At 41.4% G+C, this 144,179-nt stretch overlaps 2 protein-coding genes across 2 annotated transcripts; both read left to right on the forward strand.

Moving 5' to 3' along the window:
- Positions 1 to 16,320: 16,320 nt before the first annotated feature.
- Positions 16,321 to 70,484, forward strand: LOC115057485 (disks large-associated protein 1-like). The gene is made up of 16 exons (XM_029524630.1): positions 16,321 to 17,077; positions 17,114 to 17,255; positions 17,478 to 17,739; positions 30,970 to 31,184; positions 32,523 to 32,718; positions 36,161 to 36,443; positions 53,257 to 53,381; positions 54,431 to 54,556; positions 54,650 to 54,808; positions 54,943 to 55,025; positions 61,867 to 61,912; positions 62,608 to 62,859; positions 64,274 to 64,406; positions 66,587 to 66,678; positions 67,271 to 67,423; positions 70,260 to 70,484. Exons 1-16 carry the CDS (start codon positions 16,321 to 16,323, stop codon positions 70,482 to 70,484), a joined length of 3,249 nt encoding a protein of 1,082 aa, XP_029380490.1.
- A 13,411-nt stretch (positions 70,485 to 83,895) lies between these two features.
- Positions 83,896 to 84,848, forward strand: ptf1a (pancreas associated transcription factor 1a). Its single transcript, XM_029525554.1, has 2 exons — positions 83,896 to 84,499; positions 84,646 to 84,848. Exons 1-2 carry the CDS (start codon positions 83,896 to 83,898, stop codon positions 84,846 to 84,848), a joined length of 807 nt encoding a protein of 268 aa, XP_029381414.1.
- Positions 84,849 to 144,179: the final 59,331 nt, after the last annotated feature.

The raw sequence follows: 144,179 nt of genomic DNA on the forward strand, positions 1-144,179 counted from the left end.
AAAATATTATTCAGCAGGATAATGCCCCCAGCCTCACTGCAACAACACTTCAGGAACCATCGGAGAACAACAATCATGTCAAAGTTTTGACCTGGCTCCAAATTCCCCACATCACAATCCAATCCAGAATCTGTGGGATGTGCTGGACAAATAGGTCTATAGATAGAACAGCTTACCTTTAAAGGTCCAGTGGAGTCCAGGCCTTGACAGGTTAGTGTTATTATTTGGGAAAGATGGACGTACACAATCTTGGGCAGGTGGTCACATAGTTTTGGCTGATACTTCAGATGCATCTCACGAAGTCTGAGCAGCTTTGAGCGTTAACTAGGGAACCTCGGAGCTGGAGATGTCAGTATTTCTTCATGTGCATGAACTTTGTGTGTAGTCGGATGTACCCTAGGGATCTGTTTTGTGGCCGTCACTAATCTTACTCTACCACTCCACTATAATAACTTGATTTATCTCAGTTCTTAAGGAGAAAAAGGAAGATGAATGGCCTTAAGTTAATAATTAAAAGTATGTTCATACAAATGAGTTGAACAGTGACTGTCAGCAGTTGCTCTCCTTAGGCAGGGCATCGCAAAGGCTGGAAGCTCTTACCGTCCCCTCAGTTTTCAGCTGAGACTTGGGGACAGATAACAGTTTGAGGATTTCAAGTTGTGTGTTAGATATGAAAGAGAGATGTTTGAAAAATAATAAAGCAGACATTAAAAGTATTTCCAAATCGATTCCAAAAGAGCCAACATTGGGAGACATTAACGATTGTGACATGAGTACCGTTCAGCGTGTTGCTGCAACATCTTGCATGAGTTTCAGTAATATAGTTCAGTTATATGACTTGATTTGTAGGGAAGAAACATGTCAACCTAGTTTTAGCAGTTAAGATATGGGAACAACCTTTTCCAAATTAACATATGACCGATAATTGCATTTGCTATCATTTTTGGCTCAGCAGGGAGAGTGGGCCACCCACTGATCAGAGGGTTGCTGGTTTGATTCACACTTGTTAGTTCATATAGAATAAAGCATGGTGGTCGTTCCTTAAAATCATTATATTTCTTCCAGAAAAATTCTTGCCTGTGATTCATATTTTGTTCTACTTTTATTTTTGGACATGGAAACTGTCTGTCTGACGTTTGTGTGCTCTTAATTCCTGAGTAAGAGACCTAGTGCACTTTCCAACATCTGCTTCCAAAAGCAAATATACATTGGCTCCAAAAATGTCATTTTGTCCTCTTATTTGATATAAAGGCTTTTTCTTTCTTTGTTTTTTCGAACAAAGTAAAAGGAGTTGTTTGAATTACCTTGGCATTTTTCAACTGACAGCTGCGGACTTGACGTGTTGCTAACATGTCTTTTTATGTCTGTGATGAACAGCTGATAAAAGGCACGTCAGAAACACATCAGATGACGCTTCTGAAGAATACTACAGCTGTTAGTCGAAACATGTCATGGTTATTCACACATCTTCAATAATCCTTCTATCCTTTATATCACAAATAAACATATCTTGAATTTCTGTATACATACAGTGTATTCATATAGTGACATTTATGTCTATCCTCTACAGATATCTTTGTTACTCAGTGGACATCCCTAAACCTGTAATATGTCAATCATATATACACTAGGGTCCAATATCTGTAACTACCTTACCAAAACGCTAGACCATGTAAAAGTAATTGCGTGTATTGTTAATATACATGCACATAAACACAATTTTCTATTTAATGGAATATATAAACCTATTTATTCATATATGTGTTCACATATGTGTTTATATTATAGTAATATTTTTGCAATGGATCATGGAGTTGACAAGAGAAAAAGAACAGTGAGTGTGAGGCTGGTTAGAGGAGGAAAGATCAGAGAGACTACACCTCAGTCAAACCCAGACTCAGATCAGGACTCTGTTGTACCCTCCATATACAGGAAACTGGCTTCTATGGTGCTGAATGAAAATATAGTACAGTGGATGTTTTCTGTTTTGAAATTGTGTTCGCTCATGTATGTTTCACATACTGTTTCCATGGTGACACATCCTCTCTCTTTTTAAGGCAAGCAAAGAAAAGTGAGAGAAGATCTCACTATACACACATACACACACAGATTCTCACCGATAACTTTGTATTTATTCTGAAGGTTTTAACTCAAATAACCCCAGTCGTGCATCTTAGGTAAGTGTTGCCATTCATAGACGATTGCAGATCTCCTTCATGACCAGAAACGGTCATGAAGGAGAGGAAATTAGCAAAAGAAACAAAAACCTTTTGTACCAGGCTGTAAACATATTTTTCTCCGCTGTAAAAACACGTTAATGTGGAAGTCTAGGAAGACTTACTCACCGTTGGAGCCAGATTGTAGTCGTCTTTGGAGAAAGTCAATGTTGTGGCTGATGTAGCAGGTTGAGATCAGTGTGGTCTTTTTTCTTTTCCTATGCTTAATTGCTGCAAATAAATACCTGAAATTATTTAAAATAATGCATTTTACCATGCTGAAACAATTTCCATCAAATTACAACACATCCATATCTTAAAAACAACATAAGCATATACTAACAGAGTGATCTGAAATCAGGACAGGTCACCAGTCCATCACAGGGCCAACAAACAGAGATGAACAAACACTCGCATTCAGACCTACGTACAATTTAGAGTCAACAGTTAACGTAGACATGCATGTCTTTGGATGGTGGGAGGAAACTGGAGGAAACCCACGCAGACACAGGAGAACATGCAAACTCTGCACAGAAAGAACCCAGGCCAAGAACCGAACCGACAACCTACTTATTGTGTGGCGACAGCGCTAGCCACTACACCGCTGTGCTGCCCCACTTTAAATATTTTATAAACAAAATGTATGAAAACTAGAGTTAATAATCAGAATCAGAATCAAATAAATTGATATTATGCCTTAAACACCTTAAATAGTCATTTCTAACATCAGTCTGGTGTTTTTGCAATAATAATAATAATGTCACGTGTCCCACTCCAACTGATTGTGTTTCTCTCCAGCATCACTATCCTCAGTCTGGTGTTGTAGGTCAGACATGAGGCTGATCTACTGCTTCACTGCATTAGAACTAACGCCTGCATTAAAGCATGGCTACCATGTAGGTGAAGTATGATTCTCTGCTATCCTGAGAGCAAAAATGTTCACTAATGACAAGCCCTAACACACAAGATAAAAACAGACCAAAGCTTTGAAGAACGAGTGTGTTAAGTTATGTGCTCCCATCAATCATATTCTTTCTATTAGATGAACATATTTACATTGCATTGGTTTTGAAATGCTGCCATATAGTAGGGATTATAGCCAGTCTGTTGTGTTTGAACCTGTTTTATAAGATATATGCCCAGCTTTGTTATTTTATTTTACTATCTGACTGTTGTGAACGTCTTTATATATTCAGGCACTTTACATTTGTGGCATGAGACAGCTGTAACTTTTCATGAGGTCATGGCTACTGATGTATTTTTCCAAGGGTGTGAAGAAGAGAGTGTTTCTTCCATGTAATCCTTCCTCACTATGGCTGATGAAGCTGAAAACATGTTTAGAAGCCAACTATAGGCGGGAGGGAGAAAATTGAAGCATGTATGAGGGCCCCCTCTGCTCTTTCTTTGGGCTCTGCCAAGGGCCCTGTTTTCTATTGGCTCTCTTCTGCCTGCACAGTGACGGCATCAGAGTGCATTCTATTAGTACACACCATGATTCCTTTTATTGAGCCCCATCTCACACAATTAAAGCCTGAATCACAATGAGGGCTCAGTGTGTCTGTGTGTGTGTATGAGTGTGCGCTGTCATCATAATCTGTGATCATGTGTGTAATGTGCTGATGTATAGATCTACAGTATATTTACATAACAGCATCGTTAAGCTTCTCTCATAGAAATAACAGAGAAATCTATTTTGTAATTAGCTGTCAAGGACAACATCCAGCTAGTGTACTGTATATATCTTAAACTCCTATTTAATACCAAACAACACAAATTCTTGTTTGGTGAACAGAAAGTCTCAACAAATTAATGAATTATTGACAAATGCATTAATTGTTCCATATTTATTCTGCCCTTGCCCTGTCCTTTGTGCTGTGGTTTGGTCTCCACCAACACAGGAGGGAACTAGCAGCTGTTCAGTGCTCCAGTCAGGTTTATCAAAGCTCTTGCACAGAACTGTTTCACTTTTTTGAGGCTCTGTGGAGTCAGTCGGTACAGGTATGATTGTCAGTGATTATGTCTGACTGACTGACAGACAGACAGGTGTAAGGCTGTGTAGGATTCTTCCCTTCCCATCTTACAAAATGATTTCCCTCATCAGGGAGTGAGGGAGAACAGCTACAAGCCACAGCAGCTGTTGAGCAGCTATACTCTTTTATCATTGGGTGGCACATATTTTCACCTGCAGCAGGTTATGGGCCCTCATATTTCACTCCCTCTGTTTGATCTGCTCATATGATATGTTAATATGGAACTGATGCTGATTTACTCCCAGCAGTTATGTTCAAATCAAGAGGTATGTTATGTGTGCAGTGCAACACAACGCTTCCTGCAGCCTTCTCAGGCTCAAATCCCTGTAGCGCACCACCTCACTTCCTGTTGCTGACGTGCCTGCTGCTTATGCGTCATTCAGACCAAGGAGTTTCTTGAGCAGGTCTTCTCTCTTCCTCTTTTCCTCGCTCTCTGCTCTGTGCCTCCTTTCGTGATGATACATTTGATCACTGTAGTTCTCCCTTCATCTCTGCACTATATTTAAGTACTAATGTTATATTAGTTAATAATTAATTATTAATTAATCAATGTTATATTTGTTAGTTAATCATAACTAATGTCATATTTTATTGCCAAGTGCCAAAGACAAATTTCCATTTCATGTTATGTAATGAACAATAAAGTTTTCTTATCTTAATGCATTTTTCCATTAGCAACACAATCAATGGCATACAAATTGCATGACATATATAATATGTCTGTATATCATGAGTGATGTTGGCATTGATATCACTAACATTTTTAATATATGCACATCCTCTGGATATAGACACATATAGCCTTAGCTATTAAATACTTATAAAATAATATTTGTATGTCTTTTAAATGTTTATCAGACACGATTAATTTACATTTATATAAGTATTTATTAAAACATTTAAAACATTTAAAATAATTTCATATTCATCATATAAGAAAAAACAGCAACAGAAGCAAGAAAATGATCTAGAAGAACAAATAAAAACTGTCAAACCAAAATTCCAATAATCCCAGTGAGCATTTCCAGAATGAATTGAAACAACTCAAAGTTCAGATGGAAGCCATCATACACAAGAAATCCAAATTTCTTATGCAACAACTTAAATACAAAAAATTCCAATATACTAACAAATCACTGAAATTTCTGGCAAATCTTTTACATCACAAAAAAGAAAAAGCACTTAATCCGTCAATACTACATTCTACAGGTAACATCACATATAACCCACAGGAAATAAATTAAGTATTTAGCAATTTCTACAACAATCTTTACTCCAATATAAATTGTCAAATGCGTTTAAAACATTAGAAGCAATAACTACTCGCACTCACTCAATTTCGAGTCACCAGTTAACCTAAACATGATGTCTTTGGACTGTGGGAGGAAAGCATGGAGAGTAAGGATGAACGAGTACACCACTGTCCGTGTCTGTATCTGTATCTGTTCAACATCTGCATTAGTTGTATCCGTATTGGCACTTGTAAGGGGCAGGACTTAAACCAGGAGTGGGCGTGGCTATACAAAAGTTGTATTTTTAAGTCAGAAATTGATATGTGTTGGCCAGAAGTTGCTATATTTACTGTAAGCCTCAATATATTTTAACTACAGCTTAATTTGTACACCAAGGTAAGAAGATCGAGCCGACTGGAAAAAACTGACCCGGTGAAGAAACAGTGAGAATGAGAAACGCAATGAGGGCTGCATGTCACACAAACACTGCTTTTGTTTCCAATCAAGTTTTTACCCCATAAGCCCATAAAGTGGGGCAGATTTGAAAAGTTTAGGTTATAAAAAGATATTTTAAAATGATGATGTAGAAGTGTGGGAGTAGCCTAACTTTTTATCGCTATTAGGTTAAATGATGTAGCTGTAAATATCGATGCATGTTTTTCATTGTACAGTGTTAAAATAATCATCTGACATGTTGAAATAATATTCTAAGCTAACTACTGGACAGTGTATTTTAAATTTTGCCGCCGATTGTTTTCCCCTCTGGTGGGCGTGGCTTTCAAGTATGACGCGTTGTGCTCTGGACGCCCTGAGGAGGACTTTCTTTCAGCCCAGCATTGATATTGACTCATAGTACTCGTACTCATCAAAATTGCTATACATGTACCGGATACTCGTTTTAGCCGAGTGGCAGGCTCAACCCTAATGGGGAGTATATGTTATACACATATAGATGTATATACTACATGTAGCCAGCACCCTTAGATCAATCTTTCATGGTCCTGGTTAATGGAACTGTGACAAGATATCAGACTCCATCCCCACCACCAAACGTATTCACAATAAACGCATTTAATATAATTAAAGCAACATGGCTACTTCAGTTACTTTGATATGGAGTGACACCCTTTGTGTATGCAAGTAAATGCCATTGGGGCTCCATTAAATGAGCTTCCTGTCTGCCTCGGGTACTGGTATCCACCCTCAGAGGGTGAGTCAAAGGCTTTCTGTTCACCAGCTTCCATTTAGCCCAAAATAACTTGATCTCAGCCCTATTTTCATTTCTCTTTCCTCCTACACACACAGCATCAACTCAGGCTGGCTGGCTCATATGGCTCTTTGAAAAATGCAGCAGGAGGTGGTGGTAAAAGATGGATGGAGGTATGGAGGTGGGGGAGAAAGAGGGAGGGTAGTTTTCAATCTCTCATCTGCTTTTTATCCCTTCTATATAATCTTACAGGTTGTTTCTGTGCCTTAACTTCTCTGCTCTCAGGTGTGTACAAGCTAATATACAACACAAAGATAGAGTTATTGCTCTTCCTCAAATAGTTTGATTCTATGGAAACTTACTGGGGGCCCTGTGAAACCGACAGTGTGCCGTCATAACAAACAGGTTTTGATGAGACCATCCATCACATATGTGCCTTTGCTGGTTTTCTCTCTGCCGCTCTTTTTTCTCATGATTTGATCCCTCACCAGCTTTCCGCCTGCTGCCAATGCTAATTGTGAACATTAAACTCTGTGATCTCTGCTTCTGATTGACATCTCTGTTTAGTAATTTTGTCTTTATTAAGTCATAGAAGACACTTCAAGTGAAGAACAATGAGTCTGTTAGTCAATCCAGGTGAAATCATCATGGTCCTGGTGCATGTAAAATAAATAACAACTAAAGCAGAAGGAAGTGGTTTTTGTGGACTCCATAGACTGCATAGTGAATAAAAGTGGACATCGACTGAGGCCAATGCTGATGCCTTAAACCTTCATTCTATCTAATGACTATCTGATTTCACTTCACTTTACACTTCCATAGTTGCACATTACCACCCCATCGTACATAATGGATGTGTGCAACACTGACACACACACACACACACACACACACACACACACACACAGCGGACTGTCTTTAAAGTGCTGTTTGTCAATGCTGTGTTGTGACGAAGCAGAGGGTGGGACCCAGAGAGAGCAGGTGACTTTGTCTCTTCTTAGCCACTTCTTTTCATAAATCAAACTTACTGCTCTAAGGCCACATGGGGGAAAAAACTCCATCCACAGTGACTCACATGTAACTATATATCAAATGAGTATTTACATAATGTTTAGTTACCTCAGGCTCTCTGAGAAAGACAGCAAAACAATCAAGATCCTGCAATTGCCTGATCATATCTACCATTTGCAATGAACCAAGTGGATGATGGATGATATGACTGTAGATAAGATCAAACATGATCAATTTAATATCATTCCCTACAGCACATACATACTCACTCATTACACACACTAACCACAAATATTCTGTGTGCATGTGTTAATGACTCATTAAGTGTTTGATGCAATCAAATGAAAATTTCTTCTGACAGAGGAAAAGATGCTGCTCATCTGAGCCTCAGTATTTGTGTTGTTGTACAGTGAATCACTTCCTGCCTTCATTCAGTCACATCTTATTTTTAGACACAGTGTTGAGCGTACAGTGTTTCTCTGCTCAGATATAGTAACTCCCAGCTTCCGGCTCATAATTATCCAGAAAGCAGACACCCAGTCTTCAGACACACGCTCATTTACTCTACTCTTCTGATGAAGTGGACCCTGACCTGTATTTTTTCTTTTTATGGATTTAAACACTGTTGTGTGTTCTGTGTCTCAGTGAGTGCAGAGTACTGTGTGGTGCAGGTGATGATGGAGAGAACTGGGCTAAAAAGATGTCTCTGTAGCTGAACATCAGCATGTTGATGATGCTTCTCAGTGTTTACCTGTTTCCATTAGTAACTGGTTCAGTGTTGTTCTTCACAGTAACACTTTGGCAGTCCCATTCAGACCAAGGGGGAATTTCAAGTCTTGTCTTTGGACTATTGGAGGAAGCTTGAGAACCTGGGAGGAACCCAAATGCAGAACACAGAAACTATCAAGGCCAGGAATTTAAACCCGGATAGGCAACAGTGCTAATATCAATGATGTGAGAAACTTTGATTAATTACTGTAAACTGATGGAGTGATGTCTCGTGAATGCGCCGCTGTCACCGCAGATGAGAGTTAATGTCTTATCCGTAAACTCACGCTTTGGTCAGATTGGCTAAATCTGATTGGAGCATTGATGAGGTAATGTCTGGGCTATAATAATTGATTCAAATTGCTAGATTCGGGTCACACATCGGCAAAGGTTGATGCCCGAACCGCGATCACCAGAAAGTGTCAGTGAACTGTTCACGATGAGTTGAATTAACTGTACAGTAAGAAAGTATTGTGCAATTGGGTGATTGGCCCAGAATTAATATTTTGATTAAGCCACTGTACAGTTGGATGATTAAAAGCTGTCTGTGCTGTGCCAGGGTTTGATATCACATCTGTGAGGATAGGGCAAGTTGTGAAGTTCCAATGGTTTGTAGGTCACAGAATTGAGAAGTTTGATTTGGCTTGATCAACTTTATCAGATTGTTTGTGACAGACGGTGCGATGAAGAGACTGTTGGCATTTGTCTTGTGCTTTTGAAAAGAGCTGAGAGTGCAGACAAGTGGCGTTTAACAGAATTTTTTCTGTCTCCCCGAAGTGGATACAGAGCAAAATAGTTGAAAATTAAAGGAGATATCCTGTATATTGTTCGCACACAGCCCGTGCACATTGTGCAGTCTTGGTCTTATTGAATTTGCGGTTTGTACACAGCGGAGCCGTGTCTCACTTAGGCTGCGTAGGCTTTGCACAGAATAAAGTTTATAGAGCCAGGAAAGTTTTTGGATGCAAGCCGCTGTGCAGCCGCAAGCTAGCGCCCACGCAGCAACATTGCTTCCGGTCACTGTTGGTGGGATTACAAATTAAGAGCTGCCCCGGAAGTACCTTCAAGCTGAGTTTTAGAATTCTGCCAGCAGGAACTTTGCTGCTCCCTATGGCCATTCGAGACGTGGAGCGGAACTACCCCTTTTGTGACGCCACGCTACTCCATGCTAGAAGGTGGACGGTTTCTCCACCTTCTAGCATGGCTTTCTATAGCACACTCTGCTGGTCGATTTGGTTGACTTCCTTTGGCTGTTTGACTTTTGCAGTGCATTATCAATTAACTGTGATTAAAGAAATGTTTTAGCTGCATAGCTCTGAATTAACAGTGTGTGACTCCACGTAACACTGGCCTAAATATCTAACAGAAAGTGACAGCATCCTTAGAAGCTGCTATGTTCGATTATTCGGTATAGCAGTACTTGCATAAAAACTGCATGCTAATCACTGTCAATCTCAGTAGTGCTTGTGAGAACACAACTTATCCCTTTGTCTATCCGCTCTTTAACCTGAATACACTAAACGTACATGTATAATTGCTATAATATAGAGGCTGAATATTAACATTTAATCAGCCAACCTGCACGCTCACCTACCCAACTAACTGCCTGTCCACTAGAATTTAATTTGCGTTTCTGTTTGCTTAGTGAGTCACTGTTTAGCCTGCTGAATCTCCTTGACTGCTGCTGCCACATTATTTCTGCTGTGTTCTGTGATAGGTGCACTGCTGTTTGTTAAAAGACAGAGGTTTCTCAACCAGACCAGCCATGCTGAAAACAAACATGGCTGAGAGAATCAATTCTCCTCCCTTGAGCCTAGTAGATCCTCTAGATAACCTCGACGACGTGCTCGCAAAACAGACCCAAAAAGCTATACTGTGCATTCGATGCACCCAACATAGATCAAGCCATCATCAAAATCATAGGTCAGGCCTTGAGAACAAACCTGGAAGCTACAAACTGCGGCATTGGGTAAATGGGCCATCTTGCTGACAGCAAAGTATAGGCATATGAACCAAATCGCCAAGACAACTATTGGCAAACTAAAAGAAAAGAGAAGAGCAGTGAATATTCTTGAGGATCAATTAACAGAGCAACAAAGCAGGATCTAATGGAAGCGCAGGAAGAGCTCTACATGGCTCAGGAAGAAATAGTAGGTTTTAGGGCCAAGGTAAGGGCCCATGAGAGAGCCAACAGCGGGACTTACAACGACAACTGGACCAGGCAAAGGAGCAAGAAGAGCAAGCTGCGCAGCAGCCTAGGCAGATTGAAATAGAGTTGATGTCCTGAAAGAAAGGGATGGAATTCTTCCCCCAACTGGGCCTGATGCCTGCAGGACGCCGGAACGCCTCCACACCTAGCTTCCATCCTTCCATGCACTCCGTAACCTAACCAGGGGGCACTCACAACCCACAACGCTATCTCAACAGATATCAACTATTACTTGCGAAAGTTCCCTGATGCCGCGTTAGATGACAAATTCTATCTCATCAAGGGCACTTCCAGCGTATGTATGTTTATTGAGAGGCAGCCCCTCTGCACTAGAGAAGATTGAGATGCTCTCAGTTGCCATAATGGAAGAATATAAAGACTTCTTACCACAGGCTGGCCTTGCTGTGGCCTTGACCATCAAGCAGGCAAAGCACGAGAACCCAATGATCTATAACCAACGCTTGAGATAGGCCTACTTCGGCCAAACCAATTAGGTGGGGATGGAAGAAGTCTTGAACTTCAAATCCCTCTTTGTACAAAAACCTCCACTCGACCACAAGTCAGCACCTTAGCATCTCTGCCTGCCCACGAACACTCACGAGTCGTGCGCTCCGCGAGCTAGCCCTGAAGGGCTACGCAAAACAGAAACAAACCATGGCTAGAGCACTTGAACCCACAGTCCTAAATGTGGACACCGAAGCCCCATCACTAGAGCTGAAAGGGGCCTCAGGACCGCCAGCACGACCATGCCTCCCCACTGCATTAGGTAGGTACCACCAAAACGCACGCTTGCCCTCGAGAAACCATTACCGCAAGAGTATCAACCTCCCTGGTATAATGGAAAACAAAGCCAGCCAGAAAGTATGCATCGTTTTTCCAACTCATACCAAGTGATGTTTCAGAGCAACTATGGGGAAGCCACGCCAGCCTGCCACGGTAGAGATTGGGGCAGACGAGGCTCCCGATGATCTGATCAGAGCAAATCACAGCAGCATGCCAGCATGAGAGATCTTGAGGAGGGTGATGAGCCTATGCCTCAAAGGATGAATAGTAAAACAACCAGTAAGTCTAAAGAGCTAGCAGAAATCAAACGGATCCTCGCTGACATTACAACAAAATATAAACTCAAAGAAAAGGAAGCAGATCTGCTCGGCTTAACCTTTGTGGAAATTTATGACGAGTCAACAGTAACTGTTGCACAAGCAGACATGACCGAAACTATGGTAAGTGGAGAAACGCCCCCCACCGCTGCTCTTGTAGCCCAGCTTGAGTCCAAAACAACCCCCTCAAATGAAGGGTCATCTCTCCATCAAGGCGAGCCACCAGTAATGCGGTTCATCACCAACCTCAAAGAAAAGGGGCTCTCACAAAAGTGTTATATCTCCATTACACTTGAAAACGTGCTACTCGATACAGCTGCAGATATAACCCTCATGTCATCCAGACTCCAGTTCATGGCGCGCTCCTCCAACCGAAACTTGAAACTGCAGAAGTGCTCTCTCAGTGTCATGCCATATGGTCCTACCAAAATAACTTTGACATCCACAGCAATGATCCAGTTCACTGTTGGACCAATGACTCTGGTCCACCCGGCCAATGTATCTCCTGTGGAATCCATTCCCCTCTTAATCGGTAAAGATTTCCTTGACCAATTCAAACCGCTTATCGACTTCAAGCGCCCACAAACTTGAGCCCTAGCTATACCGTCCATGCCTTAGAATAGATGTGCCCATGCCCTCTACCATCTCAGACAACTAGCAGCACCTTCGATGCATCTACACCGAACTACCTTTCAGAAGGAACGGACCTCGTCCTATCGGTCCAACAGACATGGATTGCTGGTCTGTTGGACTGAAGGGGGGGGTTTTGTGAGGTCCGAAGAAAGGGGGGGTGGAGATTCCAATCCCCCACACCCCTCAAACTTCTAAGAGACTATTGCCTCCAACAGAGATTTCTCAGGTCTCTGTTAAGTGCCGTCCTGGACCCTTATCTGAACCTGGCATCTAGAGACTCTGCTGCCTCACACGGAGCACCAATTTGTTGTGCCTTGGATTGTGTATAGTGTTGCCTCTTATCAAATCTCAATCTAGAAGGAATGTTCTTTACTGTGGATTGACTTAAGAACAATTACTGAAGGAAGGAGTGTAACAATGGCTTAATTTATGGGGGTTTTTATTAAATAAAAAAGGGGAAATAAAACATGCTCATTATATACAGGTGCAGTACAAAGCATAAACTAGGTGAAACAGGTGAGCTTGGATATGTAAATAGAATGGCATGATATAACAATGGAAGTATATCAGACTGTATCAGACTGGAGTCCTGTCAAGGGTGGAACCAGCCTTCATCCAATTGACAGCTTTGACTGCTGTCATAGCCCCCCAAGTGAACCTGGACAGATAGATTGATAGATATTAACCCCCATGCCCACATGGAGGGTAATATCCATGAAAGGACCAAAGGATAGTACCAGACATCTTATCATCATTTATTTTCCTTTAATTTTACAGTGTGCCCCTTTGATCTATAATCCCCTTATTTAAGATGGTTTGATATTTTTACCTTAAAAAAGATTTATCTTGCCTGTGATACATATTTTGTTGAGTTTTAATAAGTTGTTTATTTCATCTCACTTTTTATATGACATGTAGTCATTTTATTGTTGTTCTCAGCTGTAAATGTACCCTCACCCTAAAATTACGTGACTGAATATAGTCAGACTTACAAGTGATGTTGTCCAGTAATTAATTAATAATTCTAATCATCCTTCTTATTATTACTATCTTTGCAAACGAGGAACCAAAAACTTGCAGACTGTGTGTGATATTTAGATTTACTCTGATGGAGCTGCTGAGGAATTGAGGGAAGTGAGTGTGTGTGTGTGTGTGTGTGTGTGTGTGTGTGTGTGTGTGTGTGTGTGTGTGTGTGTGTGTGTGTGTGTGTGTGTGTATGTGTGTGGGTCTCCCTAGATCACTGAGAGTCTCTGTAGCTTGTTAGCAGCCCTTCTACCAGTGGAGCTGTCAGGTTGTGTTAGGCAGTTGTGTCACAGGCCAAGTAGGACAGAGGAGAATGTCTCCCTCTCACATTCAACCACACACAAACACACACTCACTCACATTCACACACACAACTACCCCACGACTCCACATCAAATGTAAGAGTGCAGGGACAAAGGGCTGCACGCACTTGGCTGTTCATCTGTATTAAAACTGCCCTGTGAACAGTCTGATCCCTGGAGCCAGATTCCATAGTCTCCTGATACGTGAATTCACTCTTATATAAGGATTGGAGGGGAAGGAGGAGTCTTCCAGGACTCTTACCTGCACTAGTAAATGCAACTGAATCATGTGTCTCTCATGTGCACTCAGTGAATGATAAACTTTAACCCTGTCACAGTTTCTGTTGCTAGGCAGGAACAAAGCCTGTTTGGACCGAGTGGTTGGCTCTGGTTTTAGCATTTAAAGCCAGGACACGAGATTATGATATTATTAAGATCTGACCCAGAGGTGGGATACCTGGTACAGATTTTACATGATGATATTTTTGCATAGAATCCCAATCCACATCCTGAACTACATTCTGGATCAATAGTGTTCACATGATTTTGTGGAACTTGTAATCATGAGCTGTGCACAAACCTGCCTGTTTCTCTGATGTGCTGGCTGTGGTCCAGAGCTGCAATTAACAGTGGTTAACTATTACGGGGAAATATATGAATATAGAAAATTTGGTTAAGATTAATGTCTGGCTCAAGACAGTTTGAACTCTCAGTGATGAATCTGTCTATCAGGCTGTTTTGGCTTTAATTTTGTGTTGGTAGCAGAAGAGTTTAGAGCCCTGTTTAGATACAGACCGGTCTGCAGGTAAGACACCTTTTGAAGGTCAGAGGACTCACTGTACTCAGGGATGAGTGGAATAAAAAAACCAACAAAAAAAGCAAAACTCAACCACTGGTCAAAACAGCTCACAGATACTGTTTGTGTGTGTATTTGCGTGTGAACATATTCTCATATTCTGTTGACTACAGTTGTGTGTGCTCTTTGGCAAACTTATTTGACTGTTTATAAGGAATCAGTTTGGTAATGGAAATTTGATAATGGGTTTACCTCAAGATGAAAAAACCTGCTTCCACCAGCTGAATTTGGTGTAAAATAGGTGAAAGAATTAATATTTTCTGGCAACAGAGTAAGTGGTTGAATGGTTAGAGTGAAAATCAAATCAGGTAGAACTACAGTAAGTCCAAAGTAATATACTTTGTTTCACTTTTGTTATGCTATATGTGTGGTTCATTATAACTTTTTAAACCTCCTATACTTGGACTATCTGTAGAAGTGACTTAGAGAATAGACCCTACAGGAGATTACGTATTTGGGTTTAGCTGCTTTTTGACTGATGGACTGAATATCGATAAGAGAGCAGGTCAGATCCAACCCTCAGTCCTCCTCAGCTCTACCTTCTCCTCCAACTATGGTTTCTTCTGGTTTCAAATAACAGAGATGACAATGGCCAAGTTGCAAACTGCAGGCTTCAAAACACAAACACTTCACAAACTGATTTGACCGACTATAATTGTCTGTGAAATGTACTCACATTTTCAGTATTCATGTAAGAAATGATATCACATAGAGAATGTGTCATCAGAAAGCTCTGATAAAATTTAATGTGCCTTAAGAAAAAAACTGAACTTCTGCATAGCATTAGCTTATTAATTTTGTCAATTTTACCCACGCTCCCTCTCTCTTTCTGTAATGGGCTGGTAATGAGAGTGTGGACCGAGGAACGAGAAGAGGAAGCAAGGCGGCGGTTCAAAGTCCAGAATGCAAAATCTTTAATGCAGGTGGAGGCAGGTGGTGATACACGAGCAAGCAGGCAGAAACAGGCAAGGAGTCGGCAAAAATCCAAAGAAGTATAACAAATCGGTGAGAGACAGGGTGCAAACAAGAGGCAGTGTGGGAAAGCTAAGATACAAAGTATACAAAGACAATCTGGCAGAGAAGGCACGGTGGGGAGGGCTTCAAGACATGTGAAACACATAAGAAATATGGCACATTAGGCAGGAACTTGACAGGAAGATGAGGATGACACCAAACTTCAAAATAAAACAAGAAGTGTACCAGAATAGATAACAGACACTAATACTTTCTCACTCGCTCACTATAGGACCTAAAGCTACTTCACTTGTTTTGATCCATGACATTATGCTACTTTAAAGGACTTATATGTGTGATCAGAATGACCCAAGAATATACCTGAGGTCGCTTTTTAGTTTTGTTCTTATTTTTGTCTTTAAATAAAAGATTTGATCTTCCCAATGATGCTTATGTCAGTAACTCTATGATCTTGCTTCAAATGCTTTACAAATGACTGTAGTGTTTGGATGCTCCTCACTTTGGTGACACAGAGCTACTGAGTACTGTGACACATTCTACAGGCTCTACAATCATGGTCTTGCTTTGACCTATTAATGTTGCATTCATTGCCTTCCTGCATTAACAATTTGGCCTGTTGTTCCTCTCTTCCTGTCTTCCAGAGTCTGCAGCTCTCCTCTCAGGGACAGTTGTCTGCAGCCCTCCGCTGACCACAGGCCCACTTGGCATCTTTCATCCATATCATTCTTCTTTCCATCCACCTACCCCTTCTCGCTGTCATGAAAGGCCTGTCCAGTAGTCGGAGTCACCATAATGTGGTCTCCTATGAGCCGTCGTATGATCCACTTGGTCACCATGTTGACCGCAAGCCATACTTGATCAGTCAGATGGACATGCCAGTGCCCATCCCCATGCCGCATCCAGCTGAGCTGCCCTACTACAACGCTCAGCGCACCTCGTACCCCTCAGACAGCAACAGCATCGTCCCATATGGAACCTTCCCACGGAGGTGCCACTCCACCTCCTCATCTCACCATCCTGAGGTAAAGGATGAGTGTATGGCCATGGTACCATATGTAGGAGGAGGAGGGGGAGGAGGAGGAGGAGGAGCTGGAGGAGGCTATGGAGGTAAAACGCCCACCCGGGTATCAGCAAACTTTGCAGACCCGTTTGAGCGTCAGCTGTCATTTTCCCGGGACGGCTATCACACACTGCAGTACAAACGAGGAGTGCTGGCCCACAGTGGGGGGATGGGGGCCACCAACAACAACAATGACAGCCCAGGGAGAATCCGCCACCTGGTCCATTCAGTCCAGAAACTCTTCACCAAGTCACATTCACTGGAGGGTCCACACCACACCCAGTCATCTAAGGGGGCCAATAATGGGAGCGTTAATGGTGGTGGTGGTGGTGGAGGAGGTGGTGGTGGTGGTTCAAGGGCCAGCCCAGAGGGTGAAACTCCACCAGTGGGAGTGCACCAACGGAAGCGCAGCAAGAGCCGTGAGCGCTGTCGATCAGCGGAGCCCAAGAATCGAAGCCACCACCACCACCACCACCAGCTCCACGGCTCAGCATCTGCTCCGGGCTCCGGGTACTGGAGTTCAGATGACAATCTGGAACGGGAGCTGTGTCTCTACCACCCTCACCACCACCAACCTCCACCCTCACCCTCTCCCTCCATTTCCCCCTCGCCCATTGCCATGACTATGGGCAGGTACCTTGGCAACAACCCAGACAAGTTCCCTCAGACTCCCCTCCACGGTCTCTCCACCTCGCAATCCCAGCAGTACTTCATGATGGACCCTTATGGCACACTCAATGACCACACACACACTCATGCACACCATGGCCACACACACCACCACCCTGCACTCAAAGCCTCCCGGAGCAACAACGATGTGAAGTTCACAGCGTCGTCGGCGTGTGTGCCGGTTAGTGGTAGCAGCAATAACAGCGGTGGCGGTGTCGGTGGAGGAAGTGGCCCCTTGCTGCCGCTGGGTCTTGTGGACGGACCCCTTGTGAAGAAGGGGGCGTGGTCATCGAGCCTAACGGTGAGCAGGGCCCGAGAGGTCTACACCAACAACAGCAGCCACAACCAACTACGAGCCAGCGCAGGATCCGGTAACCTAAACCTAGATAGAGCTCTAGTCAAATCTAAGGGCAGTCAGCAGCAGGAGCGCTCTTGCCATTTCTTACAGGTAAATAATTCCTTACCGATTCCCATCCAAAACCAATTGATTCGCCCCTCCCCCCTCTGTTGACCCTTTTCTCCACAACTTACTTTCCTCACCAATGTTTCCTCTAATTCAGTGGTTTCCAGTCCTGAGACACTCCTTTCACTCCTACCAAACAGAACTCCCTCAGACAAGTTATGAGGAATCACCCATAAATCCCAGGATACCAATTCATTAACCTTGAATTATGCAATTAATTGAGTACTCCTGGGCCTTTGATAAAGCTCTTTTAATATCTGGTCAGTTATAAACAGTGAGAATTATAATTATTTGTTCCCATGATCACTTCTTGCTCCTAACATCCCTGTACTGGGACTCTAATGAGAATCACAGTCTGCAGTAGATAAATGTTCTGAGGTCATTGGGCAGACTTAGCTAGCTCTACTATGCTCGTCAGTCTTTAATTATACAGGTGTTACCTCTCCAGCTCAGCATCCAGGGCACTGGGGCATAGTGGTAAAGCTCAGCACCTCCTAATCTAGAATTCACACTCATCAAGTCATGTTAAGCTTTAGAAGCAGAGAGTGGTAAATGAACAAACAAGATCCACTGGGCAGAGTAACCACATCAGTCATTTAAAAGGTCAGCAGTCAGTTTACAGAGAGTCAGAGTTCAAATCCTATGGTTCCTATGGTTTTACAGGAGCACATTTAAATATAAAAGGTTTATAGGGGTGGGAGTCCTGTAAGTGCGAGGGCTTTACAGAACCACTATTGCAGGGCTCAGTGGGTCTGTAGTGTGGTGGAATGATCTGAGTGAAAGTCCACGTTCAAACTCAGTCGCTTGGAATGTTTGTTTGGAATGAAAACTGCAGCTCTGACTGGAGACCCTGACTGGACATCACTGCTAAGGCTGGGGACACACTAAAGCTGCTTTGAAACTTTCAGCAGGAGTCACCACCTTCATAATTTTAACACAGCTGTCAGCTTTTCATCTTTTATTGATACATTTGTATTAGATATACATGTATATCTGTATATTATATATTTTAACCATATTTACGACATGGACCCTCTGATTTAAATCATTCAAAGTAATTTTAGCTGACATGATGTCTCATAAGGGTTTGGGCTAACCCATGCACTTCTCAATGATTTGTATGTAAAATAACATTTTAGAATAAAGCTCAAGGTGACATCATCAGATGATGTTCATTCATAGTGTTATCATACAGCAGCTTGAAACTGAATATTAGTAAGATAAAGCAGAATATATTATGTTTTTTGACTAGTCAATCAATTAATTGTTTCAACTCGGATTAGTATATTAAAACACTTTCTTTCCTATAATGTTTAGTTTACTAGGTCTGTATGACTTCTTTAAAGACTAACCTGACCTGGGGCCACATTTATAAATAATGTGTACGCACAAAAACTTGCGTACGCCACTTTCCACACAAAGGTTGTGATAAACAAAAAACAGACTTGATGGGAAATTTGCGTACCTCTACACAAACTCTGACCCATGCGTTGGGACATTTTGGAGGAAAAGGTTATTTTTCCCAGACAGGATGGTGGTGAACTGAAGTCAGGCTGAAGAAATGAAGAATGGAAGAACGATTATGTTTTTATTATTGCCTTTCACACATTTCCTTTCAACCCGAATCACGTGTTAGAGCCATGTCATCAGAATGATTTCATTCAACAGTGTTATTTTGCATTGGACTGAGTAATTGTTTGGGAAACCTCAGTGGAATCAAACAGAAAATTTTAAATCAAAATCCCTTCTCTATATTTTTTAATCACCGTCTCCGTCATATTGTCCACTCCCGGAGCGCAGGAGGAGGAGAGGACTGCTCGGCATCTGCCTCACATGTGTAAATAACATATTTTCCTGTGATACTGTGAACACATTATCAAATGCCAATGAAATTGGTGGGAATTGGTGGGAAATTGGTGTGGGAAAAAAAGCCATTAACAACCTTTAAACTTTATGCTTTCCTGTTCTCAGTTCGTCAGCTCTACTTGATGCTTTTCATAACGAACCAGGCATAAAGAAAAGGGTAACGTTCGGACACTTCAGTCTAAAGAATATTTTTGATGGTGGGGGCTCACACGAATTGATTAAACCTGTAAATACAGCGGTGAGCCATGTGCGTAATGCTGCACCATGGCACTGTTGTGGCTGCTGGAGGACTATGCCAATGGCAGGATTAGGAGGGAGAAGGCCTTCAGGGACCATAACAATTTATTGGCCCATGATGATGACTGTCTTATGAGCCGCTTTAGATTCCCTAGAGCTATGTGCTGAACGGGGTCCAGCATTAGAGAGGGCAACGCGCCAGAACCAGGCTATCCCGGTGCAGACGCAGGTCCTCACCCCGTTTTTAAATGTGCAAAATGCAGGAGAAACTGTCTTCCATGAGGTCCTTGCCTGTGCACAATCAGTGGTGGAGTGAGCACTTTGGATTCATCTGTGCCGCATTTTAAGAGCTGGTTACACAATGTGACACAGAGGAAGGGTATCCCCCACCCCCCAGCATTATGACCCGGAGGCAGAGCCCCCTTCAAGACAAGCGGGATGTGAACAGGGTGCAAGACTCCGTCAGGATGTAATGCAGCATTTATAGACAACCATTACATTTATCAATTGTCTCACCTCCTCCGTCAGGTTGTTGATTGCTTGTATTGTTCCCCTTTGTAGCTGCAGGATCGGTGAGCACCCGACCGCCCACAGAAAACCTTTGCCACTCACTTTTTTTTGGGCCTCCACCTCACTGACAAGCGTCTCCACTTCCGCCTCAAAAAAATTTCTTTTTTTACCTTTTCTTCCTGCATCTGCCATCGTTTCCAACCAAACATAACACTTTAACCTTATTTTCTTTTTTTATTTTAATGTTTCGCAAGTTTCGAAAGTTTTCTTTAAGTGTGTGTATGCAAGGTTTTATAAATCTGAATATTTCCTGGCTTACGCAAACTTTGGATTTTGGGGGTACATACACTTTTAGTAAAAATCCTACACACAGTTTTATAAATGAGGCCCCATGACGTGTCAGAATCCCATGGCCACACGCACCATGGGGCCAAATCACATGTACTTAAGTGTTAAATTTAGACGGAAGAAATAAAATCATGACTCATTTTAGAATAAATCTTATTATTGGGATATCCCACATATTTGATCCAGTATCAGTTATGTTTGTTACCTCGTAACCAATGCTAATTTCCTCTTTACATATCCACAGCTAGTGGAGACCATGTCTCCTTGACGACCTATCCACAGCTGGAAAACACCACAGCTATGTGGCGGAGCCTGACCAATGACTAGGCTGACCTTAACTCTCCTGTCTTGCTTTAGGATTACAACTGCAGCTATAGTTCCCATGGTTACTTAAAAGTTACTGTAGGATGTGGTGGTGAGGGAGTTTCTGTGATGTGGCCTTTGGTGAATGCAAGTATTGACATTGACTTCTTTTTCTGCTTCTTAATCTAGACTCTTTAGACTCATTAGTAAATTAGCATTTTTCTCTGGACCTCTAGTCTTGTGACCTGTTACCTGTGTGAGCACTACAACTTTATATTATTATACATAATATCTGTCAGTACCTATTACGATTGAGAACAAATCATAACAGTAATGAAAAAAAAAAAAAAAAAAAAAATCATCCAATATTTTTATCATAATGCCAAACAAGAACCAGATAACAGTGAGTCCTGGTTCCACAACCAGTTAACGGTCCAGACTGAATCAGGTCTTGGTGTGTCCACAGCCTTAGAGGGAACATTGCACGCTGTCACCAGTCTATGACTCTGGTCCCTGAAGGACCCCCACTGCTCTTTTCCACAACACCTCCCTTCGTGCCTTTTCTTCACTCACCCAACTCACCTCCACGCTTCCCTTCAACCCAACCCCCTGCCACCCACCAACCCACCTCCACCTCCTTTACTTCCTGTTGGTTTGGAGAGCCTTCCTCTTCCTTCTCCTATTCCTCCTCTGTCCTCCTTTTGAGTTGAAGAGAAGTAAGTGCAGAGCCAGTAGCAGCCTTACTCTCTGAATGCTAGGTAACAACATGAACTCATGAAGACCGACATCCTCTCCTGTTTATAGACTTCATTTTTAATTTAGTAGTTTTCCCCTTCCTGCCTCTCCTCAGTCTTTGTGTCTTGGTGGCTTTTTGTTGTGCTGTGCTGTTCTGAGGTGCTGTATAAATGTTGGGGAGGTGTTTAACTACATGTACATAGAAAACAGAGGATGCTAAGAGTGCTTAATGATTCATGCCAAGTCTCTGAAAACTTATTTTTATATTTGTATTGAATTGGAGAGAACAGACTAGACACATTAAGTAGCTCACTCACTCCTCTGTTCCTTAAGTTCATTTCCTGAAACTGTCCTGTAAACGGTGAAACCATTGGTTGTCTATAAGCAGTTTCCTATGACCTCATAGTTAGGTTTTGTGGCTAGGTAACATCTAGTTGTCACAGTAATTACAACAGTAAAAAAGGTAAAAAAAAACAAAAAAAAACGGGGTACAGTAAATGGAGCATCATGGTTGGGGTGGTTGGGCCAACAACTCAGGATTATGACACAGGGGAACAGTGTTTGATCCTGGTACATAGGAGCTAAAGTTGTTTTTATTAACCATGACCTTTCAATAAAATTAGCCAATATGGTGGTTACTGTCAGGGTGGAGTTCTGGACCAACAGTAGCGAGAGACTGGAGAATGAAGCAGTTTCAGAGGGTTTAATAATGATCAGGCAACAAAGGGAGCAGGGAGAAAAAAACCCCTGTGGTACAGAAAACAAAAAACTCAGGAGGTGGTGGCAGAACACTGGAGACGATGAGGAGACTGGGCAGAACGTTGACTGGGCTGAAGCTTAGCACTCCGGGTAAGCAGAGTCAAGCCAAGGTAGGGCTCATCTAGGGGTTGTGATTGCTGATGATACATAACAGGTATGCCTCATGTGCCCGGGGTGTGAGAAGCCAGCCACACCTCCTGCCACACAAGGGAGGAGACCAGGGAAACCCAAACAAAAACCAGGCCATAACAGTACCCCCACCCCTCTAATGGACGCCCCTTAGCATCCTACCAGCCTTGTTAAGGAAGGAAGCATAGAAATCAGACAACAATGGGAGTACTCTTTGGGACCGTGCCCTTCTTGTTCGACGACATACTGATAATCATCGATGAGATGGTGCGGGGGAGAGGAGCGAACAACAAGTTTCAAAAGAGAAACATGAAAATCAGGAAAACAGGATGTACCTAGAGTGCTGCAGGAAACTTGAGTCGGATGGCACTGGGATTGACTATTTGGTCAATAGTGTTGGACCCGATGTACCTGGGAGTCATCCTCTGTGAGTCCGTCTGCAGGGGAAGATCTCAGGATGACAATAAGACCTGCTGGGCCACCTTGTGCTCTGGGAAAAGTGTCTGCCGGTGGTCCACCTGCCGCCAGTTCCGGGTAGCTGCCCTCTATAAGGCCACTCAAGCTTCCCTTCAGACTCTGCAGATTTGATGAAACTGGGCTCAGACTGAAAGTATTGCAACCTCCACTTCCTGATTGTGGAACAAGGGAGGCTGAAAACCATGAGTGACTGATGAGTGATTAGCAGAGCTAATCAGGGAATTGTGTGCATACTCCACCCAGGGCAGGTGGGTGGACCAGGAGATGAGAAGCCACACAACTCAATGAGGAGTCCAGAGCCTGATTTGCTTGATTGCGGACCATTGGACTGGGGGTGGTACCCCGATGCCAGATGGTGAATTGGTGAATTGGGGTCCTTGCTTGATACAACATCCAAGGGTATGCCATGATGGTGGTTTACATGTAACATGAGTAGGTTGGCAGTTTCAAGGGCTGAAGGGAGCTTGGGGAGAGGTATGAAATGAACTACTTTAGAAAAACAATCTACAATGGTCAAGATGGTGTCATTTTCTTCATTTAGGGGGAGTCCCGTGACAAAGTCAACCGCAATGTGTGACCAGTGTGACAGTGTGGAATGGGTAGGGGAGGAGTCCAGCAGGCCGAGCAGGCAGCAATGAACTCGTGGGAACAATCATAGATGGCCACCAGAAACATTGTCTTCGAAAGGCTAGGGTCCAGTGAACACCGGGGCAACTTGTATGAGTGTTCCCAATGGAGACCTCACAGAGAGTGGAACAAGCATGTGGTTGAGGGGACATCCATCTGGAGCTGGATGTTCCTGGAGAGACCCTTGAACCTCCACGTCATGTTTATGCTCCCACCACACAGGAAGATCATCTCCATCGCCCCTTCTTCCTCCTCAAGGACAAACAGTTGTGAAAGGGCATCGTGTCTCTGGTTCTTTGAACCAATCCGGTGAGTAAGGGTGAGATTGAATCTCATCAGGAAAAGAGCCCACAGAGCTTGACGGTGGTTCAGTCTACGAGATGAGCAGAGGTAGTACTTTTTTTTTTTTTTGATCAGTCCACACAGTGAAGGGGTGGACTGTTCCCTCTACCCAGTGCCACCACTCTTGTAGAACCAGAACCAATGCCAGTCTTCTCAGTTTGACCGCAGTCAGATGGCCCCCACTCCTGAGTCTTAAGGCTCATTCATGCTCAACATACGTATGAAAATCTATACGTCCATTTCAAACAATGTTAATGTCACTGCTCACATACTTTCATGTGTTCTTTACGTTGACCTTGATATTAACCAATACATCCAACAACAAACAACAGACTGAAACAAACATGGTCACTGTGGAGGAGGTATTGATAGTGTATATCTCTAAGACAAGCGGAGGCGGTAGTTGGTGAGTTAAATACTTCTCAACCGGAGGACTGAGAATTTTTTTCTCTAGTATTGCCAATGAGAGAAATTGACAATGACCGTTATTCCCAGTACTGTCTGCCAGGACCAACACATAGGGACAAACATTATATCATATATGTGCTTAAAGTTCCTCATCAACTCGCACAACCTCGCTTCAAAAAGTTCCGCCATTGTTATTTCTTCTTTGTGACTGGAGCTCAGTGATGTGATAGCAACACTTCTCCCACGGTTTCTGATGGTATTGCTCCATTTGGTCCGTAAGCTTTATGGAAACGTGCAGAAATATGGAAGAAATGAACGCGGAGTGCGGACACAAGGCTCCGAGCGTATCAATATGCATATTAAATGTTGAGCATAAATGGGCCTTTACGCATCTACCTCAACCACAAATTTAAGTTCTGGATCTGGGTGGATCAACAGGCGCATTAGTAAGCATTAACTTCAGCTTTTCAAAAGTTGCCTGAGCAGCCAAAGACCATTTGAAATTTCTCTTAATTGAAGTAAGCTGGGTCAGGGGAGCGCCAAGGCGGCTATAGTTCTTAATGAATCTTATGTAAATGTTTGCAAAACCCAGGAATTGCTGCAATTGTTTGCGAGTGGAAAGAACTGGCCAGTCCTCCACTGCTTTCACTTTCACTGGGCTGGTCTGAGCTGCCCCTTCTCTATCACATAACCCAGGAAATTCAGGGTCTGGAAAACAGGTGGTGTTCAATCTAAAAGGCGTTACCAAATATTCAAAGGACCCAGGTGTGTGTTCAAAGCAGTTTTTCGCTTGTTCCCCTCTCTGATTTGGACGAGGGCAGGGTTTCTAAATTAACACTCGCCAACCCTCCAAATGCGGGTTGATAAAAACTTACTAGCGAGTTTGGCCAGTGATGCATGAGGCAATCGTGTCGGTCAGATATACTCTACGCTTTGTTTTGTTCTCGGTCGTTTGTACCCCTGGCAGTGATTCCTACATTTCCAATAAATACTATGCCATAATGCTACGTAATGGCATTTAATACGTCTAACCCTAACCCTGCACGAATGCCAGTATTTCACGCTAGTCTAGAGTGCAACCAGCGCGACAAACGAACAGAGATAGATAATGAGAGGGAGGTAGATAAAAAGCTAACGTAAAACGTAGTTTAATGTTGAAAGTAAAACTAAACTAAATGTGCCGGTGTTTGAACTTGGGACAGACGAGGTTGAGCGAGAAGCAAGAGAATAGAGGGGATACGGACAGCGGCGAGTGTGTGAAACGAAAAAAAAAGAAAGTTTAACGTCACATGGCTAGTGGAAATTCTGATTGTCAAAATCAGACTATATCAGTTATTATTGGAACCTTGAGATGATCATCTAATTTTGAGGAAATACTCATTTCAACTCAAATCTTAATCTTCTACTAAACCTAACCAAGACATGGCCATTATTAGAGTAACTATGGCCACAACAGTCGGTACACTACTTTCAATGAACCCCTGGGTGTTTATTATTGTTACCACGATAACTGAGGTCTGTTCTCCTATGTGGCCACAGAGGCTGGAGAGTCTATTTTAGGTTTCTTGTTTAGGGTCTTGTTTTTCATCAAGATTACAAAATTAGTACTGAACTGATTTACACTACGCTGGATGGATGAATCACGAACTGGAGAATGACTGTTCTTATACTGGTGTTCTTAGCAGGATTGATCCTGGAACTGACCTTTTGCAAAAGGCCCGCCCCCCTTAGTTACTGTTGCTATGCCCGTCAGCACAGTGTTATGGCGGGGAGAAGTAGCTCGGAGGCAGTCAGTGACTCTTTTTGGAGCAATACCAGGTCGAGGCAAAACGGGTTGCAATATGCAGTGGAGGGATATATTCATAACATTAAACTACACAAAGAGGGGGACACTACAACTGTCGAGGCAAAAGCATAAATGGCTAAATTAGAAATTAGAAATGAGAAAATATTCAAAAGCAATTGAAATAAACATTTTAGATACAAGTAATTAAAATACTGCCAACCTCTGTTTACGGTACCTGGTTTCTATTACCTTGTATACCGTAAAGTTATATAATCATCAACCTTTATTTAACCAGCAAGTTGCAATAACAGTAACATTAGGCTGTATGAAATGTATTAGAGTTATATACTGTACTTCAAATCAAATATTTTTGTCATGTAACGTTCCTGTTCTTTGGGGGGCTTTCGACAGGCTCTTAGCTGATCGCTAGTCTGTTTGGGTACTTGGGTTGGGGTACAAAATGCTACATGAAAGATGAAAGTTTAAACTGCCTGTTGGGATGCTATGTTCAATGTTGATGTAAACTGACGAAATATAACATTAGAAAGAAATGGCGTTAGCCTAGCCTAGCCTAGTCTTGGAGCAGACGTATGCTTGTTGATTTTTGTGACATTTAGCTGCGGGGGCCATCCACACTGCTTGATCCATTGTAAGCACCGCTCCTGTTGTGTTTTCGGACAAACTGTCGGACTCACATACACCATCGGCACATCGCTTCACCATTTAGCTTGTTGGAGATCTGCAGGTCTGCAGCTGGACGGATCTTGTTTGCATAGTAACAGTTGCTGGGATGTATCACATCAATTTGGGATTGTGAGATCATTTTTGTGCAGCTTCCATCAGTCTTTAAGCGAATGATATTTGGATCTTGATCTGGCACATTAATGCCAATCCTAGTATTAGGAATGCCTCCAATCTTGCCTGAAGTACTGGATTAGTAGGCCAGAGAGTGCATGTACTGATCTGATTCCATGTAATTAATTAATACACTTTATAGTTTCATAGCCTTCTCTAATTAAACAGATAATTGTGTGTTTCATGATGTGAACAAAAGTCATTTCTACTCAGTGAGAAAACATTCATTCATTACACCTGAATCTGTGGTTATGACACATTCTAATCTTATAATCTAATATGTTAAAATTGTATGTTATTATTATTTGAGAGTAAAACATAAAGATATATGTCAAAGAAAACAGATGAGTAAAAATGTGTATAAATTCTGGTGGATTTTTTTCAAACAAAAAGCAGAATTTGACCTAATGAGCTGATAAGGATCTTGTATGATAAAAGATAACTCATCATCAAAAAAAAAAATCACTTTCTTTTTTTTCAGGGCTTACACTTACTCACTCACTTTATGTGGGGCTGCTGGAGCCAATCCCAGAACACACTGGGTGGGGTACACCCTGGACAGGTCGCCAGTCCATCAAAGGGCCAACACACAAGGACAAACAGAGACAAACAACCACTCACGCTCACATTCACACCTACGGCAAATTTAGCGTTGTTTAGGGCTTACATATGTCCGAATAAACCATGAGCTTAAGAGAGTTAAATCACCTCCCCTGCTACTGCTTTTGTTATCTATTGTGTGTCTGTATTATGCATTATAAAAATTTATGTGTGTGCATGTTTCTGTGTGACTGTGTCTGTGTGGTCAGGGTGTCTGTTGTACACATATATGACACACATCATTGTTATTGGCAGATTTTAATATTAGAGAGAGTTTATCTGATTTTTTCTTAGGTTTAATTAGCTTCTATATTGGTGTCTCATCATTGTGTCAATGCTTATCTGTGACCTTTTTCTTCAGTAAACAGTGGCATGAATCGGTGAATCACATAAAATAAAAACATGTGGAAGCTTACGGACATATCCATCCAGAAATACCAGTGAAATAAGGAAAACATGGTGCCGATGGGTCAGTGCTGTTGAGCACAACACCCTCATTCCTGCTTTAATTGGCCCTGGTCATAAACACTCACATTATTCCAGCTTTAATTTGTAACTTAATGACACCAGTTCTCTTGAACCCAAACCTCAGATTGAACCTTTCATGTATCAGTGGTCATAAGAATGATATTGACCAAAACTCTTTAACGCCGGTTCTTATACAATTCCTTCACTTATTACTTTACTACTTTCTTTACGATTTGTAATTTATTAACCTGACATTAAGGTTTGTTTGAATTCAGTTTTATATTTAAAGCCAGTCACTTTACTGCCTCATTATAATCAACAACCTGTCATCAATATAATTAGATCTTGTTCCAAGGTGCTTGCTGATTGGCTCATTGACACTGGTGAGATTTCCTAATTTACACCTGAGGTATTGAATGAGTATTGAGTATTGATCCTGGATAGAATCATATTCACTCAGAAAATTCAGAGTCCAGTACCCCGATCAAAAGTCCAGGTCCCAGAGGAAAACATCAGCTTCACTAAACGACAATGTTTTTAAGCCAGTTAATGATTCTTAAAAGACAGCAGTGGTTACTGTGGTAACTGACTACATGAAAGGCACAAATGGGATCATAGGAAGTGCTGTGTGTGGGCAGGAGACAGAGATGCAGTAGACTGAGTGTGTATGCCTCTTGTTTGTCAGTCTCAGCGATCAGGGATGCTGGGATGCTCAGATTTATTAACAAATACTTAACATGAATCGGACAGAAAGTGTTGTTTGTTAGAATTAATTACAGACCCCGAACTCTGACATGAATATGTTTAATCAGTTAAATGAACAAATTCAATCCAAAACTGCTGGAAAGTGTCTTCTCTTGTTTTCTTCTCCTTTCTCTTTTTCTAACATTTGCTCGTGGTTACAGCAACTTTGATTTGAAATCAAAAAAAGAAAGCAACAGCAGCAGACAATGAAACTTACGTTTCATTGTGCGTAAATTAAATTTAGGTAACCATGGTGATCATGATTGGAGAGGCTGCTCCATAAAGCCTCTGATACTGTCCTGAGTCTGAAAACCTGAATATAGCAGATGATGGTTTAGATAAGACAGCTAGTGGATCTTACATCTGCCATAAAGTGATGGTTTTGCCTCATTATTTAAATTTAAAGCTCTAATACAAGAACAGCCATTTATGAGCATGAAGAGGAAGAGGAGAGGAGAAAACTGGGTTCACCCAGAAACTTCAGATTCCTCTGGTTTGTGTCAGCCAGCAGCAGCATGTGGTGTCAGAAGAACACTCAATCTGCAAATTATTATTCTCAGCATCTGATCATCAGACACAGTACCTGTAATTTCTAATACTGCAGCCTGAAGCCATAAAGCCAAACAAGTGTTGCCAAGGAAACAATGTACAGGCAGTAATATGAAATACACACAGGATTCAGCACGTGGACCTGCGGTTTTCACGTACTGTACAGTCTCTGTGAATGCCACATGCACTGATGTTCATTTCTTGAACACCGCTGGTTTTATTGCTGAGATGCATCACGTCTCAACATGGCTCAGCTGTGAGGACGGAGTGAGCAGCTTCTTCACAGTATGTGTGGAGCTGCAGTGGAAGTGAGGACTGTGCGTGGGTGAGAATTGCTGCTGATGCTACTGCAGCTGGTCCTTTCCCCGCATTTGCTTTTTATAGCCAAACTGCTCATTTGTGTCTCTTTGACGTCAGACACACACACAGAGACACACATACTGAGAGAGAGACATTTATCCCAGCAGATCTGTTCCCTCTGTGATTCACATGTAATTAGTCAGAGTTGTGGTGCAGTTCTGCAGCTGTCTGTCTCTGTTGTCTGTCAGATTTCTCTGGCCTCCAGTCCGAAGCAGCAAACACTCACAGGTTTGACTGGAGTCATTCCAGCTGGCATAAGGAGGCATAGAGGGTGTGGCTAATTAAAAATAATGAGCCATATTGTCTTGTTTATAAACCTAACATAGTAGTTTAGCACTGTCTTATTAATAATAATGGTCCAGGTGAGAAACAGTCGTGCTCAGTCAGGAGAAATACTCGCAACCTGGATTCAGAAACCGATCAGCCATTCAACTAGAAACTGCTCTTTAGTAGTCATCTTTCTCTGTGACTTTGCCCATATCACACAATTACTATAAGACTCTTTTTCTCTCTCTTTCAGCTTTTCCCTATATATGTATATATATGGATCAGGTTGCTGAAGCCAGTCAGTTTTGCATGTCACAGGAGGATAATTTATTATGGGGACCAAACTGGAACTGGGGTGTACATTGGGCCAAAGATTTTTCTTTGCTATCTGGGGTGACGCTGAATCTTTGTGAGACCATGAAGATCCAGTGGATTTGCTCTCTTATTTATAAATGTGCAGATATTGACAGTAAAACCATTTACCTTATCTCAGCTGTGTGCTGATGAACTCATCTGACTCCTGAACAGCAGATGTATGAATTAGCCAGACAGAATCTCAGAGGCGTAAACTCCCTGCTAATTAGTCCACCGTGTCCCACGGCAGTGTTTGTGTGTTTGTGTTTGTGTTTGCGTGTGTGTTAGAGAGAGAAAGACAGAGAGTGATACCAGTCATCAGTTTAGTCCAGAATGTGTTATAGTCTTGCTGCTGCTGCATGTTAGCTCTGTTATACAGCTTCATGTACCATCAGGACAGTCTAGGGAGCCAGATTGGTGGCTGGGACTCAGACAGCAGTTGCATGGACCCTGCTGACGCCATCTCTCTGTCCTGTCTGCCTGCTCCTCAGGTACCTCAAGATGAGTGGAGCGGTTTTTCTCCTCTGGGAAAAGAGGACGACATCCCCTGTCGGAGGATGAGGAGTGGCAGCTACGTCAAAGCCATGGCTGAGGATGACAGTGGAGACTCAGATGGGAGTCCCAAACCCTCCCCCAAGATTCAGGCACGGCGGGCCAGCTACCTGAAAGCCACACAGCCATCTCTGACTGAGATGACCACACTGCAGTAAGCTCTATCCCACTGTTTTTGTGTTGATGATGGGCAGGCCTACGTTTTCACTTGAAAGAAAAATCTGCTATTTCTTTCCTTGAGTTTGAATCAGTTTGCACTGGAGCCAGATTTCTGCAAAGGTCTCAGAGTATGTTTCTGTTATCATATGTCCTCGTCAAATCTATATACTGACTATACTCTCTAAACTTCACATGTGACATGAATTTGGTTTCAATGGCCGACGTAATGTAAAAATTAAAGGACCACCAAGGCCTCCACCTGGTTCACACCAAGGGTCAACCCACTGTAACATGACCCATTGGACTGAGAAAAGTAGGGCCCTTTTCACATAGGCATTAGTCCTGCGTGACTTCTTTTTACAACCAGTGGCATTTCCCACTAATGGTCATTAGTTAGAATACCACTTCAACTGACAGTTCTCATTTTATGACACAAGGATCCAAAAGATACTTCAGTATGCAGTGAGTAAGTGAAACAGATGGATGATTTTTAGTAGAGCTATCAAACAAAAAGTCCATACAAGTACATAGAACATAATAAAGAAGAGGTCAATGAGTCAGCTTATGGTATTCATCCACTACGTCAAAATGATATGTGTGATATCTTTATGTTGTAGTTGGCACAATGTCCTCAGAGAGAGCCATTCAATGTTGTAATATTTCATTATAGAGGACTCCACTTAGGTTTTGTGTTGATGTGTTGACCTATTCTCCATTTCTCCTTTTAATTTTTACACTTTTTACAGTTTTAGGATTCACCTGCCATCATCTGGTCAGCTGGTTGCATGGAGTTCCTCACTGTCAGATCTGTCTCTTCAAATTGTTGATAGTCAGAAACACTGTGCTGACAGAACATGCATGTAGTGGAGAAGAGCCCAAAGTCCTAACTATGCATATGTCAGATAAAATCCCACATGGTTATAAGGTTTTCTCCTGTATACTAATTATCCTGTGTCTAGAGATAAAAACAGTTTAGTTAACCCAAAGTCCTGAAGCTGGTTTTAAGGTTCAGTGTTAAGTGTTAATATAGACTGTAAGCATTTCTCTGTGGACTGACACCTTGCAAGATGACGAACCTACAAAATACAGTACAAAATTGATGGGAAGAATTTGGAATTTTGAACCTTTGATACTTTACAATATTAAATATTAGAACATACACCTGATTTTTAATTAGAGAAAATATGAAAAACTATCTATATGGGCCTTCAAAACAAATGTGTGGTGCTGTAATGTTTCATTAGCATGGCTATGCCAGAGTACTACAGTGTGAGCTCGGTGCAACGATGACCAATTGTAAAACTCTCCCTCCTTTCTGTCATTGCTCTGGTAGGATTTCAACGGAGCACTCCCCCAAATTGCAGATCCGGAGCCACAGTTACCTGCGTGCGGTGAGTGAGGTTTCAATCAATAGAAGCCTGGATACCCTGGACCCCAAAACCCTCCTCGACCCCAAATCGCTGCTGTCCTCACCCCAATACCGCTCCCGCAATGAAAGCTACATGAGGGCCATGAGCACCATCAGTCAGGTTGGTTGCCAACACTTTGTGCTCATAGACACAGAGAAACCAGGGTGGGCACGATGGTGTTTGAAATCATTTTCAGACTGTGAAATAGAGTTTGTATCTTTTGGTCAACAACTAATTCACAACTGTTATATTGTCTGATTTGCTGATGGTCCTGAAAGTGACAATGGCCTGTCATTTCTTTCTTTCGCTGTCTTTAAGGGTCAGAATCACTTACGTTCAACAAGTTAATTTCTATATTCATACATCAGACATTTTACCATCATTATTATAGCTACTTACAATCCCAGCTCACCACATTCTTTCTTGTTGCCTTTTGTGTTTTTGATTGAATATGGGTTCACAGGAGATGGAGTGGGTCCACTCTTTTGTTTTTCATGTCCCTGACTGTGAGATCACCATGTCCTGATGCAGAAACGGCCATACAGAAAACAGTCAAAAAGACAGAACAAAGCAAACCCTGAGGGATTTTTTTTGTCTACACAGAGGACTCTTTCATGGCCTTCTGACATGTGTGGACCACAACGAAGCTGTCCTCTGAGACTTCTTCAGAAGTGACCACGAACATGAGACACAGTTCAGTTCAGATAGAAAACTCTGATTCTTGTTTGAAAATGGTTTCAAATCCCACCTGACCTCAGGTCTGTCCATAGAAGGTCTGACTAAGAATCACAGACCTGTGTCCTCCATCCTTTTACAGGTGTTTATTTCAGGGACGCATTGGCAGGACATTGGACAGTAAGAAAAACATAGAAGTACTCCAAAGTGAAAGAGTTCATTTCTCACAAAGATGAACAGCTATTATGGCTGATAGTTAACAGTTGGAAGATAACTGATGAATGGCTGTGTTGTTATTGAAGTTGCAGCCCATAGTGCTGTGGTGGCTCCTGCAGGTTCTCACTTTTAAACTTCAGATGTGACAACCTGGTGGCCATGATGGAAATAAATCTGTTGCTCAGTTGTGTGTCTTTGAGGTAATCTGCTCTTTACATGAAAACTGTGTTGGTACCACTTTGGTAATGGAACCCACTGCAGCCCCCTTCCTGTCCCTCCTGACTCTGAACCTCTACTGACTGATTTTCCTCTGCATGGATCTAGCATACCCCATCCACCTTCTCCTCTGCACGTGTCAGTTCATTCAATGCTCCAGAGCAAACCTTCCTCCAGAGAAGGCCTCTTCTCCTTCAATCAAAACTGTCTAAGTGGCACTTTTGTTGCACGTCATAATTTTATTTCCTGCACATAAATCCATGTAAAACGTAATGCTTACACAAAAGCCTCTTACTACACTGAATCTTTACAATTTCCACTCATAAATCACATTGGATAAAATTAGTAAATGGAAATATAGATAGCCGAAACCCTTTATGAGAGCAAATGCAGTGTTTGTGTTCAAGTCTGTTCAGACTAGAGACTGTTTACAAAAGTGGATGTCGACTCTTTGTCTGTGAAGTGAAGCCCATGCCTGCATTCTATCTAATGCCCATCAGGGGGCAACTACACTATTCATTAATCTTCTGCTGCTGCTTATCCATTTCCGGGTCACAGGGGGTGCTGGAGCCAATCACAGCTGACGCTGGGTGAGAGCAGGGTACACCATGGACAAGTTGTCAATCCACCGCAGGCCCCAACATAAAGAGACTCACACTCACACTCAGACCTACGAACAATTTTGAGTCACCAGTTTAACTAAACATGGATGTGTTTGGATGGTGTTAAGTACATTAACCCTCTGCACATGACAGAGGGTTTTAATCTTTACCACTGATTTGCACATGGTCATTGCAGCACCCACATGACACTTTTCAATTTGGAGTCACATGGTAACCAAATGTTAATGTCTCTGCACAGTGGAAGGAGGCTGGAGAACCTGGAGGGAACACACACACGGATAGAAAGACCCCAGGCCCTGGGTTCAAAGACAGGACATTCTTGCTGACTGCACTGTCCTAACAACTGATGTTTATTTGTACAGTAACAAAGAAAAGAAAATGTAGAGGAAAACATGAACATGACCCACGAAATGTCACACACGCAGAAAAAAATCCCTTCAAAAGTATTACTGATGGTCTAACACCTGAACAGATTCAGGGTTATTCATTCATGACAAAAAAGCTTTAAATGTTATAATGAAATGATTGACTGATGGGTTGAGATTAACTCAACTCTCACTCAACTTTCGTGACCTCTGTTTTTCTCATCTTAAAATAGTCATTCATCTTCGAGAGCAGGGTTAGAAGAAGGTTGCGGGCTCGGTTCCTGCCCTGGGTCCTTTCTGTGTGGAGTTTGCATGTTCTCCCCATGCCTACATAGGCTTCCTCTGGGTACTCCTGTTTCCTCACACCATCCAAAGACACATGGGTGTTGGTCTCTGTGTGTCTCTGTATGTTGGCCCTGTGATGGACTGGTGACCTGCCCAGGGTGTAGCTCGTCCTCAGCTAGAGTGAGCTGGGATTGGTTCCAGAAACCCTGTGACCTGGGAACGGATAAGCGGTTGAACATGAATTAATGAATGGATGAATAACAAACCATCTTAAAAGTGTAATTATTTTCAGAGTAACATTTTTTTTTGTAACAGTATTCAATATTGTTGTGGGTGTGTGTTTTTGCCCTGCATCTACAAATTCACTCAGACACATGTCACTGAGGCATGCAAACTTTATGAGGAACTTACAGTTACAGTTAAACTTGTGGGCAAGATCAGTGCACACACAGTTTAGCCGTGTTTTGACGTAGTTGACCGTGGCAATGATGTCACTCATTACATTGTTCAGCTCAGGACTTGAACTCAGCTAGTGCTTCACTGTGTATCACCCTAACTCATGTCGGTCGAGGCAGATGGCCGCCCCCCCTGAGCCTGGTTCTGCGTGAGGTTTCTGCCTCTTAAAGGAAGTTTTTCCTTGCCACTGTTGCCAAGTGCTTGCTCACCAGGGGATCTGTTGGGTCTCTTTAAATCATATTATAAATAGTTAGGTCTAAACCTGCTCTATATGTCAAGTGCCTTGATGTAACTTTGTTATGATTTGGCGCCATACAAATAAATCTGATTTGATTTGATTTGATGTCTCACTTCCCCTGCAATGTGGCCATTTTGGAGGTAGGATCACTGGACTGGCTGATTGGCATCGTTTCCTTTCCACAGTAAATCACTATGGTGATGCTAATTCTGTGGCTATGATGGATATGTATAAGTGTTAGCCAGTGTATTGTATCCCGAGTATTTTCATCTTTTCAATTCAGTGGTTCCTGACCTCTGACCTCTAGATTCTGGTGTATAACTGTTTGACTTGAACCTCAGTGAATTGCCAAAATCTTAAACATTGATTTTTCAATTTTTTTTTTTTTTCATCTGTCATGCTTACAGCACTGTTTAATGGACCTCCTTGATGTGCCTCTTCCTTCTCTCCACTGTCTCCCTTTCACTCCCCTCCTCATCCTCCTGCAGCTGAGTGAGGTGGAGGTGAATGGACAGATTGAGCAGGTGTGTGAGCAGGTCTACAGTGAGATGCAGTCCCAGGCCATGGAGGCTGCCATGGATAGTATGGACACCATGGACACCCTGCCAATGCCGGGCTGCTTCCGGATGCGGAGTCACAGCTATGTGAGGGCAATCGATCAGGGTTGTGCTGGGGAGGAGGAGGGAGAAGGAGGAAGACCACTGCTTCTGCTGCCATCCTCCCCACCACGCACATCAGCCACGACTGTCAGGACCATCCAGAGCAGCACAGGTAGGACACCAGAGACAATCACTACGTGTTTGATGTTTTTTTCCTTTAAGCTGAGTCTAAATGTTTCACATCAGAAGCCACAAGCAGAAAAACGGTTTAGTCCTAGACCTTTTAAAATTTATGATAATAAAAAAAGAAGAAAAAGCAGCGATTCACTTTACCATTTGTGTGTTTTAAAAGAAGAGGCAGCCATAGCAAATTGTGGTGACCACACTGAAAACTTGCAGCGAGAGGTTATTCTTTATCCTCAACAGACTCCTGGAATTTAACTGCCCGTATGGTCCTTGGAAGTGATATTACAATTACTTTTAGTGCTTTTTCACATAGATAGTAAATCATACAAGTTATCTTTCATTTCCTACAGGATTAATAAAATATTTATCTATCGTTCTATCTATCTATCTATCTTTCTATCTATCTACACGTGGTTCAATATCTGTAAGTTGCAGACCATCATAGTTTATTTCATTTCTATGCAGAGATAAATGCTATTATTCTGTTTATAATAGTTATCAATTATAATTTTTGTTTTGATCTTGTGTCTTTAAATTCAAATAATCTTAGTTTTTTTCTGTCTTTCTAAAGAACCTGCAAAATTATCTTCAAAATGTAATGAAATAAAACTTATCAGGGACATCAGTCTTATCCAATGTAAGTAAGACAAGTGTCATATTTACTTTATCTACGCACTTTCCATGCATAAGCAAATTATGACCGTCATATCAAGGTAGGAATTTAAAGTACTGGGAACAACATAAAACTTTCCCTTCCTCAGAATTATGAGAGTAGCCACTGTAAGAAAATAATAGAATCATCTTAGCGGAGCAGAGAAGGAGGGAGGCTTGTTTTCTGAAAGCCCTGATCTCTTTTTCTGACGTGCCACATGGTTAGGCATAATGTGTCTCCTTTGCATACAAAAGGTCAGGAAGATAAATCAAAATCTGCATATATGACTCAAAAGAGAGAGAGAGAGAGAGAGAGAGAGAGAGAGAGAGAGAAGGAAATTCTGTTCATGAAGTCTATGTTGAGATACTACCAGTACCACCATCGTCACCACCAGTAGCATATGCATGTATGGAAGTTCAAGCATGCTGTAGAGAATTGTCAAACTTTATTCTGCAAAAAGACACAAAAACCACAGTGGAGGTTTGGCAAGCTGACTGACGGTGCCTTCATCCACAGACGATATTTTCAAAGTAAGAACAGCGTTTATTTCTGTGATGATATAATCAACTGAACCAATTAGCTCAACAAAGTAAACAATCATCCGCCATCCATCTCCAGGTAACGTCACTTGACATCTGTGTATTTGCAATTTAACGGGAAACACATTGGTTCAAATGTTTTGCAGAAATGAATGTCTATGTCCTGAAAGTTGTTGTAAATTCAAAAGCATGAAAACTGACAGTGACTGTGAAGCCAGTGCTAGAGTGCTGTAAAAGATCACAGTTTCCTCCTCACATGTCAAGTGTGTGTGTGTAAGTTTGAGAATGGCTGAAAATGACAACCGCAGCCCTCTTAGAAAAAGTAGGCCACTGGTTTAACAGGGATCAGTTCAGAACTCATTTAGCTATTGTCTTCTTTTTAATCTGGATTTTGTAGATTACACAGGGAGATGACTTGGCTGCACACTTCCCTGTGGAGGCAAAAGACAGTCCACAGTTCCTTCATAGTTTCGATTTTATAGTAGAAATGGGAAAATAGGTAATTTAGCCAGTAGAACAGAGTCAGTTTCACACACTACATGAGGAAGACTTATAAAATGCTCAGAGGTATTCACATAACATGTCACTGCACAGAGGAAGAATGAGACTGAGATCTCACATGAATAATCCTGTGTTCATGTTTGTTAGGCATAGGAGAACATGCCACAGTCAGCGCCTGGGGGCTGAGTGTTGGCTCTGTGGTATTATCGCTGTCTTCATTTCAAACTGGAGATGACCCACATTTACTGCTCCTCTGGGAATTTTTATACCGTTGATAAAGAGGATACACAGACACACATGCAGATATGCACAAGTGTGTGTGTGTGTTATTCACTCACACATACAGTAGATGGTCAGTTAAATTTCCACATGACTGAAGACTATGCTGGTAAAGGCAGCTCTCATGTCTACTGAAGTGAATAATCTCTTCAGGATGTTCATGGCTTCATCTTTAATTGTTGACTCATCTACAGTTACCACAACATCTTCAATTAAACGGGAACAAATTGACAAGGCAGGAAGACACAAGAATAACTATTATGTCACTGTTTTGCTGATTTACTGACTGCCTAACTAAATAAAATACAGTACGAATTGTCTTTTTTCAAGGTAGTGCAAAGGCAGTGATGCAGATAAACTGAGGGCAAGAAAAGTAACATTTGAAACATGTAACACAACCAAAACACATATGTGTTCATTAGTATTCATTGAATGGATATATGCGCAGTATGGACAGCAGGGAGCAACAGAGGCAGGCGGTATTTTGAACAAAACAAGCATATGGGTGAAGCAACACAGATAAACAACAAGAAACAAAACAAAGACAGCCAGACAATCTTGGTTTATTCCTAGAAATGTGTGTACCTGTGTGTATGTGTGTGCATGGAATAGTATGCACTAGTGTATGGGGATATGGAGAAATGCCACTATAGAAATTATATTGTGAAATGAAAATATTAGTAATAGTAATTCCAATGGGAATCACTATAGCATTAATGGTAATCAAAAAACAAACAAACAAACAAAAAAACGCCAAAGAAATGATAGCCAATGCTAACCCAAATAGTAACCCATAATGATTATTCATTATAACTCAAAATTAATGTCCCGGATTATGAGTGTGTGGGTTTCCCATTTTCTTTATGAGTATCTGACTTTGAAATAGCACTCAAGATATTTCATTGACATAATTAAATTCTAAAATAGCCACCAAAAATGTGTTGTGCATGTAAAATCAAATTTCTAATCAGCAACATCTCAACAGACAGGTTTCTTATGAGTAGTGTTTGTGCATGATTTGAGTTTCAGTTTGCAAACTTATGCTGTTGTTGCAGGATCTATTATGGTTTGGTTTAACATTGGCAACCTACCAAATTTACCTTGTTTTAGTCAGTAACAAACAATAAAAATAATGAAGATTAAATTGTAACTATAGTGAGACAAAGTCAGCTACTTCTATGTGGCTTCAGTGCTCCATGGTGCTGTTCAACTTGGCATGTCCTGCACTGTGCTAGCGTATTAAAATTAGAGGATGAACCGAACTTTTACATTTCAGCAGATGGAAATGTGGAAATCTTAAGAATGAAACGGCACTGCAACGCACTGAGGAAAATAAGTATTCCGGTTACATAATACAATAGTAAAATAGGCTACTCAGCTAAAATAAGGTGTTATGCATTTAAATTCAAACAGCTCCTTGACTTAGTTAGCCTCCCTTTTATTCATTGCTTCTGGGGTTGATAATTCCACCAGCAATTTGATTGGTGGCGGAAAAGCTGATCACGAATATGTTTTCTGCTGTGCAGAGGCGAACTCGCGTGCAGCAGAAATGTTGAGCGAGCTCACAGGGATCTGCCAGCACACAGAATAGAAAATTGTGAGGTAACGCCTGCCTGATAGTGTGAGGCATAACTTTTGTGTGATTATGTGGATAGAAGCAAATGGGAAAATACATTAATAGAGCACACGCTAGATAGTTTTTTTTTTTTTTTTGCTAAGGACAAGTTATTTATCACTCAATAATGTGTTATTCACACAATATAGTTAATGTGTTTGCAAAAAAAAAAAAACCTCCATTCAAGACACCCTATTGTGCTCTGATCATGTAACTTCTTTAAGGAATTCTGCTGCTGTAGTTCTCTGCTGACAGGAGAGCAATGTGACATCTGTCGTGAATGAGTAAAGATATGTTACAGATGGACCAAAAATAAACTACAGAGTGAGAGAAAGAGGAGGAGACACTGGCTGTGACTGAGAGTCAGAAGTTTCAATAGTAAGATCAACTTGAATGTCACTGTGAATTATCTGTAAACTCAGATAATCATAGCCTTTCTTCTTGCTCACGCATCCAAGTCCCATCATCCCTTTGTCTTCTCTATGCAACCACTGAGGGCATGCTTCAAATCACTTTATTAGTACTCCCACAAAGAGAAGGAAACGAACAAGCATCGTGTGATGTACATTAAAAAAATGTCTTTGGAAGGTTTCCTTTCAGTGTCATTTTCAGTTCTCACAGTCTCCATCTACTGTCAGTGGAGCTACTGTATCTACCATCCACCTTCATGACCTGTAACACAGTCTAATCCAGCAGCTCTGCTATGTTGTACATATGTTCCGTGAGAGGAGATTGGTGGCTGTTGACAGCTCCACCCACAGATGGAGGTGACGGAGGCGCTGACATTGACCTGATATTGATTCAGATGGTCAGTGGGGCAGATGGCACTGCGCAAGGCTGCATGTCTGCCTATGTGGATGTGAGTAGAGGAGAGGCCAGAAAGTGGAGCTGCTGTGGATGTCCACTGTATAAGGTCACGCCTCATACTGAGGGACTCATGCAAGGCAGGAAAAGAAAATGTTTTTGCTTCATGTAATATTAATTAAAGCACATACTCATAAAGGTTGTGCTGGTGCTGAGTGTGAAAAAGTTCACTCCTCGAAATGAGGCGGGGGGGTGTACTGCAGCTGAGAGCTTCATACAGTCCATTTATTCAGCAACCAGGTCCAACATAGGTCAGTTAGTTCTGTTTAACCTTTTAGTTTAGGTAACTCAAATAGGTCCCTCAGCTCAGTTCACCCAGTTATTTTTTTAATTCCAGTCTGTCTTTCTTTCCAACCTTCTATCTATCTATCTATCTATCCATCTATCTATCTATCTCAGTAAAGTGACTCAGTAAGCTCCAATTACTGTTAACGCATTGATTTCTGTGTAGGTGGGCTACATAGTCCCAGTTTTATTCTGGCCTGTCCCTGGTTTTTATGGCTAGTTAAGACAGACTGGAAAAAAAGACAAGCAACATAGAAGGCAGGTATTTAATGTGCTTTGGTGTTTACAGGTGGTGACTTTCACACATTGGGACATTGTATGTCCCAGCATTTGCAGAAAGAATACATCTATGAAATAATCCATTTAAATCTTCACGCATCTTTTCTTGTGATCAGTTTATAAACAGGTTTAAATCTCTGGTCTGTTAAAAAATGAACATGTTCAGACATGAGGCTTAGAGTAAGGTTCATAATGCAGTTTTCTGGATCTTTAAAATGATCAAAAATATCACTTTGGCACAACCACTGTTATGATCTTTTTTCTTTTTTTCTCAAAATGCATCACCTGCATTTCCCAAAATGCACCTCAACCACTGACAGTCCAACTGGACCCTGGGGTGTGTTATTCTGGATTGTGACTGACCACATGTCAGCCACAGGAGCAAAAGGCCAAAGAGCAGAGGCCCAGTGAACCTTCATGTTTCTGCTGAGACAGCAGAAAGCAGGTGATGAGCTGCCCTAAGCCTTTCCATAGTCTCTCTCTGGTGTCTGGAATAAGGACGGGCCAGTGGGCATGGCTGAGGAAGACTGCTTGAACAAACGCAGGAAGGAGGAAGAATTTAAATGTACAGGGTAAAAACCTCCTTCAGTGAGGATTATCCTCATATTCCAGGTTACCTCAGAGCAGAGTGTCAGTATTAGAGACAGAGAGTCGGAGGAGGCTGGAGACACATGTTGGCAATGAGGACCCATATGTATCAGTCGGGGTTCTGGAGAGTATAGAGGAGCAGGAGCACATATTCAAATTGTACTTTACCATGACAGCATGTTTGTTGTTGCTGCTCACTGTATTGAAACCACATGGTTTTGTGTTACAGGACTAGGTTCAGTTTCAATGTCCTGGTCTTGGATATTACCTGCTGAAGAACATTCAACCTGAACCACCAAGTTTTACTTCCACTCATTACATATTCTGTAACTACTGCCTCTAAGAGTACTCTGTCAAAGACAGTGCTGGGTGTTGAAGCAGGGCAGCGTCATGGGAAATGTGGTGTCACCTACACTGTGAGTTACAGCAACAAACAGCTGATTCGTACCAGTAAAACTCAGTTTAAGCAATTTAAAGTCAGTCATATCTGAGAGCAGCTGGAGCTAAGCTGTCCAACATTTACTCAGCCTGTAACTTCTCATCCATCTCTGGACATGTGGATGTGAAACCCTAATCCACCTGCTTTTAGATACTGAACTGAAAAGCAAAGGGACCTCAAACTGAGCTTATGTTGGACAAAACATACCTGACACATAAGAGAGACGACATGATGCCAATGACATGTAACCAGTGAAATGGAAATGATGGGAGCATTTGTGATCATAGAACACAACTTAACAAAATAGAGAACACAAGTTGAGTTCTTCCGTTCAATCCCTCCATCCACCAACCATCTGAACTTCAGTAGCACAGGAAACTGAGTGATTGTACATTAGATGTCATGGTTTTGGTTTCTATGTCGCGGTTTGACTTTTTCTCTCATGTTTTGAGTTCTGTCTGGTGCCCAGTGTGTTCGGTCGGTGTCACTCCCTGTTTTATTCCCTGTTGTGTCGCCCGTTGCTTCACTTCCTGGTTGACTCTCCTGTTGATTGCGTTCCCTGCCCTAATGTGGATCACCTGTGTCTTATGTAGTCACTGTGTTTCAAGTCCTGTTTTCTGTTTAGTCCGCATCAAATCCTTGTCCCTTGCCGGTGTGTCTCATTTGGCCTGCCGTCCCTCTTTCCTGACTCTTGCCTGTCTGTTTGCTTGTGGTTGCTTCTCTCTGCCTGTGTTTCTCTGTCCCTTCGCCTGTTGTCTGTGTTTGTCTAGCTGTCGTCCCTCAGTCTCAGTTATTTTGTAGTTTTGGTTTTTTTAATTAAAAGTATTTAATTTTTACCTCAACCTGGTCCCTGGCTCCTGCATTTGGATCCTCATCCCACACCACCACCCACCAACAACACCTTGACAATAGATCATGTGAAAATGATCAAAAAACTGGCTTTTGTTCGCAATAGAAAAGGCTAAACTTGATTCAAATGACTACAGTATTAGCACTGATTAGAATATCATCAAAAAGTTGATTCATGTCAGTTATTCAGTTCACAAGGTGAAACTCATAGGTTCATTACGCACAGGTTGATACAACTGTTTACAACTTTACATTTACAACATATAGCTAATGAATACCCAAAATTCAGTATTTCAGAAAATTTTAATCTTACTCAAGACCAATTTAAGAAAGGATTTTCAACACAGAATTGTTGGACCACTAAAAATTATGAACATTAACAGAACTCAGTGTGCGTTCATGTTTCCTTTTGCATGAATGACTGCAGTCAGGCATGGAAGTGCTCAGTCTCTGACACTGCTGAAGTGTTATGGAGGCCCTGATGGGAGCCTTCAGCTCTTCTGCGTTGTTGGGTCTTGCATCTTCCTCTCCACAATGCCCCCAAGTCGCTATGGGTTTTAGGTTAGGCAAGTTTGGGACCAGTCAAACACAGGGATACCATGCTCCTTAAACTGGCCATTGGTACTTTTGGAAGTGTGGGAAGGTGTCTGTCCCGCTTGAAAATGAAATCAGACTCTCCATAAAGCTGGTCTGCAGAAGGAAGCATGGGGTGCTCTAAAACTTCATGGTGGATGGCTGCACTGACCTTGGACCTGATAAACCACAGAAGACCAACACCAAACCACCAATTTGGATTCTGTGCCTCTATTCTTTTCCTCCAAACTCTAAGTCTTGATTTCCAAATGAAATGCAAAATGTACTTTCATCTGAAAACAGGACTTTGGACCACCAAGCAACAGTGTCCTAAGCCCAGGTAAGACACCTCTGACATTGTCTCTGGCCCAGGAGTAACTTGGCATAAGGAGTGCTACAGTGGGAGCCTATGCCATGGGTACAGCTGTGTGTGGTGGCTCTTGAAAACTCCAGCTACAGTCCACTCCTTGTGAATCTCTCTCAAATTCTTGAAAGGGCTTTGTTTCACTATCCCCTCAAGGCTCTAGTTATCCCTGTTGCTTAGGCACCCATTTTGACCGCATTTTTGCCTTGCATTCATTGCTTATCCATTTCCGGGTTGCGGCGGGTGCTGGAGCCAATCCCAGCTCAAATTGGACAGGTCACCAGTCCATAGCAGGACCAACACTCAGAGACAGAGACGAACAACCACTCACACTCAGACCTACGTACAATTTAGAGTCACCAATTAACATAAACATGCATTTCTTTGGATGGTGGGAGGAAACTGGAGTACCTGAAGGAAACCCATGCAGGCACAGGGAGAACATGCAAATTCCACACAGAAAGGCCCCAGGCCCGGGAACCAAACCCACCAATGGCACTGACCACTGTGCCGCTGTGCTGCCCTCCTTCCATTCACCTTTCCATTAATGTGCTTGGATATGGCACCCTGTGAACAGAGAACTTCTTGATGACCTTTTGTGTCTTACCACCCTTGTGTAGCGTGCCAATAATCATCTTCCAGACAGTCAGTTGCTTATGTCTATGATGTGATAGGTCTGAGTTTTAGATTGGACCCCAAGAAGGTGCAGAGACAGGGAGTTCAGTCCGAGTTGGTTTATTGTAAGCCAAAAAAGGCTGGCTGGAGTAGAGGCTGCACTAGAGGACATGGAGGTACTGGAGGCCCATAGGAGAAAGCAACAGGAATAATTCGGCACAGGAGTGGAGACTTGACCAGGCTTTTATGGCAGGACTGATTGGTGGATGTGAAATAGGTGAGCCTCGTCACAGAGCTGCACAACCAGCCACACCCTCCACAGCACACTGAAAAACAGAGAGAGGAGGTGTAGGGAGAGAGAACAGAAAAAGAAACCCACAACAAAACTACAACCATGACATGGTGTTAATTATTGAATTAGACCAGAGTTTTATTTTTCTGGACTTCTTTTTATGCTCTGTTCACACTGTTATACAATGCTTTACTCCTCTGTGACCATTGCAACTGATAATGACCATCTGAAGACTCTTTTATTATCTGTTTCCATGGTGATGAAAGTCTTATAAATAAAGATGTGGGGAAACCTGTAGCTGAGAGAAATCTTCGCCCATCCAGTTCCAGAGAAGGATGAGCTTGAAGACGTCGCAGCTGTTAGCATGCAAGATATGCTACTAATGCAAAGGAAGTACAGCTGAGGCTGATGGAAAAGTTAGTACTTTATCTTGCCACCAAAAATGTTACTTAATTAACCAAAAAAAGTAAGGGATCAAAACCCCTGAAGGAAAGGTTTTCCATAAAGTTTTCAAGCTCCTAAAACAAGATCAGCTGACCAAAATACCACTAAGTCCTCTCCTTATCGTTTCCTGAAATTGTTCATTTAAGTACTTTAGGTTTGGTTTTTAGAGAGTTTAACTTATGGCGACACATTAATGCCAATGTCTGGGCCAAGGTTCCTTCAGATAAGAAACCCATGGCTAAATTCAGGCATTTGTGATGAACGAAAACAGTGGCTTGTGTAAAATTTCATATATATATATTAGTTCCTGGACCTTGAGGCCATTCTGTGTGGAGTTTGCAGGTTTCCCCTCCAGGTACTCCAGCTTCCTCCAGAAGACATACACATTTAATGAGTAAGTCCATTAGTATGGAAGGATATCACGTAGAATGGTTCCTTATATATTCCTTAAAATATTTCCTTGGTTTGTTCTGTCATTGTTGGGCCACCAGCACGAGGTCGGATAAAGAAAAGCTTACATGCAAACCCTGCGGCCTGACTATGAGGTCACCTCTGTTCCTTTGTTCTCTGGAAACAAAAGAATCCATCCACAGATTCCATTTCCCCTCATCCCTTGCAGTTCGCACCTAGATGCAAACTCACCAAGAGGTGGCAGGCTTTCAATTCTGATTGGCACCACAGGGAGTCATGGCAATGGGGCTGGGACGTCACTCCCCCTGTAAAACATGGGCCGTGAACTAATCTCGTTCTTCTTCTTGCTCAGGAGAAGGTTTGCCTTTTGAATCAGCTAGATCACCAAGTGACCAATCATCAAGTGACCTATACCCGAGTGCTTATTCCCCCTTTTTGGAGTTTCACCCTCACTGGACGAGACAAGACCCGAACCGTGAGCGCCTGAACACTTCTCCAGATCCGTGAGAGTCAGCTGACCTCTCAGTTATTACCTGCAGAAGGAAGACGTGAGACACGGATAACTTCTACACTCTGTTGACTATCAATTGAGTCGACCACCGTATGCCGTTCACCGTTCATTGCTGCCCCACAGAGAAAGCAGCGCCATCAGTAACACACACCAGAGGACCCGTTGCTGGTGGATGATGGACATACTCACACAGGTTTGCTCAGGAGAGCAACACAAATAAGAGGTTGTCTGGGCAGAGAGTTTAGATTTGTGTTTTCCAAGCTTAGTGCTCGTTATTGTTATGTGTTTTAACGGACTGCCGAGTCCGCCCTCTGCTGTACTCTGTATTCTTAAGTTTCTGCCTGTTTAGTTTTGTGTTCACCACACTAAACTGTTTGTGTTATCCCATTCAGAAATAAATTGCTTTGTCGGTCTACAACCAGACAGTGGGCTACATACTACCGTTATACACTCATTCACACGGTAGCTCCGGCAGTTATGTGTGATGTGGCTTTGCGGAAGCTGTGCCATCGTAGCACACACGCACAAAACACAGGCTGTTTTGCCTTTTTTGCCTTTACACCGCTGCTGTCTTTAGTTGGTTAGTTGGCATTAGTTGGTAATATAGTACTTACTAATTAAAAAAATTGTTGGCTTTGTTAATTATTGTGGAAGTTAATATATACTATTTGTAGCTTTAAAAAGAAGTCTTCTTGTCGCTATTGTGAATGTGTTTTGTGATAGGTGGCTGATTGAGAGTCAAAGCTTGTATTTCACACCTTCACTGTTCACCTAGTGGTGCTGACATTTCAGATATTGGCTCCTCTAATTGAACAACTGTTTATGAGGTTGGTTACAGTTTGGTTATTGGTCCCACTTTCTGGCTGGTGCCCCACATTATTAATTTAATTTAATAATTTCTGATTCTATAATTGATAAATATTTCTGATAATTAGGAATTATGGCTGATAACCAAACTCAGCCTTTTCAAACCCAACATCACAACCAACAGAAAATCACTGACGCAAGAGGAAAACCCAGCAACACAAAACACGATAGCAAACAAAAAGCGCCCCACAATCTATGAGTCCATAACAAGGAGGCAGGCAGGCAGGAACCTAGGTTCACTGATCTGTAGCAGCAGTGGTATAGCAGCAACACTTCACTCACATCCAGTTAACAGAGTCTCAAAGTCCTGTAGACAGGACAGACAAAATTTAATTCAAGGAAAAGCACCTTAAATTGTCCTTTACTTAAAGTTGTACAAAGAGCTATTTAGGGTGTTGGATGTGTCAGGAAAAGTCATGACAGGTACCATTCAACATTCACAAAAGTGGACCACTCTGAAGGCGCCACTAGTGACTGAATTTGATCCAGGGGCCAGTGGAGGTCGTGAGTTATATGACATTGGGCTGACCAAAAGAAATCTGACTGCAGAGTCTTGGACCATTTGTGACAGTTTTACTGTGTGGAGGGTTGATCAGGCAAACCAAAACCTTGGTTTATAGGTTTACTGTATTACTACAGCGTCATGGGACGTCACCAAACACGTTGAATACAAAGACTGAGGCGTGGCTTTAGCTGTATCTCCTGTGCAATTATCAGAATTTACAGACTTTTATTAAAGGCAGGCGTATGTCTGACTTCTGCATATAGAGTTGGTCACAGCTGTATTTTAGTGCAATACTTTGTTTTCAGTCACTCCCGTCTGCCAATTTAATGTAATCACAAGTGAACTCCAGTAAATGTACTGCATCTTTTCATGTTGCTGGTGTTTCTGTTGTTTAAATGCTGTTTAGATCAGAATCAGATTAGTAGAAAAGCATTAGACCTGTAGATGTCAGAGCAGCTTGAACCTGCAGTCTGTCTGCACTGAAGAAAGTTAATAAAATATACAGTGACTCCGCCTGCTTCCAACCACACAGCTGGAGAGGGGGTGGGTGACTGCTGCACACTTATCTTGGTCTAACCAGCTTCCAGCACAACACATCAGATCAATAAGTGGCATTCATTTGTCTTCAATCACTTATCTGTTTCTGGAGCGCAGGGTGCTGGAGCCAATCCCAGCTCACACTGCTACACCCTGGACAGGTTGCCAGTCCATCACAGGGCCAACACACAGAGACCAACAACCATGTTGGTCGGTGGAAGGAAATCTACGCAGGCACGGGGAGAGCATGCAAACTCCACACAGAAAAGCCCCAGGCCTGGGAACTTAACCCACAGACTTCTTATTGTGGGGCAACAGGACTAACCACTATGCTGCCATTCATTCATTTATTGCATTTGCCTAAGAAGATCACGCAGCTCCTTCTGAGACACCACAGCCTCTACTGTTGACTTATAATGTCATGAAACCACCTCAACATCTGAAAATGCACTGGAAATCAGTAGACCAGTAGTTTTAGTTCAGTCTAAAATTTATATTCATTCATTCTATGCTGAAAAGTCTTATCTCAATTTTGGTTGAATTTCTGACTGTGCTACACCTGCGCAAGTGTTGTGGTAAGCGTATTACGTCATTTCCTGTCACTGGTGGTTGTGCTGTGTTACCTCAAATCAAATCAAAATCAAATCAGATTTATTTGTATTGTGCAAATCATAACAAAGTTACATCAAGGCACTTTACATATAGAGCATGTCTAGACCAAACTTTAAAAAGACCCAACAGATCCCCCGAATAGCAAGCACTTGGAGACAGTGGCAAGGAAAAACTTCCTTTAAGAGGCAGAAACCTTGGGCAGAACCAGGCTAAATTTAGAAGAGTTACTAAACCCAAATTAAACAGAAGAGGAGCTAAAAACAAAATCAAAACAGCCACAAATTCGGTCTCAAATAACACTGCAGTTAAATGTAAACTGTTGAATATTCGATCACTATCATCAAAATTCCTACTAGTCAATGATCTCATAACTGATCATTGTGTTGATTTATTTCGTATAACTGAAACCTGGCTGCAGCACGATGAGTATGTTAATGTTAATGAAGCTACACCCCACACTCATGTTAATTTTCACATCCCACAGGTCGAGGAGGCTGTGATATTTCAATCAAACTTATTAATCAACCCTAGACCAAAATCTGGCTGCAGGTCTTTTGAAAACCTCACTCTTAACCCGGACTTCCACCGGCAGCGTAACGGCAGCGCAGCGGAGGCTTGAGAGCCAGCAAGTAATCGCGCGATATCACAGTCTCGCGAGATCACCGGATCCCGCGATTAACGGATTGTATACGGAAACAACTACAAAGAATAGTTTACTTTGCCTCTGCCACACGAAAGAGCTTAATTTTCTGATATTTCTTGGGATTTCTGTTTCCACCACGAGGAAGTTGGCGATTAGGTAGGTTCGTCGGCTGTTTTATTTTGAAAGGTGAGGGAAGTTTCATGTTGAAAATGTATATAACTTCCTGTCTGGTGCGATCCGACGAGCAGGTATTGACGCGGTTTAGAAGCAGCTGTAGTTTGGACGTTGTTGATCCGCTCCGCGACGCTCTCGGTGGAAATTAGGCTGTAGTCTTTCCCACTCAGACTGGAAAGGTGAAAAACCAGTTCTGTTAGTTACAGTATCCACCTGGTCCGTACTCAGAATTCCTATCAGAGTTTTCTGAGTTTATATCAGAGTTAGTACTCAGTACAGATAAAATCATTATTCTGGGAGATTTCAATATACATGTTGATGTAGAAAGTGACAGCCTTAGTTCTGGGTTTCTTTCCCTACTAGACTCAGCTGGCTCTTCCCAGCATGTGAATGAACCTACTCACTTTTTGATATATTTGAGTTTACTTTAATGGGCTCCACAACATTGAGGAATAAATTCAGCTATAGAAGATGTTTATCTGAAGCTGCTGTGGCTAAATTTAAAGAGAACATTCTATATTCTATTCATATAATGCCATATCTAAATTCAAATGAGGATTTCTCCCATACGCAGGTTGATGACCTTGTCACTAGCACTATCCCCACACTGTGTTCAAATCTTAATGATGCAGCCCCTCTCAAAAAGAAAGTATTCAATCTGAGGAGACTGGCTCCCTGGTATAATTCCCAAATCCGTGCCTTAAAGCAGACGTCAAGAAAATTAGAAAGATGTTGGCGTTCCAGTAAGTCAGAGGAGTGTCACAGAGCCTGGAAAGATAGCTTAAAAACATATAAAAAAGCTCTCCATAGTGCTAGAAGTGCTTTTATATCTGGAGTCATTCTTACCTCTGAATCTCTCAGAGCTAGCTTCTATAGTTTCATCATCCAGACCGTCAACCTGTCTATTAGACCCAGTACCTACTCGTCTCTAAAGAGATTTTTTACTTAATTGAGCCGTTCATTCTAGATCTGATTCATTTGACCTTAACTATGGGTTATGTACCTCAGACTCTTAAGACCGAGGTCATCACACCCCAGCTTAAAAAGCCCAATCTTCATCCAGATGTTTTGGCAAACTATAGACCCATATCAAACCTTCCATTTATTTCCAAAATCATTTAGAAAACCATAGCAAGCCAATTACATGACCACCTGGATGGGAACAGTTTGTTTGAACAGTTTCAGTCAGGATTTAGAGCCTATCATAGCACAGAAACAGTGCCGGCTAAAGTGTCCAATGATATTCTAATGGCTTCAAACAATGGATCAGCCTCCATACTTCTCCTCTTAGATCTTAGTGCTGCATTCGACAACATAGATCATAATATTTATTACAGAGACTGGAACATGAAATTGGCATTAAACGAACTGCACTAAGGTGGTTCAAATCCTATTTATCAGATAGACATTAGTTCATCAGGACAACAGCTCCTCCTCATGGGCTATAGTCAGTCATGGAGTCCCGCAGGGTTCGGTACTTGGACCAATCCTCTTTACTTTTTATCTGCTTCCTCTAGGCAACATTATCAGGAAACACAGCATCAACTTTCACTGTTTTGCAGACAACACTCAGCTGTATTTATCAGTGAAGCCAAATGAAGTCACTCAGATAGTCAGACTGCAGACATGTCTTGAACACATAAAAGTCTGGATGACCCATAATTTTTTACTCCTTAACGCTGACAAAACTGAAGTTATTGTACTCGGGGCGAAGCACCTCAGAGAAACGCTATCTAATCATCTAATCAGTCTGGACGGCATTACTTTGGCTTCCAGCTCCACTGTAAGAAACCTTGGAGTAACGTTTGACCAGGACATCCTTTGTCCCTCACATAAAACAAGTCAGTAGGACAGCTTTCTTCCACCTGAGAAACATTAAGAAAATCAGGAACATCCTTTCTCAGGATGATGCAGAAAAACTAGTCCATGTATTTGTAACTTCTAGGCTGGACTGCTGTAACTCATTACTATCTGGATGTCCAAACAAATCTCTGAAAGGCCTTCAGTTGATTCAGAATACTGCTGCATGAATATTAACAGGAACTAGGAAAAGAGATCATATCTCTCCTGTTAGCTGCTCTTCATTGGTGCCAGTAAAATATAGAGTAGAATTCAAAATCCTTATGTTAACATATAAAGCTCTTAATGGCCAAGCTCCATCATATCTCAGAGAGCTCATAGTTCTCTACTGTCCTAGCAGGCCACTCCACTCTCTAGATGGAGGTTTACTTGTGGTTCCTAGAGTCTCCAAGAGTAAATCTGGAGGCAGATCTTTTAGTTATGAGGCTCCTCTTCTCCTTTTTAACTTTTCTGTATGACAGAGCTTATAGTTAAAAAGTTAACGTCCATCTACTCTTTAGCTATGCTGCTGTAGGCCTAGACTGCTGGGGGAAGGACTGAGCATCCCCCCCCCCCCCCCCCATCATCAGTTCTATGCATTTATACTGCATTTACTAACCACGTTCTGCCAAAGTCTCTGTCTCTCCCAGCTCCTCTCCTCTCTCTCCCTGTCCTCAGCCTGTAGGTGGTGACTCATTGCCATCTCATGTTCCTGCAACACCCATACCAACTCCCATATCTTCATGAATTCTGTACTATAGCATCATCTCCATGAACTCCATGCAGCATCATGTTCCTGCCTACACCTGTCTGAATATCCCTCTCTTGCTAGCATTCTCACCCTACACTTCCCCCAGTGCATCTCTTGCTCTCACTCTCTCTCTCTCTCAACCCAACCGGTCAAGGCAGATGTCCGCCCCCCCTGAACCTGGTTCTGTCCGAGGTTTCTGTTTTTCTTTGCCACTGTCACCAAGTGCTTGCTCATCGTTGGATCTGTTGGGTCTAATTTTAGAAAGAATTTGGTCTAGACCTGCTCTATATGTAAAGTGCCTTGATGTAACTTTGCTATTAATTGGGTTAATATATATATACTACACAAATAAATCTGATTTGATTTGATCTGACAACCTAACGATGACTCAACGTTTTTTAGGACATGAACTGTCAACACACACTCACACAATTATTAACACAATCACATCTGGAACAAAATCATCAACACAGGTTGTTTCCAGTGTCTGGCTGCCTTCAATTACACTGAATTATTCAAGTTGAGAAGTTTTGATTTTGTTGTTTATTGTGTTTTTTTTGTAGACTGTGTAATCTAAAGTCTGCTACACGTGCCACCATAGCCTCCTTCTATGTAAGCAGTTGTGTGTGGATTTTGTGTGTTCTCAGCATCATAAAGTTTGACACAAAGAGTGACTTTGGGCCATAGAGAGTGCGGTTACTCAGTTGTTCAGTATGAATTATACTTATAATTATAACCATATTTTTTCTCCGTCTCTTTGATTCGGTATAGTTTCATCCTGCATCACCACCTATAAGAAAACCCCTCCACCCGTGCCCCCCCGGACTTCCACCTGCTCCACAGCCTCCAAGCCCTACATCTCCATCACAGCTCAGAGCAGCACAGAGTCTGCACAGGTAAAGACACTGTCATGTTCACATGCAGTCTGCGTGGTTCCAGACATGAGAACATCTGTGAGCTGATGTTCATGATAAGAGAGTCAAATTCATTCACACACATCACACCTGTGAGAACGGCATGAACTGACTGTCTATCTGACTCACTGACTCAATACTGACCTGTAGTTTTTTCCAAAACAGGTTATATTGGTGTGTGTTCCAAAATATTCTCCATGAAATGCTTCATTTTCAAATAGACTGTGTACAAACTTGGTCCATGTATGGACCGTGTCCAGGTGCTGACCTATTGTTTCAGGCAGTCTACTGAGCTGCTCCTCAAGAACAAGAGGGAACAGAAGGAGCATTTCCACTACACTGAGCTTCAACTCCACGGCAACAAATAAAGAGCTTTTACTAACATTATTACTAAAGGAGGCAGAGGAAGAACTTAACAAGCAGCTCATTGAGCAGAGAGAGAGAAAGAGAGTCACATGGCTTTATACCAATGACATCAAAAAGAGCGAGTCAGACTTAAAAAGCTGCCTCTGATAAAAGTCTAAAAGAAAGACTGTTTTCGAGGGTCACATGGCAGAACCTCTGCTTTATGGGCTAAGTCCTGCAGCAGCACAGGTAGGAGTCCATTGCAGAGTGCTGTGCTCTCATAAAACCAAAACATGAAGAGATAACTTAAAAAAAGGAATATAGTCTCTGAGTCATGATTTTACCAGTAACTATAGACGAAGCTGAAGTTACACTGAAAAGGTTTTGGCCACTCTCCTGTGATTGGACAGTACAAGGAGTTTTTTTTATTCTCTGGAGGAACTTAAAATATTCAGTGGGTACAACCCAACCAGTGGTCAGTTTGGTCAACATGTGTAAACACCAAGCAGTTCAGTGGCTGCAATAGTAGAGCAAAACAGGCTCAAAAGCAAGACGTCTCCACCAACAGATAAATATGACCGCTGCTTCGCCTCCAGCCGACATTCAACATTTCCCTTTACTGCAGATTATTCATCTCCAGCATCATCTCACCAGCTCAATGTGCAATGTTTTCTAAAACCAACCAGGATGCATATATGGAGGAGGAGGGACCCAGAGGGGACATGACCATCCAATCAGGGCTCAGTAACTCAACAGAAAGCATTGACAGCATGAAGGCTTTGACAGCTGCCATAGAAGCTGCTAATGCACAGGTTAGTTTGTGCTTTGTATTGTTTAACAGTTAGGGAGTTGGTATTTTGCACATAAATGTGCATTTCTTGTCTGCTCCCATTGTTCATGTGCAGGTCCACGGACCAGCCAGTCAGCATGTCAGTAACAGCACGATGACAGTCAGCACCCCTGCCCCCCCCGGCCTGACCAGGGTGCCAGTTGTAGAAGACCACCGAGGCGAATACAGGAAAGAAGCACTCAGGAAGGGCAAATGTCTCTCAATAGGCATCCAGGTATTTGTGAGGCAGGTGGAAGGGGAAAGTAATGGACAACCATGTTTCTGCATATTGAAAAAACAACAGCATTTATTATTTATTTATTTATTTTGGTCTTCATATTAGAGATTTTTTATGTCTATCATCTGTAGGTGGATGGACCAGAGGAGCCTCCGGATCCAGAGGACCCATCCAAGTTCACTTCTGTAGGTGTGCAGGTGGAGGATGACAGAGGGTGAGGGGCATGGTTTTCTTCTTCTTTTCTAGTTCTGCCCTTGATTTATTATAAATGTAGCCATTTTACAGTAAACATAACAGTTAGTTTCAAAGCATGAGTGTTGTGGTGAGCTGGTGTGGAACATTTGACCTGGGACACTTTTGGGAGATTTCTTTGGGCATGAAGAGTCCAGTCATTCAGGGGCATCCTGCTCAATGAATGACAACAGGTTTATTTAACACAAATGAACACTAGCCTGATGTCATCAAATACAGCATGTGATTATGTGATAGTGACAATTTCTAATAAAGCTAAATTTTACTGTTCTGTTGTGTCTTAGCCTTCATTTGATTTAATTTCAAATGACCCAAACTTACTCATTTGGTCCTTGATCGTGATCATTTTTGTGACTTGAAAAAGACATTTGCTGTTTTAGCTGCTGTTGTCTCACTGAAAAAGATTATCCTGGATCCATCAACACCTACTTTCAAAGTATATGTTGCTTGGTAGCTTTATTCATTGTGTCAATTGGTGATGACATGATCTCACCCTGAATGTAAGCAGGCATTCTACTCTGGTCTTCATGGCCTTCATGTTTCAGGTTTTAATTATTTTTTTTAAATGAATCACCCTTTGTAAACAGTGAGTTCTGTAACTTGATGCACTCCTTCACTAAGATTTTGTTACATTTGTTGTGTTTTCGTCAGATATCATATTGAGCACATTTTGATATGTAACCCTATCTATCTAACCCTAACCCTGTTGTGTAATTATTTCCCGCTCTGGTCACAAATAGACACCCACGCACTCATCTGTCAAGGTTATCCTGTGCTATAAATGTTGCTGAGCGTTGCAGACACCTCATCCCAATCCTCCACAACTTCCAGCTCTTAGAGGTTCCTAAACCTTCCCAGGCTTGAGTTACACACTTTTCCTCACTGTCTCTTAAGGAAGCACCACAGGCATCAAATCCCCAAACCAACTGTTTTTAATTCTCTGAGGCCAGATCTGCCTGTCTTATCTTTAAGGGCAAGCACAGCCTTACTGGTATTCATGCTTACTGTCAAAGTCTCATTGCCTGATTTTCATGGCTATAGTTGAGAGTTGGAACATATATTGACTGGCAAATCAAAAGCTTTGCCTTGAGACTCAGCTCCTACTTCACACAGCAGTTTAATAACACCCCATTACCACCAATCCATCCACTAATCTAACACTCTATCCTAACTAATGAACAAGACCCTGAGATACCTGGATATCTTCACTTGCAGCCACACATTCCTAACCCAGAAAGAGCAACACTTCAAATTATACCTCTTGACTCTCAATTCAACCTCTTTACACATGGCTGCATCCACCAGAACCTCCACCACTCTTCACTTCACGAGTCATGAACAGCATGAAAAGAATCATGACAAGGGACAATCTTGATGGAGTCCTACATCCGCTGAAAACATGTCAGCGAATGGCTTGTATGGACAGTCTTGGTACCCAACCCATCTCTTAAAATAATTCCTCATAAGAAACACCAAGAGACGTGGATGATAACATATTAGACGGGATTAGCAAAACCCCACCACCCCTCTTAACCTTCCTCTTGTGTTAGCTTTCTGTTACTATCTCTTATGTTAACGAGTTGATTTTGACCCGTGTCTGAAATCAGCTCTAAAATACCATAAAAACAATTATTTATCATCCAATTTGTTTCTTACCTCTTGGTTACCTTGTTAGACTTCCTTATCCATGAAAAGACTGGTTTAAGTACAACAGAGGCCTCTGTAAATACCGGAAGCAATACTCAAAGTACAAACAAAAGAGGAAGCAGAGATAAACTCACTCACTCACCCACTTATCTTCATCCGCTTTATCCGTTTATGGGTTGCGGGGCTGCTGGAGCCAATCCCAGCTCACATTGGGTGAGGGGCGAGGTACACCCTGGACAGGTCGCCAGTCCATTGCAGGGCCAACACACAAGGACAAACAGAGACAAACAACCACGCGCACTCACATTCACACCTACGGCCAATTTACCCAGAGGAAATCCACGTAGACACGTTGAACATCGAGCATTCAAACTGCACAGAAAGGACCCAGGCCGGGAACCGAACTCGTGACCTTCTTACGCAACAACAACAACTAACAACTAACTAACAAAGTAACAACAGAAAGGGACAATGCAAAGCAAGGCAGAACAAACAAGCCTGAATGAAAATCACACAAAGAACCGAGGCTGACGGAGGCACACTGGTGATGGGCGACACCACACTTTTAAGATTCGATATGATGCATAAAATATTCAATACCGATTACTGGTAGTTCCTTATTGGTAAATTATTTTTTCTCAATCATAACATTAGAACCTTTAAAACAAATCACGTCAAATACTGGCTATATAACAACTTTATTGTGTACAGTTCAAAATATAAAAGTTAAATAAATAATTCACATAAATATTTATTAAATAAAACAAAACATATTCGAGCTTTCCTTTAACTTTTGCTGAGCAGCATCAATACAATACATTAAATAATAAATAACAAAAATATGAATGAAATAAAACAAAAAAGTGCACATTTGAACTTTTACATTGTCAAACTAACCATACCTTTGGTGACCAACATACTGTGGTCCTGACAAAAAAAAGTATAAAGTATAAACTCTCTCTGTTGGTCATCTCTCTGTTTTCTCCGCTCCATCAGAAACTGTCAGAAACGCGCATGCGCCTCACTGTGTTGTTGCTAGCAGGTTGTAAACATACAACTTGCGGCTGAACAGCCACCTGAGGCAAGATCTGAGTCTGGGTCTGAGTCTGGAATACTTAAAGCTGCCGGGTGTTCAATTGTTTCAGTCGGAGGCTGAACGAGGCAGATGACACCATCCACAACTGTTGGTGTGGATATATATATATATATATATATATATATATATATATATATATATGTATATATATTTTATTTTTTAAAAGACACAAGTGTATACTGACATCTGATGTAGGCACTTGTGTCCAGGGAGGTAACCTCAGATGCCCGCAGCTCCTCAGTTTCTGTCAGAGGTGGTGGTGGCGGCTCCACTCGTTTTTTGGGCCTCTGCCTTCTTTCTGTTGGCTCAACAGAATTCAAATGTTAATCAAATGTTAATGTTAATGTTTTTTAGATTAGTAGATCTTATTTTGTTTGTGTACACATCGTCACTTTTTGAATTACTTCAATAAAAATGGGTACACATTGAATGATGTATTCATCTACTCAGTGGGCTATTAAATGTTAGGGGTTTAAATGAATATTTACTTTGGTTAATAGCTTAAGTCAATTTTAAAAAAAATTAATTTAAATCAAAGTGAGGTACAATCATAGCCCAGCAAAATATCCCTTACCTTTTTGAATGATGTTTTGATATTTCATTTTTAACTGCTTTCAAGTACGCTTCTCTGCTGATGGACTGCACCTAAATGAAAATCTGATTTTATTCCCATTTATATTTATACCTGTAAACTACGATCTCTTACGGTTAAATGTAAAATCAATCAAAGAGTACATCCAAACTTACACGTTGACTCGAGTATTAATTTCTTCTCATGCTGTTTCTCCTTCTCTGCTGCAGTGTTACATTTACGGTGAAACGTGCTCATCCTCTCCATAGGCCTGCATTAAGACCTCCAGCTCCATCGGAGTGAAATAACTGGATCTTTTTTTTCCTCTCTGTTGTCATGGTGACTTGTGGTATCAGGGCTCCATTGACGATGGCTTTTTATACAGGTTGTGCATGTGTGCAACTCAAAGTGAACCAACTCAGATCAGCTGTTCTAGAACCGGATACTCAGAGTTTCCCATCTCAGAGTTTGTTGAACCTCCTACCTGGAATACCCCCCAGGACAGGCAAAATAAAACTGCAAGCAAAAACATGAACCATGGCAAAACAAACGTCAACAAATCAGGCAAATCAAACAAACAAAAATCAAGTTCTATGGCCATAAAAAGTGTCCATGCAAGAACATGGATGGGTATCTGTGTGTTAGACAAATGTATGGCAAAGCGTGACCAAATGTGTTGGTCTTTCTGTGCTTGTTGCTCGGGCAGAGCTGACACCTCTTCTTTTTGAATCAGACGGTCTCCCTTGGGTTGTGGCTGTGGCTGTTGTTGATGTTGAGGCAGGGCTGCTTGAGGAGGATGCTGGTGCTGATGGCATGGACATTGAATGCTTGGTGAGCTCTACAGCTGTCTGACCAAGGCTGCAGCAGATGGGTCTCAGGTCACCCGTTACCTTTTCTCACTGTGCGCCTTGACAAGGGAACTTCCTAGCTCCTCAAGAAACATTCTAAATCAAATCAAATCAAATCAGATTTATTTGTATCGCGCCAAATCATAACAAAGTTACATCAAGGCACTTTACATATAGAGCAGGTCTAGACCAAACTCTTGATAAATTTATTTAAAGAGACCCAACAGATCCCCTGATGAGCAAGCAAAACTTCCTTTAAGAGGCAGAAACCTCGAGCAGAACCAGGCTCAGGGGGGGCGGCCATCTGCCTCGACCGGTTGGGTTGAGAGTGGGAGAGAAAGAGAGAGAGTGAGATAGGCATTGGGGAGGGGGGGGGGGGTGGTGTAGGCAGGAACATGTTGCTGCATGAAGTTCATGGAGTTGAGCTGTAGTACAGAATTCATGAAATATGGGACCAGCAGGTGTTGCAGGAACATGGGATGGAGATGAGTCACCACCTGCAGGATGAGGACAGGGAGAGAGAGGAGAGGAACTGGGAGAGACAGAGACTTTGGCAGAACATGGTTAGTAAATGCAGTATAAATGCATAGAACTGGGTGAAACTGTGTTTTTTAAGAAGGATGGTTCTTATCAACGCATGCAAGGGGGGAGGAAAGGAGAGCAAGCGAGACGGAGAGAGAGAGCGAGTGACACGGAGGGAGAGAGCGAGCAAGAGAGAGAGACAGCGAGATGCTCAGTCCTTCCCCCAGCAGCCTAGGCCTATAGCAGCATCGCTAAAGAGTAGAGGACTTTAACTTTTTAACTATCAGCTCTGTCATACAGGAAAGTTTTAAGCCTGGTCTTGAAAATTGTGTCCGCCCCCTGGACCGATACTGGAAGTTGGTTCCATAGAAGAGGAGCCTGATAACTGAAAGATCTGCCGGCAGATTTACTGTTGGAGACTCTAGGAACCACAAGTAAACCTCCATCTAGAGAGCGGAGTGGCCTGCTAGGTCAGTAGAGAACTATGAGCTCTCTGAGATATGATGGAGCATATCTCTGCTTTATTTTTTATTTATATACATATTTTTTTGGGTTGAGTTACATCCTTGTTGAACGTGGGTCCACAACACAAAGACATTGTATGCAGAGACGTCTAGGATGTTGTAAAACACAACCACTGGCCATCTCCTGGTCTTTTGCTGGCAAGTGTAGGTTGCAGTCAGGATGTCCACTCCTCCTTTGTTTTTGTTATAGTCAAGGATGATTATGGGCTTTTTGTCACTTCCTGCTGACACAGCTCCATCTTTGTGAAACAGCAGTGATGCTGTCTGTATAAACACTGAGGAAAGTGGAGCCCTGTCCTTCACTTGCAACATTTCAGCAGGCAGCTCAGTTTTATTTTTATTTTTTTTTTACTGTGCCCACCATGGTGAGTTTCCTCCTGAGAAGTTCTTCTCCAAGATCATAGCTGGCAAAAAAACTGTCACAAGTGATGTTGTGGCCCTGCAGTGCAGTAGTCATATCGAGGACTACACATTTTCCTCTCCATCCAGGTATTCCTCATCAATGCCATTCCACATGTTGCCGTGGACTTTTTTTCCTTCAAGGCTTGTTGTAGCAATGATTGACAATGGCATAAACAGATCAAAACATGTCTTTGTGTCACTTGCTTAATTACTCTGGTCACACCAAACCTCATTTTGATGACATTTGCAGCAGCAGCCTAGCCATGTACATCAGGAGGTACTGAGCTCCAACAGCTGTTGCCACTTTTGGATTTGAATGTTTCTGAAGGAGCGGAAGCAGCTTCAGCACACTGGTGACCTCCTCATCAGATGTGTCTGTGTCTTCCAATCGATACTCCACATTGATCATCTGTAACACTATGGTGCTGTGTGCCCTCTGCCTCACTGTCAGCAAACATATGCTCCAGAGCTTGGCTTAGAGTAAATCTTTTTCTCATTGTTGCATGCTGTAAACTGGAGATGTGCACTCTGCAAATCACCAACTCTAAACTGAAATGGCCTTACATGCCTAGACATGTGTGTCTTTCTTTGTTTTGTCAGAAAAGGCAAAGACAGAAGCCCCTAACTGAAGCTCAAGTGATTGGAAGAGGAGCTGGCTATGGGTAGTTGGCTGATTGTGTGTTTGGCACTTCTTATTGTTTCATAATTTTATATTTTAACTGGGTCGAAACTGACCCTAACACCAGAAGATTTTATAATTTAGCAAAATGTATTTATGTTTGATTTTATAGTTTTAAATAGAAATTCTGACGAAGTCAAAAGGTCTTAATGGAATCAACAAATTTATGTAGTACTTATATGTATTTAAAACCCAAAAAGGGTCGGCACCAACGCTAGCACCAGAGGAAGGTTCAAAAACCCAGAAGGATGAACAGCTTCCCCAGAGGTAAACCTCCAGTGTCCCATGTCCATGACAGAATCCTCCTGCTCCTCCTGATCTTATTCACAATGGTACAATGAAAGCTGACTTCTAATGGCAACATCAATGATTACAGTGGTCAATGGGATGTATCATTAGCACTAGTGAGAAATATGAGAGTGTCAAATTAAATCATTGAATCTTGAAATTGCTTCCTTAGATTAGAATTGGAAAATCAGTGTTAATTTTCTGTTTGTTTTCTTCTGGCATTCAGGTATCGTCGGTTCCAGCGCTCTAACAGTGTGACAGCAGCAGTACAGGTAACCTCCTCTTAATGTTGTGTTGTTATAGAGATACTAAGGTCCTGTAATGAACTGACAGTATGTCCACAAAGTTATCTATTATAATGGCCAGGGATACCCCTTTCTGCTTGATTTGACACATGAAAAAACATTGTAATACTCACGTCATGTGTTCAGGAATTGGTGATCAATAACCTGATGGACATGCTGGAAATATATTTTCAAGCAATTACACTTGATCCAATATAGCCAAGGGCAGTCAGGCCCAATGTAAATTTGACCCAGACTGCATGACCTGATCACTTCTCCAATGTGCAGAGGAAAGAGAGGACAGAGTCAAAGTAGCACTGTTTGGTTCTTGAATGACACAGTTTGAAAGAATAGAATTGTGGAGAAGCTGAGCAGGACAGTCATCCGTCTTATAAACCCAGAAGGATGCAATTGTGCAAGAGCAGCAATCATAGCTTCCACTTTTAGATATGTGGTCATTCACGTTCAGTAGCATCAGATTGAAACACTTTACTAATAATGGGAAGAGAAAAGAGAATCCGGTCTTAAGTGTGTCAAGTCAAGTTTATTGTCATTGCATAAGAACAACCAAAATATAAAAGCATTACTGAGGCGGCCAATCGACATTTTTTCAGGTTTTATTAATGTAATTTCTAGCAGACCAGTTTTGTTACTTATTTAGATCTATCCATGATCCCATTCAGGCAGATCTGGACATGCCCGACTTGCTTGACACCCCTCTAGACTCCCCAGACAATGACCTGGAAGTCCTTTCATCGGGTGCCATCTCTCGACAATACTCCCGCGATGCCGCCACCTCCACTGTCAGCATCCAGGGTTCAGGGAACCACTACCATGCCTGTGCCTCCGATGATTATGAGGACGTGGGCTTTGACCCGTCCATTCTCCCTCCTCCAGACCCCTGGATAGACAGTGTTATAGATGATTCACTTGATGTCAACTTCAACAGCTCAACTATACTGGAGGTACGCATTACAACTTGTTCAGTCATTCCAGGTACAGGTTCATAGATCGAAAAGGCAGAATTCTTTGATGTAGCTACTACAGACACACACAGGTATTGGTTTAACCACATAAAAACTGGATACAGTTACTTCATTATAACACTTCAGTTTACCATGGCACCCAGCATGGGATTAGGACACAAGTGAACATTAAGTTCCAAAGTTGATGTGTTGAAGCAGGAAAAATGGTGAGGATGAGAGACTTTGACTAGAACCAAATTGTGATGTGTAGATGACTGAGCTAGAGCATCACCAACTCTGCAGTTCTGTGGGATGATCCTGGTCATTAGAGACCAAGACCTACCAAAAGTGTTTGAAAGCAGTGGACCACAAAGCAATAGAGAAGGTGGTCTGGTCTAATTGATCAGATTTTCATTTATATCACGTTGATGGCCTGTTTTGTTTTTCTTTTTTTATCTGGGGAAGACCTGACACATGGATGCATGCTGGGAAGACAGTGTGATGTTTTGGCCAGTGTTTTGCTGGGAAACCTTGGGTACTTCATTCATGTGGATGTATGAAACATAGCATCAGCCAAAACCTTGTTTAGACCAAATCTAACCTTTCATGGAAACAGAATTCTCTGATGATGTCCTCTTTCAGAAGGATAATGCTCCCTGTCTCACTGCAAAAACACTTCCAATTCCAAATTCTCCAGATTTCAATCGAATCCAGCATCTAAGGATCTGCTTGACAAAAGTTTTGATCCGTAGAGGCTTCACCTAATACATTCCAGGACTTAAAGGATCTGCTCTTTACATCTTGATCCAAATTCCACAGTTTACGTTCAGGGGTCAAAAGGAGTACTGGACTCTACGGATTAGGTTTTGTAAGCAAATGGGAAAACCTGTGCAACATCAGTAGGGTAATCTTATGGATGACAAGTGCATACTGGATTTAGTTTTATCTCAGTCATTCAATTACCTACCAGTATATCGTATTTTTGGGGGTGATTTAGCTATCAAAAGAATATCACTCTGTAGCTGAGTAAAGACTCCACAGATTCTCTATGACATGATGCAGTGCAGAGGAAGAGCAATAAAAACAGAACTTGTGAGGGGTCATACAGTTGATTTTCATACCTGATGCACATAAATCAAGCAAAAAAAAACATTTTTGAAAGATCCTAAAGTCCTGACTACGAACAAATTCAAGTGTATATTTTCACTTTCTGAAAAGTAAATAAATATATGTTTTACCATCAATCATTAGCTCCTCCAGAAATTTTGATATCCAAGTAAATCAGTCAATATAGATGATATAACACTGTGTTACCACTGTAACTTTTCCACATTGTTTTGTTACATCACTGTGAATGTAGAAACTCTTCATGTTTGAATGGCAGGTGGTGCAGCGCTCAGTGTGCCAGAGAGATGGACGTTGGTTCCTGAAGCTGCTCCAGGCTGAGACTGACCGCATGGAGGGCTGGTGTCGACAAATGGAGCTGGATCGGCGGGAGAACGACTTGCCTGAAGAGAGTGAGTGTTTGTGTTGTCATTATATCCACAATCTGTGACACTGCTTGATTTACAACGAAACCTGTTCTGACATCAAAGTCATAGTCTACCAGATAAACAGCATCACAAAATATAACAGGCCAGTAAAAAGTAATTGGAGCTATGTAAACTTTCGATATATTATCTATATTTAAATGTCAGAGATGGCATTATTATCCATGTCAAAGCAACATGTTAATTTACTTAGTATTGCATCTAATATACATGTGATTACTGTCAGACATGAGCCAAAATGGTGGGCCAGTGATCCAATTCAATCCAATCAATTTTATTTATCGATCACATTTAAAAACAACCAAGTTGACCAAAGTGCTTTCTGCAGCCATTAAAATAAATAGAATCAACATTAAGTAAAATATAAGAATGTGCCAAATAAAAGCACTCAGAAGAGTAAACAACAATAAGAACAAAAAAGCTGAAATGTTTCACAGTCTCAAACTGTGTTAAAAGCCAAGGATTAAAAGTGTGTTTTCAGACAGCTAGGCTCGGGGCTTTTTTCACATGAAGCAGCAGGGGGTTCCAAAGTTTGGGGCAAGCAACAGAAAAAGCACGGCCTCCTCTGCCCCTGACTCTGGGCACATAGGGCTTTAAAAGGTCAGTCAGATAAAAAGGGGTAAGCCCATTAAGAGTTTTGAAAACAAACTTCAAGATCTTCAAGTGAAGCGACACACAGACTGGAATGATATGTTCCCTTTTACATGTACCAGCCAGAGTAGGCAGGAGAGCAAGGATTGATATACAGTCCATTACAGTAATCAAAGCCCAAAGTAATAAAAGCATTGACAACTTTCTCAAAGTCTAATGACAATAAGAAAGATAATGAATAAATAGATAAAAGAGTTCAGAGAGCATATCTCTGCTTTTGCACTTTGTCAGCGGGATAAAAACCTGGGTAATTAATAATAAAATGAATAAAAGGAGAGAATATACATCAGAAGAGTTATGGATGAGGGAACAAATGACAGTTTGAAGCATTTGGTTTTGCATCTGCTGGCTCTATAATGCTTTCCTAATAGAAGGAGTATTCAGGATAGAGAATGTTTGTGGAGAATTCTGTGCACTTGTCTCAGGGGTCTTCTTCAAAGATGGATTGACGAGAGATGCAATCTGTCTGTCCGATGATTTTCGTTGCTAATTTTACCTGGGTTAGAATTTTATTTTTTAGTCATACAGTTAAGGTGACTTACCAGGCTGTCATGCAATATCTGATGACACTTCCTAGGACAGCATTATACAATAAAAGCATGTTAATTTTGAACAGCCTCAGCCTGCTCAGAGCTTTCACAAATTATGAATGATTATCTAGTTTAACGTCTTTGTTCATTTTGACTCCAACATTTGACACCACAGGAGTGACAAAGGGTCCAAAAAACGACCCAGGTTGAATGTGAAATCCACTGAAATGCCACTCTGTTTTTCTTTCTGTAAATTATAAAAAGTTCAGGGCCAACAGGCTTGTATCTAATTTGAATAGTTTAAAAGCAAATTAAAAGGACTAGCATTGTTTCTTTTTAGGAGCAGAAAGATCTGTGGGTCCTCGGCATAAAAATAAAAATGAAAGTGATATTAGAAGCTTCTAAATTATATATTAGATATTTTTAGACATTTTTGACAGCATGGCTTCGGTCTTTGGGAAGCTGCAGTAGTTCTGTTTTTGGCCTTATATTATGTCTTCAAATTCCTCAAATTTATTTGATGATAATATTGTGTTAAGTGTTAAGCAAGTCACTCTGCTAGAAGCACTACCTGCCAGTCACTTATCTATGCTCCCTATTGGTTGGATTCTGATAGCGCCTCTACTTTTCTGATAACCGATAAACAGACAAATATGGGCTGAGTTACCGAGCTGATGTGAGGTTCAGTGTAGCGTTACCTGGAAGATTTCCTGGCTAGGTTAAGCCTACTTCATAGTACAACAACCCCTGGGTGTCTAGAAATGTATCTGGTCTTTGGAAATGGATCCGGAGTCTGGAAGTGGACCTGGTCTATATGTTTCCTTTTAAATGTTTGCATTGAACTGAAGAACTGATCATTTAAGTGAAAGGGAATGTGTGTACTTCATGTACAGAACGCCATCTCATGGAGACATGCGTAGGGGACGGTGTTCAGCGTCTGACTGTCTCACCTCTGTCTCTCCTCAGTTCTGGGGAAAATGAGGAGTGCAGTGGGAAGTGCTCAGCTTCTGATGTCCCAGAAGTTTCAGCAGTTCAGGGAGCTGTGTGAGGAAAACATGGTGAGTTTGAAACACTCCTCTCACTCAGGACATTCAGTTAATTTTACATTTATTTTCTCCTGTCTTCTTCACTTTCCCACTCACTGCTTCTGGTTTGGAGCAAGTTGGGAAATATTAACCTGCTAACATGCTAATTTAAGATGGTGTTACACCTTTTTAACATGTTACTGTTTATCTGTGGTATCAGATAATAGCATTTAGCTGCATTGATGAGTTTAATGCTGAATAAAAGTACAAGTGTAAGAGGTAGAGATGATTGCTGTCAATCTCAGAGGAGAACTGGTTTAACCTGGTCACACTTTCAGCAGGTCTGATTGCCTCGTCTTGTCCATGATGAGGGAATTCTTTGTTAATTCTGTTTTACTTCTGCTGTAGGATCGTGAGTGTCTCTCAGGGTTAAAAGGTTTTCAGCCCTTGAAATATAATTACTTATTTTATACTTGTGAATTTCTGGTAATGAATTGTGGTAAAACATATCAAGCAACAACAGTTGCATCACACTGTTCATGATGTACCTCTTTATCTGTATTTTATTTTTATTCCTTCTCTTCCTGACTGAATTGTATCCATAAAACCTTTTCTACTTTCACAGAACCCCAACGCCCATCCCCGCCCTGTGGCCTCAGACCTGGCTGGATTTTGGGACATGCTACAGCTGTCCATCGAGAACATCAGCCTGAAGTTTGATGAGCTCCACCAGCTAAGAGCCAACAACTGGAGACCCCTGGAGCCCCCTGAGAGAAAGGTACTTCTGTGAAACACTGAGATATTTCGCTACACTTTTATATGCTCATATCAAATATATTTCTAAGATTCCTTGTCTATGCTTTGGTAGCTGAGTGGTTAGTGCATTCCATACAGGTAGACTGAGTCCAGAACAGGAGGTTCTCCAGTTCAGTTCCTGGCCATCCGGGCCTTTCATTCTATTTCATGTCCCTTGCCACTGTTTGTACCAAATAAAAGCATAAAATGGCATAATAATAATAATAATTTACTCTAAGGCTACACCTGGAATCATTCTTTTAAATCTTCACTGGTCTCTATCCAAATCAACACACCTGAAAAGAAACATCAAAAGACCATCAACCTCCAATGGGCATGTATGAGGTGGTGTAAATAGGGAGTGTACGCTCAGATGATTAGTCAGATTGATAGTTACAGCATGCTGCTAAAAAGACAAAAAGCCCATTAACACCGTAATTCATCTTCCATTCGGTTTCACCACTGGTCATACAGGTGGAGGAGACCCAGTCAAGGAGAGACAAGGTGGGGTCTATATCATAGTTTCAAACAGTCAAAGTTTTTGTTCACTATCATGCAATCCTGGAGATTTTATTTTAAAAAACATACAGCAGTTTTTCTGAAATTCTCTCTCCTACGACTAGAGTGAACATAGTCTTGTAACTTAAAGCACACCAACTGGAGCTCTGGAGTAGCACAGCAGGATCAGCAGGAGCCAGCTGTTCCTGCTCACACTGAGTTTGATAGATTGAGCCATGATTTGTCGTTAACTGAGTAATTAAAGACATATTTTAGTGATCAACCTGTGAAATATCCTTCAACGTGCACTCTGTGAGGTCACAATTTTCTGTCAAAGATAGATGTTTATCTTCTGCGCAGCCAATGCATCACAGTGTCAAGTTGAGACTGTTACTACATTGCATGTCAACATTCTGCTGCCACATTGAAATCACAAAGAGACATAAAATACAATCACCTGAGGCAGGTACAGGTAGATGAAGTGAACTTTGCTGCAGCTCAAATAGCCATAGCAGTTTTTCATTTTAAATGACTGGTTAGTCTCCTTCCTGTTACGGAGGCACTGATGTCTCACTGTCTGTCACATGATATCTAAACAGAACCTGTTGGACAGCATGAAGTCATGTTTGCTGCAGGTCAGACAGACGCTGTTCTGTATTTTGACCTCCAAAGTCTTGACTGATACTGATACAACAACTACAACATGTTTACACGACAAGAGCCTCAAAATTGTACCAGTTCCTTTCAACCAATCAAATGCTAGTATTTTTAAAGCAGTTGTCCTGGAGACAGCACATTGGAATGACCTCAATGTAATGACTTGATCCAAATGTACTGTGAAAGAGCCCCCTTAGAACTCCCTGTTGTCTATTTGCACTAACATAGGTGTTTTTCCATTAGCACACATTTAGGTGTGTGTGTGTATGTAAGTGTATGGATCTTCTCAGGTGTCTGTTACTTTTTCTGTGTCTGTTGAGATTTTGCTTCATTGTGAATACCTATTCTGATGGTCTTCTCATCTGCTCTCATGTTGTGTTTTTCTTTCTTGTGCTTTTTTGTGTTGACAGTGAAGGTGCTTGCAAACAGCCATGCATCAGTCAGCATAACTGCAATGCCAACACCACAGGGCCTTGACACCTCTGGGCCTCCGTATATCCATCAAGTCTGTTTTCCATCCATCTGCCCATGCTTCCCTTCCATTCTGCCATGTTTCCTTGCTTCCTTCCTTCTGCCGCTTGCAGCCACTTTACCATGTGTGGTTTTTTCATTCTGTGTAGATGCCAGTGTGACAGTGGATGAACAGGATGGCTAATGTTCCTGCTCCAAAAGTATATTTTCCATTTTGGAGCTCTCTGTTTATGCAGCAGCTTCACAGGAGATGGCACAGCTGTTCAAACTCCAACCTCAACACAATAAAAGTCAAGCAGCAAATGAAACCAACACCAGTGGGGCAGGGTCAGGAAAGCTAACATCAGAGCAGCTATTTAATACTTTGAGTGCTGAGCTGCAGTGTACAGCTCCTTTACCCATTTAACCTGATGTGCAGTTAGCTAGAGTAGTAGATATACTGTAAACCATAAACATTTCAACATTAATGAGTGTCATTGGTGGATAGTAACATTTGGGCAATAAAACAAAGAATAAAAATAAATACAAATAATAATAAAACAAAGAGCCAATACAAATTTTATCGACACATTTATTTACTTTAATTTTTGATATCCACATGTTTATGTTCTGATAAATTGTAACTATAGTGTGCCCACATTGTTAAAGGATGTATCTGGTAATTCTGGTTAATTATATCTTATTTATATTCTTATATTAGTTAAATCATTGGTGCTTCCTCTGTGCAGAAGTGGATGGAAAATCATCAAACAAACATTCAAAATGGAATAGAATAAGTGTATTGTCATCCTACCAAAAAAGGCAGTGCAATGAAATTTAAAAGTGCCTCCATAACAACTTCAACCATGTAAGCTTGTATGTGGTGCCAGACAAGACGTTTTGGTAAGAATGAAGTTATAGCTATGTCTGTATATAGGTAATACAGACAAAGATGCATGCAATAAATTGAAATTATTTTGTAAGACTGAAATATTTGCCTTGGCTTGCATGCATCAAAGCTTAAAAAAAGTCGGTCACTCACAAGCACATCTTTGAAACCAGTTAAAACAAAACTATCTCAAGATCACATCCCCCTTCCTCCACTTATCTCAAACCAAAGACCTACTGCATTGGAGACACGCAAACACACAAACGCCTCTCTTTTTCCTGAAATGTTCTGCCCCTGCTCCTTCCCCTACATCCTCTCCTTCCAGGAGAGGCGGCTCCCACCTCCAGTTCCAAAAAAGCCACCCAAGGGCCCTCACCATCACCCCCCGCTGGCAAGAGACCGTTCCCTGGAGAGCTCAGAGAAACAGCGGCAGGAGGCCAGGAAGCGCTTGATGGCTGCCAAGAGGGCGGCGTCTGTAAGACAGAATTCAGCCACAGAGAGTGCTGACAGCATTGAGATCTACATCCCCGAGGCCCAGACCAGGCTATGAGGACACTACCAGGGACGCACACAGACACACACATACACACACACCACACAATACAAAGGTTGTCCACACCAGGGTAGGGGTTTCAATTTTTATTATTTAATCAATGGTTTCAACTATTTACTTCATTGGCAGAAACATTGATTCATTCGGCCAAAAAACGTGACCTAAAAGTTGCATTATGCCATGGTAGCCTGAAAACACATTCCCTGTACTCTCCCTGCTCTGCCAGAAAAGAAGCAGACCTTTTCATATCATCGTGACATCATACCAGCAACAAGACTGACAAACAGTTTCTGGACTGAATCTGAATGTTAAACAGGAAATGAAATTTATCAATAGCAGTTAAAGAAAATAAAAATCTGAAAAATTTTCTGTCAAAAACAAAGAGAAATCGACTCTTAAGTTTCCTGCATTCTCTGTGGAGATGCACAGTGTGTTCTCAGAGATACACAAAGGGAACACAACACAAAGGGTTCTTCAGGCTTTGGAGAAGCTTTAGAAAAGTCCAGTGGGCTTCACACAGAAATACCAGGTCACTGAAGTTCACCCCTACACAGATGCACAAAGCGTCTTTGTGTTACACTCCTACCAAGTAACATGTCTGTTTTACTAAGAGCCACAAGATCCTGGGACAGCTGTCCCAATCTCAAAATACCTTGGCCCCACAACCTGGAGCCATCATAAGCATCCTGTCTGTGATGATGGGCACTAAATCCACGTGGTAAAATGATTTATTATCCTTTTCTTAAAGCAACAACTGCTGTCCTAGGATGCTGGCTCTCAACAGCCAGTGGACACCCCTTCAACTAAATTGAAACACTTACCATCTGTGTCCCCATTCAGGGGCCACATCTTTCAGAGGACCTCATCCACCAAGGTTTGGCCCTCAGCTATATAGGCCCAGATTAGCTAGCAGGAGGGTGTGATGTTACTCGGTCCACCTTCTCCAGGTGGTTGCTGTCTTACATGTTTGTTCTGACTACACATGGCCTGGTCTTTTTTATGGGTCTTTTAACACTACACAAATATGTATGTGGACAATCTTGCATACAAATGCCCTCATATGCACACACACTCTTCTAACCATGTGTCACGTGATTGCCACAGACTAAGCTCATTAGTCCCCACAGGTGTCTCCTTCAGGTGTTTTGTCTGTATGAACAGTTATATTATAAACAGAAAAAACTGAAGATGACGCCATGACCACTGTTCTCTGTCATCTTCTCGTTCCTCCCAACACCGTATTCTTCACAGTACGGTTGAAGATTGTCACTTGGTGAGCCTTTAGTATTCCATACTCTGAAAGACGGGCAAAAGATTTTAAAGGGAACTTTAGTTCTTTTACAGTCTAGATGTTTCTTCCTATATTTGGACATTGGTCCTTTTGGCTTCACAGTCTTCACAGACTGGACCCATCAGGCCAGGCCGGACTAGGTTTAATATGGGGATCCGCATCAGATCTGCCTCATGGCTCAGGTTTAGCTGTAGCTCCACAGAATGTTCTTCTAACCTTGTGTAAGATAGAAAGCGATGAAATGAGTGAAGTGCTGACAGTATCATAGATTATGACACTAACTAATGATGCCTATTTATAAATAATTGGTTGGGTATTTGTATAATTGCACCTGTGCACAGGTGACACCTTGGCCCAATCCCAGAGTCTTCCCTAAAGTATAAGCCATTAAGCTTGACAAACTTAACTAACGCCACCTGTTGAGTGGCTGAGTGAAAGAGCTCTGTATATGGTATAAAGATGAATGGAGAAAAGTGTAGTTATTTTTTTATAGCACTTTGTGCCATCCCATTGTGACCCTGACAACACCAAAACAGATTTCAACTCTTTGGGTCAGCTTTAGACTTTACCCTTCCCTTACTCCCGTTACAACCATCACATTGGATCAGATCTACAGAAAACAGAATTAGAGTTGACCATCAGGTCTTCATCGGACAAATAACTACACTTCTACATATTCTAGCTGTTTTCAGTGTAATGTTTGGGTTTTATATTTATCACACTTTTGTTACTGCGTTTCAGCTTACCTTGTTCTTTTTTAATTTTTTTGACTGTTGTTAAGCATTTTTTTGTAACAGATGTTTACCAGGGGAAACATCTGTTTACCCATTTTTTATGCTTCCCCTGATAAACATCACAATGCTATGAACATAAGGAAATCTTCCTGCAGAAACACTGATTTATGAAAAATGGTTTGGCAGTGGGACAGACAATGGGATTGGGCCCTTTTCTCCATATTTACTGTGATCTCTCCTTCGTCCCCCTCCTCCTACTTTTTCTTGCATTTCGGGGGTGATTAGTCTTTACAGGGTACAATTAAACTTAAGCAATATTTAGGTGGAGTAAGTGTTCAGAGTTTTTCTGTGGAATGACCCTACCATCAGTGACTGCCAGACTGGATTAGATATGCAGTGAACGATCATTTACGTGGCGTCTCTCCAGCTGTGCAATCAAAATAAAAGATGTTCAGGTGCAGATTCTCACCTAAATGCCTAAATGAATAACTGTAATGGCAGATGATCAAGGTGCATGGAGAGGAAACACAACACTGGCACAGATAGTTTATTTTATTTGTGGACATGAGACCATCTTAATCTGCACTGCATCTTTTGCCAATAAACAGAAATAATAGGTATAATGCTGGTTATGATGATGTCTGAAATGTATTTTATATTGCTGTACCATAATGTGCAGCTTCCTACCTGTGAGAGAACAGAAGTACATTTAGATTCTGGTTAAGTTGATGGTCAGAAACCAAAAACTGATGTTGTTTTTGAGTTTGGTGTGTTCAGTTGACCACAGCAACTGATATGTAATTATGAATTTGATGTCAGAATATGAAAAATATGAAACGAGAAACTACAGTTTCACTGCTAAGTTAACAAAACAATGTTGTATAAATTACAAACAGACTGCGACCAAGAGAAAGTCCGCCTGTGCACCAAAAGCCCAAAGGTCATCTGTTATTTTTACCTTATAGTCAGGTTTTGCTGGTAGGCAAAATCTAGTGGTCATAGTAATGATGACAGGAGCAAAGGAAAAAGTTCAACGATGTAAGTTAGAGAGCAAAACAGTCCATGTCAGGAGAAGGTTGGGTTGGATCGCAGTTGATGCTGTTTCTGTTACCCATGATCGTTGGCCTCAAAATTAACCAGGTTGTTGTTGTTATAATCATGACAACAAAGATCACCAAACTTGAGGAAGTTTGCCATTTTTTTATTAAGCTTAACAAAGCCATGTTAGTACAGTAACCATGGTGACAGATGTAGATATGCCCCCTGTGGAACATGCCCCGTGTTGATTTTTGCAACCATGACAATCAAGCTTGAGTAAGTCAAGGGCTGTTGGGGGTTATTTGTGGTTCAGGGTGTGATTGGTTGAAATTGTTTACATTCTTGTTTTTTTTCAGCTGCACAGATCTGTAATCATTGCCATTGATGTCTCATAGTTAATGTTGGTCTATCAATTGTGTCTTTCCAGCGCTGACAAATTTAAAAAATCTGTGTAGATTTTCTTGAAATTTAACCAAGATTCATTTGCTTTCTTTTTGGTAACCAAACCATATGTTATTCTCATATCTCTGTGGTCAGCTGAGCTAACTTAACGCAAATAACGCTCTGAGTCAGTGAAAACTGTTTCAGCTGTCATGTGATGCTATCTATTGAGATGTCATCAGGTTAGAGGCGCCACGTCTGACTGGAGAGCTGATGTTTGGAAGATGTGGTTGTCTACTGAGGTGGGAAGGGTCTGACTCAGAGACACTTGAAATTGCACTATGGGAATTGTGGGATTGTAGGTCAGGATCTGGAAGCCTCTGCTGCTTTAGTCTGTCTCTGTACTGAAACCCGTCATTAAAAAGCACATCAGACTTTGATCTGGGTCTGGCCTCTTCTGAAGTGGAGATGTGTCCAGCAAACACACACAAAGGTCTGTCACTGCAGCTCTCCTCTGGACTCTGATCAGTGAACTAAAGTGCCATAAGACATTCCAGACACTTCTGGCTTTCATGCTGACCCACACCTGGTGTCAAAGACAACTCTTGTTTCAAGATGGTTTTCCTTATGTGTTGTTCAAGTGACATTTATACTGTTATTGCTTATACCAACATCTGTTTCTGACAACTTCTTGAAACTGCCATTCATTCCTTTTCCAGACCTACAATCTAGAAATCAAAGGAAGGCTACACAGGACTCTACAGATAGTGATAATGATGATGTAACTGATAAAAGTATTCTCTATTTATTTTCCTCTTTTGTAAAGGTTAATGTGTTTGTGTGTGTGTGTGTGTGTGTGTGTGTGCGCGTGTGTGTGTGTGTGTGTGTGTGTGTGTGTGTGTGTGTAATTTTGTACAGGATCTGAATACCTCTGTGTTCAAATGATGACAGTGACAATGACAGTGAGCCATATTCAACATGAATTACCCTTCTTATCCAGAGGAAAGGGCCATACAGATGCTTTTTTACCATTTACAGAGTTGTTTTTTTAGTGTTCCAGTAGCAAGCTTACGGTGTGTGTGTGTGTGTGTATGTGTTTGGGAGGAACACTGGAGCAGTAACAACATGAGACGTGTGAACTAGTAAACAGGAAGACCGGTTCACATTCGACCTGTACTTTTAGGCTTCTCACATGAAAAACTTGAAGAACACCAATAGTTTGTAGTTGCTGATGTCAAAACTGACAAATTTAAAAAAAGGAAAACAAGTAGGTATCTTCCTTCCTGCTTTTATTCAATGGAAGATCAAAGCTGCTCACAGCAACACTAAAGTTTAATACCACTTAATTTGAATTCTTTTTCTCTTGCATGTGCATGTGAGCTTTTACAAAATACTTTGAAATGCCAAAACAAAACTGTTAACTTGCTGTTAAAGCAATTATATTATATTGGATTATATTACATTACAATTCACAATTTCAAATAAAAACAGAATTGTTCTAATTTAGTTATTTATGCTTTATTTGCACAATCATAATTTAGAAAGAGCAAAAGATGTGGTTGACTATTTTATAGCATATTGCTATTCCAAATCAAATGCATTGTAACTCACAATATTTTTGCAATACATTTTAGCAAATTTGCATTTATGTATACAATTTTACAGTTTTGTTTTCAATGACTGAAGTTGTAATGCGATAACATCAAATCACTCTCATCACCAAACAAATTGTGCCATAAATGTAACTTCAAATGGATATCATTGGTTTTACCTAAATGTCGACCTATCTAATTGGTTTTTAGATAAGATTGTTTTTAAACAGTTCAGGCTGCAATAATTTTTTCAGATTTCATTTTTGAAGGAAATTAAAAAAATGCATTTAAATTTTATTTTATCATAGTTATACCTATTAGAATATGACTCATCTATCTTATTTCTTATCTCTAAAAAATACTTTAACCCTTGTGTAATGGGAACATGAACCTTTTAATTACACGTCAAACATGATGTACATGTACATGGAAAATGAAATAGGAATTTTGCATAAGGAGCTTATGCAGGCAGCTTTGGCCTTCCATCGAAAACAGCTCCGGGTGTAATGCTGCTGAAAATTCATGTCCAACAAATGGTGTGTGTGAGCTGACTTTGTGTGCTTTTTTTCCCTCAGGAAGAGATGGGAAATGTAGTCTATCAAATCAGGGTCTCCCAGACATGGTTGTCTGTTACTCATTTGTTGTCTGTCTGCGTGTGCATGAATGAGTTGTTAAAAATGTGTATGCGTTTCAAATGTATATATCACCATAGTGGAAGATGCACTCTCTCTTTGTGTGTGTATGTGTGTGTGTGTGTGCGTGTGCGTGCGTGAGGTCTCTTTAAAGTGCTTCCTGAGTCCTTGTTTCTTTGTTGGGCCTTTCCTCAGTACGGTCTAGTAGCCTCATAGACTCATTCTGTATATTAATTCTCCACTTGTACCTGCAATCAACCTCTTGTGTTTGTACAGACAATGGTTGAGGGTGTTTCATGATGCATGCAGACACTATATTAGTACTTATGAACCTATATCTAAGTTGAAAACATGTATTTGGTTTACTTATGCCTTATTTATTGATTTTTTTTAACTATGAGATTTGTTTAAAGTGGTCTGTCATGCTTTTCTGATCTTATGTTGTATTGCAAAGAGATGATTATATGTCCATTAATATTGATGAACCCATAATAAAATGACTTATCAACTCTTCTACCATGCTCATTCTCAAAACAAAACAAACAATAAAGAACAAATACCGAAACAATGGATCACACATTAAAGATGGTAAAATCTTTATGTCTTTTATCTTTTCATCTTTATGGTCACCAGTCCATCACAGGGCCAACACACAAGAACAAACAGAGACAAACAACCACTCACAGTCACATTCAGACCTATGGACAATTCAGTCACCAGTTAACCTAAACATGTGTGTCTTTGGACATCCCTGGCCAATTAACCGAACCCCCAACCTTCTTGTTGGGGGTTCGGTTGTATAGTGTTTTGATAGTGTTGCTCATTTGATAGTGTTGCTTCTTGTGATGCAACACTATCCACTATGCCGTCAGTGGGGGGCGAGTTGCAGCGTTAATCTGAATATGCTCTCCAATATGGCCACATGGTGGCGGCAGTGCATTGAGGATTAAATAAACGGTCTGTAGCAGGATTTATTTACTATGCCTCTGTCAGACAGAAACGTGAGGCGATTAAAGCCTGCATTTATCTAAACACAAAATTTATCGTGATCGAAATCTCATGATTGAGATTACAATTTGTAAAAAGTCTCACCAGGAACTATTAAATATAATAACTATTGATTAATAAACATTTGCACATAGCCTATTTATGTCACAGTTCAGCCTCCAGCTACTTTAATATCTGCTCTTTGTAATGTTTGATTGCCTTCAAAATAATTTCCCCAGCTTTCACAGATTGTTGTAACATTTTCATGATATCCATTCCTGTGACACTGCCATACTGATGAAGCACCAGACATTGTGCCCTCATACCCACAATGCAAATGGATCACCAATAGCTGTATCAAAGATTATTTTCGTTTCCAGACATTAAAATCAAGTCTTTAAACTTCTCTCAGGTTTGTTACAACATCTGGAAACACCTGTGAAAGGACTGACAGAGCTGTCAACATGTCACAAAACTGACCATCTGGTAGAATCTGAGTCCCCATACCTGGCTGATGGACAGAGACCACCTCCAAGTGAGACCACAGACTTTACCTTTCCCTCCAAACAGCACACTTAGGATCCAAGACTGGATGAAATGGAAGACATCTTGGATGATCAGAATCTAGACAAGATTTATTACTTGGAAAAAGCAATCAATGACTCTTGATCATACTTAAGGACCATAAGGCCAGTCAATAACTCTTACAACCCGCATTACTTACTTGATACCATTGAAGGATCTCCAGAAGTCACTGTCTGACACCTGGGAGCCAGTCAAGGACCCTTGCAAGCTCCCTAGAGGTCCACAATTTTCCTAAACATTTTTAACAATCCTTTATCGGTGTGTCCACATTTGCATGCAGGACTTTTCCCAGAGCCTGATCTGGTAGCTCTGACAGACAAGCAAAGAAACACTGCAGCAGAGCAGTTCCTGCAGGACGCTCAGCAATCTCTGCTAATCTGTTTCAATCCTCTCTGTAGCCATCAACAGCCCCTGGGCAGAGCTAGACTCTCTCCAGTCTCCTCACATATTAGCCTGCTTCTTAGTCTGGAGCCAACAGATTAATGCCCAAATCAGCAGATGAATCAATTACCCCTTAATTGACCCGTTCATGCGTTATCATGGATTTCTGAGGATTATAACACTAACTCTGGTTGTGTTTAGGGGAAAGGAAATGGGAGGAGTTTTTAAAGTATCATCATAACCTTGTATTTGTTGTGATTTTAAAGAGAAGGAATAGTGATCATGACACAAAAAGCTGCCTGGACCTGTGAGTGGGAACGTCATTTAAAAAGTTCTTTGTTGTGACCGGCTCAGAAAACAGTAATAAATTACGTCTTTATATCCATAATTATGTTTTGTTCCCAGGCAATATCTAGGAGTCATAGTAAGTATGACTGGAGCAAAGGGAAAAATGGCATTGATAGAATACATAGAGTCAGAAAACAGGGGCTGGGATTATATAGCATAAATTCTGAATTAGAGGGTTAGTTCTGCTATCTCAGGTTTGTTCAAGAAAATGTTAAATGTTTGTTCCTGATAGTATCTTGTTAGCCCAAGATAAGGGCATAGAAGATCTTTGTGAGTATGAACTCATCTTGATGGGCACACTCGGAGTGATGAGATAGAGCCAACAGTCAGTGTTCAGTTGGTGTGGAAGTGTACATTCAAGAGATACAAGGTAGGCAGATGAAACTGTCCCTGTGTGCACTGCAACCAGAGATACCCTGAAAAACATGTAAACTGCATGCAGTCCAAAAGTATACTGTTAAAGGTCCACACGTTTTAAAGGTAGACCTCCATGTGGGCTTTGATTATAATTCAGTCCTACATTAATCCTGTGTATGTCAGAGTGCTCTGTTCTCGAGATGTTAATCATATAGAAGATACGAAGAGATGGTTGCATCAGATTATAGTGAGTCTCTAATTTTCATCTGTAGTCCAATATAAAAATGATGCAGGCACATATAACTATGCTGGTACAAAAACCTAATGATACAGGATGAATCAAACGAACATGAAATGAAATGAACATAACAAAAACACATTGTAAACAATTATTCCAATTAACCCATATATATATACTATTTATATAAAATACCCATAAAATACAATAACCATATTAAAGATACTGAAATGTTTCTTCATGGATTGGAAATTGGTGAAAAGTCATGATATGGTCACTGCTAACAAACTTTGTTATTTAAAATCCAAGTTTTAACCCTTCAAGGAAAACGATTTACATTTGTATTACCTTTCATTGTCAGGAAACTTAGAAATACTCTGCAACTCTGCAATAGATTTGTAGGAAAGGGCTAATTGAGGCAAAAGTAGAGCTTCACTTTGGCGCATGATAGTCACATCTAAAGACTGACATGGCTGAGCTAGTTTATTGATCAGCAACTATTCTCATTTCTTACAGGCTGCATTATTGATTATCTGTATTAAAGGAATATCAGACTAGCTCACAGGCTTCAAAAACTGAGCCTTAAAAACAGCTATCAAGATGTGATGTCACAACAAAGTAATCATCACCTTCAGCCAACCCCTCTCATCCAACCTTGTAGGATTTTATTTATCTGAGTCTTGACCTGAAAACCTGTGTTTTTATTGGGTCACTCAGAAAACATTGAGCCAATTAGAAGACAGGCTCCTTGTCTTCTGATTGGCTGACGGACCTTTTGTTAACAGGGCTCCAGAGAGAAACCTGCTGTGCACCCAGCGGCTCTGAGGTTGTTAGTACCTTGGCCTGCTGGGACACTGATGTCACAAAGAAGCGGAGGATTTTCCTCATCCTCCAGAGGATTTCATGTGTTTCAGCCTACAGAGTGAGCTCCGTCCTCGTGCCTGTTCTCTCACTGCCTCATCTGCATGTGTTGGAATTCCCAGGCTTCCCTAGTGCTAAGGCAGCAACATGTGCATTGACATCCTGTGACCTGCTTTTGCCACTATTTGGTTTTGTGTGTTTATCTGTGTGTGTGCCTATGGGTGCATTTATGTTCAGTTCACAGGTGTGTAGAGGTAATGGCGGTATTCCTGGTCTCAGGCAGTTTGCTGTTCCAGTCAAAGTCCATCAGTTATCAGTACCCTACCATAATACCCCCTTCCTTTATCTTTGTCATTAGGCTGCTGGGGACCCAGCAAAACCACAGGAGATGTCCTCTGAAGGAAAGACAGTCAAACAGCTCAGAAGCACCCTTGTGTGTGTGTGTTTGTCTCTGAATCTCTCTTGTCATTAGCGTTAGGGTTATTTGCACAGACTGCTTACTCTACTCAACACTCTATCAATCTGGCCATCCTGTCACACAGTCTGCTGGTGCTGTGTGTGTCTTGGAATGTGTTTTTTTTGTTTTTTTTTATAGAACATTTTCCCAATGAACTGTCAAACTAATTGAACTGAAATAAATAATCATCAGAAAATGATACTGATAAAAAAATGTGGTATATCATAATATAGTATACTATATTATTATACTATAATAAAATAAAACCTTTATTTAGAACAGCTCTTGATTCTACACTTTGAATGCATCCTTGGACTGCAGGCTTTGACTGCAGCTTCTTCCTTCAAATGACCAACAAGCAAAGGTTATGTTGGAGCTGAAGAAACAACTAATCATGTTGTTAAATTACTTCTTAGCAAATCCCTTTAATTTGTTGTAGTCATCCAGATGGATAATCCTCCTGTGAGAGATTACAGGGATTAACACTGAGGGGGGGATTATCTGCAACTCTAATTCCACACATTCTGTCTGCTTTCCTTCACTTTCAGGACTTCCTCGTACTCTCCTGACAGGGGAGCTGCTCAGAGGCATGATGGGGAGTCAGAGGAAACCCCTAACCTCTTGGTGATTATCCAAGAAACTAATGATAAAAATGTGATAACAGTATTAACTGTAAGCATTTCATATGGGAACAGAAGAAAGGAAATCATTCACATTATATTGTTAAAAGCCAATACATGTAAATAAATATGTATGTATTGGCTTTTAACAATATATTATATATAATAATTATTGTTGTTGTTGATGTTGTTATTATTATTTTGGATGCAAATTGTATGTATGTAACATACATACATCTGTATGTATATATTTCTTGAAGGAATGTGTGTCAGATTTTCTAAAATATCAACATATGGTCTTAAAATGGATTTTATGTAAAGTGTCTATAATATATACATGTATGGGCTGGACATGAGAATAATAAAAGTGATAATATGAAATATAATGTATAACAGAGCAGAGTAGGTTCTTTTTATTTTTATTAAATGTTCAATAGTTATGGAGATGATTGTAATATATTGACTGATCTTTTATTTTTAAGGTTGACTTTAAGGCATCAGGACACTGCAATGACTTAATGAATGATTGAATTAGTGAATAAAGCAGTAAGTAAATGAGAGAGGCAACTCAATATCCCTTCAAACAGCTCATGGATCTTGTGTCTATTATTTGATCATATTTCCTGTTATTTTATATAATTTATTTTTTAATTAATAAATTTTTATATAATTTATATCGTTTTACATTTGCATATATTTATATCAGACCCCCCTTCAGCCCATCGTGCAGCACCACCCTGGGGGGGGGGGGGGGGGGGGTGACAGCAGTGTCCAGCCTGCTGCATGCTGCAGACCGAGAGGCAGCATGGGAACACGAACACTTGGTGTGCTCGCGCAGGTCGGCCCGTTCATCAATGAGAAGGCGTGGAGTGCGCGGTCACGGTACGTTAAAAACCTGCATGGTTTGAATTATCATCTGGTTTACACCAAAGTGAGGGAGGGACACAAACACACACAAAATGGTTCAATGGGCCATCAGACCCTTCTCACCCCTGTCACTGCTGCAGGCATCCGGAACCTGCTCTGTTCTCACCTGGGCAGTTTCCATGGAGACGGCAGACGAGGGGCACGTGACACAGCAAGGTTCAGGAATATAGACTTTATTATGTAACTGACACAGTCAGTAAATTTAATTGATGAATTTCATGTCGGTATTTATGAACAGCTCATATTGTTAATATGAATTATGAATATTAATATTAATAATGAATAATAATAATTCACCTCTGGCTGTGACGGAGTCATTTCTGCCAGTTTATTATCTGAACATGCTTTTTAAACGGTTTCATGGTGATCGGTCACCTAATGAAGCGCAGGTAGGAGGAGCAGTCCTCGGTGTTCTAGTGAAGCTGAAGTCGGCTGAGTCGGTCTTGCAGCCGGGTCCTGTCAGTGTTTGGTGTTGTGTTGTTGCTGCGTCCAGCACCTGTGCGTGCATTGTGTGTCTGTTGTGAGGCGACTACGACTTCATTATTTCGACAGCAACACAAAACTCATTTATAACGCGACGTGTTGCATTGAGTGGCGATGGGGACGCAAGTGGTCTTCTTCCCACGGCCGCGGCCCGTGTTGCAGCTTTATACCTCCCCAGCCATTTCCCCCCGCGCGCGCGCGGTGCGCGAACACGTGGGACGCCCTGCAAAGGCTCCATTCTGTGTGAAGAACAAAGTGAGCCCCACAACCACCCCCTCACTCAATGGGCTGAATAGATGCGTACTTACAGAGGCAGACCGGTGGGCAGGCTGCTCTCGGTGTACCGGGGAGCGTTAATTTGTCGCTCGAGGTGTCAGAGGGACGCGCGCCCCGGGGCCCACCACTGTGCTTTTATTTGTCAACCAGTTCTCCCAGTCAAAACCGCACTGGCTGGCACAAGTGGCCCATGGCCACTCTACTGGTGCAAGTATTTACGGCGGCGGCGCTAGCCCACTTACCGCTGAATAAATGACTGCGGTGCATCGAGAGGCATCATGTCTGTGTGGCTCTATGTGTCAGACAGGAATCTGCTCACTGCAGATTCTCCGCCTTTGATAAAAACAAGGGCAGAAGCTGAAGGTCCAGGGCAGAAGCTGAAGGCTGCAGCAGCACTGTTGGACCTGCTGCTCTCATCATTATTATCATGAATCAGATTATGGGGAAAGTGTCATCAGCACTCATTGAAACATTTCGATTTTACACTTTATGATAGTCTTTATGGACTACTACTTTATAGACTACGTTCAGATAAAATTAAAAATGAATAAAAAGAGGACTAAAATATCATTATGAAATAATAAAAACATGTGGATTATTATTATTCATCCATTCATTCATCTTTTACCGCTTATCCGTTTCCGGGTTGCCGGGATATGTTTATAATATAATTATTATTATTATTATTATTACTGATGTTGTTCTTGTAGTAGGTGCAAATGTTCCTCCAATTTATCTCGTTTCTTTAATAAGGAATTTTCAGAGAAAACCCGGAGGCAGCTGGGTAATGTGACACAGAAATAAAAAATGAAGTAAATATTTCTTGTGTTTTATCGGTGAAGAAATGAATTTGCCCTGGCTTAAATGTTAACAGGCTGACCTGTTTCCTCGTATAGTGGGGCTAAACGGAACGATCATGTGTAAACATGTCGGTCTGCTGCAGGGCAGCAGCCGGTGTCAGAGCACAGTTGAGATGTCACGGCGGAGAACAGGGGGGCGTGGCGTCTGTGGGTTAATCTCGAGGTGCGCCTCGCGGACAGAGTTGTGATTGGTTGGCCCTCCTGGCAAACGGCACGCGACTATGGATGTCGCTATAAAGAACCCTCGCGTGCCGGTTCTCAAACTAAACTAAATGTTGAGCGCGAGCAGCAAACACAGAAACACACAGAGCCAATAAAGAAGGAACAACCGGTCATTGTTGGCGCAACAACAGGACAGATATGGACTCTGTGTTGGACCCGTTCTCCGGTCTCGACTCTTTCTCCTCCCCTCCCTACTTCGACGATGACGAGTTTTTCACCGACCATTCCTCGAGGGACGGACACTTGGACACTGACGACTTTCTGGATGAGGACGTGGACTTCCTCTCCAGCCACTTCCCAGACTATTACAGCAAAGACGGCGACGGCAGAGCGGCGCCGCACGAAGGAGACTACGACATCGGCAACCTGTCCTTCTCCTCCTCATCCTCCACCTTCTCCTACGGCTGCGCCGACAGCACGCCAGACCTGTCCCCGCAGACGGGCCATCTGAAGCGCAGGAGGCGAATGAGGTCCGAGATGGAGATGCAGCAGCTGAGACAGGCGGCCAACGTGCGGGAACGGCGGAGGATGCAGTCCATCAACGACGCGTTCGAGGGGCTGCGCTCCCACATCCCGACCCTGCCCTACGAGAAGAGGCTGTCCAAGGTGGACACACTGCGGCTGGCCATCGGCTACATCAACTTCCTCGCCGAGCTCGTGCAGTCTGACCTGCCTATAAGAAACAACAACAGCGAGATGCACGTGCAACCCAAGAAGGTCATTATCTGCCACAGAGGAACAAGTAGGTCCAGCTCAGATCATTCCTCCACATCCATGCTGCAGCCCTGCAGAGGTCGGGTCCACCAAGCACCCTTGGCTTTATCATTTTCTAGGCATCTGCTGAAGACAATTTAAATATTTATTTTCCTGCTCCTCTTCCCTCCTCAGGGTCTCCCTCTCCCAGTGACCCGGACTACGGCCTGCCCCCGCTGGCCGGACACTCTCTGTCCTGGTCCGATGAGAAACAGCTCCGGGAGCAGAATATCATCCGCACTGCCAAAGTCTGGACTCCAGAGGACCCCCGCAAACTGCACAACAAAGCGGGCCTCACGGACATTGAAAACGAGCCTCCTTTCGGCCTCGTGGCCTGAAGAGTAGCCCGCAGTCCCCCCCCAGACCCGTCCTGTAGGACGCACAATGTGAAGATCGTGATGCGGACCAAGTTACTGCGTGTTCATGTGCATTTCGAGTCGCACTGTAAAACTTCGAACACCACGTGAACTGACGTGTCGTTTTCAATGTTGTAAATAGTTTTATCATGTTGATAATTTTATTTTTTGGTAATTCAGGCAACTGGCAATCATGTATTTATTTTTTCATAAGTTATAATATATGTTTTAATTTAATTACGAGAGAAAATATTTTTATATTCTTGTACAATAATTTCTATTTATATAGAATATGAGAATTAAATCACCTCAAGCAACTTCGTGTTTACTTTATGTCTTTTTTGTCTCCACCTATTGACTGCTGTTTTTCTTAGTCTTAACCCGAGGGCGTAAGCAACTTCCACATGTGACTGAAAGCTCCCGTTCCTCTCAGCCAAAAATGTTTTTAAATCACATCTATATATATTTAATGCTACTTTCATAATTCATCTTAATTGCGTGTATTAAAAATACAAAAAATAAAACAAACCTAAAAAATTCACATAACCAATATAAATAATAAACAATAATATAATAATAAATAATACACATAACACATTAACCGAATTGAGAAGTATATTAAGATAGATACATGTGTATGTGTGTGTGCGGGTGAAAGGTTTTTCTGGAACTATTGAGATCTTTCTACAGTGTCTTGTGACGCAGATGAGTCCAATGAGTGAACTGACTCGTCGCTCATCAAGTGATCAGGCCAAAAATTCCAAAATGAAACATGAACCTTCACTTTGACATGCTGTAAAACACGAGTAGCAGCATCAGGTGTGACCTCCAGACAGACTGCAATAGTGTGCATGAGAAAGAATGAGAGAGGAAGCTGGGAGTTAACTTTCTAATCAAGCCCAATATTTTGACAGGAATATGTAAATGAAATGCTAATGAGGAGCTGAAGGTGTTTGGAGCGCGGAGGCCTGCAGCAGGATGGTGGGAAGGCTGTTGAATGCCGCTCTGTGCTGCCAGGTGCTGCAGGGGCAGATTTTCCCGTGGTATGTGTCCCTGCAGCCTCCGCTGCGGCCGCCCCCACGCCACGGACACCGCCGCATATATGAACCATGATGGACCCAGAGGCTGCAAACACAAGGCTGGAGCGACGCGGATAAGACTGAGAGTTTGGATTAAAGCCCGTAGCACCAGGTGGGTTCTGGTCCGGATTCTTTCAGATCATCCTCATGTTGTCAGTGTTCAGGAAGCTCTCGCTCCTCCGGCTCTCCGTGTCCTCTGAGCTCGCTTCTCAGGAGCATGTAATCCTATTACAGTCATTAGAAAGTCAAATTGTTAGCGAGTCAGTGCTGCTCAACTTCAGTGAGCTGGGGTTAAAACTGTGGTAGCTTTGTGGAGTCTCGCACCTTCTTGCTTTTGTGTGCTTGATGGTTTTCAGGGATCGGGCCGCTCCGCGCCTCTCCGCTGCCTTTGGTGAGGTCGCAGCCAAGCGGAAGGGACAGGTTGAAATATTCCCGACTATCTTGTTACAGGGCTCCGGTCTTGGCACGGTTTAATAGGATGCGTGACAGGTTTTATTTCCTTTCGCTCTTGGCGGGAGAGGACGTCAAGCGCTAATTTGGTTGAGAAAGGCCTTATTCACCACAGACACACTCTCATACCGACAGGCTGCCGCACGGCTCCAAGCACACTGTCTGACACGATTCTGACAGTGAAATAATATGAGAATTTGATAAATTAATACAGATTCTTCTTAAAGTTCATTGCATCAGACCTAATTCTGATTCTTTTCTGACTGTATTTGTTTATTCATTTATATAGTCTGAAAAAAAAAATCGTCAGAAGCAACAGCCTCGAATGACACATCATCTTAATTTCGAAATAACTATGTCGTACGTTTGCTCTCAGATTTCAGTTTGACTTTGGGAAGTACTGATTGATCATTTTAATTCTATCGATTTGGAAAAATCTTTTGATGTTTTTATTTATTTATTTTTATTACATTCCGTTTACAAATAAATTGTAAATTATAAAGAGAATTTCAAGAGAAGAATTATGATAAACAGCATGAAAGTAAGAGATTGGCATCATCAAAAATGCCCCTGCTGCACGTGGAGCTGCACTGATATTTATCCAGAGACACCAGGAAGTTTGAGATGATTCCGAGGAGGAAGGTTTTTCTCTCTGATCGCTGATCTTTGATTATTGGTGAGATATGTGATCGTTAAAACATTTAAGCATGAATTCGATTATTAACAACAACCCTTTGATTAATATTTTCAGTCTAATGATGTTATATGGAACAGGGATGTGAAGCAGCAGTCTCTCAAACAGACACAGCAGAGACTCGGTGCTGACGACTTTGGTGTGTCATTGAGTCAGCAGCTGCTGCTCGTTGGTTCAGTCACAGCTGACGATCATCTGATGTCTTCGCACTGGCCAAGTGCAGGTGTTGACGCTTTTACGCACCGGGGGATTTGACCGCGGGACCCGGTGGTCCCTGTACCCAAATGAAGGGGATTCGAAAGAGAGGGGGACTCGGTGAAGGTGTGAAGCTCTGACTAAGGTGGTAGGAACAGCGCTTTGCTTTCATTGCACATCAGTCGGCTTGACGCACAGGTTCCCTCAGCACCAACTCCTCTAACCCCCGCCTCTCTCCGTGCAGCCTGGTACCAGCCGCCCGGTCCACATGCCCAGTTCCATCGGCTGATGCGGGGCCGGAGGGCCGCTGGTGGGCAACAGGTGTCTGCTGAGTCAGGCTGACAGAGCAGGAAGCCGTGCGCTCTTTTCTTTCCCGTGTGACCTTCCAGTCTAAATGACATCTTTATGAGCGCTTCCCCGTCCCGCTGGAGCAGCTCGGTCTGCACCCCGGTCCCGGAGATGCACCTGGTAGCTGAACGTTGTCTCTTTTCATGTCCTTGCGTCTGAATCCCTGGACAGCAGCTGCCTGAGAGCAAGCAAAGAGAGGCCCTTGCAGTGTCTTCGAGACGGGTTGGCACCGTTTTCCACGTCTTTAATGTTCCATCAGCCTTTGTCCCGGACACAATATGGCAACTGTAAAGCATGACGTTTTGCAATAATAAAACACATTTTCAATGATGTGACACTGGGCTGAAAGAGCAGCGCGGGCCAGCCAGCCTAAACACATCCCTGCGTTTGTTTTGTGCGCCCCCAGCCAATTAACAGCGAGCTCTTTTCGCCGAGCCTTGATAAGCCAATTAAATTTATGTCTTCTATTTTTTCAAGGAGAGAAAGGAGGTGGATTTGGTGTGTTCTCCTACTCGGAACAGCGATTTTCCAGCCATCACCTGGCGCTTTCTCCACAAGAGAGCAAACTGTCCCGGGTGCCCCCGAAACCATACGGCTCTCATAGCCCCGCACAATTGTTTCCTGAGCTGATCACTCATTACCGGGATTTAACAAATCCGCTGTCTGCTGCGTTTTGTGTCATATTTTCATCCCCTAGATTAAGCAGATGCTGCGATTGTAGAATCCAAAATGTAGGGCTACTCAAGACTGAAAGAGAGACGAGCACTCTGTGGCCAGCAAGGAGAGAAAAGAGCTTTGGGCACATCTTCAGAGGGAAAAAACATTTAGGAGCCATAAACAGACTTCAACCTGCTCTATTTCAGCCTTTGTGTTGTTTGTGAATAATTAATGTTAATAGGGACAGGTCTGTATACTTTGAATGCGGGACCACAGGTGCGGAGTGACAAGATGAATAACCGGCTCTGATTTTTGCCAAAGCTCGAGGGCTCTTGTCCGGGGTCTCCAAGCTGATGGAAAATATTGTCATGTCTTTGATTCGCAGCATTACTTTCACGGAGGACAAAGGCGGGTGATGAAAAGCTTATGTTGGAGTGAAACGGCCGATGACGGTGGCCGCTTCAGACTCCTGAAAGAAAGAGAAAGGGGCCGAGTCAATGGCGACGCGCGCTTCTGGTTTTGTGCGCAAGTGCTCCATCTAACTCAAATAAAGGAGCCTTTCCAACTTTTAAAGGAACACTTTCTACCTTTGATAAAGGCTGCACGGCTGTAGCCATTAAGCATATGGTACTAAGGCTGGTCTTTTGTCCTCCTGGAGCCCTTGAGATACTAACTTGTGTTCTTTCCAGGATATTTAACTTCTCAAAAGCGCCAACTTTATGCGCCGGCAGCAAGTGGCTCCGGGGCGCACGAGCAGCCTCCCTCATTGAGAGAGTCAGGGTGTCTGAGTCACAGATAACAGGGGAAAAATAATTAGGGGAGGTTTTTATGTCTTTGTGTGTGTCCTGTCGTAAAGTTTGGAAAAATAAATGTGCATTCATAACCTTGGTCAGAGGCGTGTTATCTTACATTTGTTTCCAAACCACTGGCGTTATGGCGCACGGATTTCCGTCGCGACGCGTGAGTAAACTGTGGCTGAAGTCAGTGCGTATGCACTGGGTTTAAACTTGGCTATATTTCTATAGTTAAATCAACTCGGTCTCTCGGAGGTTTCACTGTACAGGTTTATCATCAGCTCGCGATTAACGGTGTGTGGTCGAGTCAAGAGCAGCCGTGGCGAGTGGATCAGTCAGTCTCCGCGGCACCGCTTCCATCGAAATACGCCCAAAGAAAATTTTTCCCAAAGGAGTTCTTGTGAAAACGCGCCCCTCAGCATTAACTGTGATTTCGACTGCAGTGCGCTCATGCGTAAAAGCTCAGGGCAGGTTATCCATGTCGCCTTTCTGCGTAACGGTGAGTCTCCGGTTTAAAGCAAGTTCACTTAGCTGTATCACACTCCTCAGCCAGAAGCGTAACGTTCGATATCAGCACAGGACCAGGTCTTTGTCAAGCCTAACCCTGAGGAGGATCTCAGGTGCGATTGAGTTCAGATGAACAAATTCAGTTCGATTCAGGTCACTTCAGTATCTGTTTATTTATTTTATTTATTTTTTTTTTTGACTGAGAAAAACTATCTGATCACAGCATTAGTTTCAGTCTGATCTGTCGTTGGTTCCCCCATCTTCCTGCCTAAGGTCACAGAGTAATTTGGATTCATTCTAAAATATTTATCCAAAGAAAATTAAAGTTACATTATAATTTCAACAGAAAATATTAAATGCAGAGTGAAACCGATCGGTAAACAATTTGTTTAAATAAAATATATATATATATATATATATATTTTTTTATTTATTTATTTTTTTATTTTTTTTAATTTTTAATCATAGGCTAAACCACACAGTCCGCGCTCTCGCCTCAATTATAACGGAATGCTTGAACCGGTAAAGTACGTGTGCGTGTGTGCTTGTGTGTGCTTGTGTGTGTGAGACTCAGCCAGCTGGCCGCCTCTGGTCTCTGAAAACCCCCCTGGTGGACGGAACACGGCGACCTGACCTCCGTGCTGGAGGACGAGAGATGCGCCTTTGACTGAATTAGCCACAAAGACGTCTCGCTATGATCTTTGTCGCGGCTGAAAGCCGGTGGATATGAGGGGCATTGAGCACAGCTTTTGTGGGCCCCCCCCGTCATGAAATATTACAGTCTGTTCAGCAGGAAGCAGTGGGGAAAGCAGATGGAAATGAGCAGCAGGGAGAGGACGACCCAAACACACACACACACACACACACACACACAAACCAACTAACAAACAAACAAACAAATAACCGGCCTCTGTCTCGTGAGCTCATGCGTGACTGCTGTGCAGAGAAGTTCTACGCCCGCGCGCACGTGTTGACAGATGATCAATTTCTTTCTTTTTTTTTTTTTTTTGAACTCTTTAAAAATCTCTGAATAACTCCACAAAGTGATAAATTACTAATATGCTAATTTCAGTCACGGCCGTTTGTAAGTGTGCGTCACCATCCATCTCCAGCTCTCTGATCCCCGTCGCGCGCTGGAGGACACTCAGACCGGGGCTCCTTTGTTTGCTCCAACACTGACTTCAGCCTCCAGGGAAGAGAAAGTTTTCTCTCTCTCTCTCTCTCCCTCTCCCTCTCTCTCTCTCTCTTTTTTTTTTTTAGTTTTTATCTCCCCCCCACAAACTCCCGTCCTCCCCTCTCCAACCCCTGCACCCCCTCCCTCGCACTGTCAGTTGCCAGGATTCAGAGGTGTAAAAGCATGCATCATTTTTCACCAGCTCTGCGTTTTGATATCGACAAAAGCGGCTGCTATGGAACAGCCTCTCCGCTTGTTCACTGGCTTGAACTTCACTGACGTCCGACTGCTCTCTTTTCCTCGTCTGAACGCGGCGCAGCAGGGATGGATTTGCAAGACAAATGCAGCTGTGTGTGTGAGCGGGAGTCAAGTGGCACAAAAAGGCCGTTTCAGTCAGCCATGGGCTGGAGAAAGTCAGTATTATGCGGACGTCAAATCAATCAAAAACAAAAGCCGCATGCAGAAAAGTTTATGAAGCTCAGTGCTGGACAGAGGGGGAAGAGCTGATCCCGGACACATCGAGACCCTCAGAGTGTCTACAGGACCAGAGACACACACGAAGTGTAAAATGTTCTCAACAAAATCAGAAATAGAGTTTGGAATGATAAAGGGAAGAGTTTCAGGAAAGTGTGTGATGTAAAGGAGGATTTATGTTTAAGAGAATATATCTACAGGAACAGAGGAAGGGGGATCTGACCTGTGGCTCCCTTCAGTCCTACCTGCACACTGTGACTGGCTGCATCACAACAGTGAATGAGGTTTCTGTCAGTTTCAATTTTCAATGCTAAAATAAAAACTCATAAATATCAGCCCTTATGTCAACACAGATTGGTCACAAATATTCACTGAATGATCAGCAAGTTAAAGGTGTGCTGATGTTTGTGTTGTTATTTTAAAGAACATTAAAATATCTCAATGTAGTTTCCCAGCTTTGCTCTCAGGCTTCTCTCCCTGAGCTCCAGCAACAACAGGCCAATCAGACGGTCTGAAAACATTTTCTGATAGGCTCACCAATAAAAGTACAGCAGATATCAGACAAACATCAAATCCTGTGAGGGTGGATGGTTAGTCCAGATGGGCTGAGAGCAGTGAGTGTTTCATTGTGACATTACAATGTTCCACAAGTCCTGACAGCTGCTTTTAATGCTTAATTTCACTTTATTAAAAGAAACGGAGGTGTTGGTGTGTTTTCAGTGGAAAGCAGTGTTTTCCTGTGACGGTGAAGTGTTTGGCAGACAGATAGTAAAAGGATAAACTCTGTCATCATTAGCAGGTCCTCTAACAGTCTCTCCTCCTCTTCCTGCAGCTGAACCCCAGCTGGTTGTGCTGTAAGTCAGAGCCTCCAGTGGCTGGTGGCCATTGCTGACTGGGAAAGCTTCCAGCCTCAGAGGGACCATGATTAACCCAGGAGCGGTCAGACTCGGCAGGACGCCCCCTGTAACCAGCCACTGCCATTTATCCACTTTCCAATGAAGCCAATTACTTTTACAGCCAGGCTCGGTGCTGACACTCTCCATGCTGTTGTTGCAGACCAATAGAGTACGACAGTGAAAGGGGAGGCAGACTTGAAGAAGGAAACCCTCCTGAGTTGCTTCAACAGGCTATAATATATACCTAAGTCCGTTTCCACGGAGACGCACTGATGTATGAGGAACACACAAAACCTCTGTGTTGTAATTATTTTTTTTAATGGATAACAAAGCAGCTTCAGTACATACCTGACATATGTATGTTCTCTGTATTTATAAGATAATACACTCCTGTTCACATTGAAGCATTTTTTGTTTGTTTCGGGGAAGCTGTGTCTTTTGCTTCTGATTTTATTGCATACAGATCTCACTTTGACAATAATGGTCCTACAGCTTTAAAATTAAACTACAGAATCTTCCTTTTGGGGAAGATTCAGGATGTTGCAACAACACAGCATGTGCGCTATTCAACCATCCGCGACACCTTAGAGACACTTTTTGACAAAACAGGTCTCTGTGTTAAAGGTTGCCAAAGTGAGACCATACAAGATTCCATCATCAAGAAGAGCGGTTCACACTGATGACAGTATTTTTAAATGTTTTATATGTCCGTATATATCTGAAATTTGCTTGTTACCACTGCTCTGCACAGACAGAGTAGAAATAAAGTAAAATAAAATATAATTATAAATCAAACAAAGAACACTACATACAACAGATAAAAACAGAAAGAACAGAGATATACAGAAAAATATGTAGTATGCATTATGGATGAATGAATGAATGAATAAATAGCTCTTCCGGTGCCCTGGTCCTGAGATCTCTGTTGTTTCTATTAATTTTAAAATTACATCTGTGTTCACAAGGGTTAGGGTTTTTACTCGACAATATAAAAGTGAAACAGGAGAGACCAGGTATGGTTGTAACACTTATTGGTTCAGCACCTGTAGCTGAGAATTTTGGAGCAACAGATTTCAAATTTTTTTACACAAAATACCCACATTTGTTAAATACAACTGGCACCTATTCAAAAGTCTGCAAGAATATCAGACCTTGTGTGTTAATGTCAGTGCTCATTTGTTGCAACCTACCCCACTACTGTTCCAGGGTGGGTTGTAACATATGCTGGGGAGAGCTATAACAATTAGATAAAATAAGCAAAAACAAAGACATCGCCAAATAATATGATTCAAAACGGCTGTATTGGAAGAAAAGAACAACCCTCTATGATGGACCATATCTTAAACCTACTCTCTGCTTCACTCAGGAGGGTGTGTTTAAATGAGACCACTAGAACAAACTTTTGTAATGGTATGAATGCTAAATGAATAGCACAAAGTTTAATGAATACACTTCCTTCAGCTTTGAACAGTATCTGCTCAGTGTTACATGGGAGATTCCATGTTCCTTTGCCACTGATCGAACGGTTGTGACCTCATAAGAGGCTTTTTAGATATATATCAGCAGGCACACCTCTCTCAGTCTTCCATTTCATGTCGAATGATTAAAGTGAAATAAGTGTTTTTAGTTTTATGTAAGGGGATGGTTTTAACACTTTTAAAACTTGTTACCTCCAGCCCCACCCCTGTCATTCATTGTTTAGCTAATTGTATTTGCATAAAAATGGCATTGAAATTAACAGGGGGAAAATACAGATATATTTTCTGAAATTGTGCAAGTACCAAACAAAATTTAGTTTCACTCAAGAAGTTACTTTCTTATCTCAAAATCAGCTTTCTCTCAAAAAAATCTGCATGCACCTGCTTCTAGCCTTGACAACCTCCATCTGAGATTGAGGATGAATTGGGTAAAATTGTAATGATCCGATGAATCCTGTCTCTTCCCTAATTTGTGGAATTGGTGGTGTTACAACTCTTCCAATTTTACAACCATACCCGGTGTACCCTAGAATCGCTGATTCTTGAAGCTTCACCATCTGTTGCTCACAAATGTCTGAATGCAACAAAGGTTGTTGGGGACGTTAAACATTATCAGATTGATCATGAAAGCTAATTGACTCTCCGGTCCCTATTTAAATTTTTTTCTCTCTTCATACCAACTGTGAGTGTGTTAGAGAAAAGCCTCAGACTTGATGAGCTTGGTTCAATTTCAGGGGCTACACCCTTCAGTAGGAGCAACTGAAGATCAAGTGGGTCGCAGCATCAACACTAGACTGTTTCAGGCTCAACAGGTGGATTGTTCATGGTCCCACATGAAATTAAGCTGAATAATGTGTGTCATTAAACGTGCAGTTTCAAATACGATTTCATTTCAGTTTAGTCATCACTTTCGTGAACGGGGTGCCCTGGGGCACCTGGCCCGTGAGCTGGAACACAAGTGGTATGGAAAGTTTTAGAAATGAGAGCATTATTTTAGTTTTTCCTTCATGGCCTTGAACGTCACACCTGAAACGGACTAAAAGAAGTGACAGGAAGTGGTGCTTCAGGCTGAAAGGGCAGCACCGAGAGCTGCTCCTCAACCTCAACCTCCATTCGTTTCTCATTCTGGCTCCATCAGGGGCCAGAGCACGAGGCGTCTGCCCAATCGCTGTTGGCTAACAGTGGTGTTATTAGGTTACTGCTGTTAAGTAACACAGCAGACGCGGAGGGCACTCATATCCCCGATCACTGGCTGGGCTAATTGACAGCCACATGTAGAGAGAACAGCTAATTGATTATAGGCCTGTCCTAATGCAGCTCACCAGGGGACTGATGGGAAATGGAGTGAGGTGAATTTGTGCTGGGCTGTGTGTACTCTTGAGTTTGTGCTTTCAGGAAACACTTGGCAGTATATTCATTTTCCGCTAAATTCTTAAAGCAGCCATAAATAAAGTAAGTTGTTATTTGTATGGTGACTGAAGTCCCTCCACACAGTAGGGGGCCCTCAGACCCACAAACCATGGACTCCATTAAATACGTGAGGAATTGTTCAGCTCTTACACTGGGTTAAATCTGAAGAGAGGTCTGCATCCTGCCCCTGCCCCTGCCCCTCATTGTCTGACTGTCGCAGTGGATTCCTTCACATTTCTCTGTGTTTTGTGCAGTTTAGAAGAATGCGAGCTGCAGGTTGCTCTGCAGAGCTTCGTTCACTCACATGCAGGAGCAGACCTGTAGTGAACCAGCTGGATCTTGACTATGTTTGTGTGGCTGCAGCACAAAATTAACTATATCATCATGAGAGAAGCAGTCAGCAACTTCTCACCTGCTGCTACAACATGTTCACATTCATGTTTACAGGAAAGGTTCATCTGAGTGATGGTGGATGGTTTTCACATCACAGACTACTGATCCTGATGGCTGCATGATTATTGATAATCAGCTAAAACAACAACCCGATTATTACATTAGACTGAAGGCCATTAGAGTTCAACATCTGCAATCCAAGCAGTTCATCATCATGGTCATCATCAGCAGCTACCTGATGATTTCAGGTCAGCAGTTCCAGGGTCAGGACCACCTTATTTAAATCATATCCAGGACTCGCTCTTAGTATGTTCTGTTTGTGACTGTTAGAGCTTCTTACAGCTTCTCTCCATGTTTTATATCTGATCCCTGAACAGTGCACAAACCAGTTTGAAGGTCCTCAGGCAAAGGAGGTCTGAAGTCTGAGTTCTTAGGTCAGAGGTGGAAGGAAAACCTGGAGTTGTGAGGTGTCAGGGCCTAAAGCTTGTGCCTGAAGCTGACCAAGCAGATGTGTTTTATTACAATTTAGCTATATTTGATCAGAATTAGACTAAAACTACTCTCCCTAACTGTACAACTACAACTATATAACAACATATAAGAACATTAACTGTAAAAACACTTTCTTATGCTATAATACATGACCTAGAAGAGAAGAAAGAATGCCATGAAATGTGCGGTAAGTATTTACTTTATTACTTGATGGTTCCATTGATTTTTAATAATTGGCCTCTTTAAATAAAGTTAAACTGTCAGACTACCCCTCCAACTTCAGGCAATATTTTTTTATTTGAAAAAAGAAAATTAGTATAATATGAAGAAATTTCTGAATGCGTCATATTTGCATATTGCTGTTATATTTCCTTCTTGTGCTACACACTCTTTTAAACAGAACTCTGAATTCCACTGTCTCATTGTTCAAAGCAAATCAGTGCGTCCTTCATTTCAAAGTCCTCTGTCACAGACTGATAATTCATTGTGGTTCAGAAAGAGTCGCTGGCTCACTCCCATCCCCAGTCAGATTTTTGTTACCTATCAAAGTGGATGTCAGGTCCAGCCCATGGGAGGGGCAACATGACACTTCTACGGCAGCTTCTAAACAGGTCAGCCAAGGGAACCATGGAGTCCAAAGCAGTGGGAGGGGGCTACTTTCAACCAAAACCGTGTAACTGAATCTAAACCAGTGGTTAAACCCATTCAGAAGTGCAGGAATGGGGAGAGCCCTGACAATACAATACCATTCATAGGCTAACACAGCCTGTGGAATGACCAGGGAGGGGTTTTAATCTGGCAGAAAGACTCTCAGTCAGCAAGCCAGCCAGTCAGCCAGTCATACCACGGAGGCCCAGGTTCAACATAAAGACCCACATCTCCACACCTACATCTATCTCTGTGTTTGTTTTGGACTGACTTTCTGAGAAAAATGTAAAGGCTCTGTGGTCGGCAGCGGCTGAGAGATGTGATGGAGTGAAAGGAGAGTGAGGGGCTGGAGACGGGGGCTGAGAGGCAGTCTGCCCTCAGCCTGACCTGCAGCTTTCAGGGGGCTTGAACACATCAGAAATCCTATTGTAGGAGGTGATTAATTGAGAGTGATAACTTACCATGAACACAGATTGTTATAGGCTTTAATGTGGTAGGCCTGGCTTTTTAAACGCTGCTTTCACATAGCTTTGTAGTCCAGCATATGGGCCCAGACGTATTCACTGACAAAAGACGAACGGAAATTTATCACGCTTGTACGTCCTGCTAACAACGTGTTCTCTCTCTCTTTATTTAAAGGCTTCTCTGTTTTCAACCTGAAGCACTGATGGGAAAACACACTCATACAGTGATTGGCCAAGCTGTTCTCATCATTTGTTTCTTCATCTCTCAGTTAACTGGTAACACAAGGCAAGGCTTCAAGCTGCTTCTTTACAAAATCAATATATACATCATAAAAATTATTTCAAAGCTTCTTATTTACTTATTTATTTGTTTGATTAATCAGGTGCATCAATAGAGTTTGATTGTGTCCCGTCCTCAACTGTAACAGACAAGTCTTCAGCAAATCTGTTGAAAATCACATAAATTGCTGTTAAAAACACTTTCAAGACTTTACTCTTTATTATAGCATTTACATAATACGGCAGAGGAAATGATCACTGAGTCGGAACAGATATTTCCAGACTTTCAGTTAGCTTTAAACAGCAAAAGTTGACCCCACTTTATGACAAAGGCTGTTCTTATAGAGGATCTAAACTTTATAAACCATCTGTTATAATAGATTGTATAAAAAGGGCACCTATTCTTGCCCGATAGTGAGGCCGCTATTCTGTTGTGCTTCACATCTCATTAGGGACTGGGCTCCCTTTGTTTTGTCCATCATCAGCATTGGTAGCTGTCTCCTCTATCAGCTAAATCACTACCAACCAATGATCCTCAGCATCTTAATGATCAAAGTTTTATTTGGGATCAAATGATCATATCAAATAACCAGTCATTCTCTGAGGCCTTCGTGATGCTGTTGACCTTGACTTCTTGTCCTCAGGCGGTTTCAGGATAATCAAGTTTGCTGTCAGGTTGTCCTCCACAGTGGACAGAAAGATGGAGAAGCTTTTCTTTAGCTTATTGTCCTCTTTAGGACAAACACTTCATAGAGGCTCTTCCTTTACTGAGCTGTTCATGTCTTCATTTTCATATTTCTTTGCAGAGATCTGTTGTTCACTGAAGTGATTGTCTCTCCACTGATCTTCATGTTTCTGGCACTTCATATTTACAGCCATGTTTCCATTGCATTCATTCATTTAGAAATGCTTTTAGTTGGTGGGAGCCTATTGTATTCTAATAATAAAAAAATGCTTTTTCTTTTCTTCTTTTTTTTTTTTTTTTACTTTTTATGATTGGCACTAACTCATTAGGAAGACCAATGACTGGTAAGCATCTATTTTTCAAGCTACACGAAATTAATTCTTTTTTCATCCCTTATGAAGTTGTCATTTTAAAAAATGTCACTGAGTCTCCACATCTTCAGAATCATCACAACCTCAGATAAATATGCAACTTAATAAGAGTGTTCACTGTGAGATGGCATAGTGGCTCATAAATATAGAATTTTTCAGTATTCAATTGATAAAACAAAGTAAACCATGATGTATAAAAAATAATAATAAATCAACACAGAAAGTAACACGCGTGTTTCTTATGTTCTAGAGCTAATTCAAGATTTGTATCTTTATCTGCTCAGAGGTTCTGCTCATTGGTAATGACGAAAAATGAGTCCCAAGCTTCCAACAGTGAATCAGGTGAGGTGCACCAAAAGACAAATCAAGGTGCCTGTCTGTCTAATTTAAGGAGAAAAAAACATTATGTATCCAGCCCAAAAACAAAGCAGTAACACTGAAAAGCCAATGTGAATTTTAGAAACATATATACTGGGGATTGATAGGGTTACCTGGATCTTGCCAAATTTTAAGCCTGCATCAATGTAAGAGAAGTGTGTTGTGCTGATATTGCTTATCATTTGTTATTCATAGAATGCTTACCTGCAAGTTAAAAACCATTTATAAATCTTTTACAAGGGTAGTATAAAAGTAAACTTGGATCATCAGGACAGAATGTGTGCAGCAGCACTAAATTCAGGAGGAGACCTGCAGCACATATTTTCTGTTTAAACAGATTCATCATTACCACACAACATGGGAACTGCAGTCACACAGTTGATTTGACTTGACCTGGAGAGGATCAGCAGGATTTCAAACGAACTCAATGGGAAGTTGAGCTGAAACGGTATCTTACCAAAAGCCACCACTGAGGCTATGACGTGTTGATCCACACTGTGACCAGACCAGAGTTTTTCAGACGCAAGCTCAGTCCAGAGAACTGCACCTCAGACCAGAGTGTGTAGGAGTTTGGAAGGGACCAAACAGGGAAATGAGAACAGGAGAGCCACACAGCTCTTGTTTGGTGACACAATGTTTGTTCTTGGCTTTTCAGCAATGTCAGGACCCCAGGGCCTCATAAGCTGGCCCTTATCTATCCAAACTCAATTACTGATATGTCAGCAGTGATCAATGAGCTCAGAAGGGCAGGGGTGGGGGTAAGGGGTTAGGACCTGGCTGGAGGTTGCCTCGGACCACATGGTTGGGTCATGATGGTTGATCGTGTGTGTGGATTGGGGCAATGAGGCTCCCAAACCTTGTGGGCTCTGGAGTTTGGTTTGTATAGATGAGGGGGGAGGGTTACATTGTCTTTTTCATGGTGTCAGTGTCCAAAGGCCCCTCAAGCACACTCCCTGCCAGAGTTGAGGAGTGCACATACACTCACACTTTTGAAAAATAACATTGTCATGGCATCGTATGATTGGAAATCGTGACACTCAAGCAAAATTATCTGGACTAATAATTAGTCATCACTAAATTGAAATCACACCTGAGCTACAGGTGGTTGTCATTGGTAATAATGATGATAGGATCCTTTGTGCCCAATAAGACACAGCTGTGGCTTCATCTTCATGGTCACTACTCCTCATCACACAGACCAGTTCATTGTTTGGTGCATTACGATGGTCAGCATGATGGTGCAGTAGGATCACAGGAGGAGGGTATGCATACATACATATACATATAATAGTCCTTAATAAAGACCTTTTTTTCAGAACTATTAGTCACCAGCTCCACAAAACATTTAGCTTTATGTTGCGCGTTTGGTGTCTCTTTATAAAATTGCTGTGTATGTTTGTTTGTTTTTGTACTGCTGCTCTTCCTGACCAGGACATCCTTAAAAAAGAGATTGTGAAATCTCAATGGATCCTTCCTGGATAAACAAAGGTTGAAAAGAAAAAAATTGACTCAGTTTCTCTGCTACATTAGTTTGGGGGGGTTGTGGTTTCAACCATGAGATTGTGATGATTTTCCTTGCTGTCAAGTTATATTTTGTCTATCAGATCCTCAGGTGTTATCTTGGTTATATAAAGGGTTGGGTCAAGATGTAGTACCCAGAGTTGTCTTTATTTCTTTTCCAAAAAAATCTTCTGAAGGTCGGCTCAAATAAAACTGAGAGCCCTCTGTTTGAGCCCATGAGGGGGAGGACTTTGTCTCCCTGATTTGTACTAATACTACTTGGCGGCACAATCAATGGTCATATATGCATGGCAAACCAATGGACATTGTGGTTACAAATTGAGCAGCACCACTTAGCCAGCATTAATCTTTCTAGCCTTCCATATGTTCCCTTTGTATATACCCTCAAAAGAACTTTAAACAGCCCTTTAGCTTTATGTGGGTGCAAAATCAGGTCAGATATTAGGAAAAAAAAAATACAGCTACCCCCTTTTATGCTAACGCTGCTCTACCTGAGATATTCAAGAATGAATCCTGTTTGTTATGGTATAGTAAAGGTATTCAGACATTTGGTGACCTATTTGATAATGGGGTATTATTATCCTTTGAACAGGTAAGGCCAAAATTCCACGTGGATCCCAAGCATTTTTTTAAGCACCTACAGGTTAGAGATTATATCCGAGTTCAGCAAGGAGGTAAATTTCTGCCTTTATATCCTTTGGAAGTGGACGCTAATATAGTGGGTAAAGATGTAAAGAAATGTGTTTCATGTTTTCTATTTGTGGTCCAGGAGGGGCAAAGCTTAAATGACCTTAAAGACCATGGCGTTGAATTTAAGGATGAACAGTGGAAAGCCATTTGTCGAAAGAGCCAGAAATTTTCATTTAACAATCGTCATAGACTGCAACAATTTAATTTGATTCATCAAGTGTATTATACACCGCCGCGTCTAAATGAAATATATCCCAATCTCTTGGCTCTGTGCCCTAGATGCAAAATGGAGACTGAGCCTCTTGTCCATATTTTTTGGTCATGCTCCCATTTAAACGAGTTTTGGAAAACCAAAAAATACCATTGAAAAAGTGATTTTTTTTTGGTTTTGCTTTAAATCCAAGGTTAGTGTTATTGGGAGATGAATCCATATTACCTTTATGTTCTGACTATAATATCAGATTTGTTCATGTTTTGTTAATTTGTTGTTTTATCGTTGTTGTTCGGTTTGTTTGTTTTTTTAATGCATTTTAACGTTACAACCAAACTCCTTCCATGTCTGTTAATTAATTCATATGTAGATCTGATTGTCTCCTCACAGTTATCAGCCATTATTGTTATGCTTGCTTCCAATTACCATTTTTCTTTAGCATTCATTCATTGTCACTGGACTCATATTGTAGTGCTGCAATTTTTTGGCTCTCCCGCCGTAAATGCCATGAGCAATTTTTCAACTCTGGTGTCAGCTGCTGGTTTGATTTTAGCGTGTACAGACACAAACACACACTCACACAGACAAGTCTCTGAGCTTCCATATTGATGCCTGTGCTCAGGGAACCCAAGCTCATTAAGGCACAGACTAATTACATGCGAGTCAATGTAAGAGCAGCAGATTACTGTAATGAACTGAGCGAGTGAGTCTCAGCTTCATCAGCAGTTTCATCACTTGTACTTCTCCCTCATTTCATCACTACAAGAGGAGAGACAGACAGGAAACATGAGGTGTATCTATGACCATCTTTGAAAACATTAGCTGTGGTGTCACTGACATTGAAATTAATGACTTAAACCTAACTGATTTTTTTTTTTTTTTCACAGACCTCGGATGATGTTTATCCCATTTAGAGAAAGTGAAGAAGTCAGTCCACGTGTTAAAACTGCTGTTGTCTTCATGCAAGGAAAGCAGCTCACCGATTAGGGACCCTGAGAGAACAAATAAGCCCCCAATCTTCACGCATATTGGTCCATTTTGAAATGACAACTATGAAGTCTCTATAGGGAAGTTAATAGTTGTGAGGGTGTCCTCTCACGTTTTATTAGAAGTCCTGCCATACCCACAACAACAACCACAACAATATGTGTTTATCTGTGTTATTCATCAGTCCCTGAAGGATTTTGATAAATCCTTCTAAGTGTGTATGTGTGTGTGTTGCTGTGCAAAACCACAATAAAGACTATTCATTGGGGACTGAAAGGCTGGATGAGTAGGGCTTAACAGGACCTGCACCTGGTGAACTTTGATCTGCTGGTATCAAAATTTGCTGCAGTGACAACCAGTTCATACCGACAAGTGTCTTTGTGTGTGTGTCAAGAAAAAAAGAATTACATGGTCACATGATTTGCATATTTAATCTTTATTCTTATACCTTATTAAACATATAGTGGACTGTGGTGTTGCAGACATTTCCAAATGTAGTGTCTGTAGTGTGTAACCCTCAGCGAGTAAGCCATGTTGGACTCTCTCTAGGATGAAGGGGTCAGAGCCATGATGGCAACAGTGTAGGAGCTCTTCAGAAACTGGTGGTGATGTCACAGAAGCGATGTCTACCTTTATTTCCAGTCAGCGGCTCATGACTTACCGACAGCACATCTATCGGCTTTCAGTGCTTTTGTCTGTTGTTGCACAGTTTAAGTTTAGCAGAAGAAGAAATCCTTGTCCAACAGAAATTTGTGGGTTTTTTTTTTTTGTTTGTTTGTTTTTCTCTTTAATTAATGTGCAATTGTGAACAAGTGTGTTTGACTGCATCTAAAACTGGACATGTCCTAGGACTGAATACTGAAGCGCATGCTGGCCTCAACCTTCACACTATCTAATCACCAGCTCCCTGCTGATTGTTTGTTGATGTTTTTTTGATAAGGGTTAGGGTTAGGGTTGGTTAGGGTTAAGATTGCATATAGTTGATTGTAAAGTAGCCGTACTTCTCACTTGGTTTATTAGCTGATGAAATGTTTTCCTAATGAGTTTATGATTTAAACTCTTCCTCTTGTTCACACGTTATTATAATTTCTTTTTCTTTTTTGTAATGGTCCCATTTAAAGGAAAAATATTATGTATATATATAATATATGTCAAAATATTATAATGTTATAATTTGTGTGTACAGTGTTTCTAGGGATTGTATAATTGCATCTGTTAATCAGGGGCTGTGTGTGTTGTTCAGCAGACGTCAGTGTGTTCAACTGAAGATCAGTAGCTCAAATGTGACTGATTGAAGACGTTTTGCACTAAACATTAAGTCTACATTTCGATAAAGGAGGCTTTGCCAATATGTTTCTTTAAAGCCTTTGTGTGTTTTTGTGTGGCCCTCAGGCTCTGCCCAGTGCGTGGCAGTATTTGTGTTGTCACTGTGGTCCTACAAAGAGCCTGGGCTGACCTGGCCACCACTGTCCTTTCTCATGGCCCATGGCTTTGCTGTGTGAATGGGCATGGTGGCCTCTCAGGACCTCCAGCCAGCACAGTGAATGGGGTGGAGTGGCCAATTTAAAGCCTGTGGTCAGAGAAGCAGGTGAAGGTCGGGGCAGCAGAGGTCAGCGCCGGAACATCTGATTTACTCAGCCTCAATATGGCTTCAGTCACGTAGATGGAGCTGTAATGGGCATTAGGATGGTAGCAGCCAGCACACTGTCACACACACACGATGTAGAGCTTTCAGAGGCAGCCATGTTTTACACTGAAAGAAGTCAAGTCATTTAAAGGGTCAGTTCACTCAAATCACTAAACAGATATTTCCTCATGTCCTTCCTCATGTCATGTCTGTGAACACACTCTATAATCCACACACTCACTGTGACTTGTATGTTTGATCCAGGACACTGCTCTTTTTTATGATAAAACTGAAATGCAAAGATTGGTTGTGAATCTCTCACATACGTACCTCTTACCTGCATGGTTTGGATTGTATTAGAAACAGCACTTGCATGACTTGCAGCTTTAAAGATGCAAATCTGAGCTGAAAGCTGCAGTGCTTGGAACTAATTCACTGGGAGTGGTGAAAGGTTCAGGTCAACAACAACAGCAGCTCTGAAAACAATCAAGAAAGTTATACATCTAATGAAGTCAAATCAAATCAGATTTATTAGAATAGCACCAAATCATAACAAAGTTACATCAAGGCACTTTACATATAGAGCAGGTCTAGACCAAACTCTTTATAAAATGATTTAAAGGGACCCAACAGATCCCCCGATGAGCAAGCACTTGGTGACAGTGGCAAAGAAAAACTTCCTTTAAGAGGCAGAAACCTCGAGCAGAACCAGGCTCAGGGGGGGCGGCCATCTGCCTCGACCGGTTGGGTTGAGAGAGGGAGAGAGAGAGAGAGAGGGGAGAGAGAGAGAGAGAGAGAGAGAGAGAGAGAGGAGAGAGAGAGAGAGAGAGAGAGAAGCTCAGTCCTTCCCCCAGCAGTCTAGGCCTACAGCAGCATAGATAAAGAGTAGAGGACTTTTTAACTGTACGCTCTGTCATACAGGAAAGTTAAAAAGGAGAAGAGGAGCCTGATAACTAAAAGATCTGTCTCCAGATTTACTCTTGGAGACTCTAGGAACCACAAGTAAACCTCCATCTAGAGAGTGGAGTGGCCTGCTAGGACAGTAAGGAACTATGAGCTCTCTGAGATACGATGGAGCTTGGCCATTAAGAGCTTTATATGTTAAAAGAAGGATTTTAAATTCTACTCTGTATTTTACTGGCAGCCAATGAAGAGCAGCTAACACAGGAGAGATATGATCTCTTTTCCTAGTTCCTGTTAATATTCATGCAGCAGCATTCTGAATCACCTTTCAGGCCTTTCAGAGATTTGTTTGGACCTCCAGATAGTAATGAGTTACAGTAGTCCAGAAGGGGGTCCACTGCCTTCTCATTTCTCTGTTTTAGCCACTTCCCCAACAAAATTAGCATTCTGTGCAGAGCTGCAGAAACTACTGACATCTCTACATGGCAAGTTCCAGTTTTGTCCTCACTTCCCTACACAGCAAAATATCTCCATGTGTATAAGCCAACGTAGTGCAACATTAGTCAACATATCTATTTGGATATGTTCATGAATGGATGAGTATGGAACTAACTGTAATCTATGATCCGACATTCACTGCTAACAGCTAAAAAAGTAGATAGCAGAAAGCTATACCTCTGTATCCTAATATGCAGCATTATCATCATTGTCTTCATCATGCCAATAATCAAATATCAGACAAGCTTCCCTTCCCATCTATGGCTTTACAAAAGATGATGCAAAGTCTTTCGGAAAACAATGAGTGTTGCAGCAGTGTGAATGAACACAAACAGTGTGAACTGTAGACTACACAACAGTGTGTTACTGTAGACGTCAAACAATAAGAATACTCCCAGTAAAAGGCTGTGGCGTGGGAGGGATTCCCATCACCTTCTTGTCACATTATCAACTGGAGTGAAAGCATGTTAAAAAGGCTTTGAGAACCACTGGGGTGCTGGCTCTGTGTATGTGTGTGTGTGTGTGTGTGAGTCAATGAATAGCAGCTTAGGCTGTCACATTAGCCATGGTTGGGAGTGTTGGTGGGCGTTTTTCTGTGGCTGTGTGTTTTCTGAGCCTCACTCTGAGTCCAGAAAAGAAAGACCAGAGGAAAGACAGACCTCCTGCTCGTCCAGTCCTGATGAGCTTTGTGCACTGACACAAGACAGTAAATGTGTAGGTGTCTGTCTCTGACAATAGACTGAAAACAGCATCGTCCGCCTATTTAGTCACAAGCCTACAGCTGCCACGTTCAAATCATCGACCGATTCTCCTCACTGAGGTTGACACTCACTTACTAGGAGAGGAGAAGTGTGATTTCATCTGTCAGAGTGAAGGAGAAAGTCCTCAACACCTGACCCTCAGTCCAACAACCCGCAGAGGCCTGTCGCCCTGAACACTCAAGAAAATTGAAGGGTCCTGTTTACTCAACAGTCCTGTTAACTGTGAATTGTTTCTTTACTTCTGGAGAGGGTCTGCAGGTCAGCATGTTTTTGTGGCTTGTTCATGGTCTGTTCACACATTTGACATTTTATATAAAAATTGCAGCTCCAGTGTGATGCTTGGTGATTAGGTGGTTAGAGCACAGGACATGGAAATGCAGCAATTCAAGTTTGAATCTGGCTCAGGACATTTGCTGCATGTTATTCCCCCATCTTTCACTCCCTGATTCCTGCTGACATTTCTGCCAAATACCACATAAAACAAAGGCACTAACAGCGCTGAAAAAAAGAAAAACATAATTATAATAAAAGAAAGCAGCTCCTGCTCTGCAATGCTTCATTTGATAATACTGTGACGTCACCTCCTGGTTTACAGTAATCTCTTGATAAGGAAAGGTATTATTTCCTAAAATTTTTTATCATTCACCTTTCCCACTTTCGTTCATGTTCTATGAATATATTCCTGTAATGAATTTCAGTGCATTGATGAAATAACAAGGAAACACTGCAAAGAATGTGCTTTTCCCCACTGATCCAGGTTTAACTGCTGTTGACCGCTGTTCTTTGAACGCCACATAGTGAATTGGTTTCACATGAGTTTGTGAGGGTCAGGAAAAGGTTCACGGTTGTTTTTGTTCTACTTTTTTTTTTACATGATTTATTTATTATTATTATTATTATTATTATTATTATTATTATTATTATTATTATTATTATTATTATTATTTATGATTTCTATTGGATTTCCTGTATCTGGGAATTTAGTGGATTTGATCATTTATATCATCAAGGATGCACAAACTCATGATTTCAATATTTAAAATCTCCCACAGGGAAGACTTATACAGAGAAACAACCATTCAACTCACACCTACACCTACAGGAAATGGATCTCATGGTCAGAAAGTGATGAGATGCTTTGGGTGGACAGGAGCTAGCAGGAGTTTTTATTTTGTACAAACACAAGTCAAACTGCTGTACCAGACAACTATTTACCGTGGTAGTTAGTTTTTCTCTGGTACTATGATGAGCTATGTAGTCATGCTAGAAGGAGGTGCTAAGATCTTTTGACCTTGGTGTAGCTCTGTAGCCAAATCTGTGTGTTTGGTCTTCTGATGCTTTAATCCTAAACTTAAGCTCTAACATCCTTCAGGGTACATCCACATTCCTGGCAATGGTAACGTGTTGTGAATGAATGCCCTTCTATTGACTCAGTGCAAAAGCTTCAGTCGTCCATTAACTAAAAATCAATGGTGGCAGGAGCCGTATGTGTGTGTCTATTTTCTCTGCATCTGATAGCACTAATGCTGTGATCAGAGGGTGTGAGGTCAAACGTCTGCCATGATTTTCTGCCTCAGTCTGAACTCGGTGGTCTCATGTCAGATGAACTAGAAGAAACGCTGATCAGGCATAACATTATGACCACCTGACTAATACTGTTTTCGTCCCCCTTTTGCTGCCAAAACAGCCATGAACCATAAAGGCCTGGACCCCACTAAACCCTGTAGGTGTGTTTTATCTGTCAGCAGCACATTCTTTCTAGGTGGGGATGACATGGATCTAACCTGTTTGTCCAGCACATCCCACAGACACTCCATTGGATGAGATCTGGGGAAACACGTCACGTTGTTTTTCTCTTCAAACCATTCCTGAACAGCTTTTGCTTTGTGGCATGGTGCATTTTACTGCCCCTGACCATCAGGGGATAGTGCTTCCATGAAAGGGTGTACATGGTCTGAAACAATGCTTAAGTAGGTGGCACGTGTCAAAGTAACATCAGGATGGATTGCAGGACTCAAAGTTTCCCAGCACAACTTTGAGCAGAGCTTCCTCCTGTCACGCTGAAAACGCAGTGAAGTGGCAGGGTGCAGGGTGAGGACCCAATTGCAGGAGCCGGAAACCAGGTAGGTGACAAAAAAAAGGACTTTAATCTAAACTAAATTTACAACATAAACTGAACAAGAAAACATGGACAGAGCACAGACAAAACAACAAGGCTTGGACAAATCTAACAGGGCATGGGCAAAACGACAAGGCGGCGCATTGACAAGCAACAATGATCCGACAAGGATTACACTGAAAACAGGACTTAAATATAAAGTGCTAGACAAGACACAGGTGATCCACATTAGGGCAGAGAAGGCAATCAACATGGGACACAACCAGGAAGTAAAGTAACGGGGAACACGAAGGAACCAGGACTACAAAATAAAACAGGAAGTTACAAGGACAGAACACTAAAACTCAAAACCTGACACCTCCGGCTTCCCTTCTTCCCATAGTGCATCCTGTTGCCATGTGTTCCCCAGGTAAACAACAAACACGCTCTCAACAATCCATGTGATATAGAGGGAAACGTGATTCATCAGAGCAGGTCACCTTCTTCCTTTGCTTCTTGGTCCAGTTCTGACACCCATGTGCCCATTGGTGGCGTTTTCAGTGGTGCACAGGGTTCAGCATAGGCACCCTGACTGGTCTGCAGCTACACAGCCCCACACACAAGAAAATGCAATGAGCTTCTTTCTGACACCTTAGACACATTAGAACCAGCCCTTTCAGCAACAGAGGCTCGTCTGTTGGATCAGACCACATGGCCCAGCTTTTGTTTGCCACATGTCAAAGTAAATGAAGTGAATGGAGGACCCAAGATTTCCCAGCACACACACTGTCTCCATTACCTTCTTTTCCCATAATGTATGCTGGTGGCTTGTCTGTCCAAACCTGACACCTGACAGAGCACTTTAGTTTGGTGTTGACCCCTTCCGAATGGAAGCATCTCACAGAGTTTGTTCATTTCTAATCTAAAAATATTTAATCTTCCCAAAAATATGTCAACATTAGGATATGTCTATTTGTCCAATTTGACTATAAGCCTCATCAGACTGTAACTGTCAGTGGCTAAACCTTAGTAACCCTAACCATGAGGTTATTGTTTGTGCACCTGTATTTGGGCTGTGCCAGCCAGTAACTTTTTACTAATAATTAATCAAGATTTAGTTTAAAGCCCTGCTCTCCCACAAGACCGATCAGTAATAATTAAAGCGTAATAATGCTTTTTTTATTCTATAGGTTTTGACTGCTGTGGGATGCACTGAGCACCTCTCTCTCTCTCCCCTGCTGCTGCAGTAGTTCCAATCAGTTATAATTAACTCCCATTGTTAATCATTTATATTATCACTTCTGCTATTTTTATTTAATGCTGATCTTCACAAATGCACTCTTCCTGGTATCAAGCATTAATCATCTGTAAATACATATGTTTTGCTTTCTGTCTTTCTGTTTCTCTCTCTAACCTTGCCACTGTCACCCTTTACTTACTTAGGGAGCAATTGATATTGTTGTTATTATTTTTGGGAGCTTTTTTATGCCTTAATATCAACCAGCATATGGAATAGAACCAGACAAAAAATGGAGCAGAATGAGAGAGAGCAGAACGACCTGTAGCATAGGTGTTGGGCTGGAACCGAACCTGGACTGCTGCGATAACGTGGCATGTGTCCAAACCACTCAACCACCTGCACTCCCCATTGAAGGGATTGGACGAGATTCTTTAAAGGACTCTCTGAAGAGTTTGGTCTGGACCTGAATGTAACCCATACTATTCTGATTTGATTTGGTTTCATTTGAAACAAGATACAAAGTAAGAGAGGAGATAATGAGAGCAGCCATTGGTAACTTCTAGAGAAGTAAATCTGAATACCATGGAACAAAAACCCAAGCAAGAGAAAATTTGACAATAAGTTTAACAATTCAACAACCTGTAAGAAGTGGAAAGTTTTTGCCCACTAAAATTCTAAATAGCTTTTAATTTGAATTAGTTATAGCCAGTGTTAACTTTGTAATAATATGCAATGCGGAAACCTCAACATGATGAATGAAACAAAGCTTTGTATTGAATAGTTATGACCACTTCAACATATCACACAGAGGGAATTGACAATGAGGACCTAAAGGAGTTGAGGTAAATGAAGACTGTTCAAGTTTGGAGAACTGTGATTGCTACCTGTAGTCTGTGTGCGGTGCCATTATTTTCCATGCGCATAGAATGAAAATACAGCTCAGTCATCTTTAATTTATCGGTCTGGTGGCTTTATCAGATTATGCCATGGTTACAAAATCAGGATTTGACCAGAGGTTAGGGTTAGTGCAGTTGTTAAGATGAAGAAGGGCTTTCGTCTTATTAAGGCTCTTTTAATATTTCTTGAAATTCCCAACAGTAAAAATTGTTATTTTGTTGTGGTAAAATCAATATTCACATGCAGTTTTGGGCTGTAAATGCTTCACTGCTCTGTTGCCCTGCATTACCCAGGTCTGCATTGTCCTCCACAGAATGATTAGCGATTGCAGAGATCTTGAAGGATGCGAATGTTTACTCTCAACACTGAAGAAAGAGCCACTTGAGCTAGTTTCTATTGGAATTATTACGTCTTTAAGTGGCATGGTTGAAAAAGTAAAATAGTGGCTAGCTTGAAGGCACATAGATCTGTGCATGAGGGCTGAGAGGCCCACCATTAAGACTGGACACAAAGGTCTAATAGAATACTTTGTGGAGACATTGATAGGGATCGACCAGAGTTAAAAGCCTGCACCTGCTTGAAGAAGGAAAAATCTTCTTGTGTCGAAAACTGTTATTTCCAACGAAGTCATTGTTTTAAATCAGTATCAGTCTATAAATAGTGATTACGAGTATTCATGCTGTACCTGCTCACACTGGGATGACTCAGAGGTCATAATATTAAACCAAAACATATGTGTAAACTCAAAATGTGGTTCAGACATTTATGGTCCTCAGAGCGTTATCCCCACTCACTTTAGTTCATCCTGTTTTGTGGTTCTGCACCACCAAAACCACATAAATACATTTATTAGTTAGATTGGCATTACTTCCTTGGTTAGAAGATGAAGACCCTATGAGTTTGACTGTTTGAATGAATTATTTTTACAGCCCAACAGTCCAGTTGATCCACCATAATGTCCACCCAATGTGAGCTGGGATTGGCTCCAGCAGGCCGGAAACGGATAATGGATTGGAGATGAATGAATGAATAAGATACCCTCTGGCAACACCTGTGGAAGTTTCTTTTGCAATACTGTCTGAATTGCAGTTATACTTCTAATTGGCTGACTGAGCTATCAAAAAAAAAAAAAAAGAGAGGTCAAGGTGGCAGCGCTTGAGGTGTGGCTGAGGGTGAAGAGCTCGTTTTAAAGCTCAGTTTCTGAATACAGGCTGTGAGCAGTTCAACACTTCATTTATGATTAAAGGGGGTCTACGGGGATCTACTTGTAGACCATATGGATCTTTAAAAAAATGGTTCACATTATTAATCCAGAAAAGAAAATCTTTCCATCCAACCATTATTAATTTCTTGCAAGCTGCACAGTGTGATGCTTCTCCCACTCGTTACAAAAACCACACCTTCCCTCTACCAGCCCTGCCCCTTTGTACACAACCTGGACTCTGAACTTTGCATCTCCATTAAGCACCAAAAACAAATAAACAAGATGAAAACAAACTGAAGTACAATAACTGAAATGGAGTGGGGGTAGTGATGTGATGTGGAAGGGAACTTAGATGACCTGGTCTTTATTAGTATGAGGTCAACAGCAAGGGGCGCCTCCACCAACCAAGGCTGCAGCAAGCATCTGCCTTTTCATCATTAACTCCTGCAGCATTCATTCATCCATCCATTTGCATGACTCACCATGCATCCATCACCCTGTAATAAGTAGAGAGGTTCTGTCAGTGAGAATAGCACTATTGATGTCTTTCATCGTTTTTACTGCTAGTCCATGTTGATGGGTAAATTGACTGTTAGCATTGTGTTGATTGTTGTTGAATGCTTCATCTATTCGCCTGTCTACGAGGGTAAAGGCCCCTCTCCTCCTTTCATGTTCTTTATATTACTGTTGTTTTTGTCCCATAAAAGACTCCTCTAATGGTTTGTCTTGTTTGGATTTGAAGAGGCACTCTAAAACTATGGCCGTGCATCTCTCCTGACTTTAGGTTTAACCACTGTTGTCTCCTCTTATGACCTAATTGATTAGAAACTGAATTTAAATCTGCGTTTTCTTCAGTCGTCTGTGAAGTAATGATCTGATCTCATTGTTCTCTAGCCTGAGTCCAGTTTACATGTGTCAGGTATTAAAATATCAGCTGGCGAGTATGATCTGATTCTTAGCAGAAATTCTTGGTAGAAATTTACACAGCATCTGATATTTTACTCAGTGGTGATTGGACAGAGCCAGGCTCCTGCTGCTGCAGACAGACGTGTAGCAGACACATCTCATAATGTATTGCCCTTTTACTTTTAAGGTCACTAGGGTCACTAGTCCTGCCATGAAAATGTTTCCATCTCTCCTCACTGCTGCTTTTCTCTTTAGCCAACATCACCTTGTTTGCATTTTTTCACTGTATATATATATATATATATATATATATACCATTGAATATATATATATATATATATATATATATTCAATGGTGGTGATGCTATGAGTTCTGCACAACACTGACACACTGCACCGACTTCAATTATAATGTTATTAATTGTGCAGACCTAATTGTTATTATTAATTTACTGTCTAAAATACGCAGCACGGCTAGTGGTTAGCGCTGTTGCTTCACAGCAACAAGGTTGTCGATTCAATTCCAATTCAATTCCAATTCTCTGTGCTTGTGAGGGTTTCCTCCCACAGTCCAAAGACATCATGTTTGGGTTAATTGGTGGCTCTAAATTGTCTATATGTCTGTATGAGTGTGAGTGGTTGTTGGTCTCTGTCTGTTGCTGTATGTTGGCCCTGTGATGGACTGGCGACCTGACCAAGGTGTAACCCACCTTCACCCAATGCTAGCTAGGATTGGCTCAAGCACTTCCTGCAACCTGGAAGCGCATGAGTAGTAGAAGATGAATGAATGATGGTCTTAAATATCCCCTGAATGTACCATCAGCCCTGTGGAGACCAGGGTGGATTTTTAACCTGTGGTATGCTATCAATTTGAATATGATAAAAAAAAAAAGGACTAGAACATTAGCAGAGCTGCTAACCTTGCTCCACTAAAACTGAATAAAGACACTGTGAACAATAATTCATGTGTTTTTCTGACTGCTGCGGAGGACACATCCATAAAGTCTCCTAGAGAGCCGGGGTCAGGTCAGGACACTTGTGTGATGAAGTGGCTTCTTTTTGTCTTTCAACAGCGCCTTTGTGTGTTTGCAAACAGGGGATGTGAAGACGACTACTCTCAAACTGTGGAGCTGGAGACCTCCAGCAACAGTAGCTGTAAATGATGTGAAGAAAACAGACCAATAATCAGCAACATTGATTAACTGTATGTACAAACGCTGGATGGTAAAACATTAGTATATCCTTAATTAAATAGATATGCAATGTGATGAATCACAAAATTATCATGGCTCATTTCCCGTAACCACCCTGTTCCCCTCACATTAACTTCACTGTGGGAACACATTTTATGGAAACTAGACATTTGATATAGTATCATGGTATTGTGGTACTTCTCGCTGGAAATAAAAAAATAACTCACTCGACATCAGGGTCAGTTCTCATTTCTCTCATTGACTGATGTTTGGAGCAATAATTCACGAGAACAAACCATTTCTTCAGCTAAGCCTGTTCATATGGATTTCCCTATATCACGTAGATCTACACACTCCAGATCACAACGCAGCTCCTGACTGGTCACCTGCTCTCCTGTCACCTGTGAGTTTATCTTTGAGAAAACTGACATAAATAGAAACAGTGGAATCAGCAGGTCGGGGCTGTGGCAAGATGCCAGTATACTTTTAACTCATTATCAGTATTTGCTGTTGGCCTGCCAAGAACCTACCAACACCACATCATAAAGGTTCAAAGCTACAGCTCAGCTTCACCCATTCACCATGTGTTTGAGCCATCTCAGTGTTCAAGCCTGTCAATCATTAACTGGCTCTGTGTTGCCTCAGAAAAGGTTGATAACATCCAATAAAGCCATTTAGTGGCCCCCATCACTCACCTGTTGGTTGGTTTACAGTAACAGCCTCACATCTATTGGCATCTATTGTAATTGATTGGTGTTTGAACAAATATAGAGTGGATGAGGTGGGGGTGAACTTTCACTGATCTCAGGTAGTTATACTGAAATCCTGCCATGTGGTCTGGAGCTGTTTGTTTCCCATTATTCAGCAGGAAAGTCAACATGATATAGACAGCATGGTGAGCTCTGTTAACATGAACATGGTCTCTGACCAACCAGTAGCAGTTCCTCTACAGCCCACTAGAGTCTGACTCCAACAGCAGTTCAGTCCCCATGGATTACCATGTTAAGATATCCAACTACTACCCTGGTACAAGAGCAATGTTTGTAACGACATACGTACACATGAACACAAGCAAAAAGATCATCTGCTGTCAAGGTGACTCTACCTTCACAAATCACCACAGCACATATTTTAAAACAGATTTTAAAACCACAAATTCTTTACACTGAAGGTTCACTTCCATACCCTTTGGACTTGTGTGAGAAATGTTCAGCCCTGTGAAATCTTAACACCCACAACTTGCCCTGGCTAGTCAGCTTGGTGCTTAGGTTTCTCTTTTAGGTCAACTGGGATCACTCCATCACCTTCCTGATCCTGACAAGGTTCACTGAAACTTCAACTGGGTCTGACAAATTTCAATGGCACGCCACAATTTTACACTTGATGTGTTAAGTCTTTCATAAAGCAGATCTAGCTAAAATGCAGACAAAGAAAGCAGTAATAAGATTAAGCAGATGTCATGCTTGAGCAGCAGGTTATCCAAGTAGAGCCAGGTTGTTTTCAAGTCAAATCAGATTTATTTGTATAGCGCCAAATAATAACAAAGTTACATCATGGCACTTTACATATAGAGCAGGTCTAGACCAAACTCTTTATAAATTTATTTAAAGGGACCCAACAGATCCCCCGATGAGCAAGCACTTGGTGACAGTGGCAAAGAAAAACTTCCTTTAAGAGGCAGAAACCTCGAGCAGAACCAGGCTCAGGGGGGGCGGCCATCTGCCTCGACCGGTTGGGTTGAGAGTGGGAGAGAGAGAGAGAGAGAGAGAGAGAAAGATGCTCAGTCCTTCCCCCAGCAGCCTCGGCCTATAGCAGCATAGCTAAAGAGTAGAGGACTTTACCTTTTTAACTATAAGCTCTGTCATACAGGAAAGTTTTAAGCCTGGTCTTGAAAGTTACTAAAGAGTCCGCCCCCCGGACCGATGCTGGGAGTTGGTTCCATAGAAGAGGAGCCTGATAACTGAACGATCTGCCTCCAGATTTACTCTTGGAGACTCTAGGAACCACAAGTAAACCTCCATCTAGAGAGCGGAGTGGCCTGCTAGGACAGGAAGGAACTATGAGCTCTCTGAGATATGATGGAGCTTGGCCATTAAGAGCTTTATATGTTAAAAGAAGGATTTTAAATTCTACTCTGTATTTTACTGGCAGCCAATGAAGAGCAGCTCACACAGGAGAGATATGATCTCTTTTCCTAGTTCCTGTTAATATTCATGCAGCAGCGTTCTGAATCAACTGAAGGCCTTTTAGAGATTTGTTTGGACATCCAGATAGTAATGAGTTACAGTAGTCCAGCCTAGAAGTTACAAATGCATGGACTAGTTTTTCTGCATCATCCTGAGAAAGGATGTTTCTGATTTTCCTAATGTTTCTCAGGTGGAAGAAAGCTGTCCTACTGACTTGTATTATGTGAGGGACAAAGGACATGTCCTGGCCAAAGGTTACTCCAAGGTTTCTTACAGTGGAGCTGGAAGCCAAACTAATGCCGTCCAGACTGATTAGATGATTAGATAGCGTTTCTCTGAGGGGCTTAGGGCCAAGTACAATAACTTCAGTTTTGTCTGAATTTAGAAGTAGAAAATTGTGGGTCATCAAGACTTTTATGTCTTCAAGACATGTCTGCAGTTTGACTATCTGACTGACTTCATTTGATTTCATTGATCAATACAGCTGTCGTCTGGGTACCAGTGAAAATTGATGCTGTGTTTCCTGATAATGTTGCCTAAAGGAAGCAAATATGAAGTGAAGAGGATTGGTCCAAGTACCGAACCCTGTGGGACTGCATGACTGACTACAGTACGTGAGGAGGAGCTGTTGTTAACATGAACAAACTGATGTATATCTGATAAATAGGATTGGAGTCACCTTAGTGCAGTGCCTTTAATCCCAATTTCATCTTCCAGTCTCTGTAATAAATGCTATGATCTATGGTGTTGAATGCAGCACTGAGATTTGAAAGAAGTATGGTATCCTACCCTCTGAATAGTGCTGAGAGGGCTATGAAGGAAACAGTTGGCGAGTACAGGGGAAGGCAAGGAGAAGAGTTATCCAGAAAAGAAACCACCAGCGTACCAAACAGAACTAGACTTGGGACCAGAGGCAGTTGGTGAGTACTGCACGAAAGAAGCAAATAGGCTGTGCAGGGGGCAAGTGTGGCTGATGTGGAGCACTAAGAAATCTGGATTAGCCAAAATCCAAAATGTGGGTATAATATTCATAAAGAAGTTGAGTCTGCCAGGATGTTACCATAGAGGGTTCAACCATGAACTGGCAAGAATGGAGAGCAAGGTTTCCATCAGGTGCAACAGGAGATGGCAATCACTAAAGACACACATCGCTAAGACTATGACACACACAGACAGACTGGGGGCAAACACTGATTAACAGGGAGGGGGAAGCAGAGATACTGCAGATCCTAATGTGATGTGTCTGTGTCTGTTTCCCAGGTGATGTCACTTGAGTCAGTGTAATGTCAGAGTAAATGCCAGTCAAACTGCTGACATTTTGTTAATGGCTAACTTTACAATATTTAGTAGAAATCAATTGTGCCAGTGCCTACAGATTAGAACTTCTTGTGCAGAGCTAAAGAACAATTAATTTCCACTAAAAAGTGTAAAATTTGCACAAGTGTTAGCTTTTAGCTAAATGTCAGCAATTACAAATGACATAGTATCAGTTCAGTGCATGGACTTGTTTGCCCACTGATCACTGATCTTGTATTTTAGGCACACTTAGAATGCTTTTCTGGGACTATAAGAACATTATTGGTTTTGGTTTACCTCAACAAATCAATTCTGCACTATGAAATCTACACCTTAACTAAGAATAATAACTCAAAAGTATCTTGTAGTCTAAATGAATGAATCTGTGTCTTTTCTGGATGAGTCACCAATTTTGGTAAATATTTGTGATGACGCAATCCAGAAAATCATAGAGGGCCTGCCAAAAGAAAGAAAAAGAGGAGAAAAAAACAACCACAATAAAAAAACTTGTACAGGTAAGAAACGTTAGGACAAACACCATGTGATTTATTTTGTGGATGAATGCAGTTGATTTGCAGTACGTGTATGACTTGATAGGTCATGTTCACCCAAAGCTGGGGAGCCAGAGTGGATCTCATCAAGTGGCCTTTGTTTGTGTATGTATGTGCTTGAGGTGGAGGGTCATTCAGTGCCCAGGGGCCCCAGGCAGTATTAATCCAGCCTTGTGTACAGGTGTGACTAAATGTCCAGTGTGATTAGAGTCTCTTTCCTCTTCACTCCGACGATGTTTGTCCTAAACGTGTGGACAAACACCAGAGAGGTAATGTCTGTCTCTGGTGTGAACAGCTCATCAATCACTGACAGATATGGTGTATATGAATCCTGTTAGCCTTTCTACTGGAGCCCTGGAGGCCAGGTTACATAAGTGTGCTGAATGGCAGTCAAACATTTGAGCTAGATAAAGAAGCCCTTGAAAGCTGTGAATCCACCTGTATACTGTTTGTCTTCTCTCAGAGAGCTCCCACATGCGGTCCCGCACTGATCACATACACAAGTGTTGTCAAACACGGCAGGCTGTTTGTAGGCTGCACAGAGAGCTACTGCTCTCTTTATGTTCCTGCATGATGTACAGTACAGGCCTAAAGTTTGGATACACTTTCCTATTCATTTCAATGAGAAGGTGTGTCCAAACTTTTGGCCTGTACTGTATGTAATGAGGCAAAGTCCGAGGCTCTTCGTTTAAGCTGGCCTTATTAAATGTGGACTAACAGCACCTGGAACTCTGGAAATCTCTAAATCAAGCAGTTTTTCGTCACATGAATGTGAGGCCTTGCAGTATAGTTCTCAAATGATGACCTGGCTCAAACTGACTGTATATGAATATATATTTGTGATATTTCACCTTGTGTAACACAACTCTACACATAGCTCACACCATTGTACACATCACTACCAGACCTGTACACACAAGTAACACAAATGTACACAACAACAGCAACAACTGTATAAATCTTTAAGGCCACTGTGCACATCAGTGGTCCAATGGTCCAGTTGTGCAGAAAATATGAGTTTCATTTTGGCTATATAGTGACTAGCTCTCCCTCCCTCCCTCCCTCTCTCTTACTCAGGTCAGCAGTCAGTGGTTTGAAGGGGGCCCCCACATTGGCAGCTGTGCTGTGCCTGTCCACCTACAGACGTGTGTGCGTGCAAGTTTGTATGTGTGTGTGTGTGCTTGTGTTGACACAGATAAGGATTTCCATTTCACTGTTGACTCATATGTATAGTTCCCAGAGGACAAATATCTCATTATTTATATTATCCATATTTATATTTTATATTATATTTTTCTCCAAACTGCACAGTTTACAGTTGACTTGACTTTAAATTAAGAGTTCAAAGGAAAGTAAAGTCACATCAAAAGTGCAATGAGGAAATAAAACTGGTTTATAGTCAATACACAAGTGAAGATTACATGAACAAACAAAACACAAAACAAAACTCATGGCGTGTTGGCCAAAATTGCCGTCCGTTGTTGTGCACACCAAAGGTTACATGTGTCTTCATATGTATAATCTAGAGATGTATGTTTGGTGTTTTGAAATAGTGTGAGACTGAAATTGTGCTTTCAGTTGTGCAGATCTGGGATGAGGTTTCAGACATTAGAGTCATCAAAATGTCTAGTTTTGATTTGCTGCCATTTACAAACTTACTGTAAATATTTCAAATTATAGACTATCTTGCATTTCAATTGACATTTGGCCACCTGGCTTTTCATTGACTCCTGCAGGGACTCCTGGCTCCAGGTCCCTGGTTTCAGAGATAATGATCTTGGAAACGCTGCTGTTTGACACATTCTTTGTTTCAGATAGAACCACTTGGAAAATGGAAATGAGTGTGTATGAGGCACACAAACCATCTTTCATGCTTGTCACACTGTCAGGAAATTATGAGGTGCGATGGTGTGTGTGTCTGTTAGTGTGTATGAGCCCCCTCCTTTCTCCCACTCTCTCAGTTTGGTCTCATTCACTGTGAAAGACATCAGTCCTGTTTTGTGAGCACAGATCATATTTGAGTAAAGGAAATCTTCACTTGTGTTATAAAGTGAAAGGAGCTTTTTCTGCCTCCACTGGAAGGAGTCCAGAACCTTTTCAACTCAGCAGAGCAACAAAGGCCTCCATAACACCCGCTTTCAGTCAGGTTGGCAAAACCACACAGTGAAATGCAAAGAAAAGGAAATAAAAAGGAGGGGAGGAAAAAATCAATTCAGCTGGTGTCAGGAGTCACGCTTCATGAGGCTGTGTGTGTGAATGCTAACTGCACAGTCAGTGGCTCAACAGAGCATCATAAACAGTCCAACAAAAGATATAACACAACAATCACTCAGGGATTAATATTTAGCATCTGGGCTTCACTGTGTTAGCGTGTGTGTGTTTTTGTGTGTTTGTGTAGTTGTCCAGTATGCTGTGCTTGGATAGCCTGTCGCAGATATGGTCCATGTGGTGGTGTCTTGCTGGCTGAGTGGCCCGAGCTAATATTGCTGCTGTACTTAATCTGCACGGGCACTGAGCCATACACCTCAGCATCAACAGATGACCACTGTTGTCAACAGGCCTATTGTGCTCCATCACAGTGTAGCAAACATCTTCATTTGGATTATTGTAATTTACATTTTTTTGGGCCAGGCTTCCAACAAAATCAAACAGATGGTCACACTTAAGAACAATTTTAACATCTCTGCACTGGATCCATTTAATCAATATCCATATAAAATTATTATTTCTTGCATTTAGATCTCTAGATTGCTAGGCCTCAGAATACATCACAGCTCTCCCTCAGCAACAAAGCAAGAGTTGAGCTTCTGATGACTAGTGGGTGTGGCAAGCGCCATATGAACTTTGCTTCCTTATATCAACCCCTGGAGCTTTTTAAGTAATATGTGTGTGACAGTGAAGCTCTGTCACATTAGACAGCACAGATAACAGTGTTCATCTATGAAGCATGGTGTTGCAAAAAAATACTAAGCACTGTCTGTGTTCTCTGTCTAAAGAAAGGTTAAAACATGATACAAGAAGACACACTTCATGTTTTTACTGACGCAGCCAACAGCAACGGAGACTCTCCAGTGTCCTCACTCACTGCAGGGCTTCAATGAAATGCCAAACATCCACTTTGAACTGGAAGTTATCCGGAGCTCTGTTGTGTCTTGTAACAAAATGTGGAAGTAAACATAGAGAATGGGTTAATCCCCTGTATGTATTCTCTGAGCGCCTTGGGCCTTTCAGCTGCTTCACTGCAGAGCTCTCTGAACTCTATTGAGATGAATAGGGACCACAGTGTCTGGAACTGGCTGCCACTAGCCTGCCAATCAATTTGTTTAACTCCCCAGGCAAGGGCAGTGATTGGTGGACCCTGCACACACACTCCCTTCCTGCCAACAAAGCAGCCCATATGCCCTCCCAGCAGGGGCCAGCCCTGATATGGGGGCCCATTTCATTTAGAGACCCAGTTATAGGAATTTGGAGCTAATAGGATGAAAGGAGTACCATCAGTGAACTGAAGCACTGAGCAAATCAAGTGGAATGCACATTCAGAGTGTCACTCATCCCCAAGCCCACACTCCCCACAGCAAAAGGGACCAGTCTTGATGTCACAACCTGCAATAAACAGGTCTGAGGATGAATCCACTGCTGCTCACAATTCAGATGGATTCCAAAATAAAAGCCTCAATTTTGCATTTTCTATTTAGCTGTGAAGTGAGGTTTTCCCATTTTAACACATATGAAAAGAAGAATAAAAAGCTAAGAGAGGAATACCTTCCAGAGAGTATGAGTTATAGAGGATCATGATGTGTTAAAGAATGGAATTAGTGAGGGTTTTTATCCTGCAGAAAAGAATGTGTTTTGTGTAATTTGACCTATATCTTATTATTGCACTCAGATATATTAATGGTATCCTGGAACAAACTGACATTATTTGTTAGCACTGAATGGAGTACTACAAAGCCAAACCTGCAGAACTCTGATATGAAAGTGTTCATATCCAGAGACCAGGTTGACATCTCGGGACCAGGGAGCATATTTTCCCTACCCATAAGTTTTCCCCTAAATCCTCCATATACGGCTGAAACAAACATTTATCAAGAAGTAAAATTACAAAGCCAAAAGTAAGATTCTATTACTTGGATCAATTCTCATGGATAAGTTTAATTCAAGAACCTTAAGTATTAGGTGTAGGTAAGAGTTGTGCATTCTCCAAAATAGGTAAGGTTTTTGTTAACCCAGAATAATGATTAGTAATAATTATGATTTCAGCATTAAGACACGTCCAACTCCAATATTGACAATAAACAGCTGCCTGAGGCCTGCCTGAGGCGTCCCTCCATTAAGATCCATCCAAAATGTAAAAATCCAATTTCAGCAATGTTTAGCTCATGTAAGTTTTTCCAGCAGAGGATCAATATTTCTTACTGTGCATTGCCCCATCTACTGCACCAATACACTGAGTAGGCTGGGGCCATAACGTTTCTTAATTTCTCTGTTGATGAACATCTAAAGGGAATTGTATACACTTAGTTAATTGGTTGAGAGTTTTAACTTTATTCATTTTAGTTTAGTTTAGTTTTATTCATTTATCCATCTTCTTCCGCTTACCCATTGCAAGGAGTTCTGGAGCCAATCCCAGCTCACACTGAGTGAGGGCGGGGTACAGCCTGGAAAGACAGAGTCCAACAACCACTCACACTCACACTCAGACCTACAGAGAATTTAGTCACAAATTAATCTAAGCATGATGTCTTTGGACAGTGGGAGAAAACCCATGCAAACACGGGGAGAATAGGCAAACTCAGCACAGAAGGTTCCCAGGCTGGGAGCCGAACCTGCAATCTTCTTGTTGTGGGGCAATAGTGCCGACCACTCTGCCGCCCTAGTTTAATTTTTATTTTTAGTTTAATTAATTTTAGTTCATTTTAGTTTCATTGAGTTGACTGATATGTTCATGTCTGTGACTTGCCTGATTAATTCATCCGTTATATTAATATTGAATTTGGTGACCTTGATCATCTTTACTATGACAAACTAGTTATAACTGTAATCATTTTTAGATCAGAAATCAAAGATGATAAGAATGTGAAGAGGAAGCTGAACAAAATGAGTGAGAAACAATAGTTTACAAAACCAATCTGGTTCATGACAGCTCAGTTATTTTTAAGATCTGGACACATGACCACAGTTCCATTAAATATGTAACTGCAACTCCATTGCTGTAACCATGACGCAAAAGTTCCTCTCACCTAACCTTGATAGATTTATGTAAGCCAACAAGCATTACAACATCAGAGGGTTAATTAGAGCTTTGTATCACTAATACACCATTACAAATATTATCATCAGTGGATCTTTAAATATAAGAGCTAAATTAAATATTATAGTATTTCAGGTGTCTTGTATACTCTGGACTCTGGGAGTACAGGAAACTCTGTGTCTGGTCTACATGAAGAACAGCTGCGTCATATTACAATCAGTAACAACAGCTGAACAACCCAGAATAATTAGAAACTCAGCCCACTTATTATTGAGTGCACACAATATTTAATGTGTGTATTAGTGATGAATCTCTGTATTTTATCCATTTAGCTTAGATTAGTGTTCATGACACTGGGAGGATTATTGATTCTACCCCACAAAGACATGTTTCCAGGCTTTAATTGGGTTTTGGAAACTTTCTGCTAATGTATTTTGGATTAGTCAAATCAAGCCAATTACAATGTAGCCTCCCAACATATTGAAACCAATGGATTTGAGAGGATTTGCAGAACAGATTTATCTTCCATAACCATCGCTTTTACATCTGTGGGCCATTTGATGCCTTTGGTTCTCCCCTTAATCACAAAGCTGATTGTTTTCACCCAACAAAACTATTTGAACATCGTTTTTAATCTCCCTCCCTGGTGGAGTCTGGTTTGGTCAGACATAATCTGCCAGAGTCTGATTGAGCTGCATTAATCCCTGGATGAGGAAATGTCCAGCCCCCACCCCTGACCCCCAGCCTCTATTGGATATCTCTGTTGGTGGCTGGCGATATGGCCCCACCCCCGTCTCTGCTGGCGTAGCTTCTCTACTGTATGAGTCTGCCCTGGGGGCTAAACAATATGTTCCTATTTTTTTTAATTAATCAAAACCTGATGTGTGTCTGTGGGAGCAGCTCTGCTGTCTGATTGATGATCAACTGAGAGGCTTGTCTTCCTCTTTGCCTTCCTCCTTTTTTCTTTGTCCTTCTTTCTGATCCTTCACTGCTCTGTAACTGCCCCATCTCCTCATATCCTGACTACTTTCCTCCCTCCTCTATTCCTATACCTTCCTAACCCCCCTCAGACCAGTTTATTTCCCCCCTTCCGTCTTTTTTTTTCTCCATTCACCTCCAGTCCAATGTCCTTTTAGAAACTGATCCAGGGTCAGATTGTTTGTTCTGTGAACAAACAATCTGAGCAGGAAACTGATGAGCTGAGCCCAGACCAGTGTCTGGAGCTCTGACACCGTGCAGCCGTTGGATATGCAATGACGTGGAAGTGACTGACAGCTGGGCCAGTCTCGGAATGAATGGAGGATCAATGGCACATATCAACAGACAGCTCCAAGCTGTGTGTGTGTGTGTGTGTGTGTGTGTGTGTGGTGGTGGGGGGGGGCTGCTTCTAGGTGTGCGTCCTGGTTTCCGGCCTACCAACTTGAGCTACAGTACATGTGCATTTGTTAACAAGTTATGAGAATAAGGTCATTACTGCTGAATTGAATAAAACCACACACACAACCCCTTTCACTGCGCAATAACTTCCATTTTATTTTATAAGTTATTCTACTTCACTGCATGTTGTCGGATGAACTCACAATGGCTCTGAGTAGTGGCAAATTGTCTTGATGTCAGTCATTTTCTTTTGACTGATGGCTGACTTACTGTTTCAGTCTGTGTGGGTTCAGACTGCTTATAGCAGGTTCCTCAGATAATTTCACAGTAGTTGTGTTTACTAATTGTGTTCATGCTACAGTCTTAGCACGTCTTCCAATTTCATCTCCAAGCTATGCCAGTAAGAATCTCCGCTGACAGAGACTTGACGTTTATTTTCAAACCTCCATGATGATGACTTGTGGTAATCATGCGGATTCCGTGTCTCCTGTGCTGTGGGCGCCCTCTTCTGGTGACCCTGGAACAGAGCATCATCGTAGTTGTTCTCTCTGTCAGAGGTCTCAGGCTCAATTTAGACCTATTAGAAATCTGCACTTGGGAAAATGTACTCTAATATCAATTATTCCCTTCAATTTAACTTCAGATTTAACACCAGCTTTTAGTTTTAGTGGCAATAACAACATCAGAAACTTCATGAACTCACTCTGCGACATTAAAATTTACCCTGGGAACAAAGGTGTTTCTGAAAGAGAAAAGAGATAAACACAGCTTCATGATATCCCTAACTCTCGCACCAACCATGAAGCTGTGAGTCTGAATCTGAGCCACCTGTCCTCTATGATTTTAAGGGTCTGTAATGAATGACATCAGGAAATGGTAGTTTCTTCATTGCTGGATTAAAGTTCAAGTAGAGCATGAGTCATTGTTTTAAGAACTGGTTAATGTGAATGAAAAATAAGACACTGACTGTCTCTGTGGAAATAGTTTCATTACAATCACATACACAAGTCTAACTAATTCATTGGTGTTTATCTTGTGTGTTTTTATCGTTGTGTTTTCTTTTTTTGTCATTGTTCAAGGGCCAAGTTGTCAGAGTATAAACACATTCAGACCACATTGACCGAGAACAATGGACCATCTGTGATCAAGAACAATGGTGATGTCACCATGGTTTAGAAACACACACACACACTCAATTTGGCCACACACCCACTCACACATATACAGAGAGAGAGAGAGAGATAGCGGAACAGCTCGATTGTCAAGTCAGTCCATAAACCAGTAAATTAGGCCAGTGAATTAAAGACAGTAAAATAAAAATCAGCTAACTAAGCCCAGTAAAATAAAACCGGTGGACTAAAGCCAGTATAACAAAACCAGCTAACTAAGCCCAGTAAAATAAAACCGGTGAACTAAAGCCAGTATAACAAAACCAGCTAACTAAGCTCAGTATAATAAAACCAGCTAACTAATCCCAGTAAAATAAAACCGGTGAACTAAAGCCAGTATAATAAAACCAGAACACTGTGCTTTCACTTGAATTGAAATGTACTTTGCAACTAATGTTGCTGTCAAAGAATACAGTTACTTCATTCACTGTTGCAAATTTTATTTTAAATGTTAAATATTATTATAATAATATTAATATAAGTAGTAGTGTCCTCAAATCCAAGTACATAAATAAGCAAAGGCACAAGATAAAAGAAAATGTCCTTTTCTTGTATTTGTCGATTCTTCTACATGGTTTCAGATTCACTGCTTTCTACTACACTTTTAACTCATTTCATCTGCATATTTCTGCTCAGGTTATTTGTAATGCCTTTGGCTTTATTTACCGAGCAAGCTTACATTACCTGTCAGAAAAAAACATGAAGAGGCATGTCTTCAAATATATTAGTAATTAATTCATCTTTTGCCAGCAGGAGATGCATGTCCTTCTTGAGAAAATAAGTCCTTAGTTTTTCTGTCTAGGACATCATAACCCACAGTTAAGTTTTGTTGTTAAATGACCTCCAGGGGTCACAGTCATTATGACGGGAGCAAATGTGACAGTGAAATGGCATACAGAAGCACAAAGTCCATGTTAGATCTCTCTCAGAGGAGACAGCTGACACAACTGGTCAGATATATCAGAGCGATTCTGTCTCCAGGAAATTCTATTTCTACTCAACTACTGTGTACACGTCACATACAAATAAAAATTGAAACAAGTAGTTATAGTTGAAGTAGAGAGCTAAATGTAGTAGACAGAATGTGGGGATTATTTTTCTGGGCCCAGGTGTAAAAGAGTGGTATAATAGAATAAATGAGTATTTAAAAAAATAAATTAAAAGTCTACTTCTTTCTACTTTTTCCCCATTCTATGTCGCCACACCAAGTCAGCTTGCTGCCACTTGCACGATTGATTTGGCTACAGTTTTATGTGTGGTTGTCTATCCTGGTGCAACCCTCCCATTTATCCTGGCTTGGGACTGGCACAAGAGTACCACCAGTTGGCACCTTGTGTCTGGGCATGCAGCAGGCTGGGGGAGTCACAGACTGTAGCAATTAGAGCCATGAGGTTCTAGTAAAACATGATCACCGTTAGTATTCTCACTGGTCCAGGGTCTCCAGTCACATGAGGAGACCACATGGTGTGCCATATTGATGCAGAACTCTGACTGAGCTTAAGGCTTCATGCAAATGTATGAGAATAATTAAATTCATCAGTGATGGGGATATATATTGTGAAGATTTTAAGACTGACATATAGTCTGTTCAATATTAGGACAGCTTCAACATAGTGATGAACATCAACAAAAAGTCTGCAAATCACGTCACCCAAATCAAATCAATTTGGCCATTTTGTGTAGCTAAAATGGCCAAATTGATAAAAAGGTATCATGCAATTCATCAAAAGTCATCATGCAAATAATCAGATGTTTTCCCTTCCCCCTTCTCATGTATCAGCTCAAAAGTATAAATCCTACCTACCACTTTAGACACACTTTCCTTTTCATTTGAATGAGAAAGTGTGTCCAAACTTTTGACTGGTAGTGTATGTGTGGATGTGTGTGTGTGTGTGTGTGTGTGTGTGTGTGTGTGTACGGGTATCTTCTTCAGGGTTTCTGGCTCACCATCTGGCTCACCATCTGACACAATCAGGATCTTGTCCTGGTCCTTGCATCTCCGTTGGCTCTAAAGATCTCAATTCTTCAATTTAGTTGCAAAACACTCAGATTGTCAAGTTCAAATATAAGAACCAACCACGCAGGCACTGTCAAACACATTCTACTGTTCATTCAATGGTGTTTCAATAGCATTCATGTGCTATGCAGTGCTTCCTCTAGGATTTTTTTCAGCAGCAGGGGCAGGCTCTCTGGGGGGCCATGGCGGCATAAACAAATGACACTTGACTGCATATTTAACTTTTACAACCTATTTATTGGCTGGTCAGTTGAAAATGGCTTTTTCCAAATCCAAATTAAAAGAATACAAATTATAAATAAATGATGTCAAATGTTAATTGTCTAATAACAATTACACACACATTAAAAATTGAGTAGCATTAGATAATTTCCACTCAGATCACACCTGATTACAAGTGTGAACATTAAAGTTTTTTTTTTTTTTTTTTTTTACCAAACCATCATCATTTATGAGCATGGCTTAAAGTATTTTAAAGTAGTAGCTTAAAGTAAATCCTGAGCCTGAATTTTTTCCGGTGGGGGGGATTACCGTATATTACAGACCATAAGGCACAATATCAATGAATGGGTCTGTTTTCATACATAAAATGTAAAGCGAAGCGCAGTACGTACCAGTTTTACAAAAAGTGGCGGAGGTCAGCGTACTGATTGGTTTATCACTGCCAGTGACAGCAAACACCTGACGTTAGTGAGACGCTGGGACAACATTTGATTTATAATTGGATTATGATACGGATTTGAAAATTGGGTTTACGTTAAAAACCTAACGTTGGCTTGACGTCTAATTGCAGTAAGGTAACACTGACTAAATGTTGGATGATGGTTGTTCCCACCACTATATAATTAGTTATCTAACGTTGTCTGAAGTGCAACCCACATCCAACCAAGGACCAACGTTAACACAACGTCCCTGTGTCAGCTGAATGCTCCCACAATCTATCAAGTGGAGCACTAAAACATTCTGACAGATTTGTGAGCGCATTTTTCGCCGGTGAAGTCAATAAATGAACATTCTTCTGCACCACGCGTGTCGTGTGTTGTGAGTGGTGTAATAGACATCTTCCCCTGGCTTCACAAACTCTCCATGATCTCCAGCATCACTTTCAATGAAAAACACTCCGGTTTGGATGCTGCGTTCACTGAATATCGGAGCTGAGCATCCTGTTACAACTTGGAAATTTCCAACTTCCGATATCATAGCGTTCACACTTACAGGTTAACTCGGAGGAGAAAAATAGGTTTGGCATATTTTCACCGTTTTCTGAACGCTGAAATTTGTGTAGCAGCCATTTATGTTTATTTTAGAAGCAGTAATTTCTGAGTTTGACAACTCAGAGCTATTTTTTCCGCAAATTGTTAAGAATGCAGCGACATCTGAAGTTTTCCAAGACCCCCCCACCTCTGATTGGCTGGTGTGACTCATTGGTAGGCTGCTCGAACCTGACAATATCCCGCATCAACAAGATTTTTATTCTTTTTATTTTTAGGTTGATCGTTTTTTTAATCGCAGTCCAACGACACTCGTCCGAAGTATTTTAATCCCTGAATGAGTCAGTAAAAGGCTGATGATACCTGACAAGCATCATCTTCATCAGTTGTCTTTCTCTTCTTAGAGAAATAGTTTTGTGCGACCATGGTTGATGCAAGGATACTTGGTCGAGCAAAGTCTACAAACTGCCTTTTAGATCCGATTCCCACATCACTCTCAAAGATGTTTTAAGGATTCTTTGAGCAACAGATTTTAAATATAGCAAATTGCTCTGTTCAGACGGGGGTCTTCCCCACCTCCTTTAAAATGGTGGTGGTGAAGCCCCTTCTGAAGAAGAGCAATTTAGATCTCAACATCTCAACTAACGACCTGTATCCAATTTACCGTTTTTAAATAGGATTTTAGAAAAAATGTTTTTTAACCAATGAAACTATTTTTTAAATACAAACAATCAAAACACTCTGGTTTGAGTGAATGAACCACAGTACCAAGACAACTCTTTTAAAGATTTTAAATGACTTCAGGTGTCACGCAAATTCAAAGTCTCGGTACTTCTGAATGTAAGCGCAGCTTTTGATACATTAGATCACCACATTTTATTGAATAGACTGAGAAACCTGGTGGGAATCTCTGGTACTGTTTCTAACTGGTTTCACTTTTATGTCACAGATCAATGTTTCTTTGCAAGTATGAATACATGTTCCTCCTGAACACATGAAATTAGGTGTGGGGTGCCCCAAGGGTCATTGGTCCTGAAGGCCAGAGGGAGAAACTTCTTAGAAAAATTACAAGATTTTAAACCCTGACAATACGTAAAGAACCGGGGCGATATTTTTGACTCTGAGCTTTCTTTTGTTCCTCATAGCAAATATTACAAAGATAGGTTTTTACCATCTTAAGAATATAGCCAGAGTCTGTCCGTTTCTCTTTCAGGCCAGCACGGAGGTGCTGATGCATGCTTTTATCTCCTATAGATTAGCTTACTGTAATGCCCTGCTCTCTAGTCTTCCCAAAAAGAGTATTAATAATCTACAGATTTTACAAAACTCAGCTGCACGTGTGCTGACGAGGACCAGAGGGCGGGAGCACATTACACTAGTTTTAACATCACTGCATTGCCTCCCTGTCCACTTCAAGATCGATTTTTATGGTTCTCTTATTAGTTTTTAAAAGTCTAAACAGTCTTGGGCCATCTTATCTATCTGTCCTGCTTTTATCATATCAACCCTTGCGGACCCTGAGGTCCTCTGGCACCAGCCTTTTAACCATACCTCAAGTTAAAACAAAAACTCACGGTGAGGCTGCATTTAGCCATTATGGCCCTTATCTGTGGAACGGCCTCCCAGAGAGCCTCAGTTCCGCAGAGACTGTTGATATTTTTAAAAAGAAGCTCAAGACTCACCTTTTTAATTTGGCTTTTAACTGATTTCTTTTACTTTCTTATTTCTGTTATTTTACTATTCGTATGCTTTTAATCATCTTAATTTTTATTTATTTACTTTTATTTTTATTTATTTTATTTTAAGTCTTGGTTTTTGTGTTTGTTTCAGGTTAGACACAATTTCAATGTAGATTTAATATTTATGCCAGAAGTAAAACACAAACACCTCCTGTGGTGAAATGGGAAAAGGAAAACGCTCTTTGTAAATTATGCTCAGCCATTTTTCACTGGCCTGAATGGCTATAAAACTGTCAAATTGTAGGACTAGGCCTACAGTATACTCATTACAAATTCAGTTTTGTGCTGCTGCTGCCTGTTAACCACTGATAGCCACTTGACACCAATCCTGTCAAGTCAAATCAAATCAAATCAAAATCAAATCAGATTTATTTGTATAGCGCCAAATCATAACAAAGTTACATCAAGGCACTTTACATATAGAGCAGGTCTAGACCAAACTCTTTATAAATTTATTTAAAGAGACCCAACAGATCCCCCGATGAGCAAGCACTTGGCAACAGTGGCAAGGAAAAACTTCCTTTAAGAGGCAGAAACCTCGAGCAGAACCAGGCTCAGGGGGGGCGGCCATCTGCCTCGACCGGTTGGGTTGAGAGAGAGAGAGAGAGAGAGAGAGAGAGAGACAGGCAGGCAGGCATTGGAGGGGGGGGGTGTAGGCAGGAACATGTTGTTGCATGAAGTTCATGGAGTTGAGCTGTAATACAGAATTCATGCTATATGGGACCAGCAGGTGTTGCAGGAACATGGGATGGAGATGAGTCACCACCTGCAGGATGAGGACAGGGAGAGAGAGGAGAGGAACTGGGAGAGACAGAGACTTTGGCAGAACATGGTTAGGAAATGCAGTATAAATGCGGTATAAAAGTCAGGTGATGGTCGACCTTTTTGGATGATACCTAGACTTCCCTCTGGAGCATCAGCTGTGATTCTCACTTCACTCATGTATACGTGCAGAAGCTGAGCTCTGTTTGTGATTATCATCAGTGGATAGTGATAATAATAATAAAACATTAATAATAATCACTCGCTAACCGCTATTGACCTGTAGGAGTCAGGGCAGAGGAGCACAGAGAGTGAGAGGGGAGAGACCTCTACTGGAAAGGTGAGTCTAAAGGATTTCACAGGTTAGAGTCATTTGTGATGCAGACAGTCATGGTCCTGTGCCTACTGCATAAAGAAAATACTATACTGCCACCCTCACCTCATGTGTCCCACCCATTTTTTTCAGGACTTGAAATTACAACCATTTTAGTCACAAATGTGCCCAAAATGTAATCTGTGTGACTTCAAAATATTTGGGTGCAAACATTTATTGTGTTGTGAGCAAAAGTCATGGCATTAGCCTCTACGTTCATCAGTTATGAATTCAATTCATTGCGTTTCAGTGTCTCTTGAAGGTTCAGGCATATGAAGATGCTGAGGGAGAAAAGGCAAGGGGATCCAGAGATTGATCCAGAGGCAGAGGAAGATCGGGCCATTACAGAGAGAGAAGGAGAGCAAACAAATCAAGAGAGGGAAAATTATGAATCAGCTGCAGCAATTCACTCATCTACAGGGCCCAGACAGGGAAAGCTGAAGAGCTACCCACAAGATAGTTTTGGTAAGCTGCCTCCAGCACAAAATCTGCAGCTGCAGGTTCACGCAAAGAACTGAACAGCTCTGACACATTCAAAATAGAGTTACTTTTCCCTTGTGTGGACAGGATGGTTGGTGAGCTTGACCAAAGATTTTGCAGTGTAGACCCAGGGCTACTAAAAGGCATCCAGGCATGTGAAAACTTCTTAAATGAACCTCACTTTAAGGAACTGGCAAAACACTGCAGTATTAACCTGAAAACAGAGGAGGTTCTGGTGGCCAGAAACCTTTTTGCCCGGAAAAAAAAGGCTGCACAATCTCCTTGATTCACACAATGGGTCAGAAAAGACTTCACAGTCTTGTAGTCATTTCCATTGAAAAAGAGGAGCTTCGGCGTCTGAGTCGCAGAGTGATAGACTGATTTGTCCCCCTTAAAAACAGACGACATTCTTTGATGCTTCCAGCCACCAAGTAAAGTACTCAATCAGACGTATTCTCAAACTTAAACAAGTGAGAGAGCATACAGTTTTCATTGTCTAGTTTCCTGAATGATCATCAGTAAATACATAATAAGTAATCATCACCATTTTTTTTTTAATTCTTTAAAGATACTGTTACTGTGCAAACATATGCGTGTTATTACAAGAGCAGGCCGAAATAAAGATAATAATGAACAATTTCTCACTCTTTGTTAGCTGTTTGTGCTTGTGCGCTACGTTTGCTCACATCCTGTGCATCTCCAGGGGGCTAAGCCCCCACAGGCCTTAAGATCTAGTGACGCCCTTGCAGGATGTTAAGGGTTAAATAAAGGCATTTATTAACAAAAAGGTAAGCATTTTATATAAAGGGGAGTAACAAAGAGAGGGGCCACAAGAAAAAACAGAGGCACAGCCAATAACACAATGAACACAAAAGAACACCAGCAAACTAACAAACGGCAAAACAATAAATCAACAAAACAACAAAACAGCTCCAGCTCTCACACAGAGCTGCACTCAGCTCTAAACAGCTACAAAACAAGCAGTGGAACACACCGCGGTGGCGAGTCTGTGTATGGGCAAACACACATCCCCCCGAACAAACAAAGGACAGCTCTTTTAAACTCTGGTTGTGGACAAGAAGCGGGCCCAGCTGATCAGGGGAGATGGGCTGCAGCTGGACCATTGAAGGTGCGGTGGAAGGTGGAGCACTCTCAGGAAATCCCGGTGACATCACAGCTATCCCCTCTCACAGTATTGGGCAGCAACAGGCAACAAAGACACAGCAAAAGTACACAAACACACACACACACAGAAAAAGGCCTCCCAGAATATGGTGACGGCCGTAACATCCTATCTTGTACTCTCTCTCATTCTCTCTCATTCTCTCTCACTCACTTACACACACACACACACACAGAGGAAACCGTTTAGCCCTCATTAACAGGCATTTATGTAAGTACCCATAATAAACACAAAAAATAATAATTATAGTAATATGTACACAATGGTTTTCTTACATCTTAATTCCTGCTAAAGAAATGATGCAATGCATTGCATTGGATAATGGATGTACAATTCTGTTTAAAGCAACTGCCCATATCAAATAAACATTAAAATTAAATGAAAATAATTCCAGATTTTCTAACCCAAGATATGCGACTCATCATAAGTTGATAGAAAGTGTTGGTTAACAAGCTCGGCAGGACTAGCATGCTAACTATATGGAACACAATGTATGAATGATTCATCATCCTGTGATTATGCATTGCCCAGCTCTATTTATGCTCTGTCTCAACACTCCATATATTTTCTGGTTTATTTTGTCTTAAAAAATATTCTATGTACCCTCTTCTCCTCAGATTTGTTATTGCGATATTTGGGTATTGACAGATTCTCAAGAATCGTATGCCAATGACAAAAACTAAAGATGAATGTTTCACAGTGAACATAATACAGAACTGTGTCTCCCCAGTCCTTTTTTACATAGATTCTATATCTTGATGCTGCTGCTAACAACAAAGCCTCAACTGTATTCTCCTTCTTCTTGGATGGCCTTCAAGGTGAGGGCTGCAACTAATTATTTTTTTATCGATTAATCTGTCAACTATTTTCTGGTTTAATCAATTAGTTGTTTGGTCTATAAAATAAAAAAAAATGGTCAAAAATGTCAATCAATTCTTAAAGCCCAAGATGATGTCCTCAAATGTCTTAATAGCAAAAATAACGGTCAGGTTCGAGCAGCTTACCAATGAGTCACACCAGCCAATCAGAGGTGGGGGGGTCTTGGAAAACTTCAGATGTCACTGCATTCTTAACAATTTGCGGAAAAAATAGCTCTGAGTTGTCAAACTTTGACTGCTTCTAAAATAAACATAAATGGCTGCTGCACAAATTTTAGCGTTCAGAAAACGGTGAAAATATGCCAAACCTATTTTTCTCCTCCGAGTTAACCTGTAAGTGTGAACGCTATGATATCGGAAGTTGGAAATTTCCGAGTTGTAACAGGATGCTCAGCTCCGATATTCAGTGAACGCAGCATCCACACCGGAGTGTTTTTCATTGAAGGTGCTGCTGGAGATCATGGAGAGTTCGTGAAGCCAGGGGAAGACGTCCAACAGCAAAGGACTTAGAAGATGCAGATAGAAGAGAGGGGCAGAGACGACAACCTTTTGGTTGTTTATTTCCTATTTTGTATTTAGAATCAGAATATATTAGTTCATTGCACTGTAACTGTTTACAAATAATTTTTGTGAAAAGTGTCCTTTACTGAATTAAATGGTTGCTAATCAAATAATTCCTCAAATTAATTATCTTAACTGAGTTTCACATTTAACATTATCATCTTTTATTTCTAAATTATCCCCCCCCCCCCCGAAAATATTCTGGCTCAGGATTTCTTCTTACTTTAAGCCCTGCTTACGTCATTTAACACTCTGACCAGTGCTGTTTCAGTGCATTGGTTGAAAGCTAGATTGAAATTTATCAAGATCACTGATTTTATTCAAAAAGTTGTTGAGCTGATTAGAGCTGATTAGAACTTTCTCAGTACTCTTGGCATAGGCGTGAAATGTCACACCATTGAGTCTATAATATGGCCAATTCAAAATTTTTATTAAAAATGTTATTCATATTGTAAATGTTTCAATAAAACAAAAGGATTGTATGCAATAAATATGAATCCTATTATATTTTATTTTGTAATAAACTCATTGTTGAGCAGTCATGACATGCGTTGCTTTACATTAGAGCAGTGCTTCTCAATAATTTCCTGTTATGCCCCCCCAGGAAGAAGTAAATATTTCGCGCTCTCACTCTCCCCCACTCTTCGCCATGACTATAAATAGTGTAATTTGTCTATAAAATTGTGAAACACCCGGGACCAGCTCTGGAATAGCAAGCCCTGATAATCACCAGATCTCGCACCTGGGCCGCCATCGGACTAGTTACCCAACTTGCCCACAACCAAGCCACCACCAGGTAACATCGATGATTTTAGTGAAAAGCACTGCTGTCCCAAGCAGCCTGCTATATCAAAATTTCCTACAAAAAATGTTGGTAGCACAAAACAATAATTTTCCACTTCTTATTACAAGTATTCCGGGCTGGAATACTCTTCTACACTAGGTAAGACACTTTATTTAATATGAGTAGGCTTATACTGTATAGATTTAATCTTAAATTTAATTGAACTGTGCCCTGACGTTAAAATGTTTGCCCCCTCCCCCCAGCGCAAAAGTCAAACTCCACCTATGACTCTTGGATATAAAGGGGAGGTTTGAGACAGGTCTATAGTTGTATATAATAGAGGTAAACAGAGTCCTCTTGAGAGTGGCTTAATGGCAGCTATTGTTAGTGACTTCGGAGAAATGGCTGATATCAGTGAGCTGTTGACTGTTAGTAGTTTCTACTGAGGTGAAATTTGTTTTTAAAACATGAGATAAGATTATGTCCAGCATGTTAGTTTCAAATTCTATTTCTTTGAACTATTTCTTCTTGGATTGTAAAATCAATTTTATCAAATTGTGACATCACATTTGGGTTATTCTCAGGTTTTAGACAGATTAGTTTCTTTGGTTGACTGTGTGGTAATAACGTAAAGTCTCAGGGCTTTGTGTCTGTTTGGTTTTTTCCACCAAAAAAGTTGGCAAATGTGTTACATTTCTCAGTGGAGAGGAGTGCTTATCAGTTTTGGGCCGTTTGCAAGATTATCAACCATAGAAAACAGAGTGCAAGAATTGTTAATGTTCTTGTTACTGTAATCATGACAGATAAATGCAGCTGTCTGGCCTGGCAGAGCTGTTATAGTTACACAGTGCCTGTGTAACTATAACAAAATCTGCAGCCAAATCAATCATGCAAGTCACAGAGCTGACTTGCTGCGGCAATCCCTGACAGGGAAAAAAGCCAAAATGGGAAGGAAAGATAGAAAGAATAAGTATAAAATGTTTTACTTATATTTCTCCAGGTGCAATGATGCTGAGAAATTGTATTTATGACATTTTCATTTCATTTGTATATTTTTCAGGAACAAATGGTCCAATTATTTGTTGTTGTAAGTTTGTTTTATAACTTATTTTCTGGAGATTGATGCAGCAGTCACATTCATCATGTTGGTATAACAGTTTATTTCAATCAGAGTAAACACAAAAAAAAAGAGCGATCACTGGCGTCCCAGCCATCACCGCTCCTAACACAAAGACAACTATCTCAAACAGCACTACTGTCAACTACTCTGACCTCTCACCAACTGCACCAGTGAAAGCGGGGTGGGGATACAGACCCTGGTTCAGGTAGGGGGCATGAAAGAGGGTGCAGGAGGTGGAGGACAAGCTACACTAGCAGATTCAGCAACTAAACTCACCTGAACAGTCCTATAATCAAACCAAATCAAACCAAACAACTAGCTTCCTCTTCTCTTTGGGACCTGCTCTACTCCACACCGGTTTGCCTGGGCCAAGCCCCAAGCCTCCCCGGCCTATCTGTACATTATCCACAATCTCTGTATGCCTAATTGTTGCTTTTGCTTCCTGCACTGCCATTTTTGGATTCAATTTCTCCCCTTGGTTGGGTTTGGAACCATCTTACTAACAACAACATCTTTACTCATCTTTATTTCAGATATTTACCCAGATAGCAGGAGCTCTGTCCTAACCTTAGTACATTTAAACTCCTCCACTAGACTAGATACTGGGAGCTGAAGTATGCTTTTCCCATACAGTGCCACAGTGCTTAAACATCTCTGAACACCAAGCCACTTCCTAATGTAAAAGCTTACTAGTCTTTCCATTTTCTCTGCAGCAGATATTGGAATCTCATATACTGACAGTGGCCACATCAACCTGGGAAATAATCCAGCTTCAACTTTCCTGGAAGTCCTGATTTATCTATTCTATCTAGTCCCTCAGCAACATCCTTCCTAAACTGCACTACCTGTTCTCTGTCATGCAAATCTGCCTTGTACCACCTACCTAGACTCTTTACTGGTTTTTCACTAATTATTGGAATTTCCTCTTCATCTATTACAAACTTTTGATCACTTAATCTTCCTCTACTTATTGAGATACTTCTAGACTCACTAAGCTTGATTTTCATACTAACCCACTTTAAGTTTTTATTAAGTCTCTCTCGTACTCTTTTCATACATGGCACCGTTGTAGTTACCATCTTCATATCATCCATGTATGCCCTAATTGGTGTAAGGCGCATCCCATTCTGCCGCCTCTCTCCACCTACAACCCACCTAGAACCTCTAATAATTACTTCCATTGCCATTGTGAATGCTCATGGAAGAATTGTACACCCTGCCATAATATCTATTTGTAGCCTCTGCCAACCTGTTGTAAAACCTGCTGTACTTTAACATAGTCTGATAACCTGGAAATATCTTATTACTAAATTGACAACTGCTCCAGGCACTCTAAAATACTCAAACGCCTCCCAAATAAGGCTATGTGGCACTGACCCAAATGCATTTGCAAAGTCCAAGAATATCACATGCAAGTCTCTTATCTCACTCTTGGCTGCCTGAATTTGGTGCAAAATCATGCTAGTGTGCTCTAAACACGCTGTGAAACCTGGTATTCCTGCTTTCTATACTGAAGTATCTATTAAGCTATTCCTTTCTCCGTGCAACTACACTAAAGAAAACCTTCCCCTCTACATTCAGGAGAGAGATCATACGGAACTGACTCAGGTCTGAAGACTCCTTCTCCTTTGGAATAAGAACACCTCCTGCCCTACGCCGTGCTCTGGGAATAGACTGTTTCTTCCAAACTATTCTTAATTGCCTCCACAAAAACTTTAGGATATCAGGTGCGCTTTTATAAACCAGGTAGGGGACTCCATTTGGCCCTGGGGCCGAAGAAGCCTTTGCACACCTGACGACCTCCTCTACCTCCTTCCACCTAGGTGGTCTAACATCCATTTCCTGATCTATCTCCTCTAATGGTGGCATGTCAGGTGGAAGTCCTACTACTCTATTCTGTTCAGAATCTGAATATATATTTCTCAGGTACTCTTCTACTTCTGTCTTTGTTACTTTGAGCTGCTCTCCCTTTTCCTGGTTAAACAATCCTTTAACAAACTTGAATAGGTCCCTGTAAAACACTGTCCTCACATATTCTTTAGTTTTTCTCTTTTTCTGAAGATATTCAGCCCTTCTGAGTACAGCTAGGTTACTTCTCAACCACTCTTACAACACATTAATTCCCTCTCTCTTCCTCTGTAGCTCTTTTCCACAGCTTTCTTAATCTAACCCTAACCTTCTTTTAACTAATTTCTCCATTTCTCTTTGCCGTCTAGACTTAGCTACCTGTACTCTTTCAACCCTCTTTCTATCTTGCACCCCAAATCTTTCAACACCATAGGAGTAAATTATGTCTCCCGTCTTCTCTAATCTATCGCTTGAGTTTCCTCCTAGTCTGCTCAGTATTATTGACAAGTCCCTGTTGACTGTCTCCCATTCTTTGCTACTATTTGCCCTAGGCCATTTAACTCTAGCTTTCTGCTCCATATTTCTCTCTCTGACTGGCCTGTTCACCTCAGTATCAGCTGGATCCCTTCTTATAAGATCCTCCTCCACCTCTGTGGCTGTGTTGTTGATATCCTTCGAACTGTGGTTTTCTACCTGTCGTTGGATTACTCAATTGACTTCTTAAAAAGTTCTGATCGATGCGGCCACACTGCCCTCCTTTCCCACATATCTCTTTCTTCCCTGATGCACTCTAAGGCCTCTAACTGATGTTACTTTGCCCTGCAAACTATTCTCCCCACTTCTAGTCCTAGAGAATAGGTCTGTGCCCCTATCCTTCACTGAGTCACATATCCAACTCATAGTCTTATCCGTTCCAGTGTCTGTTACCATGTAGTCTGCCTGTGAGTCATCTTCCACCCCTGCTCTCGCTGACCCTTGGGGTATTTTCCTTATCTGACTTGTAGCTTGTGCTGGTTGTGACAAGGCTGCTAAACCTTGCCACTGCTGCCATGGATTGTTTATAAGGTTTACAAGGATTTAACTTTGTTGAAGTTAGTGCAAACTTTTAATCTTTTCTGAAAATGCACTCAGACTGAAAAACAGGGTTCATAAAGTTGATCTTTTTGTAGGTGGATCTGTATTTTTTGTTTGTTTGTTTTCTTTAAGTAAGAAAAAAAATATGCAGAGGTGTACTGTTTTACAATTTTATAGACAAACACAATACCACAATACTAGGGGGCGTTGAGATTTTTGCTGTTCCATGAAGTTTACTGGCAACAGTAAACAATTGAAAGCCATGGAAAATTACAAGTTCTATTGCTAGTGATGATGATGACATTGATCAGGGTGATGATGGAAAGGACAGCTTAGCAGGTAGATCATGGGAACTACAGTCCTGATTTGGGGATATGGGCATTCCTGGAGACTGCGCCTTCCTTTCTGTTTATTCTGTTTGGTGGTCATGGTGAAATTCAGTAGATCATCCAGCAGAGGGTGGCAGACCTTGACATATGGGGCCATTTTATGATTCCTTTCAAAGAGGGCTTTCTCCATGGCTGGGCTAGTCAGCTGTTTGGGCTATTGTGGGGCAGAGTGCAAAGAAAAAAAAGGAAAGCAAATTGTGATAGAATAGCTGGCTACAGGCCAAGGTAAACCAGGCCCAATAATGTCAATTGCAACAACTTTCTTTTAATGGTCATTTAGGGCTGAAGGCAAGGATGTGACATTAGTGCTGCACCAATAGCTAGCAATGTGGAACTATCATGAACATGTGATTCAATGGATAGCATTAATACAGAATGCTAAACACACTGATTGAAGGGAATATTAAAGAAAACACCCAAGCCTGAGTACTGCAATATTGGACAGAATGCAATAAAGCGAGAAAAAAGTGGGTCAAAAAATTACCCAAAAGCTTCCGATAAGAGAAACAAACCTCAAACTGAGAAATAATGCAAGAACAAAAGCATAAAAAAAAAACAAAAAAAAAAACAAATGCACTAACTGCAAGCACATTGTAAATAATAAATAATAAATAAAGAAATGATTCAAAAACACAGAGTACCCCCATATCAGATACAATAAAACACTAAATACATGAGCTGTGTGGGCGGAGCTTTAAGTGGAGCAGCTTGCAGATATATAAGCTTGAGCTCTTTTGGAATCTGCCTTGTTTGAAAATATGCAGCACTTCTCTTTTAATGAAGGTCTTCTCTTCGGTTGCAGGTCACCATGTGGCAAATGTTGTGAGCTTGAACAGAACCATTCACTCAGAGAATTAATTGTTCTTACCATATCACCTGGTAACATTGCATGTTTTATTACCTATACACTACAAATATTACAATATAATTCAATTGAACATTTACGAAGTAGGTCCGAGTGTGCGTGTGAGTGGTTGTTTGTCTCTGTGTTGGATGGACTGGCGACCTGTTCAGGGTGTACTCTGCGCTCACCCAATGTGAGCTGGGATTGCTTCCAGCACCCCCCACGACAAGAAGATGATAAGTGGTTAGGGAGCATTAGAACATGAGTGAGTGAATGAATGATTCAGGTTCATCATCGTTTAAAACTTGCTTATCTACCACAACAATTTTAGTTGAATGCTACATCTGTTGTATGGCCAATTCAATTTAACCTTCAGTGCTACACATCAGATTGTTCTTTCAAGGACAACACATTGAACAAACATATGAAAAATAACAGTATCAGGATAAGATAAGGAAGAACAGCACTGGGAAACAAATTTCAAGGTCAACACCTGTTGAATGAAGTCCTGTTAGTCCACTTCACTTGGAGATTTGTGAATATGTAACATATATCCAAGTGTTTTGTTTAATTTTTGTCATGCATCTCATTTGACAGTTGTTTACTCGACAAGACACTGTAGATGGTGGTTGTACCATTAACATGATACCACGCTATTGCTCCCAATCCAGATCTCATCTGTAATCCCAGAGTGGTTTATGTTGGACATAATTCAGTCAGCCTAGTTAGATATTGTCTGTAGGGCACATAGGCAGGGCAAAGTTTGTTGTAAAGGAGTTAATCACTGAGTCTGGTCCATTTTTTGTTGCAAGTTTTTGTGTTTACTCTAAAAAAAAGTGTCTTAATCACAGCTTAATGTCACTTGAAAGATATATTTATATATTTTAGTTTATAGAACCTGCACTGATATCAAATCAAATCAGATTTATTTGTATAGCGCCAAAGTTATATCACAGCACTTTACATATAGAGCAGGTCTAGACCAAACTCTTTATAAAATGATTTAAAGAGACCCAACAGATCCCCCGATGAGCAAGCACTTGGTGACAGTGGCAAAGAAAAACTTCCTTTAAGAGGCAGAAACCTCGAGCAGAACTAGGCTCAGGGGGGGCGGCTATCTGCCTCGACCGGTTAGGTTGAGAGAGGGAGAGAGAGAGAGGGAGGCATGGGGGTGTAGGCAGGAACATGTTGCTGCATGAAGTTCATGGAGTTGAGCTGTAGTACAGAATTCATGCTATATGGGACCAGCAGGTGTTGCAGGAACATGGGATGGAGATGAGTCACCACCTGCAGGATGAGGACAGGGAGAGAGAGGAGAGGAACTGGGAGAGACAGAGACTTTGGCAGAACATGGTTAGTAAATGCAGTATAAATGCTTAGAACTGGGTGAAAATGTGTTTTTTAAGAAGGATGGTTCTTATCAGCCCATGCAAGGGGGGAGGAAAGGAGAGAGAAAGAAGGAGAGGGGGAGAGAGGGTGACAGGGAGAGAGAGAGCATGAGAGAGAGAGAGAAGCTCAGTCCTTCCCCCAGCAGCCTAGGCCTATAGCAGCATAACTAAAGAGTAGAGGACTTTAACTTTTTAACTATAAGCTCTGTCATACAGGAAAGTTTTAAGCCGATACTGGAAGGTGATATGAATCCTTTGAAGGTTCAAACCACCAAGTGACACGAGGGGCATCGAAAAGACAAGCTCAGATAATCTGCATGTCTGAATGCACTACAAAGAACTCAGTGACATCAAGTGGGATCTGATCTTTTAAACACACAGGCATGCGTGCACACGCACATAATCATTCAGTAGCTTACCTTACCCTATTGTATGCACAGCTATTTAAGTGTTGAAAATGGCATGTTTTCCTTTCACTAAACATTTAGCATTTGCACAATTAAAGTTACCCTTCATTAATTAGTTTTGTAACAGGGTTGTTCAGGAACACAAATGCAGCACAAACAGCGATGGACAGTTGGTAATGACCTTTATTAGTGACCACAGCAGAAAAACATGCAGAGGGTGAGCAGGAACAAAAGGCCTCATGGAAATGTCTAGAGTTCGTGGATGAGTTCAGTGCTCCCTTGTGTAGAGGTGTAACCAGAGCAGTAGATGCTAGCGTGAACTCAGTGGAGGGTAAGGAGAAGGTAAAGAAGCCTCAGGCACAGCTCACCAAGCAAGTCTAGGAAGACAGGTTCCAGAGACAGACAACATGGTCAGCAACAGGGAGCCAGTCCAGACTTAAGTGCTGGCAAGTCTTGGATGAGGGCTGAGAACAGTCTGGAGTCTAAATACAGGACTTGATTGGTTGAGATGAGCTGCAGGTGGGTGATCAGGTGAGTGAAGACAGGTGTGTAGAATAAGCTAATGAGGGGGTGTGGCTTGGCAGGAAGAGTTGGGCAGGGGCAGGTGAATGGAAAAGTACTGGATGTGGAACTGGCTGACAGAACTGTGACAAATTTCTCATCTTATTAGTAATCGCACTATGGTAGCATTCCTTACCCTCCATTCCTTAACACACATTTTAGATTCTAAATTTATGGCCATTTAATGACAAAACTGGAAAGTATTGTGCTTTAAATTACAGTTTATTATGAGTATTTCTCGTTATAAACTGTAATTCTTAAATTTAATAAGAAACCGTTTGAAAAAAAATCTGAACATAGCTGGGAAAGCTGTTGCTTTTAAATTAAATTTAAATATACAAAGGAAGGTAGCAACCTGCAATACTGTGAGTTAGCCTTGAACTAAGCAAAAATTAAAATTAGAATGAATTGTTTACTTGTGAGAGTGTTCCCCATCTGCAGATGAAAACAACAATGTTCCTCTAACTACAGATACTCAGTATTAATGCTGAGAGAACCCTGGAGAAAAGGGTTGCCTTTAGGACTCACAACTTTCACATATAGAATGCTCTATTCTTTTATTAAAGTATTGTATTCAAGAATTAATTATATACTACTTGTTCAATTGCAAGTTTATCAACCTTTCTGCAGCATGCAGAGGTTTCACTGTATTGCTAATGTAACTACAGTTTATCAGGATATTCAAGGTCGCACAGGTGCTTGTTTAGTGCAGCTTAGTGATTATCTTGAGCTTTGTTATCTTTCTTTGCCTGTTTCTCTTTTGACATGGCTTTTATCTACACCTCTCAGGGTTAATTCTCAGTTATAGGCATATTAGCTCATTGATTTCTGCCAACATTGAAGAGATCGAACCTGGATAAACTCTTCCCCTTTCACACAAATGTCTAGCCAACTCTTGATATCAGCATTTGAATTTATAGCCCAGTATAAATATAGCATCTTTGGACCTGTCACTGTTGAGGTAAAACCTCTGTAGGTCAGCCAACACGAGGATTACGTGGCCAGTAATGCAAGACCAAGGACTCACAATTGTCTATTTGTTTATTTGGATTTAAGCCAATACATGTCCCTAAAAACAAATATTGGATAGATTGTCATTAAATGTTTAGTTTTTTTAAACAACACATGTTCAGACTGTCATTGCGAGGCTGTTAGCATGCTAACCCAAAGCAATGTTATATAAAAGTCATGTTAAACAACAAATCCACAAAATGGTTCCTCTAAACACACAAATTCATTGAATTTTAGCAAATCCTTTCTGC

Source organism: Echeneis naucrates, chromosome 17 (assembly GCF_900963305.1).
Source record: "Echeneis naucrates chromosome 17, fEcheNa1.1, whole genome shotgun sequence".
In the NCBI taxonomy this organism is placed as follows: domain Eukaryota; kingdom Metazoa; phylum Chordata; class Actinopteri; order Carangiformes; family Echeneidae; genus Echeneis; species Echeneis naucrates.

Coding starts and splice junctions, on each gene's coding strand:
- LOC115057485 (XM_029524630.1), top strand. CDS start 16,321: ATGAAAGGCCTGTCCAGTAGTCGGAGTCACCATAATGTGGTCTCCTAT. Junction 55,026..61,866: donor CAGGTGGAGGATGACAGAGG/GTGAGGGGCATG, acceptor TCTGGCATTCAG/GTATCGTCGGTTCCAGCGCT. Junction 67,424..70,259: donor TGGAGCCCCCTGAGAGAAAG/GTACTTCTGTGA, acceptor CTCTCCTTCCAG/GAGAGGCGGCTCCCACCTCC.
- ptf1a (XM_029525554.1), top strand. CDS start 83,896: ATGGACTCTGTGTTGGACCCGTTCTCCGGTCTCGACTCTTTCTCCTCC. Junction 84,500..84,645: donor TATCTGCCACAGAGGAACAA/GTAGGTCCAGCT, acceptor TTCCCTCCTCAG/GGTCTCCCTCTCCCAGTGAC.